General features: G+C 36.9%; 2 protein-coding genes and 1 long non-coding RNA gene across 5 annotated transcripts; 1 reads left to right on the forward strand and 2 right to left on the reverse strand.

Annotated features, from left to right (window-relative positions):
* Positions 1 to 23015: 23015 nt before the first annotated feature.
* Positions 23016 to 26490, reverse strand: LOC115412909 (frizzled-7-A-like). Its single transcript, XM_030125587.1, has one exon. The coding sequence runs from the start codon at positions 26011 to 26013 to the stop codon at positions 24313 to 24315; it is 1701 nt and encodes a 566-aa protein (XP_029981447.1). The 5' UTR covers positions 26014 to 26490; the 3' UTR covers positions 23016 to 24312.
* A 26046-nt stretch (positions 26491 to 52536) lies between these two features.
* On the forward strand, positions 52537 to 90340 carry LOC115412337 (alsin-like). Of its 3 annotated transcripts, none has more exons than XM_030124772.1 (41): positions 52537 to 52731; positions 53726 to 53922; positions 55057 to 55217; positions 56531 to 56755; positions 56978 to 57168; positions 57305 to 57337; positions 57415 to 57615; positions 58435 to 58559; positions 58646 to 58851; positions 59150 to 59237; positions 59359 to 59537; positions 62686 to 62854; positions 62962 to 63058; positions 63341 to 63418; positions 64698 to 64925; positions 66350 to 66521; positions 66941 to 67136; positions 67245 to 67310; positions 68112 to 68271; positions 69767 to 69898; positions 71134 to 71262; positions 71410 to 71433; positions 74058 to 74128; positions 75649 to 75715; positions 77162 to 77340; positions 78054 to 78119; positions 78333 to 78431; positions 78642 to 78806; positions 78892 to 79003; positions 80572 to 80649; positions 82589 to 82725; positions 82860 to 83015; positions 83984 to 84098; positions 84224 to 84381; positions 85820 to 85918; positions 87072 to 87251; positions 87490 to 87535; positions 88509 to 88570; positions 88661 to 88810; positions 88890 to 88986; positions 89846 to 90340. In XM_030124772.1, the coding sequence occupies exons 2-41, from the start codon at positions 53903 to 53905 to the stop codon at positions 89882 to 89884; spliced, it is 4956 nt and encodes a 1651-aa protein (XP_029980632.1). In that variant the 5' UTR covers positions 52537 to 52731; positions 53726 to 53902; the 3' UTR covers positions 89885 to 90340. The 3 variants fall into 3 exon arrangements, with proteins under 3 accessions (XP_029980632.1, XP_029980633.1, XP_029980634.1); XM_030124773.1 differs by having other exon boundaries at positions 82863 to 83015; XM_030124774.1 differs by lacking the exon at positions 71410 to 71433.
* An 876-nt stretch (positions 90341 to 91216) lies between these two features.
* On the reverse strand, positions 91217 to 114133 carry LOC115412338 (uncharacterized). The gene is made up of 3 exons (XR_003934335.1): positions 114123 to 114133; positions 100938 to 100947; positions 91217 to 91344 (listed from the first exon to the last, which is right to left on the reverse strand). It is a non-coding gene; the product is annotated as an uncharacterized LOC115412338 (long non-coding RNA).
* Positions 114134 to 144179: the final 30046 nt, after the last annotated feature.

A 144179-nucleotide genomic window follows, 5' to 3' on the forward strand; every position in this document is an offset into this window, starting at 1 on the left:
AAAATTTAAATAAACTAAAATAAAAGTCAGAGGTCTAATTAGGAATCATTACATTCATATTGTCACAAACAGTCAAGACTTGTTTGGTTTTGACAAATTTCAGTGTTTTTTTTTTTTTTTCTTAAAGTTTATCTTATTCATATAAACTAAGAACAGTGGGTGGCTCAAGAAGATCCAAAAGTTTGTATTCAAATCACGGTGAAACTGAGGTATGCTACATCAGATATGGTTTTACCTACAGTGAGGACAAAAACCTCAGTGTGTTTAATACTTGAATAAGTGACTGAAAGCACTTTAATTCTGCGCTTCATTGTGGTTGTGTGATTGTTTGTGTTTCAACAGATTCAAAGAACTAAAGAAATTAACCAATCATCACGTCTGTTTTATGCAGCAAAAATGCGATCTTCCTGTGAATCCAGTGGTTAAGAATATGAGTGACACAATGACTTCAGTTCAATGAATGAGGCTCAGCAGAATCTGACTGAAGGACAGGTAAACTGAACACCTGATTAGAGACAGTAATGCTGATAATTGTTTTTTGTTTTTGTTTTTTTTGGACAAATGTTATGTCACAATGGAAGTGGGAGGGATTAGAAAGATTTTCAAGTGGCGAATTACCTAGAATACTCAGATTTTAAATATGTGTTGATTTTTTATGTGTATTATCACCTGTATTGATGGGTTTCATTACAACTGAGTCGCCAGATTCTATTTAGATTCTGCTAGTGTTTAGTATCACATCAACAGAACACAAAACCTTGTTCTTCAGTATAAGGTCGTCATCTTGAAGTGAAAGTTGCATGATGTTGCTGTCAGGCGGAAACCTCTCATGTCCAAAACAGTAATTTTTCAGGAAACTGGAAAAACGATGTATAGGCTATTTTAAATAATGACTGGAGTTAAGAGTTGTAGTTACAAGCCGTTTTCAACACTTTTCATAGGTTAAATAATGTAAAACCATCAGGCCAATGTGAAGAGTGACCAACAGAATAGTTTTACGACACAAAAAAAAAGAAAAAAAAAAAAGCCCAAAAATGGACTTACGAGGTTTCTGCCCGACAGCAACGATTACATAGTAGGTGTAATCTTTACATCTGCTTGTATTTCTAACTTATTCTCTCTACAATGGCTCTGGATGTAGAGATGGCTGTTCCCATACTGGAAGGTTGGCGGTTAAATCTATGGCCCCTGTCCACATGTCGAAGTGCCCTTGAGCAACAAGTTGAACCTCCAAGTGACTATTCCACTAGTTTGTGGATGTGTGTGTTTTTTTGTTTACTGTCAAAGTAGAAAACGCTGTCTAGATGCAAAATAAGTGCCGTTTTTTAAACAATGAGAAATAACTTAGATACTATAGGTTAAATAAAAACAGTCAAATCCATTGTGTTGGACTAAGGCCGTAGAACATGTCCACATAACCATCTGTTTGTCTCAGTTAGGTCCCAGATGGCTCCTCTGGAAAACTGATGTTGTTGTATTAATTGCTCTCAGGGGAAAATGGAGTTAATGACCTGTTGACCACTTCTGTTGTGATTTACTGAATAACATCTATAGTATTTCTTTTGAAATACTCAATAGAGAAGCTTTGCAACATCTGAATAAAAGACAGAACACTATCAAACTATAAAAAGTGCATTTACAGGGTTGATTTAGTTTGCACTTTAGTTCCTCAGGTCTTTATTGAATTTTGTTTTGGTTTTCTTTACTGGACCACACCATGGGACCCACAGTGACCCTCAGATTATCATTAGGCGAGTCCATTTCCCAGAGGTCTGCTGTTTAGTTCTGTGTCACACCAGAGGGTTCACAGTAATGACACATTACAGCCACCTTTCATCAGCTCTGGGCTTCTGAGTCTGACAAAGAAACGCACATCAGCCTGGAGATTAGTTTGATGTTGCGTCAGTTGCATTTCACTGTTGGGATTGTCGTACATTGATTCTCTTTGAGGTGTTACACACATACACTTGGAAACTTTTACTAATCTGAGGATAAATTAAATGTATGCTTTGGTTTAATGACCTTTAAAAATCCCACAATATTTACATCTTTACTTGAATATGTGGTATGGAGTCATCTGATAAAGCATACCAAATAAATGACTGTCTATGAAAATATCTGAGAAAATCCAGCCATTTCCATCTACAGACACATACAGCATCACACAGTCCAATGCAAAATCTACATCATTTTTTTGTTATTTTCACTTTTATTTAGCAGGTAAGTTAGTTACTTATTCTCATTTTCAGTAACAACCTGGACATATGGAGACAAACCATAAATCACTCTCACATTAACAATTTTTAGCTTAACCAATTAGCCTACAAGTGCATGTCTTTGGATGGTGGGAGGAAGCCAGAGTAAAAAGAGAGAACCCACACAAACATGGAAAGAACATGCAAACTCCACACAGAAAGGTTCCTGGTGTTGGACTCAAACTCAGGATCTTCTTGCTCCGAGGTGACAGTGTAATTCAGTGCACCATCATGCTGATGTTAATACATCATAATATATTAACAAAAGAATAGAGTTTAAGTATAACTAGCACATTGATCCATGGGGATCCATGGGTGCTAGATGTGGTAGTTTTTATGCTGTTGTGTTTTGCTACCGCATTTGCCCAGCAGTCACCACCAAAGCATTCTGGGTATAGCAATGTGACTGTAAGGCTACTGTATTCCAAAATTACTAATATCTCCCAAAATATTGGTCCTATCAACTTGCCATTTTTGCTCATCTGTTCCTTGACCAAAAATACACAAGTATGCCAAACTGCAGCAGTCAGCTCTTTACAGAATTTGTGTCAGTGCCAAGACACACATACACATATGCACACAGAGGCCACTTGGCTTTTATAGATGTGTGCCATTCACCCTGTGCCACAAAGAAAATGGCTGGCTTAATACGGTTCCCAAACTTTTTCAGCTCAAGACTCACAAAAAAAAATAAACATTGTGTCTTCTTTTATATATATATATATATATATATATATATATATATATATATATATATATATATATATATATATATGTATACCACAAAGAGGACAAAGCACAAATTTCAAGCATGTATGAAATGATTGCATTGTAAACCATGCTAATGTCGAGAAAAGTAACGTGACTTTGCTGTGAAAAACCTGTTTTGACCTCCAGGTGGTCCATCCAGGAAAAAAAAATCTTGTCTAGATAATGTGCCAACTCCACACAGAAAGGCCTACTGGAATTAAACCCAGAACCCAGTATCAAACAAAAAAAAAACACTGCCATTTCAGCATCAAATGCCATTCTTTTCATTTAGAGCTGTGTCCAGTGGTGAAAAACAACAACAGTGCTTCTACTTTTTTATCAATTTAACTCTAAAAGTTGTTTCTTAATGGTTCTCATTCCATCTGATCACTTTCTGATGCTTTGGTCAAAGGCCCTGTGGCAGTTTTCATCATCATGGGAAACCGGCAGAGTGACTCACCACTCCCTCTAGTGGTCACATAAACACACCAGCCTGTCACTGTAAATTCAGTTAATATCTCTACAATTCAACACATTTGCATCTTTAGCAGATCTTCACAGCTCTTTAATATAAACAATGATAATGTACACCTCTTTTTACTTGAAAGTTAACTTTTTACTGCATACAGCTCCTGTAAAATATCTCACAGTTATTTTTAAGTCACACCTACCTATTGTTGCTTTGTGTAATGAACATGAACCTGACACATCAAATATAGGTCATGTGGTCAGTGTGTGACCTGAAGGAGACTGAGGCCAGCATGAACACATGTTAAAGTCCATAGAAAAAAATAATACACTTCAGTTCTTCAGTCTGTTCCTTTGGGTCTATACTAGGGCATTAACTGAAAAGTTGGTTTGTCGACGCGTCGACGTCTGTGGCACAAGTCAGTGTTACTTTGGAGGAGTCGACTAGTCGTGTTTTATTTTCTCCCTCCCTTCCATTACCCGACAGCGTGTGAGCCGTCATTCAGCACATGTCGATACTCTCATCTTTCTACATTAAAACATGGAGCACAGTGCGCAGTGAGTGGTAGTGATGTGCAGATCAATGGACCCGGATTGGGTTAGTGCGGGTCTAGAAAATGTCACTATTTACGGGTCAGGTCAAAAAATTCCACAAAGTGGCTTAAAAAAAAAAAAAAAAAAAAAAAAAAACAACCACGCATCACTAGCGCAAGGCCAAGACTGAAGGAAGAAGACAACTCAGTAGGATAACTAGATCTAGAGAAACTATGATCTAAGTTATGTTCTGTGAACCATGCAAGCACCACCAATACTGAATAATAATTTGGACAGCCAGTGTGTTTGGATTATTCTGTTCATTTATTTCATGAAGACAATGCGCTCTTTCCTCTAACATGCTGTGCGTCTTTTCTGCCGCTGTCTTTAACTTTTTCCCACTTTATGTCGTTCAGTAAATTTAAAAGAAAATTCAAGGTGTTAGCCTATGTTTTGTTTGGTTAAATGTCTGAGAAGGACTGTTGATGCTTGTGTCTTAGTTTTTTTTATTCTGCTCTTTACTGCACATTGTTAATGTTCCAGTGAATGTTTGTACAAGTTGCTCATTGTTGAATGGCTGTGTGGTTCCTCAGCTGTCAATGTGATGACGTCATCATACGACAAATCGACTCAACTTTGACTTTATTGACAAATAAGTTGATCTGAAAAAATCTGAAGTCACTAATGCCCTAGTCTATACCAAATGTATTCAGTTCCTGGTTGTCATGTGATGTCCGTTTCACTTAAATGATTGGTTGCTGCCTGTATTCACTCTGAAATGACTCAGAAAAACGAACCTTGTTTAGTTTTATTGCTTTATTTTTAAATATATCCATCCTCTTAGAGGGTTGTAGGGGTGCAGGAACCTATCTTGGCTACAAACGGACAAAGACGGGGTACACCCCGGACGTATCACCAGTTCATGGCAGGGCTGCATATACAGATGAACTGTAATTTATCTTATCTTAACTTATCTTATGTCAAGGCCCTTAGAATGCTAACCATTTAGCACCATGCTCCCCCATCTTGTAATAGTGTTGTATTCTAGGAATTATTAAAACTTTTCTAAGAATAGGGACTATCACTCAGACATAAACACGATTACACACCACCTGTACTCTACCTGCATAAAACCAGCCCTTTGACGACCACATAATGTCTCTATAATCACCCAAAACTTTCACAGTCATGTAAAACACTACAACCAGTTTCACCTCTGTGTTTGTAGTGTGAGTTTATGCCATCTTTCCTTTTCTATGTGTGAATCATTTTACACTTTGTCAGACCTAAATGAATGTACAGGTGAAAAGGTTCTCTTGACCTTCATTGTTCAGTATCTGACGTCAGAGACCTCTCATAGGTAAGGTTTGAGTTCAAGTCCACAGTAAACACAATGTCCTGCATGGAGACCTCTAGTCCCAGAGCATTGCATCAACACTAAATTGATGTCATGGGGATAAGCAATCTAGTGGACTAATGACCCTGAGGCTTAATCATCATGTTTACTGTGTTTTTCTGTGACACTCCGGCATTGGATCCCAATGGATGGACATTACATCAGCTAAACATCTCATCTGAGTTTTTAATCTACAAAACAACTTTAATGCCACATAAAAATAGAATTAATGTTTTTGCTGGAAAACTGTGTTTGAATATCACACATTCAGAACTTAAATAACCACTTATTTAGTCTCACGTAACACACTGATCAGCCATAACATTATAACCACTAATAAAAAAAAAAAAAGGAATTAATGTCAGTTATCTCATTACATTGGGACCTGAAAGTGTATGGGATATATTAGGAAGCAAGTGAATGTAGACCTTGAAGTTGATGTGTTGTAAACAGTAAAAGGGGTAAGAGGAGGGATCTGAGCAACTTTGACAAGAGAGAAATAGTGATGTCCAAATCACTGAGTCAGAACATCTCCAGATCTTGTTGTTCATTCCCAGTGTAAAGTGGTTTGTACAGACCAAAAGTATCTAAGAACAACAACTGGATCTTAACCAACAAAGCATCTATGGGAGCAGAACATTATCACCACCTGTCTAATGTTGTGTAGGTTCCCCTTTTACCACAAAAAACAGCTCTGACCCAAGGCCTAGACTCCACCAAACACCTGAAGGTGTGCTGTGGTATCTGGACCGAGCTCTTAGCAGCAGAACCCTGAAGTCCTGGAAGTAGAGAGGTGGACCTCATCCACAACAACTGTTGCCACACCATTCTACAGCTGACTCAATCCTGCAATTTATACTAAATAAGGTTCTTAGTTGGTGCTTCTTATGCCCTACACTTTAGCTTTCACTCATTGGATTGTATTTTTATTTTGAGAGGGGTCCCAAACTAACAGTTATTAGTAGGTACAAGAGTTGTCTTACAGTAATAATACATCATCCATGTTGAGACACTTGCATGTCAAGCACGATGACAATCATGCCCAGAAAATCAGCAACCCTGTCAACACCTGAAATCCTGACAGTAAACTAAAAATGTCTACGTGTCTGTGTATCTACATACTGATTATATAGGAACTTATCAACATATACACAAACGTTTCTCCAACACCTGTCCAGAAAATAGAAACTGGATGAGGTCATGGTGGACATGACTGTGAAAGATGACCAGCCTTTATCTATGGTTGAAGATGAAGGGTTTAGAAACTTCATTCAAATCCTGAACCCATCAGACTAGGTTCCAAGCTGCAACGCTGTAAAGGCAGTGGCAAGGGTAAGGAACACTTTGACCAAAGAGAAGGTCATGACAGAATTTAGTTTGACTGCTGACAAGTGGACACCCACCAGCATGGATGTATACCTTGGTGTGACCTGCCATTTTGTATCAGACAGCCTCGATCTGGTTACTGTGCTTTTAGGTGTACAGTATTTTCCTCTCACCCACTCAGCAGCTCACATTGCAGAAGTCACTGCAAGTTTAACAGCTGAGTGGGGAATAACTGAAAACGCCTGTAGGCTGGTTACTGATGGGGCTCAGAATACAGTGGCAAATGTTTATCAGTTAAATATTTGACACCTTCATTGTTTTGCCCTGATGCTTAATCTCATTTTAAAAAAATAAATAAAAAATCACTCACTCAAAGTACTGATTTGAAAAACATGCACAGTAGAGCCAAAGTAGTAGGACAGTTCAAGTCCAGCTTAAAGCCAAAGAAAAGTTGTATGCTATTCATCCAAACATGGGTATGCCACAAAAGTAGCTGGTTCAAGAGGTGGATACCAGATGGAACAGCACCTATACCATGTTTCACAGGCTTCATGAGCAGAGACAACCATTAGGGGTAGCCCTGGCATCTCCAAGCACTGACATAGTCCCTTACTTTACTGATAAATAATCAACCAGTGCCAGACAGTTTTAGGCCATTTTCTGACTGAGTATCCAAGTCCGTATCCAAGTACATTGGACCCCAAAGTCCACTTAATTTTATCATTGTGAATGCAAACATCCCATGCATGAGTACAGTACCCAAGTCCAGCTGAGAAGGTAGTCCTGAGTATGGACTGCGTGGATTCCAGTGCGAAATGTTGCAGTGTGAAAGCAATCTGCACCTGAGACCCGAAGTGACCTAACCACCGTACCAGCCTCGGATCCACGCGGCACAGGCCCACCTTATGGACTGGACTGGGCTCGCCTTATCAACTGGGCCACTCGGTGACATATCACAAACAGGCTAACAGGTAGAAAAGTACTGCCTGTCTTGCCGCCATTGTAGACAAATGACCAGAACAGTCGCTTGGTTGATGACGTAAGGGTTTGTCACTTCTGCGTTTGTTGGAAAGCGACAGAATTTCTTTCACATCGCCACCTACTGTTTCGGTCTGCACATATAACAACTGAAAGAGTTCTATCTCCACTCCTCTCTTTTACTTTATTTTAATTGATTATTATTTATGTTTTATTGGTTATGTTTTAATTATAATTGTGTGTTTTTATCTTTCTCTTTTTTCCGTTTTTTTAAAGCACTGTGAATTGCCCTGTATATGAATTGTGCTACACAAATAAATCTGCCTTGCCAGTGGAGATCCAGAGGTATGCATGTTGAATACTGCTGAGACATCACTTGTTTTATTCAGTCATTCATGGCTTTTCTGTCTGTCTCATAAATATTTGAAAGAGCAACATCTGACCAAAGCAGAGGATCCCCTGAAGTACTGAGCATCCCACAGGACTCTATATCCTACATAATGGAAACTTACATGCAACTATCTGTGCATCCCAGCATTATCAGTTACCAGTGAGAGGATATTTTCTAAAGATGGGGAGTGGATTAGTGGGAAGAGCAACAGACTGAATTCTGCCACAGTGGAAAAAATATTTCTAAATAAAAACCAGTGACAAAAAATAAAAATAACAAACCTTTGTCACGTTGGTTATTTGAATAAACTTTCCAGCACACAATTCCCATATGACTGATAAACCATTAGCTTTAAAGGGTTTAAAAAACAAAACAAAACACTGGAGTAACGGATCCAAACACCATGATCAGTTGCAAAGCAGGAAGGATCTTAGTAAAGTTCTTAAATAAAGCTCAAAGCTCTAAATGAACCTGAACCAAAATTCATGTTCTGCCATTTAGATTTACTTTTCCATTTATTCTGGAATATGTTTTAGAGTGTGTTTGTTTTATTGAACAAACAAGTGTTTTACTCCTTTTAAAAAAAAAAAAGCATAGTTGTACTTCTAATTTTCTAACAACTATAATTTATTTTAATTTGTAATGATGATGTTATCATTACTTACAATAAATGAACAAAACATATGAACGCCCACACAGTCTTGTCTGACTTTTTTCTGCTCATGTGAGCATAGGCGGCGCTAGAGCATCAGGAATGGGGAAGCTAAATTTCATGAGACAAAAAAAAAAAAAAAAAAAAAAAAAAACGTTTATCCAGCAGCAAACTGACGCTTATAATAGTAAAGGCTTCATCTTGTTAACATGACCCAATGAACCCTATTACTGAGCATTACACTCAAACTTGCAATAATATTTCCTATCAGCTGATAGTATTACTGATCTCAAACTGAGATGGCGCAGCAGAATAATTCATTCATTCTTTACACAGATTAATACTCATAATTTAGTTGCCCGTATTAATTAATGAATTTATTAATTTCCTACCTTAATGGAGCAGCATCTGTCGCTGGGCCTCTGAGTCGTATGCATCAACAATGTCCTCAGCTTTAATCCATAAGTCTGGAAATAGAGCTAAAGGCTCTAGTCTGTTCACCAAACTCAATTTTAGCATAGTCCGGCAGAACTGGCTGAGCAGGACCTATTCTGAATCCCCAAATCTGACGGGTAACAGGTGTGTGAAATTCGGCCGGTGTTTGGTGGGTGGGAGCCGGTGTGTGCAGGGCGGAAAGTGGTGGAAGTATCCAGACCGGCCTGAGTGCTGCTGTAGTTCATTTTGTGGGACTCTCTGTAGGGTCCGGCACCTGTGGGCTGGCTGACCTCGTTTGAAGCGACGACTTCGTCTTCTTTACTGTCATTGTTGATTTTGACATTAAAAAAATTCTAATGTCCATTTTCGCGGCCACCTTATCAGTTGGCTGTCTTCTTTTCATTTTGTAGTATGGCGACGTAGGTAGCTAGGCTCTAGCATTAGCTTCTATTTTAGACGCTGTGTAACGGAAATAGTGCCGTAAAGAAATGATGCAGGTAGCCAATCAAATATCTATCAAATATATCAATATAAAAACAATATTTAAAAATAATAATACTTCAAAGTGTGTGTGTTTTGATGTCTTAATGTCCAACTTCACAAAAAAATTAAACAATAAAATAAATGTATATAGGCTATAGCTTTTTTTAGTGACAATTTTGGTGAAGTCAGAGCCCTATAAAGAGAGTTACGACACACTTTGATCTCTCCGCTCTGGTGATCACGTGGTTCATGTCAGCCTGAACAGTTCCAAGTGAACTGAGCTTTCACATGTTATGTAATGGGAGGAACAGCAGTGAGTGTGCTAAATTTCAGCATAAACCGCACACAACCGTTGTGTCACTACTGTATGTACTGTTGTGTGTTACACTGCTGAGTAGTGGGGTTGACCACTGAAAGGAGTGCATTTATTACTTTGAAAACTTTCATTTTGGGGGGAAAGGTTGGTGTTAGCTTGGCTAGGCTACTTAAGTGAGTGGTGCTAACTTTACAAGTTACATTCTGCAGTTGTACTGTACTCGTAAGGAGATGGACAATTTAGCATTTTTGAAGTTTTACTATTATAGGACTGCGGTATTAGCAGAATACAGTGGTTTGCTGTGAACACTGTCTGCCAAGCTCTGCTCTCCTGGGAACACATGATAAGGCATTAACCAGTGGATAGCACAGCATAACTTAGCATGTTAGCATTAGCAAGGACACTAAACTCATTAAAAACTCAACATTAGCAAACTCAGAACTCAACAGAATTCTTTTGAGTCGGAGCTTACAAACACCAAGCAATAGAAGTTTCACTTTCTTTAACTCATGAATAATAACTTTTATGAACTTTTATTGGCAGAGCTCAGCTCTACAGCAACTCTCCTCTTAATTAGCACATGACCTCAGCTGACAAACTTAACTGAACACCACCAGGTTCAGCAAAACAACTAAAATAAAACCCACTGATAACATTTGTACTAACGTTACCTTATCTTAAAAACTCCATATTTTGCGGTTATAGTGGTTAAATCTCAACAGCTGGTCAAGTCAAGCTAGCAAACTATAGGGCTACAGCTGAAAATCCAACATAACAGTTGTTTAAGATATAAATTTATACAAACGCTAACACATACCAAAGAAAACAGAATTTACTACATAAATGTCCACTAATACAGAAAATACGCTCGATAATTTGAAAGATGAAGATATCTTATTAACTTAGTGCTGGAACTGCTTGATCAGCTGCAATAGAAATGAATGTGTTCCGATGGCGTTAGACTCAGTGTAGAAACTACCGGCTCCTCAATAACCCAGAGGTAGGTGCATAGTTTGTCCGCCTTTTTTTTTTTTTACAGCGGGAGTCTATGGAAGTGTCGCTGCTCTGATATATACTGAAGACTCTGGGGGCAGCTAAGCTTCCCCTAGCCTCTTAATAGCGCCACCTATGAGTATTAAAATGTAGATAGAATGAGGAAAAAGTCAGAACTTCATCACTTTTCACCCCATGAGCTTAAATACCCACCACACTGCAGTTAGGAGGAATGAGTGCTTTTTCACTTTTCTTCCTCACAAATACAGAGAAAGTTAAAATATCTGTATATAATATGTTCTGTGTATGGTTTGTATGATTTGCATTCAGCCCTACCTCTACCTCTCCCTTCACCATCATCATCTGAATGTCAATATTACTTTGGGAATTTCCTCTGGTTCAAAACATGTCTGTAACTATATAAAGTTCAGTGGTGGCGTCTGAATGCATCAGTTAGGGAGGCAGTGGTTCACATCCACAGGTTTATTTTACTCCTGTATTATAAGCACAACATGATATGAACGCTTGTTGTTTGTTGTTATCTGTTTACTTTTAGTTTTGCACTGGTATAATAGATATTTCTACTGCAAAAGACATATTTAAAAGCTCTTAAATAACTGTCAATAGTAAAAGCATGGGAAATTTCTTTATTTTTTCATGTTTTGTTCCTCTGGTAATATCAGTATTTCTGCTTCTGCATGCTGGTTTTATCAGATGTGTTTATTAATGGGAAAAGTTATGACTGAATTAGACACTTTGGTGTTGCTTTGTGATTGTCTTTCACTTTTAATGTTGTCTAATAGTTGTTATCAGTGATAATAGGTAGGTAACACTAATACTGGACTGATGGAGAACTCAACTGAGATTACATCTTTTCTGTTGACTGCATATGGAAACATTGGGAGCTTAAAATACTTGTACTTCATCCTTATGCTCGTGTGGTACTTCTCCATATTTGTGACCAATGCCTTCGTTATCACAGTCATATATCTGGACAGGAGGCTGCATGAACCTATGTACATCTTCCTCTGTAATTTATTTGTGAGTGAAATCGGTGGCAGCACATCCCTATATCCTCTTCTGATCTCCCAGATGTTTTCCGATACCCATGAAGTGACAATTCCATGGTGTTTTCTGCAGATGTTTCTCATCTACACATGCACCTCTGCTGAGTTCTACAGTTTAGCAGCCATGGCCTATGACAGGTACATTGCGATCTGTTATCCATTACATTACAGTGTGATTTTAACTACAGACAAAGCAGCTGTGGTGATCCTGTTCATATGGCTGTGTTCTTTAACATGCTGCATTATCATGTTTTCACTCATGGTCCACGTGGAATACTGTGGGAACGCCATCGACAAAGTGTTCTGTGACTATCATTTAGTCGTTAAACTTGCATGTTCAGTTTCAGTCATCAACAGTATATCTGACCTACTTTATAGCTGTGTGTCTATTCTTCTCCCCGTTAGTTTCATATCAGTGTCCTACCTAAAGATTTTGCAAGTTTGCCAGAAAGCATCACAAGAAAACAAACAAAAAGCCATCACTACCTGCACACCTCAGATGGTCTCTGTGTCCAATTTGTTTCTTGGATGTATTTTTCACTTTGCTGATTCCAGGTTTGATAAGACCCATGTACTGGATAAAGTCCGTATTATTTTATCTGTGTATCTGCTTGTGTTCCAGCCAATGATTAGCCCCTTTTTGTATGGATTTAATTTACCAAAGATAAGAGAGTCATGTAAAAGATTCCTGTTCAGCAGAAAATAAATGTGATTTTTTTTATGATGTAAGAGTCTGATAGAAATATCTTTAAAGATTTCTTTGACCAAACATTGATCTGTCTGATTAAATATCTGGATCTATCAGAAGAAATGTGCAGAAAAAGAACTGTAACTTGAGGGATGAGTGGTTTGACCACAACTTGTACTTGTAGTTAAGGCCACCAGAGGTCAGTGTTTGACCAGAGAGTGTACAACTGAACACAGATCATTACCTCAGTATTTGACCTTTTATTTTTGTTAATAACTACTCTGTCTTTTTCACACATTTCTCCATAATTGAAAAATAAAGAGTCAAGATAATAATAATAATAATAATAATAATAATAATAACTTTAATTTATATTGCACCTTTAAAATCTGAGTTTGCAAAGTGCTTTGACAGACAAAGCAGAAGGGCACAACAACAGGGTACAATTGGAAAAAAAAACAAACAAAAAAAACAAAAAAAAACAAGACGCAAGTAAAGACCCTAAAACATAGAAAACAACACGACACAATAAAAGCGATATGTACAGCAAACTCGAAAACATGACATTTCGAATAAATTTCAATGTATCGAAGTAGAGAGGGCAGAGATTACACAACATGATGCTGTCAAATCAATGTAAAAATGAAGGAATGGAATAAAACAACATCGGGTATGTCAATATAAATAACCAAAACAGGGTAAAATTAAATATTCAAACATTAAAAATAGACAACATCACATAAAGGCAAGTCTATAAAAATAAGTTTTAAGAAGTGATTTAAAAGATGTCACTGATTCCTGTTTAACAGAAAATAAATGTGATTCTTTATGATGTAAGAGTCTGATAGAAATATCTTTAAAGTTTTCTTTGACCAAACATTGATCTATCTAATTCAATATCTGTCAAATGTGCAGAAAAAGAACTGTAACATGAGGGATGAGTGGTTTGACCACAGCTTGTACTTGTAGTTAAGGCCACCAGAGGTCAGTGTTTGACCAGACAGTGTACAGCTGAACACAGATCATTACCTCAGTATTTGACCTTTTATTTTTGTCAATAACTACTCTATCTTTTTCACACATTTCTTCATTATTAAAAAAAAAGAGTTGGTTATTTCTGATTAAAATGTGAAGTATAATCACAGTGAAGGGGAACATCAGGTAAAAAGGATTAAAAAAAAAAAAAAAGAAGAAGCAAAGAGGAAAAGAATCAGAAGATTAAAAATCCCATCTCTGCCTTATGTATAGTGTGTTCTTAGTTTTGCTGATTACTTTTAAAATTATAAGTGAGATAATTATGCTATTTTGATGACGATGAATTTCACTTTTTCATCATCTTTGTCAGTATTAGATATATAACTCATAGAACTCATATAACGTAACTTTTATCATACAATCCCTCTAATCACTTGTCCATTTTACATTAATTAATAATAATAATAATAATAATGATAAATTAATTAATATAAAATGCTATAATATGGATTTTCTTTGTGTTACTGTGGGTTGAAATGAATAATTCCTCAGATTTTCCAACTACACTAAGTTTATTATATGACTGTGATGATGACATAGTGAGCTGCATAGAAAATTTTTTAAAAGCTGCAAAAATAAAATAGTTTTTTTGTGTAAATGAGAAACTGTGGAGGACTACACTTGGTTAAGAAAGATGCAAAAGTAACTGAAAAAGTAGAAAGCAGGTAGTCATAAGGAAAGCGCAAGCTTAAAGTACTGTATGTATATTTTATCTGTTATTTAACCATAACATTCCATATATTTCAACTGTAAAAAATAATTTTCAAATTTATTTATTTATTTCAGGGGTTTTGCTTCTATCGATGCGTTAAAGCAGAAAAGAAGAAAGTGACTGCTGCTGCTGTATGTATTTCTAACTGTTGCCACTAGAGGGCAGTAAAATACTAATGAATATGGATGTGTGAGTTATACTCTGCAAAATTCAGCTCAAAAGAAGTATTGAGATCTCTCAAAGATCTATTTCAAATATATAAATAGCCTATATTTGATTATAAAAATGTTTTAATTATGGCTGACACTTAATAAATGTCTAAAACAGCACTGAGAGTGTGTTTTTTATGTTTTGCACAGCTCATTTATGAATAAAAAGCATCTACCATTACACAGTATCATACCTCATTTTAGCTAAATTTAAAAATATAATAGCTGTGATGATTTTAATAGATTTTATGGAAGCCCGTGTGAGTTTTCACCTACAACTTGGACAAAAAAAAGGAAAAGTTACTATATTTCCAACTAAAAACTGTCCTTTAGGGTCAAATGTTAAAACAGGTTAAATTCAGTTCAGTTACACATGATTCTCCTCTCTTACACACAGCGTATAATGATATTTTGTCTTTTAATTCAAACAGAGGGGAGAGAGCTGCAGAAGGAAGGTGTATATTTTCAGCTTCTGGTGTTTTTCTTCCTGATTTGATCTCCTGCAGTTTTAAATGAGCCACAGTTGCTGCAGTACAGACACGTATGTTCAGGATTATAACGTACACTATGCATTAATGCCAAAGCTCTGTGGAATTTCTTTTTATATGTGTGTCTTTGTGATCATCACCAGTAGATCCCATCACTTCTCTTTATCTGTAGAGAGCGCTGCAGCATTCCAAACTACTGGAATATGACAGTTTTACTGAAGTAGTCCACTGTAACATGCAAACTAAAGCTATTCACAACAGAATTACACTCAACTACAACTCACATTTTTCATTTTTTGCATAAAATACATCAAGGTTTCTCTACAGCATCAGTGTCATTTCATGTTTAATCAACTACAAATCATGTGAGTTTTTCCAGATGTACTGATTTTTAACCTTTGTTGCTCATTGGTTTTATCTGCTGTAGCTTTTCCATGTTTGTGTACACATGTCAGCTAATAGCAATGACTGAAAATTATGTGAAATTTTGTTTTTAAATGAAAAACGTAATATTGTCTTGCCTCATTTATGCACGTAAGACTTCAACAAATTTGGGAGGATGCTTTGTTTCATTTCATTCATTTATTTCTTTCGAGCAGAAGAAAAAGCAAAACTTTTGTGTGTACAAAGAACTAATAACAGAGCAAATACACAAATAAACGGAGATAATCAAGACATTATAGCAATCAATCAATTAATTCATTTATTTATTCATTCCAATCTAAATGATTGGAAAGGAACAGGATGAAGAAAACTTATAATACCTGCCCCTTTGTTAAAACATCTGCTTACATCAGATAAGTTGCCGTTACAGCTATTACAGTAAACAGTTTACATGATGGTCAATGAAAATAAACAAATCCAAAAATCCATAAATAAAATTATTCCATTATATGTTTTTATAAAGCTTCTCTATTCTTTCGTTATACAACCTCTTAAACTGAAAACTGCCATGTACACTAGTAATAACAAAATAAATTCAATAGGTATTGCTCAAAAAGGAGTGGGAAGAAGAAAACGTATTAAATCACACCTCTATCTCACATTTATACAACATAACACATGACTTTTACTTCTTTAATGATAAAGTTACATCTGTTCAGAGTCCTAATAATGTAAATAACAGATAGTAAACCGATTTGGAAAACTGATGTATATGACACAGAGTAACTATCTGCTTGAACCCAGACAGAACCTAAGCTGTCTCAAAACGTGGAAAAACCCAGATATGATGTTTTCATGTGTGTTACATTATTAAACCCAGCAGTAGTACTGAACAAGTATGTAAAACTCCCTCTGCGTAAACATTAAATTCAGTGATGAAACAGATTGATGTCCAGAGATTCAGCACATTTTTTACTAACAGTCTTCCAAAAATTTTAATAATAATTTTTTTTTTTTTCTTTCAAGGGATGTATTAAAACAGAAAACAAGAAACAATGACTGCTGCTGCTGTATGTTTTCCTACCTTTCGCCACTAGAGGTCAGTATAAGACCAATGAATATAGATGTGTGAGTTACACTGCATAGTTCAGCTAAAAAAAGGATGAGATCTATGACAGATTTCTCTAAAATGTATAAATAGCCTAAATCTGCATTTTTTCTTACAAAAAATATCCACTGGTGTTTAATAAATGCGCAAAACAGCACAGTTTTTATGTTTTGTAAAAGAATTTTTAAAAAAAAATCTACTATCACACATAGTATCTGAAATTGCACAAACAAAACTTCCCATTTTTGACAAAAACTGCCAAATACCCGATAATATAATCCCCATGAATGTTCACAGCCTGTCAGTGTATAAACATAAGTGGAATTTAGTTATTAGTGCATCAAATCAAACAGGAACCTTTTTCATTATCAGTTCTTTTTCATTCTCAGTATAAATATAAAACTGTTAAGATATGGTAAGCAATGATTCAAGGATTGTAATGATATGGAGCTACAGTTATGCAGAAAATGTCAAGTCTTGAAATGTCAAATAAAGATAAATAAAAAGGGAAATAAGCCCCTCAGCCTCCCACACACCTTAGGAAATACCTGATGTCTGATGTGTTTTTTCCTTTAGTGTCTAAACATGATAGTTTTACCCTCATGTTTTGTAAGTTTCATTTTAGTAAAACGTCTTGGATGTAAACTCATCACAGCTGAAATCATAGGGTCTCTATAGAGCCCCTCCCCTGTGAAGAAAATGCATAAAAATCATCTTCGAAATGTGGATTTACAGTTGATTTTTACAGCAGGATAAATAAAAACCCATAGCAGAATCCACTGATTTGACTGATTTAAAAGTAAAGTAGTTTATTTCAGTTAAATGTTTGGCTTTAATCCTTACAGACCTAGAACCATTTATGTGGAAACTTCTTTACAATTAACCTTTCCTAAGTGATTCATCAGAATTTATTCTAGTATTATCCTCTGTATTTGGCATTTTTCACAGAAAATCTGGTATTTTTCTACATTTCATTAACTGAGCAAATAGATTTTTGTAAAAACTCAAGAGTAAATCCACAGGTTATCGACTCAAAACAGAGAAAACTGAGGAGAAAGTGGCTTTTTTCTGCAAAATATTTTATTAACCTGAACATAAAAGCATGTCAACAATCACTGTCATTGATCCAACTCCGTGGGTTTTACTGGTGAATCAATGGTGGAGAAAATCAATGTTTCCTTGTTCACTACAGAGCCTCTGAACGTCCAAATGGGTCAGATCTGATGACTGTGAAAAGATGACAGACTGTATTTTACACCAGTTATTCAGAGGTATTGATAGGATTAGTGGATCAACAGATATTAAACAGTTTATATCAGTAAATGATTTTGATCATCAGCTGTTTAATTCTTAGGGCAGTGGTTCCCAACCTTTTTTGGCTCGTGACCACATTTTAACATCGCAATTTTCTGGCGACCCCAGACATTCAAAACAGAGACATCTTTCTCTTTGAGATGTCTTAGGTGGGCCAGGCAGGTGAAGAAATCTTTCCATTTTCTGTTCGGCCCGTTTTTTTTTTTTTACTGCGACTGTGTCCGGGCAGGTTGAAGCGTAGTAACGCGTGCGGTCACATGATCAGGTCACTCAAGATATGCCCTCTCAGATATTTTTTCCTGCATTTTATGTGAACTTGATTTTTAGTAGGAAAAATGTGTTGAATTTTAATTATGATGAAACATACATTGAATCATTAAAAAAAAAAAAATTAGTAGTAATTTATTTATTTATTTATTTATTTTATCAATTACTAGAAATTTCAGGCGACCCCATTTGAATTCCAGTCGACCCCACGTGGGGTCCCGACCCATAGGTTGAAAAACACTGTCATAGGGTTAAGACGATATGAAATATTCCATTTTTATTAACAGAACATTTGACTCTTGGTGTGTGTTTTATACTGTACATGTACCACTTACACTGCTGCACTAGAAAAAACAAAACCTTACCAAGTGTATTTTTCTCATTTCTAGTTAAAATATCTCATCACACTTAAAATAAGACATAATCACCTAAAGAGTAACTTTTCCGTGAGATATAAGAACTTATTTTTAGACAATAGATCTTGAAAATCTTATTTCAAGAAATCTTACCAAGATAGTTTTCACTTGTTCCATTGGTAGATTTTTTTTTTGCTTCATTCAAGCAAAAATATCTTGTATTAACTTTTTTTTTTTTTTACTTGTTTTTAGAGGGGCATTTTATCCAGTGTACATGTCTGCTTACATACTACGTTGACTACATTGTTATATTTGCACTGTTCACACTGTAACACTGTTACACATGTTTACATTGGTTGCACTACTACTTCTACATTTGCACATTTTATACAACATTAAATTTTTAATCTTAGCATTTCATACAGTATATCTCCATTTTGTACGTTTTTTGATTGCACACTTTTACATTTCTATTGTTTTTTTTTTTTGTTTTTTTTAAAGATGTCTGTATTTATTGCATTGCTACTTAGATGTTAGTGCACTGTCGGTAGAAACTACCTGCAATTTCGTTGCACAACTGGTATAATGACAATAAAGTCTATTCTATTCTATTCTATTCTATTCTATACAAACCAAAAGTCTACAAACGTATAAATGAACATGCAGTTTTTGATTACACATGACCCCAAGAACTGCATCCTACAGTTTGTGGCCAAAGCATTTGGCAAAAATATTACATTTTATCTCGCAAGCTCCATTTATTAATTTTTGTATTACTTTCCCACATGTTTCTGAGGTAGATTAAATAACAATTATAAGCATTTCAACTGTCAGAGACTTTCACTGACTCATAAATCACTTTTTTTTTTGCAAAGAGTCAGTTTGTGTCACTGCCAAAACTTTTGGCCATGACTGTAGAAACTTGGGGGAAATCCCTGCATTTTGCTCATAAATCACAACTGTTACTTGTCATGGAGTATTTTTACAGTGATATTTCTATTTTTATCTCTTTTTGCTCCTATCAGGATGCTCTTATAAGAAGTATTCTGCAATGTGTGATGCAAGAAATATTTATTCTATGCTTAAAAAGTTGTATTTTGAGGTGAGCAGGATGTGGGCCATGCACCTGTTTTTTGGCAGTGCACAAAATTATCCCAGTATGGGAACAACATCAGTGAAAAATTTGGAAAAATATTGGGATACAAACTACCAAGGACATGTTCTGTGCTATATTTGGGTCATTTAACAGGAAAAGAAATGCCAAGTAAGGTTAAATATTTGATTAAAATCTTCTTGGTAGTGTCTAAAAAAGCCATCACACAAAAATGGTGTAAAGCTGACCCCCCCACCTCACCCCCACCCTAAATAACTGGAGAGACATTGTAGAAGAAATTCACAACATGTAGAGACTTACTTATATCATAAGACTACAGCAAAAAACATGTGAAGCTCAATGGAAAATGTGGACAATATACAGGACGACAACTGACGCTATGTTCTAAATGTTTGTGTTGTAAAATTTCAAAAATGAAACAATAAAATATTAGTTAAACAAAAAAAAAAAACTTTGTATTTTACTCTAACTTTTGATTAAAGTGCAGAGTTCATATACATTTTTTCTAAGGTCAAATTCAAGCCCTTTTCAAGCAGTTTTAAGGCTCATTTTCAATTTTTTCCAACACAGCACCTTATTACTGAGGTAAAATATACATCTACAGGAATACACATACTCATTTCTTTTTTTCCACTTTTTATCATGATGTACATTGTATTACAATATAAACATTTAAAAAATTATGTTTCGTAATATCAAAAAGTTTAGAAATTAAAAGAGAACACAACGTTTTATCCAAAAGAAAAGGGGAAGCCACTTGGTGTTCTTCAGACACACTTGCACTGAGACAAAGATTAGGATAAAACATTTACCTGGAGTTGACCTGAGAACACCTGACAATTTTCTTTTTTGACATAAAGTTCGATTTTTATAAATGTATCTCCTCTCTGTAGGTAGCTTTGGTTTGACATCTAACCTGGCAGAGTTAATATTAAAAATGAATAAATTAATCACATCACAGAGTTATAATTTCAAGCATTTAACCCTTCGATGCATGAATTATGAAAACCTTCGTCAAGATTTTTTTCCTGAGTGTTTTTATTTCTCTTTAGGCATGAAAAAAAAAAAAAAAAAAACGTGATTGATTTTTTTTTTTTTTTTTTAAATATACCTATTTTTTATGGAGTTACAAAAATGCCCACTCATTTGGGCAGCATGTGTTTCATTTTTGAAGCAAAGAAACATGTATTTCAAATGCAGTATCAGAAAGTGATACAGTGTGTGAAAACTATGAAACAAAAGCATTTTTGATGCAGCTAATTTGATGTTTTCTCACCTTTTGTCATACTCTAATACTAGTTCTTACTCACTTCATGGAAACAATATTTTTAAAAAAAAATTTAAGAAAACTGTTAATTACAATCTAATAACAATTAGCAATTGATTTATCATGTTTCTGCAGATCAGGTTTATCAAGAACATAAAGTTACATTAACGGCATGAATGTCAGTGTATGAGATGGTGCATAAGTGTCCACTGTGTTGGCTGATGTGGAACTAAAACAACAAACCCATGAATATACAAGAGAACAGCTGGAGAACTGCTGTCCACTGTAGTGACCAGTATGAAAGAGTTAAACTAAAATTCAAGCACTTTTAAGACCTTGAAAACACAACATTGAAATTAAGGCATTTTCAAGGATTTTAAGCACTCGTACGAACCCTGAAAATGACAAAATCTACAATGAATTAGTAATAATCTATCAATGTTATTTCTTGTCTCTGTGGAAATTCAACAGATTTAGGATGAAACTAACACAATAAGGTCTTAATTGTTCACAATTTAAATGGGTCATATTTTGCTAAACTCACTTTTATTAGTCTTTGGCTGATTTATTGGAGTATTTGGACCCTAATAGTTCATAAAGTTTCAATTTGAATCCTCCAGGTGCTGCAAAGCTATCTTTACAATAATTTTGGCAAAAACTGAGTGGATTTCTACAACCAGTTTTAATTCCTGCTTAATTTGTTACGTTTTATAACTAGTTACGTCACGACATTTCATTTACACATATAAGGTCAAGACTTCCAATGAACATTTCTCTGAGTCCATACTGAAAATATGTCCAAACTTTGAGCCACTTACCTAAAATGTTCAATTTTTGGTTGTATTAACGAAAATAAGTGGCTGAATAGGACAGAAAACACAGTGACCCATTTGCATTTAAAGAGCCAGTGCTCAAAACGACCTTTTATCGTCTCATTAGTCAGAAATATTGTTGAAGAGGAACCTGTGGAGTTAAATTAATGAAAAATTCAGACCCAAGCAGAGCATTTACAATTTATGTAGACCACAGGGAAATGTTTGAAAATGCATAATTCCATTTTAAAAAAGCAAAATATCACTCCTTTAACAGGAAACAGTTGTTGAGAATGTTTCCCCAGCTTGCTCAGACATTGAGACTTCTATGTCACTGCAGAGGTCAAAGGTCAAGAATGAGCTGTGCCTGAGATGTAGTCTTCATAAACAAACCACAGGAGGGCAACGCGTTAAAAACTTTAGCGCTTTTTATTCAAACTGTACAGATACAACAGGCTTATCTCATTAAAAAAAAAAAAAGGTTCTTAAAAAGTCTAGAACAAGTTTCCCCATAAATACAATAATCCTTAAAAAAAAAAAAAAAAAGTGTGTTAACTTGGTATCTTGCATATGTTCTGATACAAACGCACACACATATTCCTTCTTGAAAACAGACTGGATACAAACAGGTTTTGTTTCGCTTACACGGACACTTTCTCAGGTCAGATATTAGACGTTGTTGGTTATAAACAGAGTCTTGACCCACATCCCGATGTATAAAGTCTAAACAACTTTTGAGGTATGTAATACATCACATCACACGTGAAATGTGACACTCCTGCTTGAACGTAGAGATTCAGGACACAGCTTTGGAAATGATGCCCAGATGTTTTTGTCAAAGCTTCAACTTAACATGTAGGGGAGAAGAAGAAAAAATGTGCTAAAAAAGACAAAGAACGGTGTCTACAGCTCTGGAGTTCCACCAGAAAACGTGTACCTGCTCCAGTTCGTCCACATGTACAGTAGGTGTGCTGTCAAAATGAAAGAAACATGCTCTGAAATGGTTCAAACCACCAGCGTGCGGCGTCCCACAGCGGATCGCCATGTGTTCATCAGCGCTACTTTCGTCCTATAACCTGTTTTACTGTCTCCGGGGGATAAAACTGTCCGTCTCCTCTACACTCTCTACAAATAGTTACATTCCACAAGGTAGTGACCTTTGACCTTCGGGATTGGGAACATCAAGCACAAGTATCTCCGGTCTCAACAGAAATGCATTCACTCTGTGTTTTTGATTGGATGGCTTTTTTTTTTTTTTTACATAGCCCAGACTGGAAAAGAAAAGAAATTAAAATCTATAAAATCTTCAGTCTGGTTTGTGAAAAAACCTCAAGGATAAGAACATAGGAAAGGATATTTTGAGTAAAACTTTGGTTACACTGGGATGATTACAGGTGAGAGCGTGTACACTCATCTTTACCCATCATAAAAGACAAAAAAAAAAAAAAAACATGAAAAATCCTCACCGCACCCACAGATCAGGACCGGATCTGCAAAAGAGGGGGCTTTGGATGTCTGAAAACTCTTTTTGATGGGAGATCCAAGAGACCACACACACACACACAGGGATAAACAATGAACTGCTATGTCTCAGTTACAAAGAATAAAAGCAAGAAACTGTGTGTGTGTGTGTGTGGTCTCTGGTTGTTAGATCAGATCTTCCTGTGGTGAATCAGTCATTTTTTTTAACACTTTCAACTGTGAGGGGTAACTGTGCAAACCGATACAGAACTTCATTCGCCTTCGGAGTGAACATTCAATACAGGAATAAAATTATTAAAACTGCACGAAAACAACAAGAGTTCTGATGTCTGCGCAGCCGCTTGGCACATACATGGCAGAGTCACAACAACAACAAAAACTAAGAGACAAGAACAAAAAGAAGAAGTTTTTGCGTTTATGCTTTGGATTGAAACGGACCGTACTGCATCCTGCCACATCGAAAAGGCAACAACAGTCACTAGACATGTACCTCTATGGTCCAGGCATCCCTAGTGGGTAAATTCACAGTCAAAGAGGGTGTGGCTGCTGCAGGGGTCAAACTTATGACCTTTTTTTTTTTTTTTTTTTTTTTTTTTGCTCCATTGTGCACACAAGGTCACACTGGTTGACCCCTTGCTCTTTTGTTTTGTGCCTTTTGCCCTAAGGTTACACATAAAGGACATTCAAAGTGTAATATCAAGGATTAAAAACATTAAATCAGTAATACATAGGCGGCTTCATACTAAAAGTTAACTTCTCTAGTCCGGCGTTACAGTCTGAGGACTATTTTTGCAAAAAATCCAGGCAGAATCTGATGATGAAGAAGATGAAAGATGAAGAAAAAGAAGCTCCAACTTGTATCAAATATAGGTTAAAGTCTGGATGTTTGTCCCAATTAAAAAAAACAAAACAAAACAAAATAAAATCAACCACATATGTCCAAAATAGTACTTAAATGAAAGCTATTTGACATCATTCCTGTTATTTTTCTTTTTTTTTTTTTTTTTAACGCAGATCGATGCGTCACATCCTCTACACGGTTGTCTCTCCATGGTTACTGTTGCTAAGGCGCTTGTAGAATCTCCTCCATGACTGCAGAGTTTTCCCGGACCAGACCCAGAACCCCGAGGTGATGCCGACTATCATGGTCATCAGGTATTTGATCATGAACACCGTGAAGTCGGGGGTCATGGGGGCGAAGTTGTGCACGGGGCAGGGCACGGCGAAGCGTTTACAGGTGTGCATGTGCCAGGTGCGCTCCCAGTGCTCCCTGAAGGCCTGCTCATAGAAGTAACATGCGATGACGATGGTGGCCGGGACCGTGTACAGGACACTGAAGACCCCGATGCGCACCATCAGCTTCTCCAGCTTCTCCGTCTTGGTGCCGTCGTGCTTCATGATGGTGCGGATCCGGAACAGGGACACGAACCCGGCCAGGAGGAAGGACGTACCGATGAACAGGTAGACGAACAGCGGAGCCAGGACGAACCCACGGAGGGCGTCCACGTTGAAGATCCCCACGAAGCAGACCCCGGTGAGGACGTCTCCATCCACTTGGCCCATGGCGAGGATGGTGATGGTTTTGATGGCAGGGACGGCCCAGGCGGCCAGGTGGAAGTACTGCGAGTTGGCTTCGATGGCTTCGTGGCCCCACTTCATCCCCGCGGACAGGAACCAGGTCAGGGACAGGATCACCCACCAGATGGAGCTGGCCATCCCGAAAAAGTACAGCACCATGAAGAGGATGGTGCAGCCCTCCTTCTTGGTTCCCTGCGCCACGGTCCGGTAGCCGTCATCCTTGAATTTATCCACGCAAACAACTTTATCCTCCAGGAAGAACCCAGCTGCGTAGGCCACGGCCACCATGAAATAACAGCCGGAGAGGAAGATGATGGGCCGCTCCGGGTACCGGAACCTCCGCATGTCCACCAGATAGGTGAGCACTGTGAACAATGTGCTGACGCAGCACAGGATGGACCAGATCCCGACCCAAAGCCGGCCGAATTTCACTTCATCCTCCCGGAAGTACATGATCCCAGCTGGTTTATTGGGCTCACAGGGGGCCCCGCAGTCTTTGACCCCCATGAAGCGGTAGCCGAGGTAGGTTGGCACTTCCAGCTGGAGGGGGCAGGAGAACTGGTGGTACTGGTTATGCTGGGGGGCACGCTGGTTGGGTCGGCCTATGCTTGGGGGAAGGGTCACCGGCTCTGGTGCGTAAGGGGACGAAGAAGAGGCCGGGCTGCTGGGTTCGGACGTGTTCTGACCCACGCAGATCTCCCCGGCTCCGTGCACCGGGAAAGCCTCGCATCGGAGCCGCTCCGGCCACTGGAACCCGAATTTATTCATCAGGGCTTCGCATCCCTGCCGTGCCCGCTCACACAGGGACCGACACGGGGGGATGGCCTGCTCCAACACGGTGCACACCGGCGCGTACATGGAACACAGGAAGAACTTTAGGTCCGCAGAGCACTGGACCTTCACCAGAGGGTAGAACTGGTGCACCTCCAGCCCGGCGTCCTCCTGGTTCGTGTGGCCCAAAAGGTTCGGCATGATGGTCTGGTTGTAGGCGATGTCCGTGCACAGGGGGATGGAGATGGGCTGGCAGAACCCGTGCTCCGGCACCGATATTCCCGTTTCACTGTTGTAATGTTGAGCGAACGCAAGTGTGCACAGAAGGCACAGCAGCCACATGATCCGCACAAACACACAGACAGTGGACCTGGCCGCCGCCATAGTTGAGGAGGAGGGGGGAGGGAAGGAAAAAAACTTTGATCCAAGTAGGGCGAGTGAAAAAACCAGCGAAAAAACAAAGACAATCTGCGCGTAAAGCCCCAACAGTGAGAGAAGGACGTGCGTAAAAACGGCTCAGACACCCAGACGCGACTTTTCCTCTAATTTGATCCACATAAATCCAACACAAACGTCCGTCGTGTCATGACTTCTTGATGGTCTTTGTAAGTGACTCCAAGCAGTCCACTCTCACTCCCGATCCGGCACAAATACAGGATTAACCCCCCCTCTGCTCCAATGGCGCAAAATCGGACTCTTCCAGCGCGTTCCAAATGCGTCCGCGCGCAAAGTCCAAAAGTCCCAAAGTTCACAGAGCTGATAATTCCATCTTTTTGGGCTTTGACTTCTCGCCGTGCGTCGGTTCACATGCTGGGCGGTTGGACTCCACTGCCTCGTTCTTCTCACTCCGTGCTATTCCGGCGGTTTTCAGGCGCCCCCTCCATTCAGCGGCCCCCTCCGCCGGAACGGGGGCGCCTTGAAACCGAGGCCGCGTCTCCGCCAATCACGGCGTTTGTTTTCCTACAGGATTCGGTCTTGATTGGCCCTCAGTCCCCATAGTAGGAAAATATGCTACAGTAATTATATTACACAAGAGATCGCACAGAATTATTGTTTTGGCTGGCTTTTCGACGCACTTTGGCAATAGATGCTGTTAATGAAGGGGGTTTGATTAAAGTGTTGCACAAGTGCATCGTTTTCTTACATTAAAGAAAAAGAAAACGTGAATGTAAGACAGAAGGATTCTTTCTTTTTAGATGAACATGAGCTACACATACAGTGTTTTAATGTGTAACAAGGTTCTTCTGTCTTTCTGAAGAACAAGTATAATTGCATTTTGCTATAATGAAATAAAGTGTGAAATCAAGGCTTTCTTTCTTTCTTTCTTTCTTTCTTTCTTTCTTTCTTTCTTTCTTCTTTCTTTCTTTCTTTCTTTCTTTCTTTCTTTCTTTCTTTCTTTCTTTCTTTCTTTCTTTCCTATCAGTGCCGTATTTCAGTACCTATCAGTATTTTGGAAAATGCAGCTTCTTTGTTCAGTTATTGAGATATTTTGGTGGAAAAGTCATTTATCTTGTGTTTTCTCAGATCAGTAAATTAAATATAGGAAAATATCTGATTTTCACAGAAAAATGAAAAATTCAAAGGCAATAAATTACTTGGGAAAGGTTACATGTAGTGGAAAAATCCATTAGTCAAGTGCCTCAAGGTTTTCTTTCTTTTTTTCTTAGAATAATTGAAGTTACATTCAGTAGACCAAGAATGTTAACGTTAACTTCTTAGACATTTCTATTGCACTGATCTAAGACTGAAAATGAAACTAACTATAATTTAAAATGAAAATCTCGCTGAGATTAGGGTAAACAAACAACATTAGCCCTTCTGTAGAGGCAGATCAGAGTTTCTAATGCCAATCAAAATCTATTTTATCATTCTAGGGTCTGAATATGGCTGTGAAGCGATTAACAAAAACACACCATGCTACACATTAAAAAGTATATATCTTTTATATGTTATTATTCCAGAAAACTAAACACCTTTCCCTGTGTTTCTTAATTACACTCTCTGCACATGAGCCCTTCTTAATATCAGGACTCTTTTGCAACAGAAGTCCATTTTTTCCTCTGAGTTGTGTTTACTAGTTGAAGACTCTCTCTCATTTACACTATCAGCAGCTGTGAAGTGGACTCTTTTCAATCTCCTTAGAGAATCTCCACAGTCACTCAGTGTGTACACCACAACCACCAGGTCAGTGAACACACCATGAAAATAACCTCAAGAAACCCTGTTGGATTCAAGTACCTGTTGCTGCTTAAAGGGTTTCATTCCACACATACTATGTCTGTCTATTCATTTCCTATACCTACTTATCTGGTATGGTGGACCAAGGCCTAACCCTACTTTTGTTCTGCTAAAAGGCAGTGCATTCAGAGTAAGAAGCCTCCATTAGATTCAGCCCCGAATGGATGTGATCGGTATCAGTTTAAACATTAAAAGCAGCCGTATGGTCGCGGTGATTTCAATCTGCCCAGAGGTAACCAAGTGTGGAAAGTCTCAGCAGTTCCTGGTGGTCTTGCTGCATTTGGTGTGTTTCTACCCTGAATGGGAAAAAAAGAGGGTGGGGGTAGTTTTGGGTGGGGGAAGGGAGAGGAAGAAGCAAGAAGGTCGAAGAGGGCAGAGAGAGAAACAGAAGGAGAGAGAACAGGAAGGAAAGCTGAACGGCAAAAGCAACGAGGAGTGGAATTCCCTTCTGTACGGTGGCCTGTACAAAGTAGACGAGATTAGAATAATACATTAGAATAAAAGGAGTCTCCACCGCATACTAAACAACATGATTAAGGTTCTAAAAAGTAGACACTTCTTAAAAACTACAAGTAGAAACAACTTAATCTTATTGCTAATTTATGCAAACATTACTTATTTTCCAAAACCACTTATTTATATAATCTATGTCATGTAATATATTTATGTAAATCTATCTCATATATCCACAATGCATCCTTTGTGGAGGTTTGTTGTCCTGAAATATAAGACACAACGGTTCAAAAACAGCTTTGTTCCTGCTGCTGTAACAGAGTTGAACAAGCTGTAACAATATATAGCACATAATTCATTTATTTGTATACTTATTTATGAATTAATCTTGCATTTATGTAGCTATTGATTGGGCTTTTAACTTCTTTTTATCAGGTTTTTAACTTCTTCAAACTTCTTTTAATCTATTTTTTATCTTTTAATCCAATCATTCTTTTATCGACCCATCTCTTGTAACTTGGAGCACTTTTATTGTATCATGTCCAGAGTCAACTCATGTCTTGGTTTCATGTTACGTATCATGTTTTGAGAAATATCAAAAGGACGTCATCATCATGTAACTCCAAAACATATCTACCTATGGGTATAAATAAAGTAACCTGAACCATAACCTTAACAAATAGAACACTGTCCCCGATTACAAGGTTCAGTTATAATGCAGTATTTTTAACTTGTATCTTTCATATAAAATTGACCATATTAAGTTTATGGAGTTATTTAATATAAAAAACCTACATTGGAGGTCATATTTACAATGTGTACGTCATAGGAAACACTTTATTATTCCATAAAAACATGACATAAGCAATAAAGTCTAAGCAGATTGTCTTTACTCATGCTGTAGATTTATTGTTTTTCACTAACAGATTGGTTTCACTGCTTACAGAGCAGCTGTGTAATAATTAATGACCAGAGCTATTAAAGTTATTGATCAGGAGGGATGTTAGTACACTGTGATTTCCCAAGAGGGTTTTTGTCCGACAGTATTTGATCAGTGTCACAGTGTCACTGACGTTGGGTCTTCAGTGAATGGCAGCGAGAGCTAATAGATGAGCAGATGACTGGATGAACAGATAGGAGAGGGTCTAAAGTATAAAGCCCACTGTTTACATACATCTGTTTTATGGTATCATCCAGTTTCCTACTTCAAACTAAAACTCAAAAATGCTTATTTTGACAGTTAGTCAAAATAACGCTGTGTCTTAAAGTCTTCACATGTTGCGTCAGCTAATAGTTTACATTGTAGCTTTGTTAGCCAAGCTCTGGTTTTAGACAGAAAACAGCCACAGTAAAACCACAAATCACCTCTGTTTTCTGAACGGTTTGTGTAGTCAATAGCTGAACTAAAGATCTGGTTGGAATCAAACAAACAAGGTCAGAACTGTCACAACTTAACCCATAAAGACCCAAACAGCCACTGGTGATCGAAACTGACTATTGATTTAAACTGTTTAATACCTGTTGATCCACTAATCCTATCAATACATGTAAATAACTGGTGTAAAATACAGTTTGTCATCTTCTCATAGTCATCAGATATGACCCATTTGGATGTTCAGAGGCTCTGTAGTTACCACGGAAACTCTGTCACCTTCTACAACATTGATTCACCAGTAAAATCCATGGAGTTGGATCAATGACAGTGGATGGACACACTGGGTTTATGTCCAGTTAATGACAGATTTAAGTGAAAAAAAATCACTTTTCTTGCAGTTTTCACTGCTTTTGATATAATAATCTTTGAATTTACTTTCTATAAACATTTACATGACCAGTGAATTAAATACAGGAAAATACCTGATTTACACTGAAAAAAACTCAAACCAAAGAGGATAATATTACAATAAAAAAACAAAAGTTAAATATACAGAAAAATGTGTTTGTGAACTGCCATAAAAGTAGTACTGGGTCTTTATGGGTTAATCTGAACCATGGATCAACAAGTAGCAACTTAGCAAAGATAATAGAATCCCATAATAACTTTATACCTTCATAAGCCTCACCCGAATAGAAGAAATGCTGTAATTTCATCATCAAACATCAAACATTCTTTTCATTGACAGTAGTGTCCAGTGGTGCTTCTATTTGTTTCACTTCTTTTCTTTGACTCTAGTTGTTTCTCAATGGTTCTCATCCCATCTGGTCACTTTCTGATGCTTTTAAATTCAGTTCATATCTACAATACTATACATCGGCATCTTTTGCTGAACTTCCAAGCTCTTTATTCTAAACACTGTAATCATACTTCTAGGTCATTGTTCAATATTTGGAAGTAGAAATACTACAAATAGCATCACTAACCCTTCAGCCCCTGGTGTGTCTATGGTGAGTATTCTGAATGTATATATTTTGGATATATTTTATATATTTTGAATATTTATAAAAATGCGACTGTTTGCTCAATAGGAAAAATTTCAAAATGTGCTGGTAGAATAGACAGTGTTGCAGTGTTGTTGTGATTTTCCTTTTTTTTTTTTTTTTTTTAAATTTTGTTTTTACCGAGTTTTGACTGTGTAACCGCTTTTTGGAGTTCAACCAGGTGCCAAAAAGCAGTTGGACTGATTTAAATAAAAAAAGAGCCCCATAACGGAAACTACTGTGCCAAAACACAAATCCTTGTTGTTGTTCAGTGTGTTCCAGTTCACAGTTCATGTTCAGCATCCTAAATCTGTTATTGATGTACATTCTTAGTAAAAACCTGTGAAACTACAATTCCTCGCTTTGTCTTTTTCTGTTATTCCACCCTGTTTTGACACCGAAAACACACAGTAAAGCAAAACCCCTGAAAGAAAGGAACACAAGCACATACTCACAGCAGCTTCTATGACACTAAAACGGATGGCAATTCACAGCAGCACGTTTACCTGGAATCATGTCTCGGGGGTTAAAGGTTTAAATCATCACATGTGAGGTTAGTTGTGAACAAACCAGAACAAAATAGTACATTTTCCAGCTGTGTGTAGGACAATAATTATAGTTGGGTGTGATGGCCAAATTCATGATCCAAATTTTCCGTTAATTTAAGTATAAATTACAAGTACATGTACCAGTTGATGAGCTGTTTCCTCCTGCTGCGCACTGAAACTATTCATACAGTAAAAAGATGTTCTTCGTTGCTATACTTTTGTTAGGGTCTGTCTCTTCTGTCACATAAACACAGCCGCACACCCTCTGTTTCTTTCTGTGGTGTAAAACGCAGCATTTAGTAGCCGCAGCAGGTCAGACTGATGCACTTTGGCGTGTGTAACTGTAGCTGTTTGTTTGTGTGAGTGTATTTATGTGGACAGTGTCTGCAGTGGTCAGGCCAATGGAGGCAGTCCAGCAGGTTTGCAGACAGTCGGTCCCTGTTTGGACTGTGGTTTGCTTCAGCAAGACATCTGCTGGTGAGAAAAAAGTGTTAGGCAAACAACAACGAGATTTACAGTAGACTAAGACGAAATAAACAAATGGGGCAGTATTTTGATGGTTTAGACTGTGCTTGCTCAGTTTAAGAGTAGCCAAATGCGTGACCACCATGCAAAGCATTTGAGCCCCCGTGTGAAACCCAAAACTGAACAACTATTTAGATGTGGAGTTGACATGAAAAAAAGGCATTTTCGCTCGGACTGAGGAGGTTTTCCAGTTTGAGGACAGCTGACATGAAATGTTGGCTGACCGAGTTGGTTTAACCTGCACATTAGGTGTTTTTGTGGGAGAACTGGAGTGTAACATACATGTTGACATAACATGTTTGTATAGAATTCATGTTAATTTGTGGGATCTTTCAACCAAATGCAGCTGGACTGTTTGCATTTGCATACAAACTACAACTATACTCACCAGCCACTGATTCAGGTACACTTGACTAATACTAGGTGTAACTAATAAAGTGGCCGGAGAGTGTATAGTTGTGGAAAAAATTATTTGTCCATCCTTGTTTTCTTCAATTTCTTATTCTTGTACAACTAAAGGTACGGTTGTTTGGTCAAATATAATGATAACAACAAAAATAGCTCATAGTAGTTTAATTTCAGAGCTGATATCTAGCCATTTCCATGTTTTCTTGATAATAACCAAAATCATTTAAATTCTTACATCAATAGCTATGGCATTGTGCTGACAAAAACAGTGGTTTTAGGCACTCCATGTTTCCTTTTCTGTCTGTTTTAGTCACATGATACACACAGGAGTTAGTACTTAATTGCATAACCATTGTTTCTGATGACTTTTGATGGTCTAATCATTTTTTTCTGTGACTGTATATGCTCCTTTTGTAGCTGTTTCAAGTCTGTTTCAAGGTTCGATGTGTTGTTCATCCAGAGATGCTCCTCTGCATACCTCTGTTGTCACCAGTGGTTATTTCTGTTTCTGTTGGCTTTGTATCAGCTCGTATCTTTCTGGACATTCTCCTCTTCCCAGAGAACTGGTATTCGCTGCACCATTTTCAGACTCTCTCATGAAAATTCCAACATATCATCATTCTGTATCCACAGTCACTTAAACTACTTTTCTTTCCAGTTCAGATGAAATTCAACATCAGTCTTTCAGCCTAAATGCATTGAGTTGCTGGCACATGATCTGCCTATTAGACATTTGGGTTAACATTAGGCATTTGGATTGTATTCATGGTCAAATAGATATCATCCTATATTTGAGAGAAGTTAAAACAATGAGCACTAAGCTGCATCATCTGCACTTATTCTCCAAGTCACCCTAATTGTACATCTGTAGCTTCATTTCATTGGATGTTATGGGCAGTAAAAGGACTGAAATACATCTAAATGGACTGAGATGCATCGACATGGCAGCAAAAGTTTTAGATCATCAGTATGCTCTGAACAAAGTGTTTTTTGGATGGGTTAATGGCTTTCTGAAACTGTCCTTCCCCTTTCTGGAATCTGTAACTGGAAAAAGACCAAGAGGAAGTGCAACCTGGCCTTTGATTGTGACTGTTTGGAGCATAGACTGTGTTTAATTAGTGGACAAAGTAACATGACATCACCTTTTGGTTTTTGAACTACCATTTTGAAGTCAGTAGTTTGTGATGTTGGCTGTTTGGAGTTGGAAGTGACCATATTTGGACAAAAAGATGCAGGGCTGGGGGGATGCTAATGCTATGCGCTAGTTTGCTAACTCTAAAACTGTAAATTTGATCAAACTCTGCACACAATGTAGCTGTCAGTTGGGAAAAAAGAAAAGAAAAAAGAAAGATTGAAAGATTGACCTCCAGATCATTCATTACAATTTCCACATGAAGCAAATGAGAGCAGACTGACTCCTGGAGAAAACGTATTGACTTAATAGTTTTAGAGAGAAGGTTAACATAACTCTGTAGCCTCTTTTCCACAGCACTTCTGTTATGGGAATATTTCACCGTTATTCTGGAACGACGTCTGTGTAAACACAATGGTGGATCATTTGGCCCCACCTCCGTCTCTAACACCTCTGTAGGTAGTAACAGAGCCGTGATAAAGGTGGAATCATGATTCTGGAACGCTATGTAAACCGAACACCTCTGGTTCCGCAACCAAGGTGTGACATTTTGATGACGTATTCCGAGTGTGACCAAATATTTTTAAAAATGAGCGTTTACTTCTCCAATTACGATCATTTCTAAGCAGCACATTGGGCAAGAATACTGTGTTACCCAACCTCACGGAATTTGAAAAATTGTTGCATAATGGTGATCCATGTAAATTTATTTCTAAAGTGTACTCTGTTTTGATAAAAGAATGTCCTAAACCAAAGATTTATAAATCCAAAGAAAGGTGGGAATCAGACTTAAACATCACAATTGAAGACGCCCTCTGGTCCGATTTGTGTGAGAACAGCATATCAGCCACTATAAACACAAAATATAGGCTTATCCATTACATAAACCTGAACTCTCTGATGTATGTCTGATATATGTATGATGTGCAGTAGAAATTGGTTCATTTTTACATTGTACTTGGTCGTGTGTGAAAGTCAGAGATTTTTGGCTGGGCCTGTGTGATATTTTGTCTAATGTTACCAAGAGTTCAATACCCCTGGATCCTGAAATCTGTCTAATTGGCAATTTTATGAAGATTAATGAACCACTAAACAAATATCAAACAAAATTCCTCGAAATAGCCTTGGCAGTAGCTAGAAAAATTATTGCTGTTACATGGAAGTCTGATTCTCCCATTCCTTTAACCAAATGGTACACAGAGATGAACAGTTGTGTCCCTTTAGAAAAAGTAACATATAGCCTAAGAAAGTCATATAAAACTTTTGTTAGAAATTGGCAACCTTACTTAGACTATGTAGGTGCAATTGTAACTTAACTGGTCTTATTGTGTCATGCCATGTGTCCTTTTGAACAAAAAGTAAGAGCAGGAGTCTCCTTTTTTTTTTTTTTCTTTGAGTGAGCAGGGGAGGGAGGGAGGGAGGGGGGCAGTATTTGTCACATTTGTTTGTTCCATTGTTCTTTTTCTTTATTTGTAAAATTAAAATTTGAAAACCAAAGTAAAATAATTTTTTTAAAAAAATGAGCGTTTACAGTAAACAAACATATCAACGTGACCAGAAGGATGTCAAAATGGGGAGACACCGAGATCCGCAAGTTGTTGTAACTTTGGGCTGAGGACTCTATCCATGCCAACATTTGTGGAACGGTGAAAGACTCTGGAGAAATTAGCAACACCGCTATGCTCAGGGTATTTCTGACGTGCAAGTTATATGTCACACTATACGCTGCGTCACTGCCCCTTTGATTTCGGAATGCTGGTCTGCTGTGTAAAAGTCCAGCCTGTCTCACCTCTGTTCCTCCTTTGGCTTGGCTGCGGAAATCAGTCAGTGGTGGAAAAAAGGAGGGATCCCCATCTTGCCTTTTTTCTGGGATCTCTGTGTAAAAGTGGCTAATGAGAGTGAGGGCTTTTTGCAGCAGTATCTAGTGCAGTGTTTTTCAACCTTGGGGTCGGGACCCCACGTGAGGTTGCCTGGAATTCAAATGGGGTTGCCTGAAATTTCTAGTAATTGGTGAAAATAAAAAAATAAAAGCCTAGTAATAAAAATATATGGTGAGTTGACAGAGACAATCCCAATCCATAAAAGACATGAAAAACTGTGAAGCTGAAACTGAAGCACTGTGGTTCTGTTTATGTTTCAAATGTTCATTGTGGTCAGTTTCAGATGCTGCAGCTCTTTAATAATTCATAGTTTGAGTTCTTGTTTGTTCAGTATTAATTGTCAGCCTTGTAAATCCAAGCTGGACTGACTGTACATATCCTGACCAAGGAAAATAAAATTCTCACTTTGTGCAGTAATCTACACCTGGCTTTACTGCCTCCGTCCATAATAATATACATGATATAGCCTAAATGTCGTCTAAAATTAACATTTATTTGCAACATAGTATAGCAAACTATTACAAGATCAAAATAAATTAATTTTAGCAACAAAAAAAAAATTCTCCGTTATGAATGTCTGGGGTCGCCAGAAATTTGTGATGTTAAAATGGGGTCATGAGCCAAAAAAGGTTGGGAACCACTGATCTAGTGGCTGTCTGTGGTATTACACTTTAACCTCTTGAGACCCAGTAATGCATTAATGTCCTCTGTAGGGGACAAGAGTTTCACAGCTTTATTAAAAAAATACTGTCCACTTCAAAGGACATTCCATAAAATAAATAAACAAATAAATAAAAATGTATCTGAGAAAACTGTTTCCCATCAAGGCAGTTATTTAATGTAAAAAAGGCCAAACTTTTACTTTCCTGGGTCTCAGGAGGTTCAAATACAGCATAATTTTGGAGGTGAAATCCTGGCTCTTTGGTTTGGAACCATTCTAAATACTTTTCCCTTTTGACACAGTCACTCAAGGTCATTTGTTTTAATCCCAACTGTTAGGATGTCGGTAACTGTAGCCTCAGGACAGATTTGCATGTTTCAGTTTTAAAGTCAGATATACTGTACATGTTCTAACTCTCCTCTCCTCTGTGTAGTCAAACAATGACTCGCTGCATTCCCTTGTCTCCTGCCTGGATTCCTGATCTATGTGTCTGTGTTATGTATAGCATTAAAAAAGTATGTGTGGACACTGGTCTGAATGGGGGGAGGGGAGATCGGCCTTAAGAAGTCAGTAGAGAGGGAGAGGAATGCAGGCAGCTGGCTTGTGTCTGTCAGTCCAACACAGAGGGCCTACAGTATAACTAGTCTGCACATTCATACCCACACACTCGCAAGTACAAACACACATATGGTGATGAAAAAGCGATTTATTTGGGCCAGCAGTCTTCAGTCCAGTGGCAGGCAACAGGAAGCTCAAAGGCTGACATCTCAACAGCCATGGAGAACATAGACGGTAGTAAATAATACAGGAAAAGCCCACTGAAATCTTATCACAAGCAAACTGTGGATGGTGAGTTGTGTAGGAGAGTTATGAGGCATTAAGAGAGTAATTTATGACTTAGCAATGTGGATATACGTGCCTTTTACCACATATAATACATACCTGTTCTATCTCCAAGTATTTTAATTCAAATGTGCAATAACTTGTTTTTACCTTCCAGTACTTTTATTATTATTATAATTATTATTACTTTTTTCTGATCAGTACTCTGTTTTACAAGTGTGTGTTTGTGTTTGTCTGTGCAATAACTGTTTTTATATGTTTTAGCTGTGTTTATGTTTTGTTTCTGTTTTTGTTCATATCTTTTTTCTTTGGATTCCGTGACTCAAGGAAACGCACAAGAATTCCAGTGCACCTATACTGCGATGTAGCTCTGCAAATGGCAAATAAATTCTATTCTATTCTATTCTATTCTATTCTATTCTATTCTATTCTATTCTATTCTATTCTATAAACTGAGATCATCAGGTAGTGAAGCAGGGATCGGTTTCCTCCCTCATGACTAACATCTAACAGATAACATAATATGTGTCATTTCTGCTGCTTTTTCAATAGAAGTAATAATAAAATAGGGCTTAACTCAGTGGTTCCCAACCTTTTTTGGCTCGTGGCCCCATTTTAACGTCACAGATTTCTGGGTACCCCAGACATTCAAAATGGAGACATATTTCTTTTGGAGATGTCGTAGCCCAGGCGGGTGAAGAAATAATAATAATAATAATAATAATAATAATAATAATAATAATAATAATAATAATAATAATAATAATGATAATAAATTGTATTTATAAGCGCCTTTCAGGGACACCCAAGGACACTGTACAGCAAGATAAAACGGACAATGCATAAAATACAAAGAAGTAAACAAATAGATAACAGAATAATTACGATATTTAGAAATGACGATGTAAAATGGAGAGGAAATGAAATGGAATGGAATCTGAAATGGAAATCTTTCCATTCTCTGTTCGGTCCAGTTTTGTGTCTGTATCTGGGCAGGCTGAAGTGTAGTAACGCACACGGTCACATGATCAGGTCAATCAAGATATGCCCTCTCAGATGTTATATCCTGCATTTTATTTGAACTTGATTTTCATTAGGAAAAGTGTGTGGTGTTTTAATTATAATGAAATATATAATGAATCTTTAAAAAAATGTATTAGTTATTTTTATTTTTTTGTAGCAATTACTAGAATTTCAGGCGAAAAACACTGTCTTAACGACAATCGGCACCATGACGATGTTGTTCCATCCGCTTGTTAAGTCTGACATCATTTCTGGGTCCAGTCAACAATAGTGGAGCATGTACTGTATGTTCATTTACTATAATTATTAAATATTGTGATTATGCTAATTCAAGATTTTGTGACTGAGGTGTTTTGTGTTTGTATGTGTCCGAATGTGAATGCAGCAATGTGTAGCACTGCTATCCAAAAAACAAAATTTCCCGTACGGGACAATAAAGTTTATCCTGATAACTTCTTTGTGCTGTGAAGCATCAGTTAGGATCAAAAGATACAAAATTAATTTAACTCCATTATAATTATTTGTTGTATTTTTAACCCTTTCATGCATGAATTATGAGAACCTTAGTCAAGATTTTTTTTTCTGGAGTGTTTTTATACCTCCTTAAGCATAAAAAAAATTGCGATTGAGTTTTTTTTGTCATGGAGTTAAAAAAATGTCCATGCATTTAATTTTTTAAGTAAAGAAACATGTATTTAAAACGCAATATCAGAAAGTAAAATATAACAATGAAATAAAAACATTTTTAAGGCTGCTAATTTGATGTTTTCTCACATTTTACCATACTCTAATGCTAGTTATCACCTCATAATATGCAAAAAACAACTCTTTTTGTCTAACAAATAACAACTGATTTGCACTTAAACATGTTAGTGCAGATCAGGTTTATCAAGAACAGCAAAGTTATAGTAATTGTATGAATTGCAGTGTATTATGGGATGTTGCAAAAGTGTCCACTGTGTTGGCTCATATGGAACTAAAACAACAAAACCTATGAATATACAATCGAACAACTGGAGAAGAACTGTCCACTGGAGTGACCACAATGCATGAAAGGGTTGATCATAGTAGATCACACATAAAGGAGATACACTGAAAAATGCTAAATACAGAGGATAATATTAGAATAAATGGTGACAAATCACTTAAGAAAGGTTAAATAGAGAGAAAAATTCATTTGGGAACTGACACCAAAGTAGCACTGGGTCTTTATGGGCTAATGAAGATTTAAAAACACACACCTTTAAAGACAGACAAAATAGAAAACAGAGCACACACATTTATAATAGAAAACAGAAAACAGCAGAGCAAAGTGCAGATAATAATAATAAATAAATCAACACAGAAGAGGAGGAGAGGTGGCACGGTGGCACATCACATGTAGTATTGCACCATATATTACGGTAATAGCACTTTATGCTGTTGTTGTAGATTGCATAGCTTGATATAATACCAAATGTAGTAATAGATTCCTGGGCAAGTTGGACTGTTTAGGAGACTGAAGGCCTGAAGGGAACAACTGTGCTCCATTCTGCAGGTCTGGACTCTGATACAGATACTCTGTGACAGATGGTTAGTGGCTAAACTGTCGTCCACCGGGAGGACAGATACCTGGATTATCATTTGGGCCTTTCACAGACAATATGTGTGGTTAGTTTCCTTAATGGCAGGGAGTTCCTTTGGCCCATTGTCCTTCCTGCTCTCTGGAGCTTTGTGGTCATGAGCGCAGAGCTGCCAAACCACACTGACATGTCAGGAAAACGCTTCCATTACAACCACATCTCTGTGATTAGTCCGGTTAAAGTCAGCAGTGGACATACACACCTGTAGTTCTGTTTGGTCTCGTTAATACCAGGACAGAGCGACATGATCTGAAGCTGACGGTGATGAATGGCACCTATTAAGAGTGACAGTGTGGTCAGACGTTTTAATGACAATGTTCAAGCTGTGCATCGCAGTAGAAGATGAAGCAGAGTGGAGGCTGATTGCACCGGAGGGCGCCCATCCTTTAGGTTAGATAATGAAACTAGTTTGTCCTGTTTTTACTGGGGTTTGTCACTGAGAAGCTGCAGAGAAGTGATGTGATCTACTTTCCCAAAGGCAGGGCGGGGGATGCTTATACTGCAGTGGTTAAATGTGCGCTCATGGCTATGTAATATTTTGTTAAGACCTTTTTTTATGATCAAAAACCAGATGGTGTGTTATCCAATGCAACACTTCCTGCTTCCTCGGGTTGCACATTCTCCAAACCTTCAACACTATCATCCAGCGCACCTTTGTGTAGCTTTATCCCCGCAGTGGAATGCAGACTATGAGGGTTGACCTTTCGAGGGAGTCTACCTCCTCGAGTTATTTCCTAATTAAAATAAGACCTTTCTCAGAGAAGTGTGTGTTAATACTGCTACAAAGGAACCCCAAACAGATGGTTGTGGGGGTTAAACATTGAATTCAGCTGTTGAAAAGGCCGGATCGGGCCCAATCTCAGTAAACATCAGTGCGCTGCAGTTTCTTATGTTAAACTGTCTGAGCACCGGCCAAAAAAGAGGTTTGGAAGAGGAAGTCTCAAGTGCTTTGTTCTGAGAGGAGTTTGAGAAGAGTTTGAGCATACTTTCTCTGCCAGTATTGTGTCAGGGTGCAAACAAATGGCAATGTGTGGCCAGTGCACTTTGGGTAGCTGGTAGGAGCAAGTTTCTTTTGCAAATATACTCAAGGATTTACATTAATCTGCAAATATATACATATACTATAGATCCAGACAGATTATCAGTGTATCTGTTGTTTGATGCTGCCGAAATAAATTAACTTGAAAATCTAAAGTGGTGAGTAAAAGCATCAACTGACATATAATGTTCAATAATTGTTTAACTACTAATCTTATCAATACATGTAAATAATTCAGATAAAATGCAGTTTCTCAGCTTTTCATGGTCATCAGATATGACCCATTTAGACGTTCAGAGGCTCAGTAGTGAACATGGAAACACTGTCATTTAACAACATTGATTCACTAGTAAAACCCATGGAGTTGGATCAATGACAGTGCATGGAGACGCTGGGTTTATGTTCAGTTATTGATATAGTTGTTAAAAATGTCACTTTTTCTTAGGTTTTCCCTGTTTCTGATTTAATAACCTTTGAATTTACTCTGAGTTTTAATGAGCATCATCATGATCAACAGATTAAACATAAGAAAATACTTAATTTATACTGAAAAAATGCTGAATTCAGAGGATAATATTATAATAAATGGTGATAAATCACTTAAAGGTAGAGAAAAAATTCCTTTGGGAACTGACACCAAAGTAGCACTGGGTCTATATGGGTTAATGAACATTTAAAAATACTTTAATAAATGGCAGGAGTTGGAGATGTTTCTTTTTATGTTTTGCTGAAAAACGTTTCTCTCTTCTGATATAATAACCTTTGAATTTACTCTGAGCTTTTATGAGCATCTACATGATCAACAAATTTAATATAGGAAAAGACCTGATTTTCACTAAAAAAAAAAGCTAAATGCAGAGGATAATATTATAATAAACCATTTTGGAATGGTTAGAGGCAGAGAAAAAAATTATTTATAAGTTGCCACAAAAATAATTCTAGGTCTTAAAGGGTTAATTCCTCGTCCACACTAATGCAAATATTTTTGCAAAACAGATTTTTTCCCTTATGTTTGGCCCTCTCATCCACATGTAAACAGCATTGTAGGTCAGATTAAAAAACAAAGAAACAAAAAAAACAAAAAACAGAGAGACTGAAAAATCATGGTGTCACATCCTATTTTGTTCATGTCTATTATAACTTTGTGTAATGAAGCTGCACCTGAATCCAGATATATGAGTCAGTATATGACCTGCAGTAGATCGAAGTCAGCACCGATACCTCTAGGAGATGGACTGGACCGGTGTTATGGACAAATCCACATCATGTAAAGAATATACCTCCACAACCCAACACATAAGGAAACTGAGGTTTAGAACTGAACTTGTTGCTGCTTCACCGTCATGTCAGATTAAAGCAGGTGGGGGGGTCAAACAGTGGCCACATACAGCCTATGATGATCTGAAGAGGGACAGAGCAGTAAAATAATAACAGTGAAAACACCAAAATTACATTATGAAAATGTTTACATCTACAAAGTTTCCTTAAAAATGTGAATAGCATGTGAACAGCCTAAAATGTCTTAAGAAAATAAATGCAATTTTAACAACATTCTGCCTCATTTATCATTTACACGTGTGTATTATACAAGTGACAGATCACAGTTGATCTATAAATATTTATACTGCCTTCTACATATTAATACTGCCTTTTTTTCTTCTTTTGACCTATTCTTTTTTTTTTTTTTTTATTCTTTTATGGTGTTTATCTAATTATTTTTAATGTGGCCAAATGCATTGTAATTTTGTACTGCGGTGCATCTCTGATGTAATGTCTGAATGACAATAAAGAAATCTGAATCTGAATCTTTAATACATTTAGTAACAGGCAGAATGTATTTAAATTACTCACATCCTTGATTGTCGATATCTGAGCATAATTTTTGTATTTCACGAATTCATCCCAGGGGCCACACTGGACCCTTTGGCGGGCTGGTTGTGGCCCATGGGCCGTATGTTTGACACCTGAGGATTAAAGCCTCTCTGTTTGCTACGTCCACCATGGTTTGTCTAAGTGTTTTAGATCAGTTTGGACTTGTATTTGTGTTGTTGTGTGGACAGAAGAAGAAAATATCTGTATTAGTGTGGACACGTCCAACAGGTGGGACAGTCGGAGTAACCATGGCAACAGGAGACACTGTACACGACAACACTGACAGAAGCAATAAATCTTATCGAGTAAATTGTATTGTTGTTTTCTGACCACACACAATAGGCCTACTCTTTTATTCACCCTCCCCCACTGCGTACACACACACACACACACACACACCCACACACACACACCCACACACACACACACACACACACACACACACGCACACACACACACACACACACTAGTGTTGGAAGTGATGTGCTAATTGATGCAAAGTAATGGAGGGGGTGAAGTCACAATGGCTGCTCCGGCCAAGTTTCAAACAGAGCTTTGTGTCAGCTTTGTTCACACTAACTTACCTCCATTTAGACTAAATGTGTGTTTCTGATTTCAGTCTTTCTGTTTCATATTTCAAGGTGCTGAAAAATGAAGAGGAGGAACAGGAACATAAAGAATCTCATCCGAAGGGGGAAAACTAGGGGGGAAACACAGAGAAGGAAGAGGATTAGAGGTGGTGGTGGTGGTGGTGGTGGGGTGGGGGGGACCTCCTGCGGTTTTGAGGTCAAACACACAGCTGTGATCATCACCTTTAACTGCAGGACACACACACACATGCACACACACACTCTACTGTGATCATCACTCTCTGTGGGAGATTGACCTGAGCCAGATGGTCGCCGCTCTCTCTGCTTTTAGGACTCCTCTGTCAGCCATGCCCACGCTCAACGACTGTTCTTCACACTCTAACTCTGCGCTTCTTAGAATACACTCTCCACAGTTGATACGTTTCGAGGCATCAGTCTTGCATCATGGTGTGAATGAGACAAACAAAGTCAACTCAGTTTTGTGTCAGTACGCTGTGAGTTGTGTACGTATTCTGTTGTTTCAGACTCTTCAGTGTGGGACATCCTACCTGTGTTTTATGAAAATTTACAATGTTTTTCCAAAATGACGGCTAAATTCAATTAGAAGCTGAGGGATACAAGCAAGAATGATTTTTGATGTATTGATTGGTGCCTAAAACTGATTTTGATTTGAATGTAGGCAAGGCGTATATAAGCATTTAGCTCCTGCCTAAGCCTGTTCAGTCTCAACAGAATTCAAAGTCTGTTGACTTAAAATCAACCTCATTCATTGTACGTTCTGTACTATGGAAGATGACTGAATAAACTTCAACCTTAATTAAAATGATTAGCACAAAATAATGACTTTGTGACCATCTAGGAGGCTAAAACTGGTGAGAAAATATGAATAAAATCACCTCTGTCCAAATATTTTAACCTTTTCATACATGAATTGTTAATAAACTAATAGCATTTTTGACATAAAAAAATATCAAATTAGATTTTTTAATTGAATATATTATTTCTGTAGCATAATACACCACCATTCATTGTACTGAATTCCATGCGTCTACAGTTTAACGTGTAATGGTATTAATTTTTTAAGCATAAACACATCGATAAAACATATTGCTACTTTAAGAAAATCAATCCCATTTCATTGTTCAGTTCAGCAACAAAACAAACAAAATAATGTTAATTTAGTGCCTAGAAATAAAACAGATTTCAAGAAAACATGAAAACTTACTGATACAGATGAAAACAAAATATGACTTCTATCCTCTTGAGACCCAAGTAAATATTTTACCCTTTTTACATGAAATAATTGTCTTGATTGGAAAAAGCATGATGCAACAATTTTTCAGATGCAGTTTTTATTTTATTTTTATTCTTTTATGGAATGTCCTTTGCACGTAAAGTAAGTGAAAAAGCTGTGAAACTCTTGTCCCCTTACAGAGGACAAAAATGCAATTGCTTTGTCTCAGGAGTATATATTTGCATATTTAAAAAGGAGTGGAAGGAAGTGTAAAATGTAACTGTCAGCTGTCTGGTGAATGAAACAAAATGACATAAACCATAAGGATTAAACTGTGAACACACGCTGTAGGTAATTAGAGATTTCCTTTGTGACCATGTGTTTTAGATTTATTAAATATATCAGGGTAAGGTACGACTTTATTTATCCCACAATGGTGGGAATTAAAGTGTCACAACAGCATTTACAGCAGTGGTTCCCAACCTGTTTTGGCTCGTGACCCCATTTTAACATCACAGATTTCTGTCGACCCAGGACATTCAAAACTGAGACTTTTTTTTTTTTTTTTGCTAAAATTAATTTGTTTTTGATCATGTAATAGTTTGCTTTACTATGTTGCAAATCAATGTTAATTTTAGACGACATTTAGTCTATATAATGTATATTATTATGGACGGAGGCAGAAAAGCCAGATGTAGATTACTGCACAAAGTGAGAATTTTATTTTCCTTGGTCAGGATATGTACAGTCAGTCCAGCTTGGATTTACAAGGCTGACAATTAATACTGAACAAATAAGAACTCAAACTATGAATTATGGAAGAGCTGCAGCATCTGAAACCGACCACCATGAACATTTGACTGATAAACAGTACCACAGTGCTTCAGTTTCAGCTTCACAGTTTGTCATGTCTTTTATGGATTGGGATTGTCTCTGTCAACGCACCATATATTTTTTATTAGTAAGTTGTTTTTTGTTTTTTTTTGTTGTTTTTTTTTTAATTTTTGTCAATTACTAGAAATTTCAGGCGACCCCATTTGAATTCCAGGCGACCCCACATGAGGTCCTGACACCAGGGTTAAAAAACACTGATTTTACAGTAAAGTGAGAGGAACAAATATAAAAGAATTCAATGGCACAACAATTAAGAGTTTTTTTTTTTTTTTTTATTTCACGTATTAAACAAAGGAAAAAACTAAGAGAAGTACTTCCCTCTTCGGTGGATTTTATGCCATCACAGGAGTCATCACTGCAAATAACATAGCTTTAATTGACGACTGAATAATTGTCCACTGTAGTTATGTCATGCAGGAAAGGGTTAAATGCTAATCAATTACTCCTGATTAATTTTGCCAGGTCAGTGGAGTCCAGCTGTGCTTTTCTTTATTTCATATCCAGATACTTGAATGTGTTCTTTCCCATGGGTTTGACTTCCTCCACCCAAGAGCACATGCCTGTGAAGATATCGCCAAACAACCCAGTGCCTAAAATGTTTTATTAGACTCCAGACATGTGTTTTCAATATTCTTTAAATACACTGCACATTACACACACATGCACATTACTTTCAGTCTGCAGCCAGATAGTTAAAATCAAACCCCACCCTTGTCTAAGGACAATGAGCAATGAGATCAAATTCAGTCATTTTCGGGTCAACAAGGGTGGACGAGAATTTTTTCCCCCTTTTTTTCATGTGTTTGTTTAAAAACTGAGCTGGAAAAAAACAGCAATGAGATCAAATTCATCATATTATGAAAAAAATCAGTAATTACATAAACTGAAAACATACTCATGGTGATATCGTTCTTTGCCAGACACATAGAGCTCCTCATCTCCTCAGAGAGTTTTTTATTACTGCCACACACTCATGTCTGATCCTCTTGTCCTTCAGTTACCTTTGGAAGAGAACCCCAGCCCATCAGTGACGTCTGTTTGGCCTCAGATAGCTTTTGTGATGCAGTATCCCCAGGTGGCCGCAAACTGATTGAAATCTTTTAACCTGAAAACCGCTGGAGTCCTCTCCCCATGTTACAGAAAAACAAAGGGCTTATAGATCTAAAAAGATGGGAAGTGCCGACAAAAAAAGAGCATCAAAACATGTACTTATGGCTTAACTGTAAATGCATCTTTTTACCTCCAGGGTTAATCCAACAGGGCTTAGAAGTTTTGTCTCTGCTGACCTCCAGTGGCTTCACTTCTCACCTTGCTGCAGGTGTGTTCAGGAACTGTGGGACAAGTGAAAACAAGCTAGTGTGAAGTTAAAGGGGTCATATTTAGCTAAACCCACTTTTATTAGTCTTTGGTTCTTTTATTTGTGTATTTGGACCCTACTAGTTCATAAAATTTGAATTTGAATCCTCCAGGTGCTGCAAAGCTATCTTTATATTCATTTTGGCAAAAATTGAGTGGATTTCTACAGCCTGTTTTAATTCCTGCTTAATTTGCTACGTCTATAACTAGTTACATCATGATATTTGCACATATGAGGTAAAGACTTCTGATGAACATTTCTCAGAGTACGACATAATTGTTTATCAGCAGCAGCAGTTGTAGTAAAAACTGAAAATATGCCCAAACTTCGAGCCGATTACCTAAAATGTTTAGTTGTTGGTTGAATGGGACAGAGCAGCACAGTCAACAACCTGTAGGGGGCAGAGCCTGAAGTGGCTCAAGTGGCTCAAAACAACCTTTCTGGTGTCATTACTCAGAAGTAGGGTTAAAGATGGACCTGTGGAGTTGAATTAATGAAGAATTCAGACCCAAGCAGAGGATTTACAGTTCATGTAGACCACAGGGAAATGCGTTAAAAAGCATAATTCCATTTAAAAAACAAAACAAAAACAAAAACAAAAAGCAAAATATCACTCATTTAAGTTGTTCTAAAAGCAGTCCATGTTGTATTTTACTTCCAAATATTTTTAAAAAAAATCTATTGACGGGCTGAGGGATTTGTGTGTCCACTAGAGGGAGTAGTGAGTCACTCTACTGATCTCTGGTGAGGAAAACTAACACCACAGAGTCTTTGAGCAAAGTATCAGAAAGTGATCAGATGGGATGAGAACCACTAAGAAACAACTTATAGAGTTAAAGAAAGTGACAAAGTGATAAAAGATAGAATCACTGTTGTTGTTTTCACCACTGGACACAGATGTTAAAGAAAAGAATGGAGTTTGATGATGAAATGCCAGTGTTTCATCTACATGGTTGAGTTTGATTGTGAGGCTTATGAAGGTATAAAGTTATTATGGGATGTTATCAAGGGAGTATGCTTGATTTTGACATTGGTGGGGGCACAAAAGTGCCCCAAGTGCTCTGGAAGAGACCCACTATTAATCCTTTGTGTGCCATAATCATTGACTAAACACTATGGACAGTGGTTGTATTGATAGTGACTACACAGTAGAGGCTGGATATTGGTAGGGATGGGTCCCTAGCGTCCCTACCCAATCCTGCGCCCCTGGATGTTATTATCTTTGCTAAGTTGCCATTGTTGATCCACGGTTCAGACTAGACTGTAACAGTTCTGACGTTGTTTGAACGGTTCCAAACAGATGTTTAGTTCAGCTACTGACAACACAAACTGTACAGGAAACAGAGGTGATTTGTGGTTTAACTGTGGCTGTTTTCAGTCTAAAACAGAGCTAAGCTAACAGAGCAAAGCTAACAAAGCTAAGCTAACAGAGCTATAATGTAAACTATCAGCTGATGAAACATGTGAACAGTTCAAGACACAGTGTTATTAAGAATAAGTGTCAAAATAAGTGTCTATGAGTTTTATTTTGAAGAAGAAAACTTGACGATACCATAATGCAGATGTGTGTCAATGAGTTTTAACCTTTATTCAGTGAGTGATACAATCTGTGGATACATACTGTTGACTCACTGGTGGTTTTGGTAATATGTAGCATGTTCTGGTACAGTACTGTTCTACATAAAACCACTCTGAACTTGATGGTTTTAAAAACTTGTAAAAAGTTTCAAAACATATATAAATGTATTATAAAATGCAGAAATAAAATCCACTGCCGGTGTATGAAACATTGTTAAATAACTATTAAATGCCTTGTGTGTGTATGTGTTGACATGTGAGGAAGTACCAAAGTTCACTGAACTGTCATGTTACATGGAAACAGTAATGAGATGCTATAATTTATGAAGGCTTTGACAACCTGTAAAGATGTCATGTGTGGAAAAGTACAAAACAACGTCACATGACACAGACCAGCCGTGCAGTTCAGGGGTCAAAAGCTAAACTCAGCCTCAGGCTGTTTGACTAAATACCACTTCTGTCCATCAACTCCTCAGTCCATAGCTCAGATAGTGTCTTACAAAGACTTGAACAGCTGTTTTTGAGGCAACTTTGAAACTGTTTTTCTCCACATAACCTAGATTCTCATAACCTTTCCTAAGTCATTTATCAGCATTTATTATTTCATCTTCTGCATTGTTTAGTGGAAAATGAATATTTTCTTAAATTTAATTTACTGACAATGTAGATGTTCTTAAAAGTTTATTATTTCATAAGAGTAAATTCAAAGATTAACTGAATGTCCAAATGGGTCATACCTGATGACCATGAAAACATGATAAACTACATTTTACACCAGTTATTTACATGTATTAATGGGATTAGTGGATCCAAAGTAAGTTTAACATTTTAGACTGGTTGATGCTTTTGGTCTCCGGTGGCTGTTAAAGTATTAAACCAGTGGTTGGGAAACGTTTTCAGCTCAAGACCCAAATGAGAAATTTGGTGTAGCCTCAGGACCCAACATTAGAAGACTATGTCACATTTTTACAGACTCTTCCAAAGTCAATTTAGTCTCCGAACCGTTCTGTTTAATGTCATTACCATCTTGTAAGTCATTTTAATCTTGCTACAGCTTTTATAACTGTGGTCTCTCCTCTGCATCAAACATGATATTTCGGGTCCCAACACTAAGATTAGGAAGCACAGTTTTACACCATGATTATAATGATGACGATGATAATGATGATGAAACAACTCTCAGTATGTGCATAAAAATACTGGATGGAAACATGCACATAAATGATCAATTTCTTTTACAGATTTGTGTAAAACTTGGTGAAATTTTTGATATATTTAGATCATAAATCCACCTAACTTCAGCTTAACAGTGAATTTGGCTAACACTAGATAATGATCCAACACAAAGGTGAACACATGACCATTCAAACAGAACCTTTACTCAGCATGTCAAATTATGATGTATATGAAAATAAAGCTTTGACCATATTGTGCATTAGATGATACAGTTTGGCTGCATTTTGCCAGTTACAGACTAAAGTAACTTATTAAAAAAATAGTGTTTTACATTTCACAGGCCTCCCATTTGATAATTATACATGGTAGCACCTCATCAGTAATTTTTTGGCACACAAAAAAGGATGCAATAAAATAAATTTAACAGTTAATCAGATCTGAGATTTAACAACATAGACAGATCTGCTGCAGGAACAGTGGCAAGAAAAAGTACATAATGAACCCATTGAAATGTCCTTGTTTTCTGCATGAATTGGTCATAGAATGTGGTCTCATCGACATTAGTCAATGTTCTTAACCAAATACCGCACAAACAATTATAATATTTCATGTCTTTATTGAACACAGCTATTAGAAACTGACTTTGCTAAAGGAAAACCCCTAGGGTAATGAATCCAAAAACAGCTAATTGGAGTCAGGAGTTGGCAAACCTTGAGCCCAATACGGTCAGTTTATGGAAACTATATATAGCGCAGTGAAACTTTATTATAATTTGTCATATCTGTTTATTAACAACGTATACAACCCAGTTAAGTGGCATCCATTCATCACAGGCCTGAAGTCTTTCTCAGTGGTAGAGCCATGAGAATGTCAGAGATATAATTCACTGAACACCGAATTTTGTGTTTATTTCTTTCTATAAGTGGCTGCAAAATATTCAATATAAAAATCCCATTTGACACACACAAGGGTCAAGTATGTGTTTATTACTTTCCTTCTCGTCACGGCATTGTGGTCACTCCAACCATGATCTTAGACGTCGTTGTGCGTCTGTGGCCTGGTTACAACCCTCCTTAGTCGCACACTCTCAGACACACACTGCCTGTGTTGTGTTGTAAATGTAGGTTGTGTTGTTTCCAACTCCAGTCGGGTTTTATGAGCATTTCTCTCCAGAGGAATGGCTGCTCGGGTCACGACATGAGGTTTGTGTGCATGAAAAGCGTGTGCTTCAGAATCCACATTGAGGTTTGATTATGACTTTGTCTGAGTTTGAGCACTTTTTAAGTTAACATATATGGATGAGACACTTAAAAATCCTGGGTGTCCTTGCCTTTTGTAGGTGTAAAGTTGTTTAATGTTGTTCATACAGACAGATACAGAATGGGACTCCAGTCTTTCAACTCTTAAGAACATGAGTTTCCTCCTAACGTTGATAATAAGAATAGAAAATATAATTTGCAGTAAGAGCAACTGGATGATTAACAAGAAAAAAAGAGGTGATACCACATGTAAGACCCCTGAACTACTGCAGCAGATGTTTGCCTTTTTATGTCTCATGCTCCAGAATATATTAGACTCTATTTCTTCCCCTGGATTCCCTGCCCTTGTTACTGTGTTTTTTCTTCCTTTTTTTTCAGTTTTTACTGCAGGCAGTAAAACAGGGAGCCAAAACCTGCTGGACACTTTTATATAGAAAACAGTAAAACAGCAAACAAGATCTGATCACGAACATGGGTGAAACAGGGGCAAAGAGAAGAAAGAGACTGAAATGATGAGAGTTAAGGGAAGGAAAGCGCAGGGTGATAGATGTCTCAAAGGTGATTAACAATTAACAAGGTAGACTGCAAAAAATACAAACTTATGGGAGAGAAACAGGCTATGAGTCAAAAGGAACCATGCGTCACTGCAGGAGGAAATATTGCAGAAATTTACACTCAAAGCCGTCAAAACAGTCAACACACGGATGCACTGGGTGGACTTCCTGAGGACCTAAACAGCACATAAAGCATCTACTGATCTAAAATATGTAACAATTTTTGATCCACTAATCAGTATATGTAAATAATTAAGGTAAAATGCCATTTCTCAGCTTTTTATGGCCATCAGATATGAGCCATTTAGACATTCAGGGGCTCCGTAGTTACCATGGCAACACTGTCATCTTCTACAACATTGATTCACAAGTAAAACCCATGGAGTTGGATCAATGACAGTGGATGAAGATGCTTGTTTCTACTGTCAGTGATTCTCAGTCTTTTTCTGTCAGGCCCCCGTTTGGAAGATGAAAAATCTCCAGGCCCCCCTCAACCCCAACATCCAATTATAACTTTTATTGAAAGAAACGTCAATATTGTAACAATACCTTTTGCTTTTCATTGAATTATTTGCTGTTCAAATTAAAAATAATTTTGATTTTTGCTTGAACAATGCAAATAAACTCAATAAGACTGCTCCCTGAGGCAATATTTTTCCAAATAAAAATAGGATATGCTCAATTTTCTTGCAACTATGACAATAAAGTAACTTTTTTTTTTTTAGATCGACAAACAAATTTTGGTAACAAAGATGAACATTTTAACAGTATCAGTGGCTGCAATGAGCCCATTTAAATGCACATCTCAGAGCATTAAAGTGCAAACTGTGCAAAAACAGAAACATTGCACATTTTTCTTTTCCAGTCAAATGCTTGTCCGTTCTCAAAACCTAATTTCTTTGTCAAGTCTAGTGACAGATCACCATGGCAGTATTTGTTTGTTGTATGTCCCTAAAATGAGTCCTGGGTGCTCGAACGCTAAAAGATTAGTTCCACCTGCTACATGTTCTAACCTGAAGAAAAAATAAACAAACACCCAGGATACTTTGGTGCATTTTTGCAGTGCTGCATCCCATTGTGAGGTAGAAAAAGGAACACCAATGTCTCGAGCCCATTGTGTTTTAGTTGGGTAGTTAATGATAGCCTTAGTATTACACAGAAACTTGTACATGCTTAAGATAGTTGGTATATGTTTTAGTTTGGCTTCAAGTTCCTTTTTGTCCCCCATGTTTGGTCCATATGAAAAGTAACATAATTCATCTTTTAATTGATTGACTTTTGCTGTGAAGGTTACCAAAGAAATGAGTCACCTAAAAATGACAACTAGCAACATACCAGAAAAATAAAATGCTAAAATTGTTAAAAATTGCACTTGTTTTTCTGAAGAAGCTTCATGTTGTCGTGGTTGTTCATGTTATTCACTGATTGTAAACCATAGTTTGTAGATGTAAATATTTTCATCATATAATTTTACATTTTTCCCCCACTCTAAAACAGAAACGTTTGGAGTTGACTTATTTATAGACAGTATTGTTTTCTCTTCGCGCTGCATCAACAGGTGTGGCGCCTCCGTACTTTTTGTCCATCCTCGGCTTCCGTCCTGAAGCTGCTTTAACAACAACACTGAACTGTCAGCAGCAACTTCTGCTTTCATTGCGCTGCACTGATTAGGACATACTGACTCTGGATAAAACTCACACATCTCTGCCGTGACAGTAGCGTACAGTTATGCGGACTATTTTCGATTTAACGCATCACACACGTCTTGGACTTTTAATGGCGGACAGAGTGACACACGGTAAGTTTAGCCTGTGTAGCAGCATTAGCATTAAGCTAGCAAACTTCAGTTAATTAGCCTTACCCTGAGTTGTATCGGGGAAACATGACCTCTGTGCTCAATGTCAAGACAAAAGTGGATGTGTTTCATGAAAAGAGGTATAGAAAGGGACAAAGATATGTATAGTACATTCGGGGGCAATCCACTGCTGTCTAATACTATTAAACTAATGTAGCTAATGTTTGAGGTCTCTAGGTTAAAGGCTTTACAGATTAGTGCTTCCATGTTTGAAGTGTGGCCAAACCTTTGCTTAATTCATTAAAACAGAACATGTGTATACCTCCTCACTTACACTGAAACTGTCCACTAAGTTGCATCTACTGTGTGATCAGTAGAAACCATGAGACTGATGATGCTTTTTGTTATTTCTTCTTGTAATGTGCATACTTTCTATTTCTCAGTCTTTTTATTTAAATATAATAAATGTAGAGGGAAATATTGTGCACAGCATTAAAAATTCACAAAAAACCTAAAAAAGCAAACAAACCTGGCTTCTATAAGAAACAGTATTTAGTGTGATTTGTGTTCGAATGACAAAAAGTAAGCCAACTAGTAAGAAACACTGGACATGTGTTGAATGAAACCTGGTTAAAACACTAGAAGATCAGTTTTTATAGCTCATGATGTCTGCAGAGAAGAGTTCAAGACATAATAAGTACAAAGTAAAATTACACTAAATACTGAATACTTCTTTCATTTCTGAAATTTGTGTTTTAATGCTGTTCTATATTTCAGTTGTACCTTGTGCACTTGTTGCCTAAAACCTTTGTGCAGTACTGTATATCCACAGTATTCACATTATGATGTAGTTCTACAAAGCAGTGTTTTAACTAGATTTGTTTCAAGTAGAATGAACAGAATGAACTGAGCCTTCATACATACATACATACATACATTCCATTAATGTGAGATCCAGTAATAAAACATGTAGTTACACTGTTGTATTGATTAACAGGTGTTTAAAAGGGAACGATCCTCCCTAGCCAGAGGAGGTGAAGCATCAAAACAGGAATGGAAATGCGTTTGGAGTCTGGAAAGTAATTGATTCTTGTAAGTGAACTCAAGACAAGAACGATGGAAAAATGTTGATAAGAATGACTTCGCTGTGCTGTGGAGTGAAGAGTGGGAAGTGATGCAGAACAGGGACGAGAGGTAAATATGCAGAACATTCACACGTTGTCATCGAACACTTCCTGTTCTGATTATTTCTCCCCTGCAATCTAAGAGTATGTTTTAGCTTCAGAAATACACCGCAAGTACACCTCTACTTCACTGTTTTTGCCGTAAGTGAAGTACCAGCGGTTAAAGCCAAAAAAAAAATGGAAAAAAGTAAAAGAAGTTGTGATGATACTATAGCTGTTTTATTCTCCATGATCAATTGTCACTATATCCTGCAAGTATGTCAGTGTTGCATCTCTGCATCACAGTTCTGCTGATATATGTATAACTACTTCTTAATAAGTAAAGGCGTAACCACGACTTATCAGTCATTAATGTATTTTCTGCCACACCCTCAAAACATACAGCATGTCAGAACCTGCACAGGCTAAACAATTCTTGGTTCACACATGAATGAAATGGAATGTACTGTAGTTCATTCAGCTGAAAAATACAATTTTTAAAATGGCAGGTTGCCTCTGGAGCAGTGTGGTCTAGATGCAAAATGTCATGGTTTTTCACAGCTTGGTTTAGATTTAGAAAGAGTGTTTGTATGTGTGATCTCAAAGTCAGATTAGATAACGTCATGTTTAATTTAGGCTGTTTCAATGCAATTCAGTTCTTTTTTATTCATACACAGTTGTGGAAAAAATGATTAGACCATCAAAAGTCATCAAAAACAATGATTATGCAATCCAGTACTAACTCCTGTGTGTATCATGTAACTAAAACAGACAGAAAAGAAAACATGGATCACCTAAAAGAACTGTTTTTGTCAGTACAATGCCATAGATACTGATGTAAGAACTGAAGTGATTTTGGTTATTATCAAGAAAACATGGAAAATGGCTAGATATCAGCTCTTAAATTAAACTCTTATGAGCTATTTTTGTTGTTATCATTATGTTTGTCCAAACAAATGTATCTTTAGTTGTACCAGGCATTAAAATGAACAAGAAATTGGAGAAAACAAGGATGGTCTAAAAAAATTTTCCGCAACTGTAGCACCAATCAGAATTTGTGAGAATCTCAAGGAACTTCACAAATTCACATTGCGCTTCATACAACACGTCTGTGCTAAGCTTTATTTTAGCCATATCACTCAGTTCTGTTTATATATTTTTGCAGCTCTGAGGGTGAGCGGGCCCCCACACCTCCAGAGCGAGGACTGCTGCACATCTGGAGGTCAGGGGGCCTTGGTGAACAGCTCAGCCCAGAGAGAGTGCTGCTGTCCAGGCCTGTACTACAGGCTGCACTGGGAGAACACCACGGACTCCTGCTGACGCAAGGTGAGTGTGGAAAAGGTCGTAGTGTTTACACCTCAATACTCAAATTACAGTTTTACTCTCCAAATGAATGTTTTATAGAACAAAATGATATGTTAAATACACAACAGTTTGCAGTATTATTTAGAGTTGTGGTATTCTAAAACACAGTGATGCAGTTAAATATGAATCTTGAGTCATTCATTGCTTATTGTAACATATTGGTTTAAAGGTATTACTAATAATTGTTGAGGTATTTTATCCATATCACCCCATCCATAAGGGAAAGCACTTTGTTGCTGCTATTTTGAACCAAGTCAGTATTTGTTTCATCAACATATTATCCTATTTTATTTCTTGGCTTTGTTAAGTCCTCAGTTCTGAGTGAACAGTGGTCTGTTATGTCTGTAAAAGACCACATGTCGACTGATGGTGTTTTTTTTAAAGAATGGCAGAGTAAGAATGCGATCAAAAGAAATCACTGCAGCTAGAAATGAATTATGTTTGACTGTATTACACACTGGATGAACTGATCATCAAATTAATTATTGAAGAACTGAACATCAGTCTAGCTTTAGAAAATGTAGTTCAGACAAATTTAATTTCAGTCAAAATCAGTGATTCCAGAGAAGCCTAGTATTAGTTGTTGGGCTTCAGGTTCAGCTGATACTGATCTTGAAATGGATTAATAATGGAGTAGATTTCTATAGCGCTTTTCAAGATACCATTATTTATTCACTCTCACATTCCCACTCTGGTGGTGGTAAACTATGTTTGTAGCCACAGCTGCCCTGGGCTGCCAGTTTGTCCCAAATGGCCCCTCCGACCACCACCGAACAACCATATGCATTTATGCACCAGTGTGAGTGACACTGGAGGCAAGGTGGGTGAAGTGTCTTGCCCAAGGACAACAGTACATGACTAAGAGAGAATGGGATTCAAACTGCCAACCCTTTGGTTATTGGTTGACCTGCTCTACCTCCTGAGCCATGACCACCCAATCTTGGTCCTATTAGCACTGACTATTAGGTGTGTCTCTTTAATACATCACTATGAATAACACTGTGACAACTAAGAAGACCATTTTATTTAAGGGAAGCGCCTTAATCATTTTCAAATTAATAAGGTTATTTTTATATCAATATTTTTGACAAATGATTTATTTCTTATATGAATAAGTGAGTGGGATAATGTGCAGCACAATGGTCTTGTAAAATAAATCAAGCTCTGCACCTCATCAAGGTTTATTTCACAGTAATAACTGTCTCATTGTATAGTATCTCTTACATTTTAGTCTCAGACTGAGTCATCTCCACGTCTTTGTTGCCATGTTCCAGGAGGTCTGGTCTATTCCTTTGGAGAGCTTTTATGGAGGGACCTCAGTGTCCCGGTGTCAGCCCCGGTGCTGGAGGTCGCCTTACAGGGGAAGACGGTGGTTCGAGTGGCCGCTGGTGGTTTCCACTGTGGAGCCCTGAGTGAGCAGGGCAGCGTCTATATGTGGGGGGAAAATACTGCAGGACAATGTGGGCAAACTGAGAAAGGCACGGCCACCAACATCACAGGTTGGCTTTGTTTGTTTGTTTGTTTGTTTCTTTATTGTTTCATTCCTTCCTTCCTTCATTCATTCTTTTCAGCTAAGTTATGGCTAGGGTTTTGTTTTCAAAAACAAACAGGAAACAGGGAAACTTTGTTTAAATAATGGTGTTTTCTTTCATTATTCTTTCTTTTTAATTATACATTTCTTCAGATACTTGTGGTGTAACTCATACTTTTACTCTGGTCAGTTTCAGAGCCATGTCCAGTCAGTGTTGTGGACAGCGAGGTTGTTCCTCCAGTGACAGTTCGGATTATCGATCTGGTCTGTGGACGTGAACACAGCCTGGCTTTGTCGGCCCAGAATGAGCTGTGGGCCTGGGGCAGTGGCTGCCAGCTCGGCCTTGTCACAAATACCTTTCCTGTTTGGAAACCACAGAAGGTGAGATTGTACACGTGTGTGTTTGAGATAAAGTTAAACAGAAACCTGTGACTCAAACTTATCATGACTTTCAGAAAACAACTAAAGTGTACATTTTGTTTAATCATTATATTATTATTTTTCATCTCTGATGCAGGTGGAGCACTTGGCAGGCCGACATGTGATTCAGGTAGATTCCACCATATATCCATTGTCACATTAAAACTCTCAAAATGATTCACTTCTTAATGACTGTGTTTCTTTCAGGTGGCTTGTGGGGCCTATCACAGCTTGGCCCTTGTTCGCAGTTTGCCTCCACAGAACTTCAATACCCAGAATCCCCCTGAGAAGAAGGAGCGAGGCCAGTCACCTCACAGCTCTGTGACAGATAGAGCAGAACCGTCTGTAGTAGACGATGCTCACTACTGTCCACTGGGAGTGGAGCTATCTGAGGTCATCACCGGGGAGGTAAATATATGATGAACAAGATGAGAATGGTTCTGTACATATTGACAGACAGATCCACTGTAAATGATATTTACATAAATATATATTTTTAATAGACCTGTACACATCTACTCAGTGTATAAAACTCTAATTTACACTCTGTACACATTATAATATAAATCCCCACTGTAAATGTATATACATAAACATATATTTTAATAGTACACATTCTCTGTACACATCTATCCATTTATTCATATTGATCTTAACTATTCTCAACCCATTGTTGTCCTTGTCTCTAGTCAAATGTTTGTTTATATTCGGCCTATGTTTAAGTGTGGTTGGGTTTATGCTGAAATTGTACATCGTGAGCTAAGAAAAACACTGAAGCCAAGTTCCTTGTATCTGTTCATGTACTTGGCCAATAAAACTGATTGTGATTCTGATGATTAAAAAAAAAATCACATAACACATTAAAAATAGTCATTGTGTAACTGAAATTATCTTCAGCTTTTGAATCCTGGAATATTCAGCAAAAATTCAGAAAATTTCTATAGTTTCTCTTGTGTCTGTAGAGTCTGTTTTGGAGACTGTATCACACTTATAGTTTCTCAAAGAATTTGTTTTTTTTTTTAAGTGTAATTGATTTTTGTGTTGCTTTGACTTGCTCAGCAGATGTTCAGTTCCACAGTCTATGTTCATTTCCATCCAGATTTTCTTGATGGAGGCTCTTTTATTGTTTGATTAATTTATTAGCGTTTAAGCTGTTGTTATTATATCAACCTTGAAAACCCACTGTAGTTTGACCTCTACTTAATACGACTCCTGTTTCTACCCCAGGCCTGTCCCAGAAGAAGAATTCCCAGACGAAAACGTGTTGCTGGAGGAAGTTCAGCGAGTAGCAGCCCTGGTTCTGGAGCTGGTTCCTATCCACGTTCTGATGATGGGAAACTGAACTCTGAACAGTACAGTATTACAGTCGTTAGTTATTCATTCTTTTTGCTTTTTGTGTATTTGTCTTCTTACTCATTTCTTAATTCCAAAACCTCAGGAAGGATCTACCTGCTGACCCTCTGACCCAAACAGACGGGTGCCCCAGATCCCATATACTCTCAGGATGGAGAGCCAATAAGAACTCAGCCCTTACTAATGAGACTGAGCTCCAGAACCTCCTCCAGAAACTGTCCGGTCACTCATTGGAGACTCGGCAAACAGCAGTTTCAGGAGATACTGACTCCCTGAGCAGCCACACGTCGGGTTAGTGATGTGTTTACACCCATTTTATATGTGTTTATGACTTTACTATGAAATGTGACCGTTTGTTTATTGGATTTTATGGCTGTTTTCTGTCCTCTCTGTCAGTTTTATTTGCTTTCCTTATATCTGCAGTTCCTTGCTTTGTGTTTGTTTTTTCATTCTCCTTCAGTCGCTCCTTCCATTGCGTCATTGTTTATTTTTTCACTTTGTTCTTAGCGCCTATAATATTTAATTCATTTTCAGCTGTCTCCTCACTGTTGTAATCCTGCTTCTTTTCTCCCCTCATCTGTCTCTCTAGATGACAGCTGCGCATCTTCAGCACCTTCTTCAGATTTATTCGCTTCCAGTTACAAAGAAGACTCACCGACTAAGAGTAAAACTAACAAGTAAGAAAGAGCGAATTTAGAGGATTTTGTTTGGTCGAACATATGTGAGATTATTAATCCACATACACCTGCTCAGTGTGTTTACTACCTGACCTTTGATTGACTTCCTCCTCTGCATTAGTGGTGGCGTTTCTGGGAGTTACTCCTCTTCCCCAGGGTGTTTGGAGGACATTCGGCTTCGTCTGAAGGCGGAGGGGGAGGCACTGCAGGGCCAGAAGAGCTCCAGTCTCACAGATATCAGCCAGAGGGAGAAAACAACCTCAAACAGGAGGCGCTCCCTCCCTGGAACACCCACCCATGGTAGGTTTGTGCTGCTTTTCCACTAGTGGTCCTAGCTGGACTTGCCTCAGTTTGGAATGGCTTGGCTTGGTTTGGCAAGCAGCATGTAACAATTTGACTGCATGTATGGTTCCGTAAAGTATTGTGATGTTGTATTCAGTACAACTGGAGGTACGAGACATAACAATAGGGCAGGATGAAAGTTACAGGGTGCTGGTGCAAATCTTGAAAGTCTTAAAAAGTATGGAATTTTGAAATGCTGTTTTCCAGACCTTGAAAAGTGTGGAATTTTGTGTGAAAGTCTTAATGAAGTATGGAAAAAAGTTTCCCCCATAGTCAACTTTTAGAGTATGCTCAAAGGCACATAATCTTGTAAGATAAGAAATACATGAGGAAAAGCATATAAAAAAATTTATATAATTTCACTAAGAGGTCGATAATTGATTCCAGTGAAACTTGTTTGTGTGATATCCATGCGCTTTTGTGATTTTCGTTTGTTTCGAAAACGTTTCTGTCAGTAAAGCATAATTTACTGCCAATTATGCATTCATTCATTCATACATTTATTAAAATTAACTTTTGTACTAGATAGATAAATAGATAGATGTACTTTATTCATCCCAAACTGGGAAATTACAGTGTAGCAGCAGCATGACACACATTCAGTAACAATATAATACCACAGCAAACATGAGTAAAGAGAAGTATAACATAAGAGCAAATACTATACACTGTACACTACACACAACAGGTACAATCTCAACCAAAAAAGTAGGCATGCAAGTATAAAAGTACACAAAGTCAAGGTCTGGGGAAAAAAATAGCAGTTTTGAAAAAGTCTGGAATTTTTATTTGGATAAAGAGCAAACACCTTGAAGTTAAAACTGTAAAATGCAATTTCCAAAATAAAATATATTCAGATTTTGTCAAGCAAGAATGTAGTTGTTTACACTTAAAATCTGTGGTCACTTTATCAGTCTAGAGCCTGCTATTACTAAACTACCTGCTATTACTACTACTGTTAAAGTTTTCTCCTGCATAGTAGAGATTTCCCAGTAGTTTGTTATAATATCCTGCATTACAACAAGATGACACTAATAGATTCTGATGCAGCAGTGACTGTGGATTGACCAATCTGTCTTTAGTATTTTTTGGCCTGCTTGGAACCGCAACACAAGGTGAGACTAGAAACATTATCTGGTGGTCTCTGGTGGTCCTAAGTCTCACACAGTACTGAGTTGAGCCGGCATCAGTATTGGAAAAGGGGAAATAGATGGTTGGAAGTAGAAACTGACTGCGCAGTTAACCTTTCAGATGCATCTTTACGATTTGTTTTAGTGCTTGAGAAAGGTTTGGCTGAATCCATTAACATACGTCAGCATGCTTGAAAAAAAATCTCCTTTGTATTTCTTTAAACCAGTCATAAGCTTCTTGGGTGGTGTCAGTTGGTAAATGTGACTTGAAGTGAAGCCTGGCATTAAAATGTTTAAATCCCTGCTCAAGTAGGACTGACGTATTGCACAGTATAAATCCGAATTTTCCATTTTCAACATGTACTTGCTAGCTCTGAGGTTGTTTCATGTAGCGAGGAGACCTATATATTAACAGAAACAGTCGGCCAATAAAGTACTTTCCATGAGTGAAAGCAGTGAAAAGCTTTAAACTTTAGCCAATAAAATATAAAAACTTTCTATCTTCAGAACATGAGTGTCACATTTACCTCAGTGTTGCTTTTCAGTGACGTTTAGCTTCATTTCATATTTGAGAGGGTTGGAGGTGTTTGAGGTAATGATTTCAGGTGAGGCCTCTACCTTGAACAACAGAAATAAGATAATACAGCAAAAGACACAGACTCACAAAAACCAATGACTGTCTGTAAAGATGCGAGGAGCTGCATTTGGAGGTTTTGCCAGAGGTTAGAGATAGACATCAGTGTCTATGGATGTTTATCAAAGACATGTATTCATTGTGTTGTGTTACGTGATGTCAACTCATTTTAAATGCTAGTTACATGTGTGACAAACAAGATCACCTGACACATGTTTGTATGACAGCTAATATCATACAATATTTTCTTACTTTGTTACAAAGAACACTAGTGGTGTGTCCAGGATCTGACGTTATTACTTAAACCAGCTGATATGACCTGCGCGTATGAACATGATAAAGTTAATGTTATGTGGAACAAACAATGTCATTTCTCCAGAAGTAACTCCCCTGTTATCAGAGAGTAAACAATTTCAGTTCAGATTGAATTTGACTCACATAATAGGACTGATACTATGACTCAGAGACTTTAATGATGTATTTAACCATTTAAAAGAGTCATATTTTGCTTTTTTTTTTAAAAATGGAATTATGCATTTTCAAACATTTCCCTGTGGTCTACGTGAACTGTAAATGTTCTGCTTGGGTCTGAATTCTTCATTAATTCAACTCCACAGGTCCATCTTCAACCCTATTTTTGAGTAATGACACCAGAAAGGTCATTTTGAGCACTGGCCCTTCAAATGCTCATGAGCCACTTCAGGCCCCACCCCCTACAGGTTGTTGGCTGTGCTGCTCTGTCCCGTTCAACCAACAACTGAACATTTTAGGTAATTGGCTTGAAGTTTGGACATATTTTCAGTTTTTACTACAACCACTGCTGCTGATAAACAATTATGTCATACTCGGAGAAATGTTCGTCGGAAGTCTTGACCTTATATGTGCAAATGTTGTGACGTAACTAGTTGTAGACGTAACAAATTAAGCAGGAATTAAAACAGGTTATAGAAATCCACTCGATTTTTGCCAAAATGAATATAAAGATAGCTTTGCAGCACCTGGAGGGTTCAAATTCAAACTTGATGAACTATTAGGGTCCAAATACACAAATAAATGAACCAAAGACTAATAAAAGTGAGTTTAGCAAAATATGACCCCTTTAAAGTTTCATTTTCTATTTTATAGTCATGCAAAACTAATAAAATGTGTTTGTGCAATACCACAGAAGCCAAACAGTCACACAATATGATCCTTTGAGAAACCAGGGATTAACAGACTTCTCCTTTTCTAGTTTAAAGAGTGTCAGAATGAAAGTATCATCTTAGCTTCCAAACCTGATTATTTAAACCTGAAAACATTTTTGAGAGGTATTTTATCATGAGACCATGTGTTTTTGTCCCAGGTTCTCCACGGCGGCGGCGCCCATGTGCCTGCAGGCGGTCCTCTGCTGGTCGGACCCAGGCTGCAGCGCCGGAGGAGGCAGGAGACGGGCTGCCTTCTCTGGATACGGAGGTGTGGAGCTGGGGCCGGGGGTCTGAGGGCCAACTTGGCCATGGGGATCAGCTCGCCAGGTCTGGATGCGCAGAAACACAAACTCTCCGCGGATGATCAATTTATGTAATGCATTCTAACCTCTGTGGGTGACTAGACTTAGCTCTGGGCGTGTGTTTTTGTGCAGACTCCAGCCTCTGTGTATTAAGTCTCTGACAGGCGAGGAGGTGATCAAAGTGGCTGCAGGGTCCCACCATTCACTGGCTGTCACTGCTCAGTGTCAGGTAACAGACACAGCCGAATGTTTATACACATATTCCCCTTATACACATGTGAGAATTACAATTATCATAATACAATCCCTAGCCTTTAAATCAAATCTGCCACAATAACACTTATACTGTACAAGTAATACCCTAATATTTATCTTTACGTTAAATGTGGTCAAAGCTTATGCTACCTCGTAGTTTTAGGACTTTGGCTTAGTCTTTTTAATGAACTGAAATTCACTATTCTACAAGTATCACAACACACAGAAGCACGCTAACAGCAGTCATGTGTTGCAGGTGTACTCATGGGGCAGCAACATGTGTGGTCAGCTCGGTCACGTCAACAGCCCTGTCACTGTCCCCAAACAGGCCAAGGTAAAAAAAAAAAAAAAAACACACAAGAAAAACCCAAAACAGGCAGTTCTGTCTGGTTTTTTTTTATTCATCCACTCGTTCACACTTTTTTTGATATGATTCACATATTTACTAGTTCAAGCTGCAGGTGCTAAAATCAGTGAAAAAACAAACTTAGAAAAACAGTCCAAAGAAAAGGATAAGAAAGAGAGTCTGTGTCATTGTGTAGATTTTCTGCAAATTGAAACATAGTTCCACACAGATCACTTGAATGATAATATGCTGAATGGTATTTGTCTGTGTGTGTGTGTGTGTGGGGGGGGGGGTGTTGCCTAGTAATGCCAAAAAATTTATAATTTTACATTTTATGTTTAAGGCAAAAAACTATGACAAAAGTTTATTTGTACAGAACAATTCATACTATACACATAGTAATTCAAAGTGCTTTACAAAAATAAAAGGCAAGTAATAAATATATAGATAAGAATAAAGATTCAAAACAGTAAAATATGGAATTTTAAATAGAATATTTAAGAAATTAAAATGGTTAAAAAGTGCAGATAAAACCATTTCAGTTGGCAAATGCAGAGCTAAAAAGAAATGTTTTCAGCTTGGACTTAAGCATGATCACATTTGGGGCTTGTCTGATATCATGATGTGTGAATGTATGACAGGGTTTCTGCAGGTCATTAAAAAGCATTAAAAGTCATGAAATAGATTTTGTGAAAATTAAGACCTTAAATGGCAATAAAAACATTAAATCAGATGTCTAGAGGCATTAAAAAATTTAATACGCTTGATGATTATTCACATTTATTTTGATTATATAAACATTTAATCATTTTGATCAGAAGTATAGTGTGATGATTGACAGGCGGAACCCTTTAATTGGCTATTGTTTATGGCCAATGCACAAAGTCACAACACCAGATGTTTGGAATGCAACGTGCTGTGAGCATGCTCATGCTGTGGTGAAAGAGCAGAGGGAATATTAGCAAATGTCAGAAAAATGGGAAAATGCAAGTTTCAGCAGAAGTGATTGGAGGAGGAACTATTCAGAACCTGGTTAAAGCCTGTCAATGGTAAACTGTCGTAAAACTATATATAGAACTGTATCTGCAGGTGGACCGGGGCATTAAATTTGTTTAAAGTGGCATTAAAATGCATTAAATTAGATTTGCTGATACCTGCAGAAACTCTGCATAAAGTGAAGGACTAAACTCACATAGTATAAATTAAACACTTTGGTGACTTTTGGAGCTTGTTCTGTACGTTAAGTGTCTTTGTTTTGTGACTGCAGCTCTCAGAGGGTCTTCGTGTTTGGGGCGTATCGGCGGGTCAGAGCCACTCCCTGCTCCTGGCGGATGGAGACTGTGTCCAGCCGGTCCTGTTGTACTGTGGCCAACAGCAAGAGTCGACACCAGCGCAGAATGAGAGGTCAAACCAGAGTCAAAGGTCATCTAAGAGGTCACCCAACAGGGCGGAGAGTTACACAGTCAGACCCACACTGATGCCCGTCTGCATGGAGGTTTGTACCGCCAGAACATACTTTCATTATATTCGTGGTTTTCCTTTACACATTGGACTGTTAATGTGATGAATGGAGCGCTTTTCCTACTGTTCCACTGGAATATAATTTTATGGTTTAAGTTGTGCTGCTGGAAAGAAGGAGTCATGGCAGAAAGGAAGGAACAGTCCAACACATGGCATCATTTCAGAAAGGAAGATTACAACAGTTGTGGTTGTAATGTCTGTTAAAAGAAGGGATGGGTACTCAACCCTGGTATTAAATAGGACTGAGGGCTAAATAATTTAATACTGGATTACTGATAGACAGAAATGAACTGTTTTACTGCCCTGTTTATGCTATTTATGCTAGCTGCCTGGAGCCAAAATACAAACACAACTTAATGAATAAAAGTGACCGTTATTAAGCTGATTGTTTCATCTGTTGTTATGGATTTAAAGACACTACAGGAAAACAACCACAGTCAAAATAATGAAGAAAAGGTCCTGTATTCAGTTTTATACTAAAAGTTAAGAATGAAAGATTATTTTATGGTGCAGTAACTAATTGTTTAAGATATGTTTCACATTACTGTTGTAACAAAATCAGAGTCTGTTATAGTGATTAGTTCAAAACTATGCTGTTGCATTTTCCTACACAAGAATATCAATCACATATTAATCATAGATGCTAGGGTTAGTACCCAGGAAAGGCTCTGGCACCTCCATGACCCTCTCGATGACTAAGCGGATCGGACAATGAATGAATGATCATGACCCTAACATACAGAAACTACCAATAATAATAACATCTGTAAACTGATCAATAACCAGTATCAGTAGTAGCTGAATAGTAGTTTCGTTCAAATCTTGTGTAATTACAGTGAGGTGCATAAGTATTTGGTGGTGACACTATTTTTTTTAATGGTTATAATTCTTACATGTTAAATTTTGCAATATTTTGTTAAACTCCTTGAATTAAAGTCGAAAGTCCACACTTGACTCACATCTTGGTTGTTTCATTTCAGATCCACTGTGGTTGTGTACACAGGCACTGTCCAAATACTTATGGACCTGGTTGCATTTAATCTCTAAAGTCTGCAGTTATTAGATACAGTGTGTTTGATGTTTTGTCTCGTTGACACAGATAAAATGTGTACTGTGTCACAGATGCAAGTTATACTAGTTTGTTTGAATTGGGTCCATTATCTGTTGATCGTCTTTTAGAACCAAGAAACTAGACTCCGATCAATGCGTTTTCCATTATATTTACCACATGACTTTTTCACCAAGTCATGCAGCCACGACTGAAACACAACAGGAGTCACTGACACTGATGAATGGACACTACTGGTAACAGTAAAGCCTTACCAGTGCCCATCCCTGCACAACACTAGACTACCTCAGTGTTAAGTCTAATGTGCGTGTGTTTGTATTTGTGTGTAGATGGGTTACATCAGCAGCGTGTACAGCGGAGGCCAGAGCTGTGCAGTTCTTGCAGACCAGAACATCATGGGTTTCATCTCCGCCATCCATGAACTGGCCTCCAGAGAGAGACAGTTCTACTGCTGGTTAAGCAGCGTTAAGAAGCTCCTTCTCACTCCCATACGTAACCGAGGTAACAGAACATCACTGAAAACTCTGAGAGAAATATGTGCAAGATTTGACCGAAGAGTAAACAAATATGTGCATACAGTCGCAGAAAAAATCATTAGACCACCCTTGTTTTCTTCAATTTCTTGTTCATTTTAATGCCTGGTACAAGTAAAGGTACATTTGTTTGGACAAATATAATGATAACAACAAAAATAGCTCATAGTAGTTTAATTTCAGAGCTGATATCTAGACATTTTCCATGTTTTCTTGATAATAACCAAAATCACTTCAGTTCTTACATCAATATCTATGGCACTGTACTGACAAAAACAGTGCTTTTAGACATTCCATGTTTTCTTTTCTGTCTGTTTTAGTCACATGATACACACAGGAGTTAGTATTTTTTAATTTTTTTCCGTGACTGTACGTGTGTCCCCACAGAGAGTTCGTATTCATCCTTGGGTGAGCCATGCACTCATCTTTTCTTCGATCTGTGTGAGAAATTTGCCCGCCTCAGCGTCCTGATTGGTCGCCACTCCACATCGCTCAGCTATTTCCTACACGACGTGCAGGGATGTGACGTCACTTTGCTTCCACTGCTGATGCACACCGAACATTTCCTGGATGTTTTTAAAGAGTACGGTTTACATTTTCATCTCTCTAAACACGACAACCAACACCGAATAAGTGAATTGAGATTAAACTCAGTAAAAATGTGTTGATGCGTCTCCGTTTCTCTCTTTAGGTATTGTTCTTCTGTAGGAGACTTCCAGGTAATGGGTGGATTCCAGTCGCTTCATAAACTCTCACTGTAAGCTCACATTTATTTTCACTTTTTCTAATTTTTTTGTGTAATTCCTGCATTTTAGGACTGCATTTATGTTCTAAGGAGTCATATTTATCTAAACCCACTTTTATTAGTCTTAGGTTCATTTATTTGTGTATTTGGACCCTAATAGTTCACAAAGTTTTAATTTGAACCCTCCAGGTGCTGCAAAGCTATCTTTATATTCATTTTGGCAAAAATCGAGTGGATTTCTATAATCTGTTTTAATTCCTGCTTAATTTGTTACGTCTATAACTAGTTACGTCACAACATTTGCACATATAAGGTCAAGACTTCTGACGAACATTTCTCCGAGTACGACATAATTGTTTATCAGCAGCAGCGGTTGTAGTAAAAACTGAAAATATGTCCAAACTTCGAGTCAATTACCTAAAATGTTCAGTTGTTGGTTGAACGGGACAGAGCAGCACAGCCAACAACCTGGAGGGGGAGGGGCCTGAAGTGGCTCATGTGCATTTAAAGGGTCAGTGCTCAAAATGACCTTTCTGGTGTCATTACTCAAAAATAGAGTTGAAGATGGACCTGTGGAGTTGAATTAATGAAGAATTCAGACCCAAGCAGAGCATTTACAGTTTATGTAGACCACAGGGGAATGTTTTAAAATGCATAATTCCATCAAAAAAAGCAAAATATCACTCCTTTAATATTCAGTTTTTTATTTTTACCCCAGGAAAAAGCTACAAAGCAGCGTAACCCAACATATGAATATGACAATCATTAAGTCTCGTCCTTCTGTTTGTCTTGTCTTATTGTGTGTCCGTCCAGTGAGTGTTTAGGATCTCAGCAGGCCTGGCCATCTCAGCTGTGTCCATCAGACCAGTCCACCAGCGGGGACCTCGACCTGGTTTCGTTGTTGTACTGGCCTTTGCAGCAGCTCCACCAGTACAGCCGAGTCCTACTCAAACTGGCATCATGTTATGACGTGGTGAGGGACAAACACTCCACCTTCACACTGCTTCTCCTTTTTATTTCCATTTTTACTCTATTCTGTGTCTTTTATTCTCACTTTCACTTCAGAATGTCAGAGTAGACTTTATTGTCATTGTGTGTGCAATGAAATTAGGAATGTTACTCCAGTCAGTGCAACAATACGAATAAAAACGCAATACATAAGAAAATAAGAATAGAGTGAATGAAAAAGTAAAAAAAATAAAAAGTAAAATAAGAAAATATATATAAAATTTTACAAGAAGTAAAGTGAGAATAGAACTAAAATTAGAATAAGATAAAAATAGACATACAGTATAAACTTACACAATAATAACAATATCAGTAGTATGCATATCTATACAAAGGTCTATAAAAATAGCACATTTATGTTTGAATAAATATTGAATAAATATTGCATTGTTTTTGCAAGAACAGAGGATTTTGCACAAACTGCAGATGATTATTTCCACTTTGTGTTACCCAAGATTGAATCACTTCGATTGTACTTTGTTGTATTTATTTTTATATAAAGACACAATTGCGTAACAAAATGTCCATCCAATGATTTTCTGTTGTTTATCCAGTAACGTTAGAGAAGAGACTACTAATTGGATCTTGTGAAGATTTTTTTTTTTACTCATTTCTTAAACATGTGCTGAGTCCTGGTTGTGAGGCTTGTCCCAGTTTTGATCATTTGCAGAATACAGTGTTTACGTGGAACAGATATGTGCTCATTCATATCCATGTATACATGAGTAAAATAAACACTAGTCCTTCATTTATTCAATGCTGCTGCTGTTTGTACAGACCCCTAAGTGGGCCTTTCAGTATGTTTTCAGTTCAATGTTAGCTAACTTTAATTCAGTCTGTCACTGTCACCACATAGAACAGGGGAAGTAGATAAAGATATGCGGTCATGACTGGTCGTTGAGGGTCATTGTAATAGAGTCTGGTCACATAATACTGTTTCTGTGGGGTTTTCCACTGTGACTTGACCCGTAAGACTGTTTGTGTTGGGAAAACCGGCGTCTGTAGCCTGTTTGATACACACTCCAAAGGTTCTTTTTCCATCTAAACTGCCAAAAATATGTAATTCTTTCATTTCCAAAAGACAAAACAATGTTGCTCTGGTAGTGAGAGGATTTAATCACCATCATTTTTAATTCTGTCACGGAGCTTTTGTAGTAAACCAGCTAGAGTATTTAGTTTCTCAAAATGGGGATAAGGTCTTATCTGTTCTGGAATCAGGGTACAATGTTTACATGCACACATGCAAAAAAAGCATACGTCCAAAAGCCGACTATAACCAGGACACTCAAGACCAAGTAAACAGCCTCAGTCTTGAACCTTTTCTGTTCTGTTTTGTGATGATCTGTTGTACAAACTGACTTCAAATCTTTTCTATGTTTCAAAGTAAACAGTATTATGTGTGTGTGTGTGTGTGTGTGTGTCTGTCTGTCTCTCTCTCTCTCTCTATCTATCTATCTTAGCTGACTGTTGAGTATCAGTCCCTTCATCAGGGCTGTAGTCAGTACGAGGCCCTGTCTTTATCTCTGCTGAGGAAGAAGAAGGATGCTGAGACTACCTTCATCTTCTGGAAGACCCACTCAGGAAAAACTACTGTGAGTAATTTAAAGAAAAAAGAATGACCTAAAATGATCATTACAGTGTTTAAAATAAAGAGCTCTGAAGGTCTGCCTAAGATTCCAATATACTGGATTGTAGAGATATGAACTGAATTTTATTATACTGGCGGTGGGTTTATGTGACCACTAGAGGGAGTAGTGAGTGACACTGCTGGTCTGTTTGGGGAGAGGGTTTGACCAAAGACTCAAAAAGTGACCAGATGGGATGGGAACCACTAAGACGCAACTTTTAGAGCCAAATAAAGTGATAAAAGCTAGAAGGACTGTTGTTGTTTTCTCCACTGCACACATATATAAATGAAAAGAATGGAGTTTAATGCTGAAATGCCAGTGTTTCTTCTACATGGATGAGTTTGATAATGAGGTTTATGAAAGTATAAAGTTATTATGGGATGTTTTTATCTTTGCTAAATTGCTGTTTGTTGATCCACAGTTCAAATTAAATTGTGACCTTGTATGTTGGATTCCAAACAGATCTTTTGTTCAGCTATCGACAACACAAACCATACAGAAAACAGAGGTGATTTGTGGTTTTACTATGGTTGTTTTCTGTCCAAAAACAGAGCTAAGCTAACAGCGCTATAATGTAAACTATCAGCTGATGCAGCACATGTAGATTATCACAGTGTTACTGTCAAAATAAGCGTCTATGAGTTTTAGTTTGAAGAAGAAAACTTGATACCATAATACAGATGTGTGCAAATAGTGAGATTTATACTTTATTCAGTGTGTGATACAGTCTGTGGACACATAGCTTTGATCCGTTGGTAGTTTTGGTAGTTTTAAGTGTGTTCTGGTACATGACTTTACTACGTAGAACCACTTTGAACTTTCCATTTATTGTTTTAAGGTGAGAAATTCCTTGGCAGTTGGAGTTCATCACTTCAGAGTAAAATCTTCAGTCTCTTGAGCAACTGTGTTTACGACATTTATTTCACAGCTTTGTTTCACCACAAGTAATTATGTTAATAGTGAGAATGTCTCTGTTTAATGTTAGCTCTTAGAAGGAAAATATGAGGCTCCAGATCATCAGCGTTGTGAAATATTGGTGAAAGAGCAGGGAGATTCCTGCTCAAAGTTAAGGTAAAAGCCAAGCACCGTGATAAATTAAACTCCAAATGTTTGTTCAAATGACCTCATCCCTCTGAGATTTAATCAGTGTTTTTTTTAAGATATTTTTTTTAATGTTAAAATATGTTTGTGTTTTCCAGGAGTTTCTGCGTCTCCCACAGAGACGTGTGATGTGCGAAAGCAGCAACAGATCTCTAACTGTGCAGAACGCCGGGCGCTTTTCCAACCACTGGTTCATACTGTTCAACGACGCCCTGGTGCACACACAGGTACACACACACGAAAACATAACTACGATCAGCTACATAATGATGAATGTAAACAAACAGCCACTGTCCTTCCACTGGATCTGTGTGTCCTGGTCTTGGACGTCCACCATGTGAAGTTTACATTTGTACGTTGTGTCTTTCACTCAGGGTGCTATTCCCTCTCAGAGCCTTGTGAGTATATTTGACGTTAGTTTATCCAGCTTCACCTGCACCGACCCACCAGCAGTGTGGGCTAGCTGCTCTCTGTTCAGTGCTTACACTCTTTACAGGTTCACTTCGGATGCGCAAACAAATAAATGTTAACACAGGATGAGTTTTATGTTGATCTATCCATATGTAGCTTTGGAAAGAATTGACAAAGCACGTGGTTTTTCCTTAGAATTACTCCTGTTCTTGTGATATTTATTGTTTCTAGATTGAACATCAGATGTTCATCAGTCACATATTACTAGGTATTGAAAAAATTAGGTTGTTGTCATAGTTGCTACTTTAAATACACTTTCTTTTGCAACTTTCTGAAGGAAACATTGCAGATTTTGCCTCATTTAAGTCTTATTTATATTGAAATTTTGATTCTTCACCACTTTGTCACTGTGGTTTGTTCACTTTTTTCCAAAGCTATCCTCCAGTTTACTTTATAAAGATAGAACTACACTATAAGGACAAAACTATCGGGGTACATCATACCTATAGCTTCTAAGACATTCTACTTCCATAATCATAATAAAAATGTTCCAGTTGTTAATATTTATCATTATAAATGTGTTTGTTTTAGCTGTAAAATCTGTGGGGGTTTTTTCATGAGTGAGAGATGAAGAAACTAGGCATTTATTTGTGGTTTAAAATAATGATTTCTGGTCAGAACATGGCAGATATTTCAGAAATATAAAGGTAGAACACTGAAAACAGTTAAAAGAAATTAAACATTGTGAGAAATCAAGTAATAATAAACTCTTGTTAGCATTTTAGATGACACTGTGAACAGAATCAACCCTATCATCAACACACAAGCATTTATTGAAATATAAAATTACATTATGACATTTATCATGACTGTTTTAGTACTGAAACACCTGAATTCACTGTGTCCTAATACTTTTGTCCACATAGTGTATTGAAAAGTATTGTTACTGTTTGATCATATAGTGATAATAATTCAACTGAATTGTGTTCATGGATGCAGGTGGTAGATTAATTTAACACACACTGTGCCATTTAATATCACACACTTCTACAATATCCCATAGTGCAGTACTCTGTTTCTATTTGCGTTAATGCAAATGTATTTTCAGACACAAAGAATATGCGGCTTCATGCAGGTTTATCTGTTACCCCGTGTATTGTCGCTTTCTGTAAACCTGTGTTAACATTTATTTCCTGCATGTCCTGACAACTACTTCTGTCCAAAATGAGCTTTAGCGTCTATCAAAACCGGGCTGCTGTGTGTGGTTTTGGGTTTAGTGGTGTTTGATGCTGCTTTTAGAGCTAAAGTTTAGTGAGTTTGATAAAGTAAATAGATACGGTAGGAATCCCATAGTGTTCTACACCTCAGACATTATTAGGCTTTTTTAGAACGTAATGTTTTCCTTATTTGATAGACTTGTGTTATTTATTGTTCATGTTTGTGTGTTAATCCAGTGTAAATGATGCATAAAAGACAAAAACAGATCATTAGATTAGATTAGATTAGATTAGATTTAGACTAGATGTGGCTTCTTCTCCTGGGTGTTTGGTTTGATAAAGAGCAGTTTGCTGTTGAAGATGAACTAACTCTGGGTTTTTGCATGGAGTTTTACTAATCATGCCTGCTGTGTTTTGTGCCTGTGTGTGGTTTTGGGTTGTGGTCTGTGTTTGTCCTGTGAAATAATGTTGATACAACAGTTTAAAAGCATCTTGAAAACTTAGCATGACATAGGCTAGAGTCTGGTGACAGGATCTAAAGTGTCATAATAGAAATGTGTGGAAGCTGATCACAATAAATGTCCTTATTTCTTTACATTTTGAAGGCTGATTTTTCAAAAGTTGTATGAAACGTATGATAATTTGTGGTTTTAAATTGTTAGTAAAGCCCAAACAAGATGTAGATGATGTCACTTAGACAAAATCAGACAAAAACATTTTTTTTTTGTGATTTAGTGCTCATTTATTTTATTTTAATGTTGTTGAAGTTTCAGAGAAAAGAGAATATCTACAATCTCAGCTCTTACTCATTTGTGAAAATGATGTAAAACATGGTTATTTGTGGTAATAAACTCTTCTATACAGTCAGAGGAAAAATGTACTATGTTTTATATGTTTCGTTATGTTACAGTTATACAGAATTTGTTCCACATTAAAATACCTGATGTAAATGAAATAAAACAACAATAGATTGAAGTATTTTCTAACAGTTTTAGGTGAGAACGTAAATAAAATTATCCCTGAAGTGAAACAGTCAGCAATGTTACAGTAATGGAGAAGAATGAAAATTGTGTTGCAATAACTTTTAAGGACGAGTTAAAAGCGGAACAGAGATAATAATATGTGGTTTTAGTTTTTATCCCTTGGCCAACTCTGACCAGAGGGGTATTGTAATCGTTTTGTTTTTAATTGAAACAGGAAGCGGGGACATCTGTTCCATCTCATTTAATATCACATGCTTGTTGTAAAACTGAAAGTACAGCTGTGGTGCATTTGTAGTCATTTCTGTAATGTGCTTATCTTGGACAGTACAGTGTTACTTCAGAACCGTCCAGTGGTTCAAAGGTCAAGGTCATATTCATTAACAGTCTGTCTTTGTGTCTGTCTCTCTACAGTTCTCCACTCATCATGTTTATCCTCTGACTTGTCTGTGGGTTAAACCAGTCACAGAAAACACCACCGGAGTGTGAGTTTGTGTTTAATGTGTACACTTATCTGTCAGTGAAACTTTATGGAGCCTGTCTGTACTGAAGGAGCTGTTTTCACACTCTTCACGTAACACAACATACATGATAAACTGCAACTGGAATCTGCTGGTACTGACTTTTATGTTTCCCCCAAAATCAAAATCCAACAACTCGTGGACAGGGGTCACAAATTGGGATAGCAACAAAGCAATCTCCAGTGTTAAAATGTTCAGAAATATGCTCAAGTGTTTTTCAAAGCATAAAAAAGAAAGAAGTGTTAATATATTTACCATAAAACACAATTTAATTCATTTTTACTAGTGCTGTCAAACAGTTACAATTTTTAAGTCAGATTAATCACAGGGTGATTAATTTCGATTAATCACGATTAAATATCATTCATTTTTAATCCATATTAATCGTGTTTCATTTTGCAAGAGCAAACAGACTCAAGAAAGAAGGAAATATATATGCACTTAACGTGTTTGTTGTAAGTGGGGTGACGCGACAGCTGAAGTGCTAGCAGAATCCCCGACTAATGCATGCTTCGCGTTTATGTGGCATTTTAAACTGCAAGTGTTTTGGTGAAAAGAAAACTCCTTCCTGCAGAGTGTGTATAATACTTTATGTTGGTTGACTGTTCCGTCTTGGTTTTTTTTGTCCTCGTATTTCCATCCAGAAGGCCAAAGGTCTGTTTGGTGTCTTCCATCTTTATGGGTTGGTTCTGCTGCCTGTCACTACCGGATCAACTGCCCATTTGTTCATGTGTAATGTTAGCTCTACTTGGACAAACTGCCCCAAATGCATTGCCAGAAACTTTCAGAGTCATTCTGCGAAGCAGATGGGTTAATTGTGTTTACATTTTTAATCAGATTAATCATGATGATTTAATCTGCATTAATGCTTTAATTTTGACAGCCCTAATTTTTTACCTTAAGTTCATACCGATTTATGTTGAGTGCTCAGGTGTATGTTGTCCACCGGAGTGGATATGTCTGTAATTTTCTAAAAAAAAAAAAAAAAAAATTCACATTTGTGGAAAAAAAAAAAAAGAAAAAAAAAAAGTGAAACATTTTTTATGCCCTAAGAAGAGTAAAAACATGTGAGGAAAAAATCTTGCCCCAGGCTTTCATAATTCCTGCATCAGAGGGTTAAAACACCACAGTCACACAGGCTGTAAAATGACTCTTTTTGTCATTGACCTCTGTAGGTTTAAGAGGCTTCAGTTCCCTGTGGAAAAACATCATATGACACCAAGAAAAAAGGGGACAGAATACTGTATAAAGTATGGCATACATGTACATTACATTTCTGCAAGTGTCATGTGATTCTCTGTTTTACAGATGTCCCTGAACGCCTCCTGTCTCACATTCAAACATTAATCACCTCCATTTCAACCTGTTTCTGACCTTGATAAAGTTTCCGAAATCATGCAGTGGATGGAGTTAGACTCATCCATTTCTTGTTAATGTGTTTGATAAAGTGTATACATAAAATAAAAAAAGTCATGTGTTCACAGCTATGCCATCAAGATTACATGCCCAGAGGAGAATTTCACGCTGGTGGCTTCAACACCCCAAGAAAAGGTACATTTACACACTTACATTATCTATTAATGACTGCAGAGGGACAGATGAAGATATTATTAAGGGGAAATAATGCCCACTTTTCTTTTTCTAACTTGTAAGATCAGATATACACTTAATTTGACCCAGAAATACATAATAGACATGTGCATGTCATGTGAACATTCAGCAGCCCAGAGTCCTGGAAGCAGTCGTGTCTGAAGTATGAAGTGTGGAAATGCTGATAAGATGGAAATGGTTCAGATTATGGACAGAGCATATGTGAGAGATGTTAGTTTGAGAACAGTTTTGTTGAAGATAGATTGAAAGAAAGGGTGTTTCAGATGAGACTTGAAGATAACAGATTAGTGGGGCATTTACCAGCATTTAGTTAAACCATGAGATTAACCCTCAAAAAGGTCTGAATATGTGTAGAAAATATGTTTGTACCTTTCAGTACATGTTTATCAGTATGCACATCCCATAATAGGCTAAGATCAATAAATAGGCCTATGTACTTTAAACCACCGTGTCTAATAGGCTCATACATAGATAGATAGATAGATAGATAGATAGATAGATAGATAGATAGATAGATAGATAGATAGATAGATAGATAGATATACTATCTGTATAATAGTCTCATCGTCGGTCACAAAAGTGGGTGAGTTTGCATCTAAAACTATTTCCTCTGTTATTCCATTAATTATAAGATGGTGTTCTTGACTCAGGCTGAAGGCTGGTAACAAGAAAGGAGACCACACACAAAACTTCAAATGAAAAAGTAGTTTATTCACTTAAATTAATGATTAAAAGTGCATACTCCAGTGGGGAATGGAAGTGGAATCTCTGTAGTGTAATATTGAAGGTTTTCTGAAAACTAAAGGTCGAGGTCATTTCTACAAAAATGCATTGGATCTTATCTGGTGTATGGAGTATAATCTGATTCCACAGTTTCTGGAATATCCACCTCTTTCATAGAAATATCCACATTAACACATTCATAAAGAATGTGTTTTTACTATTATCCCACCAGTGGGAGATAGAGCACATTCTGACATTTTTCTGAGTTCACTCCTAAATGAAGGCAGATATTGCTGCTGAACCGAGAGCATATTTTCATTTTATTTCTAAATCCACTACCTTTGATGATCACTCCTGACCTCAGGTTCAATTTGATGCTTCTAGTAATGGTTCATTCATTCTATTTTCATATCAGACTTTGTCATACTCTGGAAAAATTCAGTTTATTGACCCTTAAAACTCAAATTATTTGGATTCATGCATCATCAGTGGAATGGATGTGATTTCCCTGTCAATGCTGTCTGCTTTATTTCCAGTGTATTCACAATGAAATTAAATTATTCCAGTGGATGTGATAAAGAAGGGAAGGTCATCAACTGGAGTATCTAGTTAATGAGTGATCCATTTTAGAAAACATCACATTTGTTGTTTCTTTCCCCCCAGAACAAGTGGCTGCGATCTCTGAACCAGGCTGTGGATCAGATTCTTGGTGGTGGAGGTCAAGGGTCATCGCCAGGGGTGACGGCAATGACTCGCACGGCCTCCTACAAATTTACTGGAGAGGGACGATTCAAGGATGCTCAGTACACTGGGAGCTGGCTGGCAGGAAGAATTAATGGCAGGTTTGTGTATGTGTGTGTGGTGTGTGTGTGTGTGTGTGTGTGTGTGTGTGTGCGTGCGTGCGTGCGTGCGTGCGTGTGTGCGCGCGCGTGCGTGTGTGTATACCTTTATCTTTACCCCATAACATGTGGACAAACATTATTTCCATATGGAGCATTTATATGGAAAAAGTATGAACAGTCATTTAACTAAATACAAAACCAGAAAGAGGAAAGGAATCAACTGCATCTGGAGGTAATGAGGCCAGTCTGTAAAGGTTACAGACAACCCAGGCACTGGTTAATTTAATGGTGTTAAAACTAGCTCTGATCACTGGACAGTAACGTGCATTTACGAGTCTATTTATGAGCCTTATATTTACATATATCATAGTGTTCATCTCTGACAGTCATGTACATTTAATATCTCACTTATTTCAGGCAGTTTTGCACATGTTATGTACAATTTAACTCTGACAGTATCCACAATTACCCAGATGTAAGAGTAGTTTGTATTTTTTATGCTCTTTTTCTTTTGAATGCCATTTTTTAAATGTCACCTTTTTTTGGTTGTTGTAATTTCTTAGTTAAATTATTCTATTTCAATTTTTATACTTATCTTAAATTCTCGTGACATTCAGTGTGGACGGCAAAGTAAGATTTTTATTGTACAAGGAAATCTGTTTCTTTACTGTACACACGACAGTAAAACACTTTGAATCCTTTTGAATTTACAGAGGAACCATGAAGTGGCCTGATGGACGGACCTACAGCGGGAACTTTAAGAACGGACTGGAGGACGGGTCAGTACGTCAGTTTAGTGCTGCTTCATACTTTTCATATCAAGAAGAAGAAAGACAACTGAAAGCTGTGGCTGTAACAACTCTTATTTGTAGTCCTACCTATTTTAAAATATTCGTTTATAATAAAACCAGATGCTTACTAACATTATTTACAGCTGTGTGATGGTTAACAGTTATATGAACATTTCTGTGTAACTTTTGTTTTCCTTCCAGCTATGGAGAGTGTATAATGCCCAACAAACTACTAAATAAACCAGACAGTTACCTGGGACAGTGGAGGGATGGCAAGATCCACGGGTTTGGCAAATACAAGTGAGTTCACTGTTAATACAGATAATCCATTAAATAAACAGAGATACTACTAAATATATGCAGCTGGATCCAGAATAACCTCACGTCTGCTCTGACCTACCCAAAAAAATTAAGTAGGAGTATATTGTACAGGTTTATTGGATTTAATGAGGACTAAAGTTAACTCTTAAGATCATCTTCCTCAGATCACTGTTTGTGCCTCCTGTGTAGATATGCCAGTGGTGAGGTGTACGAAGGCTGCTTCTGCGACGGTCAGCGTCATGGTTATGGAATGCTCAGCTCAGGGAAACTGGCCAGAACATCCTCCAGCGTTTTCATTGGTCAATGGGTTCATGACAGAAAGACTGGATACGGGGTCTACGATGACATCACCAGGTCAGAGGAGAACGTCACTGCAACAGTTTATAAATTGGTTAGTCTTTGTCCCCATCATCACCAGGTCTCATGTTCTTTTCCTCAGAGGTGAGAAGTACATGGGACTGTGGCTGGATGACCAGCGACACGGGAACGCTGTGGTCGTCACCCAGTACGGTGTGTACTATGAAGGAACCTTCAAAGACAACAAGATGAGTGTAAGAGCACACCCAGCTTCATGTTGACACACAAAATAAATAATACAATGTGGGGATTTAGGATCGAGGAGACATAGATGTTAAACTACAGGTAGCCTACCAACATTTGAAAACTTAATCCTTTGAGCCATGGGACATTTTCCCAAGTTTTAAATGAAGTTTTTTCCATTTTGAGCAGTGGTTTTCAACTTGTCTCCTCTTTGGATCCACGTTTATCCACTGTCAGTGGTCACAACCCACTTTTATAGATCGCAAATCCAAGAAATGTTATGGACAAACATGTTTACAATTTCATTTGTTTGTCAAGATGGTGGTGTGCATGGACGCAGTGACTCAAGGCTCCCCACTAGTATTCTAGCTTTATTTGAGCTATTTTTTAAAAAATACTAAATGCACATTTTTATCTCTGAATTCAGAACATATTAGCCTATCGATCCAGCTGATGTCATCATATTTGTCCATTTGCTGATGTCAGCATAGACAGATTTCGCCCATTATAAGTAAATGGGGAAAAAAAGATTTTGGAAAATTCATTAAAAATTTTTAACTGTGACCTACTTTCCCCAAAATGTAATCACATCTGGTCTGGGTCACTGGCAATCTATAAACCCAATTTGATGACAGTTTGATTTGATTTGGTATGAATTCAACCAATAGATTTGTTGCTGAAGTGTTAAACAAACAAAGAAAGAAACTGGACCAAAAACAATACCCCTTACCTCCCCTTCGGGGGCGGGATTAAAAAAACAAAAAAACAAAAAAAAAAATCCAAAAATAAATGTCATAACTGTTTACACAAAAACGATGCAAGTCTGTTGACATTTCTGTTTTCACTCTCATCTTTGTGTAGAAGTTTGGCTGATTCTAAATGACTTTTCAGTTTTTAGTCCCTTTTTAACATAAATGCACATAAATCCATATTTAACTCTGGGTCATATTTGCACTTCCTGCAGCCCATTGCCTGTTAATTCAATACTGAGGTTACCATGGCAACACTCATCCTACTAAACATATCTGTCAAAGTTTGACATCAGCCAAACATTTAATAATTAGATTTTTTTCACCACACACTCTGCACCCCATTGACCCACTTTTAGGTCACGACCCACCAGTTGACAGGGCTGAATTTAGTGAGTTTATTTTCACAACTGGTCTAAGCAACTAAGGACAGTATTTTTAACCCTGAGGTGACGCAAAGAAAATATATTCACAACACAGTGCAAATGTTTTAATTTATAGGACCCCAGAAGAACTCTAATGTTCACTTACAGCTTTCATGCATTTCTCATGGCATGTGCACATCCATCTTCATCTTCCTCACATTCCACAGGTTTTCATCAGGGTTCTGGTCTGGATATTCAGAGCTGTATATTTATATTTTATCATAAACATTTATTATACAGTCTGCTTGTCTCACTGCTTTGAGCGATGACCAAAAATCTGACTTTATAAATGAATATGAACCAAAAATTGTCAGTACCAAGAACAAGTAAACAGAGTTTGTTGATATTGTCCTTGTCATTTACCATTAGTATATAATACTGTAAAGTGTGTTTGTGTCTCTGTAGGGCCCAGGTCTGTTGGTGTCAGATGACGACACAGCTTTCCATGCTGAGTTTTCAGATGACTGGACTGTTAATGGGAAGGTAACGTGGCTTTCTCTTTACTTCACTGTTATCTTGTCTGTTTTTGGTACTGTCTGTATTTGTGCTTTCTCTTTGCTTAGTTTTATGCCAGTGCTGATGTTAGAATCCGAGGTCTTCACAGATATGTAATACTGAGGCTTTTTGAAGGAAACGCAAAATTGATTGGAAAGGCTTTAACTTGCTTTTTTTTTTTTAATAAGGTAAATGACATATCCGTTAAGTAAACAAGTAGCAGTATTAGTCACCAGGGATATATCAAATGAAAACCAAGACTAAAACTAACAGTGAAAAATGATTTTATTTTATTTATATATTTAGTTTGCACAATAAGAAAAGAAAAGTAAGAAAAACAAAGATCAAAATACAATAAACTGTGCGGGTGAGACAAAAAAAATTACTTCACAGAAATAACCAGGAACAACAAGACAATAACCAACAAAGATACAAATGAGTGAGATACAAATGAGTCAGTGTATGTTAAGGGCTTTTTGAATATGTATGTTGAAAAAAATTGAGATTTTCTGTTAATACATATATGCATGAATGTACACAACTTTGAGAGCACCTCAGCAGTACATTTAAAAGAAAAACTATCTATACAATATACAGTACTGACAAATACTGTAATAGCAGCAAAACAAGAAATCATGTCTGGAGTGAAATAAAAAAAACATTGTTTCATTAACAAAAAAACTAAAAACAGAAAACAACAACTACAATGACCAATGCAAAGTGAACTAAAACAATATAGAATTGCAGGTTAAAAGAAGCTTGGCTCCATGTGCTAATTATTGTGCAAAGGTTTTGTTAATATGGGCCTAAACATACATACATACATATTAACACTGAAACAAAACTAGTAATTTTCTCAAAACTACATGTGCACTTGAAAAACTAAACTTAAAGCTATACCGTATGATGTGGCATTTTTACACTTTTCTTTTGTCATCTTAAAATGCTCCTAATAAGTGTGTGTCAAACTAAAATGTAAAAGAAATCCGCCAGGCATTGAAACTCAAAAATGTTTAATTCTCATATATTTCTAATAAAAGTCTGACCAATCATTTTAGTCGGTCCGAATAAAATAATTGGCCGAACCTGACTGAGCCTCCTGTCAATCATCCATTACGGCCGTCCAGCATCCGATCCATTATCTCTGTCTCACATCCGATATGTGTTCCTCTGAATCTGACGCTTCACTGGCGCTGCTTCTCCTGTCACTGACCACAGTCTACTGTCTAGGATGTGTTTGGATAGAACTGACATGCACATGTGGAAGGGAAAAAAAAGATTTATTAACAGAAACAACAACTGAGGGGAACAAACGGGAGTCTGATGAATGAAGGATGGAGATAAAAGTCCGGAAGTCAGCTGTACTGGACTGAACAGGTCTGCATAAAGCTCAGCTTTTATGACGGTGGGACTCATACAGGTACATGTACATGGTGTCACACAATGTAAGATGATGTAGGATGATAATTGTATGGACTATGAAACTTCAAATGTCCACGGAAAATTTGCGGAGGCCGCGCGTTCACAGTGCGCGCGCCCATCCCCTGGGCACTGCAGTGAAGACACTGACCCAGTACTGCACAGACCAGGTCTACTGATGGAACAGGAGCCGCGGGCCCGCGGCAGGTGGATGATGCATCTGATTACTGAGGGAGGGGTCCGCGGACACGTCAAAACGGACCGGACCTCCACCTCTGCTTCCTCCTGTTTCCATCGCGCATGAGGAGAGAGGAGGAGGAGCCTCAGTGCTCAGGCAGAGGGAAGGGGGCGGGGCTTTGGAGGGAGGCGGGTTGTTCATGTTCAAACTTTTACTAAGTGCTGTGAGAAATGCCACATCGGTAGGTATAGCTTTAAAGATTAAATAAAAACAAAACTCATGAGAATGTACTGCAGTTACTTAAATGCTGACATCCCTGCTCTTTTTCAGGGCGTTTTAACCCTGGCGAATGGCGACTGTTTAGACGGCCTCTTCAGCGGAGAGTGGAATACGGGACTGAAAGTGGTCGGGACATACATTAAACCAGTGGTTGATGAAACTGAAAACAAAGACAGAAACAGTCTGCTGTGAGTCTAAGTCTTTTTGACGTGGAGTTAACCTGTATTATGACATAAGCCTCATAAATACACATGATGTTAGCAGTTCTGATGCATGTGTGAGACGGTTCATGTCTGTTTTTAACTAAACTGTGCATTTGCAGTAGGTTGGGTCAGTATGCGGTGGCTGCAGGTCAGAGGTGGAGCTGTGTGTTTGAAGAATGTTGGAGTCGACTGGGTTGTGACGCCGCTGGAAAAGGAGACAGGACGGTAGCCTGGGAAAACATCGCTGTAACTATAACAACCGCGCGGCGACACAGGTAAATACACAAACGCATGCACACAGAGAGAAGGTAAATAACACTAATAATCAGAATACCTTCTTCATCCCAGGGAGAAATTTTGTGTGTTACAGTTGCTCCATTCAAGTATAATAAAAAGTAGCAGGAAAGAAATTATTAATACAACAAAAAGTATACAAACATATATATATATATGTACATATACACCAAGTATACATATTAAGACAATTACAACAGCAATTTGCACAATACACACTAGACAATATGTAATCAATATAATTAAAGAAATATACATAAATAAGTTTGCAAAAATGGTTATTTTATTAAAATTATGTGGTTATAATGTGAAATTAAACAGTCTGATGGCCACAGGTAGGAATGATTTCCTGTCCTGTTCAGTGATTTAACCCATAAAGACCCAGTACTACTTTTATGTCAGTTTCCAAATGAATTGTATGAATTGAACCTATTTTTCCTAAGTGATTTATCAGCATTTATTATAATATTAACCTCCTTTGTGTTTTGCATTTTTTTCACTGAAAATCAGATATTTTCCTATTTTTATTCACTGATCATGTAGATGTTCATTAAAACTCAGATTAAAATTCAGGGTTATTATATCAAAAACCAAGAAATTTGAAGAATGCATGACTTTTTTTTAATTTTGTATCATTAACTGAGCATAAATCAAACATTTCTATCCACTGTCATTGACCCAACTCCATGGGTTTTATTGGTGAGTCAATGTTGATGACAGTGTTTCCACGGTAACTACGTAGCCTCTGAACATCCAAATGGGCCATATCTGATGATCATGAAAAGATGACAAACTGCATTTTACACCAGTTATTTACATGTGTTGATAAGATTAATGGCTCAACAGGTATTAAACAGTTTTGATCAGTAGATGATTTTGTTCAATGGTGGATGTCTGGGACTTTACAGGATATGGTTGTATATCAAAACACGTTTGTGTGTGTATGTAGTCCAGACCTCAACAGGTCACAGACTAAAATACTGGAGAGTTTGGAGTTCATTCCTCATCATGGAGACCCAGTCACCACATCGAACTACGACAACATACGGAGATACCTCACCAAGGTACGAGGAACTGAGAAACTACAGCTGATAAAATGTGTTCCTCCTGTTGCCATGTTTCTAAAAAGTGTTGAGCATATTTGAAGTATAGTTCTCTGTGTGTTTGTGTTGCTGTGGTTGTACGTCAGGCTTGTGAGACCCCCCTCCACCCTCTGGGCTGGCTGGTGGAGACGCTGGTCACGGTCTACAGGATGACTTATGTTGGGGTGGGATCCAACCGCAGGCTGCTCAGGCAGGCCGTCCTGGAGGTCCAGGCATACCTCACACACTTCTACAGCATCATCAGGTACCGAATAATAACGGGGTTTGTTTTAGGGATTGTAAAAGCCCTCATGATGGCTCAGCTTTGTTCTTTCATCTAATCCATTTGTGCAGTGACATGTCTGCTCAGGAGGGAAACACTGATTCAATAATGGTTCAGTCTGTGAGATTTAGCAGGATTTATGAGGATCTATTTGCAGAAATTAAATATAGTATCCACAATTATGTTTTCATTATTGGATTATCACCAAAAAAAGAGTCCCAACACGTGCCGCTGCATTTCTGAAGTAGCTCAAAATGAATTAATTCTTCATCTATTTTCTATAGAAAATAATCTGTTAAGGTGCATTACTGTCACTGAATATGTTTGATTTGGGACCACTGTTATCATCTGCTTAAGTGAAAAGTCTAGAATGGGTAAATCAAACAGATGTCACACATTTTTCACTTTTTGGTTGCTGCTGTACAGAGTAGGGGGAGGGCTAAAACGTGCAGCCTTAACCCTTGATAGATCATGACCAAAACTGGTTTGCAGACTTGTTTGAAGTAGGACACGAAGTGTGTCCTTAAAAGCTTTTAATCGTTTAATGTCAAAGTAACTCTGACAGAAGTGTTAAATTGTTGTAGTTTGTGGTTTCTATTGTAAAACAAACATGTGATTGAAAAATGTTTATAGGCAACATCTAGTAGAGTTATGATCCTGGGTGTGTTTATGGATTTACAAACACTGGCAATAAAAATGAACTGAAAACCAACCGTGTGACACATCAGAAATAAAATATAAACAAATGTACTATTTATAACCAAAACACACACTGCTTTCACTCAACAGTGTGTGTTCAGAACAGTCGGTTCTGCAAGTTAAATTTTATGTGAAAATACAATAGTGCAGGCGAGATGTTCACTCAGTTTATTGTTACACTTGTGTGTATATTTTGTAAAAAAAAAAAAAAAAAAAAAAAAAAAGCAGTAAAAATAGGTTTATTTTGTTTGATTTCTATATAAATGGATTGCGACTTGATGACTATGGGAAAATATGGGTCTAAGAGCCAGAGCCAGTTTGTATTGACCCATGTCTAACATATTTAGCTTGTACAGTTTCTGCATAAATACCAATAAAAAGACTTTGAGCAAAAAACTGTTCTAAGCAGTTCATCAAGTCAAAAACAGTGACTTTAGACTAAACATACACCTCTGCATGTTTAATCTGTTACTGAAATCTTCCATTATAGTGAAGTTCTGGATAAGCAGAAGAAAGAAAAAAAGCATCAGCAAAACTAAACACACACCATTTTCCATGGTAGATTTGTGCTATTGTTTTATAGTTGTGACATGTTATACGACATGTGATGTGTTATGACAGTCTACAGCTGGTCATTCCTAATCACAACTATAATAAAAATGTTCAACATTTAAAGCTCAGCATAAAAGTCATCATTTTCATGTCATCTTTTTGGCTGCAGGTTTCTGTTTCCAGGTTTACCAGATGATGGCGGCATCATCCCAGACACACCAGCCTCTCCTTCCAAATGCAAACCCAATGTTTTCAAGGTTGAGCAGTGGTGAGTGTCGAACACACTGCACTCACGTATACAAAAACAACAAGGCACACTGAGAAGTGCTTTGTCTGGTTCAGGAAAAAAAGGGATATATAAATAAAATTGACCAAGAGGACGGGTATTGAGTCAGAAAGATGAGCTGCGGTCCATTTACCGTGGAAGGTGGAGCTGGGAGTGAGCTAGTCTGCATTCAGACTGCAGGCAAATGTGGCCCAAATCTGATTTTTTTTTTACCCATATGTGATGTGTGTCCCATCTGTTAGAGACAGTTTGAACCGCACAAATCTGATGTGTTTCAAATCCGACTCAGGCCATTTTCATATGTGGTCCTAAATCCGATATGAATCCATATTTTGCAATGTGACTTCAGTCTGAATGGCCAGGTTGCATTTATCCGACTTTTATGTCACTGAAATGTGACAAACGTCACAATTCTGTGTCCCAGGAGGAGGGGCGGTGGGAAAACATATTTACTTCCATAAACAGTGCATGCCTGCATGGTCATGTATTATATCAGGACCTCTTTTGCGCGTGTGGGTCACTTCAGGGTTGCATTCAGTTCATTCTCGAAACCAGTAGAAGTTGCATTTAATGTGTAATATGAACAAGCACACACATACAAAAAAAAAATCAGATTTCACCAAAAAAATCCGAATTGTGCAATAAGACCTGCTGTCTGAACGTAGCCCTAGAGTCGACTGTGTTTTAGTGAAAGACGTCAGAAAACCAGGCTCCAGCCACATTGATAATGGTTTTTTGTAATGGGAATTGTATTTTGCAGATACAAACACCATAAGTAAATGTCCACAGATCGAAGTCAGAATTACTACTGTTGATTCAAGGAGCAGCCATCTTGAATTCAAAGTGTTGATGAAATTGGTCCAACTTTGGAAATCAGACTTCAGTGGGTCACTTCCATTGAAAGTTCTACCAGGGAACATTGAAAATCTGACTTCTGATGGAGTGTAGTCAGTCCTGTTATTGTTTTAACCCTAACTCTCCATCACTGTCAACGAAGACATAAACAGGGTGGTTACGGTCGTTTGTTTACAGATTGATATGATCCAAACATAGCAGACCGAGGAGGTGAAACCCACTTGTCCATCTCGCTGATCCTGGAGTGTGTTTTAAAGTTTGCTTTCTCCTTCTCGTCCAGTGTGGTGGTGGTGAGCTGCTCCTCTCTGCTCCTCCCTCTGCTGCTGCCTCGCCTCTACCCTCCTCTGTTCACCCTCTACTGCCTGCAGGAGGAGCAGGACGAGGCCCAGTACTGGGAACGCATCCTCCGCCTCAACAAACAGCCCGACCAGTCCCTGCTCAGCTTCCTGGGAGTCCAGGAGTGAGTATACACACACACAAATTAACCAAACACACACATGGATCTGCATTTTATTCAGAACAATGTGGTGTTTCCAACTTCGACTTCCTACTTTGTCACATTTTTGGTGTTTTAGGAGGGTTTTATTGTGCACATGCAGCAACTGATGTCTGACCTTACACACTAAAACATGGATGTACTGTATCCTCTGTTGTTTATTTGCTGTTTTTACACTGCAGTCATTTTTTTCTCTTTGTAGAAAGTTTTGGCCAGTCTGGATGTCAATTCTTGGAGAGAAAAAACAGGTTAGATTCTGTATGCAGCGTTTCCACAGGTCCCTCCACAGTCTAAAATCCAATCCGATGAGTTTTAAGCCTTAAAGTTACAGAAATGAAAACTTCTTTAGCCTATTTGGACAAAAAACTATAATTACCTTCTGTATATTGTAAATGAAGTAGTCTGAGAGGAAACAAGAAGTCTCCCATTTATTCCACATTTTCTGCCATAGAAAATCTACCCCATAATGCAGACTTTGGTTAATCATAAATGTTTTGAGGCCGGTAGGTAAATGGTTAAATACATGATTACATAATTACGAGTTTCCACTGACATAACTGTATGGTGTATGGTCCTGATTTAATCTCCTGCAGCTTTAAAATGTCTTAAATAAAACGCTGATGGATCTTAAACATTGTTTGTATTATGAGTTAAAGTTGCATCGATTTCACTTGTTCTTAAATGTGTGTTTTGGAGGAAAAAACTGTATCAATCATGCTGTAGCAAAAGTACAAAAGAAAACCAGTATGGATACATTAAAGCACAATCCGAACTGTGGAAAGAGGCACTCAGAGCACTTAGAACAAGTGTATATAATAAAATAAAACATTAAAAGTGCCGTTAATGTTACTAATGAGATGTGGCCTGTGAATGATGCATTTAGTGCTCTGATGAATTCAGTAGGAAATAACAAATCTGAACCCAGCTGCTTTTATGAAGGCATTAGAGTCACAACATAAATCACAAAGAGACACCAACAAACCGATTACTGTTCTATATTCACATAGGGAGCTTCAGCAAAGTCAAATTCCCTTCTGTTTTTTTTTTTTTTTGTTTGTTTTTAATATAGTTATGAAATAGGACATAAATTGCATCCATAATGTCCTTAAAATGTCTATTGAAACCTGTGGAAACCCTGAATATATTCATGCAGTTTATCTTTCATGGTTTATTTATCACTGATGCAGTTCACTGATGTTCTCGTCTTCTGTCCTCCATCAGATCGTGTCCAGCAGTAAGGACGCCTGTTTTGTCTCTGCCGTTGAGACACTCCAACAAATCAGGTCCGACAAACACCTTCTTTTAATCCTGTTATTCAGATCTAGTTCTGTCTGTTGGAATCTGTAAATAACGTCTGTCTCCTCTACCTGCAGCACTACGTTCACTCCATCAGACAAACTCCTGGTCATACAGAAGACGTTCGAGGAGCTGACGCAGGAAGTAAAACCTATGCTGGACGGCAGCTTCCTGTGGTGCATGGACGACCTTTTCCCCCTTTTCCTCTACGTGGTGGTCAGAGCGAGGTGTGTAATCTGTTGGAACTCTTTGTCTGGTTGTTTTATCGTACGCCGGTGTCGGAATGAGCATTTTCTGTTCCATCAGGATCAGAAACTTAGGAGCTGAAGTGAGTCTGATAGAGGATTTGATGGATCCAAACCTCGAGCATGGAGAAATGGGACTAATGTTCACCACACTGAAGGTTAGAACAACACAGGCGTACACACTGTCCACCATTTATGCTTAGTTGGACCGTGCATGTTTTTCCCTGATTCTTTTGTATCAATGAACCTGTTTATGTGACCGATATGTAGAGTCTGGTTTCGACCAGCTCTATTAGTAAAGTGTCATGAGATAACTTTTGTTATGATTTTGCTCTATATAGGTAAAATTTGATTGATAAATTGAGGCATAATATTGTTAAAATTACATGTATTTTTTTAAGACATTTCAGGTTGTTCAGGTTTTTGTGAAAAGAATGTTTGTAAATGTAGAAATTTTAACATTTTCATAAATAGAATGCAACTTTTTTGCACTAAAACAAAGAAAAAAGTTCGGAATTGTTCATATTTTTAGGCTGTTTTTCTATTACTTTACTGGTCCGGCCCACTTAAGGTCATACTGGGCTGTATGTGGCCCCTGAACTATAATGAGTTTGACAGCCTTGGTTTACATAGCCACTTGAATAATCCGATAACTCCAGAATTCGGATAATGATCAGAGTATTAGTGTGAATGTAAACAGGCTCAGTGTCTTTCACATCACTCGTACTTTCTGCTGTTTTTTTTTTTTACACATGCTCAGATGTAAAAGAGCAAAATAAATCAGATTAACCTGTATACATGCACAAAGACCTCGGAGTATTGGGCAGAAATCTAGGTGTGTTAATCTGATTTGTCATAATCAGATTACTGCTGCTATCTGATAAATCGTATCACATTATGCTGTCCACTTCACACATGATCAGTTGAATAATCTGACTCCAAATGTCGGATAAATTGGATTTTTACTGTGCATCTAAATGGCCCTATTGTCACTTGTTTTACTTTGCTTTTCTTCAGGCCTGTTACATCCAGATCCAACAGGAGTCCATGACATAGAAGACACAAGGAGAAAGATTCACAAAACTGGAGCTGCAGAGAAAAACAAAGCCCAGTTCGACTCATTTTCTACCGGTAGATGCTGCTCTAAGGTGGCATTACTCCAAAAACATTACCCCATTTCAGTGGGAAAGTGAGTCTCACAGATCAAACTCTTTAAGTTACTGAGCTTTTATCGTCACATTGTATGAAAGAGGACAAATGTGGCTGTATTTATGGTACATTTGGTGTACCAGATGTAAGACTGCCTCAAAGTGACAGCACTTTAAAGGGAAAAACAGCAGTTTCTCTTTACTCCAAGTCTGAACATTCCACAAAAATTTAGGAAAAAAAAACAGCAAACTTGTAAAGATAGATATCGCAACATTGGTAGAGCATGAAAAAGTCTGAAGTATTATGGTCTGTTTAAAGTTTCAGCCATGTTTCTATGTTAAAGCATGAGGAAGTAATGTGGCTGTAAAAACACAAAAAGACGTGAGTTTGATCATTTTGCTGACGGCTCCCATTGAAAATAAAAGGGAAAATGTCAGAGGCAGAGATTCACAAAGTGGAGCTGCAGAGAAAAAAAATTTTTTATCGGTGGAAGCTGCTCTGAAGTGGCATTACTCCAAAACATTACTCTGCTCCCTTTGAGTGATCTTTGTTTCCATATAATAGAACACACTGCCCCCTCCTGGGTGTGTTAAAAACTGCACTTTGTCCACATTAACTTTATTTTTCAGACCTCACACGTTTTTTGTTTTTTTTTCTACCTTTCACAGGGTTTCTGTAGGTCGTTAACATACGCAAAATAATCATAATTTCTAAAACCGACATTTGAGAGTCTTAAATACAGTTTCCATCGGTCTCAGTAGGGATGCACTGATCGGACTTGTTCACTATTACTCATCCAATGCCAGAATTTAATGGATAAATATCATGTGTCACTGAGTGGGAGAGACAGGGATTAATCTGCACCATCAGGTTTACATATTCCTTTTTTAACTTTATAGATAAATACAATCTGTGTTTCGTCAAATCATGGCCTGGTCCCTTATTTTTCTCAGCTGCAGAAGACCTTTATTTATATGTCAGATTTCCTCTATTTAACTCGTAGAAAAGTACTGCATTGTTTTTTTCTACAACTGCAAGACCTGCTGAACTGTTTAAGTCCTTTAGCATTTTCTGTGAAATAATCTATTCATTGCTTAACCCGTAAAGACCCAAAGATCCACTGTCGACCAAAAGCATCTACTGATCTAAACTGTTGACCCATTCATCCTATCAATACATGTAAATAATTGCTGTAAAATACAGTTTGTCATCTTTTCATGGTCATCAGATATGACCCATTTGGACGTTCAGAGGCTCCGTAGTTACCGTGGAAACACAGTCATCTTCTACAACATTGATTCACTAGTAAAACCCATGGAGTTGGATCAATGACAATAGATGAAAATGTCTGATTTATGCTCAGTTAACTAACCTTTGAGTTTAATCTGAGCTTTTATGATCATCTACATGATCAGTGAATTAAACATAGGAAAAAAGATGATTTTTACTGGAAAAAAATGCAAAATTGAGAGGATGATATTATAATATATGGTGATAAATCTCTTAGGAAAGGTTAATTAGAGAGAAAAATTAATCTGGGAACTGACACAAAAGTCACACAAGGTCTTTATGGGTTGACAGAGCCTTTACTTTGTTTATCCTTATTGGTTCTCCAGACAACACAGACAACACACACCTGCAGTGACTGCCAGCGGATGATAATACTTGACCTGAGGGATGTAGAAAAATCAAATGTTGAAAACTGCAGTGTGTATTAGATCAAACATGTAGAAGTGAATATTGTGTTAAACTGGTGGCAAATTATATGACATTGCATCTACCCTCTACACTATTGTTAGAGATATGGCAGGACATTTCCTCCTGGTCTTTATTTGAAGAGACTTGGTACATTTACTGAATTATTTTCATAAAATAGTAGAGTGAATTATCTCCAGAAGTCAGAGCATTTGTAGTTATTGCAAGATTTATTTTTCAGGATTTATTTTGTAGAGCCATAAAGTAATTTAATGAGTTATATATGGATTTTATAATAATGATTATACTTATTACAAGAATACAACAATAACAGCTATTAAATAAACTGGTCTGTATGAATGAATGGTTGTCAGCAACACCTGATCCAGATGTTTGGACCAGCATTGGACCTGATACCACTATCAGTGCTTCCCTAAACCTCAGTCTCACATATATTCTTCGCGAAAAATTTGTATTAAGCTACAAAACAAACCCAATGTGGAAGCAGTTACCACTATTCCAGAGTGTGGTTTCAAGAAGTAATAAGTTCACATAGATTCTGTTCATGTTACTTTCACGCAGTACAATGATTAAACCTACAGAAACCCTGTTAAACACTGACATTTAGAGTTTGAGGAGACATTTGAACATAGTTTACTGACATTAGATCCAGTTTTACTTTAACTTTAATGCTGTTTAGTTACATTTATTAACATGTAGTTACTGTAAGCATTCATAGCAAAGAGTATTTTGTTACATTATACTCCACTAACATTCACCACAGGTCCCAGAGTGATTAGTGACCACATTTTTTGGAAACAGAAGTAAAAAAAAAAAAAAAATTAAATAACATTTGTAGTGGTTAGATATGAAAAGTAGCTCCATTTCTAATTTCGGTTGCACTGACTTTTATTTAAAAACAAAACAAAACAAAAAAAACGGGGGAAGTAAAGACCAATGCTGTGTTTACATAGAAGCTGGTTATGGAAAATATAACCAACTCGAACATTTCAGCAGAATTTCAGATCGTGCCTGTTTCGCACCATTTAACCATCCAGCCACGTCTGTCAGACTGAAGCATGGCTCAGGGTAGCCCTCAATTAAAGGTTACTCAGTTGTAGCAGGAATGTCCTATCACCAAAATATTATATTCATGAGGAAGAGGAGACTCGGCTGAACATGTAAATATGAAACATCATTGTTTTAGTGGGAAGTTTGGACAAGACAGCGATGTAAAAAACAAAAAAAAAGAGATGCCAACAAATGTCTACACTGGTTTATTATTGGTCATAATGGCTCAGGTGGATGGAACTCACAGATCAATATCTAAGTTACTGAGCTTTTATAGTCACATTGTATGAAAGAGGACAAATGTGACTGTTTTATGATAAATTTGATGTACCGATTGTAAAAAGTTTCAAAATTACAGCACTTTAAAGGAACAAAAACAGTTTCCCTTTGCTTCAAGTCTAAACATTCCACAAATATTCAGGAAAAATTAAACAAACTTGCAAATATAGATATCGCGTGTTGCAAGTCCTATGATCTATGTAAAATTTCAGCCATGTTTCTACGTTAAAGCATGAGGAAATAATGTGGCTTTGATTATTTTCATAGCAGCTCCCATTGGAAATGAATGGGAACATGTTATTGCCAACATTTTAATGTGTGAGTTGCATGTTCTTATCACTGCAGACACATCACAGGCCAAAATTTATATGGAAGACGCAGACTAAGGAAAAGAAAGGAATAATGTACATATTTGCTTATTCGCGTAACAGGCGAATCATAAATGCACTGTTGAAATATACCTTTCCGTTACTGGGTGCATTTCATTTGAACACAGCGTTACTGTAAATAGAATTACCAGGGTTTTCTTTTCTGAAAAACAATTTGAGCTCATTTTATAGTTTAGAAATCAGGTAAATACACATAATTGAAAGTGTTAAAACAAGAACAAACTACTTAACTTCTCTACTAACACATATTTTATATAAATCTTCTCGCAAATAGAATCTCAATTTCAGTAAAATCATCTCTCACTCCAAAAAGTATTGTAACCTGTTGTATGTATATGAAAACAGGACACATATTGTAAATCATTACACAAATAGAGCTGCCGTTCTCACCTGAGATTATTAAAATATGTCATTTTTATTTATTTCATTTCATTTCATAGACGTTTCCTTTCCGCTACACCTACGTTACTGTACATGGATAAATAATGATGCATAAGGGAAATATTTGTTCCTCTGTAGATGTTTTTATGTTTAGTTTGACTTTACTTTTCAGTTATAGAGGATTTGACAGTACATCACATTTCTCCAGTTTTTTTTTTGTATTTGATATAAATATCAGCGGCTCCCAGAGCAATGTCTGTCAAGATTTTCTGTTTTTTTGCTGTATTTTCAATGAATAAAGAGATAATAATGAATTTGGGAAAGTTCAAACTGCAAAAAGGGATTAGTATTATGGACATCAGGTCATTTATAAAGGATTATTTAATACTGACAATGAACTCTAATGCACTTGAAAAAAATTAGTCTATCACTGTTTCAGATCAGAATATATTTATGATGCCAATTAGATACAAAAACTATCAGAGTACTTATATTTTTGCCCATTTTCTTTGATATTTTATGTTTATTAACTCCTGTAATTTCACATTATTAATGGACATCATGTTCCATTTACTTGTGTTGGTGACTTCAGGCTTAAAGTTGTGTTTTTGTTATTTTTGTTCTGAATCTAAAATGTCTAAACTTTCTGCCACAGCATCAGAACAAAATGTGTTATTTTTTTTCTTTTTTATTATTGTTATTTTTAAGGAGTGACCCCAACAAAAAGGAGCTGCCAAATGTCCATTAGTTTCATTTGTAAATGTAAGGAGGAGCTTCATGTCAACTGAAATAAGTACTTTTATTTTTTGTATTTGTTATAATATGATATAAATATATACACTGATCAGCCATAACATTATAACCACTGACAGATAAAGTGGTTTTAATGTGGAAGATCTCATTCTAATAAGACCTGTTAGTGGGTGGGTGTATCAGGCAGCAAATGAACATTTAACCCTCAAAGTTTATGTGTTAGAAACAGTGAAATGGACAAAAGTAGAGATCTGAGAAAGTCTGATAAAGGACAAATTGTGATGATCAAATCATTGGGTCAGAACATCTTCAGATCTAGTTGGTCATTCCCAGTGTAAAGTGGGTTGAACTGAAGGTATCTAAAGAACAACCAGATCTGAACCAGTCCATCATCTATGAGGACATTATCACCATCTGTCTAATATTGTGTAGGTTCCATGTTTTCCTCAAAACCAGTTCTGACTTGAGGCCTGGAGTCCACCAGGCCTCTGCAGGTGTGTGTGGTATCTGGACCAAGATGTTAACAGCAGAGCCCTGAAGTAGAGGTGGACCTACATGGATCAGACTTATTTGTCCAACACCGCCCATAGATGATAAATTGTCAACAAAACTTAACCAAAACGTAAACAAAACTGGCCAAACTAACCAAGAAAATGGTTGAAAATTAATGCAGAAGAATATAATAGTCAACAAAATTTACAAAAATAAGGAGGTGGTCCCTCCATGGATCGGATTTATTTGTCCAACACCGCCCATACAGTGTGGGGAAGCAAAATTTACAATATTTTGAGGCAGGGATTGAAAGACAGTGTATGACCAATTACTTTATTGAAAGTCATGAGAATTTATTTGCCACAAGAAAATTGACATAATAGAAAATGTTTTTATTCTATGTGTCCTCCTTCTTTCTCAATAACTGCCTTCACACACTTCCTGAAACTTGCGCAAGTGTTCCTCAAATATTCGGGTGACAACTTCTCCCATTCTTCTTTAATAGTATCTTCCAGACTTTCTCGTAATAGTTTTGCTCATAGTCATTCTCTTCTTTCCATTATAAACAGTCTTTATGGACACTCCAACTATTTTTGAAATCTCCTTTGGTGTGACGAGTGCATTCAGCAAATCACACACTCTTTGACGTTTGCTTTCCTGATTACTCATATGGGCAAAAGTTTCTGAAAAGGTATGGATAATAGTGTTAGGTATGATTATGACATCAATATATGTTTGGTTTCAAAATAATTGACGCAGTGCCTGCTGAGAAAAAACAACTAAATGTTCATTGTAAATTTTGCTTCCCCACCCTGTAGGTGATTAGTTGTCAACAAAATGAGCAAAACATGAACAAAAACAAGTGGTGCCAGACACAAACCAAAGTAAATGGGAAGATTTAAAAAAAAATAAAAAAAAAAATCAAAAAATTTGAACTTTGACCTACTTTTCCCAAAATATAATGAGATGTGTTCTGGGTCACTGACAATCTATAAACCCAGTTTGGTATGAATTGAACTGTAGTTTTGCTGCTAAAGTGTTAAACTGAACCAAAAACAATACCCCTTGCCTCCCCTTCGGGGGGCAGGGTAATAAATAAAAACTGGCCAAACTAACCAAGAGAATGGTTATAAACAAATGCAAAATAATATGCTAGTCAACAGAAATGAGGAGGTGGAGCCTCCATGGTTTGGACTCATTTGTCCAGCACCTCCACAGATGATCAATAGTCCTCAGATTGGGGATGACTGGCAGTACTCCTTACTTATTTCCGTCGGTTCTTACCAGTGTAGACCAGGAACATCCAACCAGACCTGCAGGTGTGGAGATGCTCTGACCCAGTCATCACCGTTACAGTCTGAACCTGCTCAAAGTCACTCAGAAGCAGCAAAATGTGAATCATAATAAACTAACATCATCAGCTTTAATGAATAAATGTTCACTTGCTGCCTAATATATCCAACCCAGTGGAAGGTCCCATTTTAATGAGATAATCAATATCATTCCCACTTCTCCTGTCAGTGTTCAGAACGTTACAGCTGATCAGTTTATATCAAAAATGGATCAAAGCAATAATGTGTGATAATTAGTCCTGAAAACTGCAGCGACTAAAGGACGCACCTGTTTTCAACATCAGCTGACGAGTTTGATGATTTCAGGAAATAAACCCACTGGTGTGGAATCTGTTACTATGGAGACACTGTTTCCATTGTAATGACAGAGATGAAGCAAACTGCAGAAAGAAACAAAACTGTCTAAAATATGAGAAAAAAATGGACATTATATTTTTGCTGAGTATGCATTTAGATGGTATATACATTTGGACATTTAATTAAAACTGAGTGCAATACCGCTGTGACCTCCATTAAGTTATAGTTTAAAAAGGTATTTTTCATGGATTGGTCAAATAAATACACTCAGTTGAGTTAACATTTGGTTTCTTTCTTGGTTGGATTTGAAACATCTTTTATTATATTATATTTTTCTGTTTGCAGTTGAATTTTTACCCAAACAGAATCAGACTAACGTGTTCCTACTCAGAAGGTGATGTTCTAGTGTCTGAAGATCATGTGGTTTGTGTTGAAAACATGACCGACATAAATAAGTAGCTTGTAGGTTTGAGACTAACAGGCTGTAACGTGACTGAATCCATGACTGAAGCTGATAACTCTATATTTTTGTAACATGACTGGTTTATAGAAACAGAAGGTCTGGGACGTTCAGATGGAGAATGTACAAACTCATTAAATGAATGAATCCGAGTGTGAAAAGCGCAATAAATTTTGATGGAATAATAAAATGTGTCCTGGTTCTTATTTCTGATATCATCTTTTTTTTTTTTTTTTAATTAATCAGTTTATTCTTGTCTTCATCTTTTACTTCCTTTTCTTTTACATCATTTTCTTAATTTCAGTCGTTTGTGTTTCGTTTTTTACATCTACATTATGTGCATCTTGTGTCTTTTACTCCATTTTGTGTAATTTTGTGCATCTTTTCTCATTTTGGTACTTTTTGTTTTCAACATTCACATTTTGTTCCATTTACATCTTTTATTTATTTCATGTTTTTTCATGTGAATTTTTTCTTTTTCACATAATTATGTTACATCTTGTTTCACTTCTTACATCATTTCCATAATTTTTATCTTGTTAAGTCTTATATTTCACGAGTCTTTTACATAATGTATGTAACTTTAGTCCTGTTCCACCTCACGTTTCACTCTAGTTGCATCTTTTGTGTCATTTTGGTATTTTTTTGTCTTTTTCAACATTCACATTTTGTTCCTTTTACATCTTTTATTTTGTTTTGTCATGTGAATCTTTTCTGTTTCACATCATTTGCATAAGTTTTTCACCTTTCATGTCATTTTGGTCATTTATGTTACATCATTACATCTTGTTTCACTTCTTACATAATTTCCATAATTTCTGTCTTGTTACATTTTATATTTCATGTATCTTTTACATCATTTGTGTAACTTTAGTCTTGTTCCATCTCATACATGTCATTCTTGTTGCATCTTTTGTGTCATTAAAGTCTAATCTGTACATTCAATGTGTTATTACATGATTTTCATCTTGTATTTGTTACATTACTCATACAAAAAGTAAAAACTTGGGGTAGAACTAAGGGAAGCAAAACACTACACCCTCCTGAGACACAGAAAAGTAAGAGTTTTGGCTTTTTTTTTTTTTTTTTTTTTTTTAATTAAGTGTCTTCTCATGCACCTTTTACCAACTTGCACATCTGCATTCTGACAGTTGGGCCTGTGACAGTGAATTTTATGGGTATAAATGGGATTACTTTGAGGGGATTACTTAATTTTTTTAATTTTTGTTTAGGGATTCTTTTGGATTTTTTTATTCCATTTTTTCTCTTTTCCACAATGCACAGGTCTGTATTGTTCATTGTCATTGTTTGCATTATTTCTAAGTAAAACAAAAGAAAAAAAAAAGTTAAATTAAGTAAGTGTCTTCATTGGAAACCGCATAATGCAACTTTTTTTTTTCCAAATATACGTTTTTTTTGTCCCCTACAGAGGATAATAATGCATTGCTGGGTCTGACGAAGGTCCAGAGACTGGCCGAATAATAGGGGTTCTAAAAGGTGGTTTGGTGGTAGAAACCCTCACCACCCCCTGGATAGACAGACAAAAAAAAAAAAAAAAAAAAAAATTCATTGGACCCATAAAACCTAAGAGGAAATAAAATGAACGGGGGAAAACCAAATAAATCAAAATGCATCACTGGTCTTTTCTTTCATGGGGAGATCAGAACAGATATGGACGCCTCAGACAGAACAACCAAACTGAACTGTGAGTGTCAGCCTCCTTAAAGCCACACCCACTCAGGACAATCACCCTCAGCTGTGGTGGAATCACAGGTGCGTCCACTCACACCTGATCAGCTTAAACTGAACCTCCTAAACATATTTTGGTCATTTTTGTCATTTTGATCCTATTGCATCTTACACATACAGAGTTTATTTTTGTTTCTGATGTGTGTATTATTACTGCTACGAAAGGGACAGATATTTTTTTTTATTTTTTTTTTTTATGTGAAATGCTGCTGTAGAATGGACAGAGTCTATCTTTGATATGTACAGCATGTTTGTGTTTTGTGCTTAAGTCAGAATTTAGTCTAATATGTGTAGGATTTGTGAGGTACTTATGGGATCTGACATAGGAATTCAGGGTAGGTAGAAGGATGGGGTAAGGGCGGGGGGGTTGTAAGTTAAACTTCATCCTGCTCCTTTTCAAATGTTTTCCTTTCTTTTTGTATAAATCTTTTTGTTGTTTGGTTTTAATGTTATATTCAACATAAATAACATTGTTATCTTTCATGTCATTTCTGTCATTTTTCTATTGTCCTTTCCATCCTTGTCCTCTTTTCCATTACTGTCATCTTGTCTCTTTACGACTGATGCTCCACTTCTGTATTTCTTTTGGTTTCCAGGAAATACTCTTTTCTAATTTAACCCTTTCATGCATAGGCCACTCCAGTGGGCAGTTCTTCTCCAGCTGTTCTCTTGTATATTCATGGGTTTTGTTGTTTCAGTTCCATATCAGCCAACACAGTGGACACTTATGCACCATCCCATACACTGACATTCAGAGCATTACTGTAACTTTGCTGTTCAGAATAAACCTGATCTGCACTAATATGTTTAAGTGTAAATCAATTATTATTTGTTAGACAAGAATGTTTTTTTTGCAAATTATCTCCATGAAGTGAGTAATTACTAGCATTAGAATATGTTAAAATGTGAGAAGACATCAGATTAGCAGCATTAAAAATGTTTTTATTTCATTGTTTTCATATCACTTTCTGATATTGGGTTTTAAACACGTTTCTTTACTTCAAAAATTAAATACATGGACATTGTTATAACTCCATAGGAAAAAAAAAAACTTGATTGCATTGTTTTTTTCATGCCTAAGGAGGAATAAAAACACTGAAGAAAAAAATCTTGACTAAGGTTCTCACAGTTCATGCATGAAAGGGTTTTAACTGAGAAAATGAATTCATATAGCCTATCGTAGCACTGTTGTGTATTTTGTTCTTCCAGTTGGGGACAGACTTGTCCAGCCCACTCTATGTCCAGGTCCTAACTTTGGTAAAAGCTTTAGCAAATGAAAAACCTACTGAGCTTTCTACCAACTGAAAAGAATGACTTTTTTCCTTTTTTTTTTTTTGGGGGGGGGGGGGGGGGGGGGGGGGGGCAGCAAATGCATGCTTTCTGTATATTGACTCTGTATTGGTTCAGTGGAGGTGGTGTCATGTCACAGTTTGGCCACTAGAGGGAGTTATAATCCTGTATTAGTGTATTAGTGTCAGTGTGTGATGATAAAACTAGTGTTTCTCACTGAGCTTTGGACTCAGTTGTTTCTCGTGCTGTATCACATATCACCACTTTTACGTCTGTTTCTATTTTTACCCACTAGGACGAGGATCAGTGACACTCTGACATCTGCACATTCGGCCTACGTCAGGTCCAGGTCCAGGTCCGGGTCCACTTGAACCTGCACCGTGTTACCTTAATAGCCAAACGTCACACCTGTAGTGTAACCAGAGCAGCTCCATCCTCATCATTCATTTAGACTGTAGTAACTCGTTTAACCCCTGCATACTGATGGTTTTCTGCACCTTCACAGTAGTAGTAGTAGTAGTAGTAATTTATTCATCCAGTTAACAGAACATAATATATACAATCATACAGTTTGGATTTCTGTATTAAATATGGATGCACAGGTGTAGGCAGAAGCAACAGTTTATTTATGCCGACCCTATTTACAAGAAGGAAAGTTGCAGAAACAAAACTAGATAACAAGAATGCACAGTTTTAAACAATAATATAAATAAAACAAATAATATAATCTAAGCAAGATCTTAGACTCATACTGATAATTGACTTACTTTATCCTAATATTTTATATTTATTGAATACCTTAGTTTTAACCCATAAGGACCCAGTGTGGCTTTTGCTGCAGTTCCCAAATGAATTTTTCTATCTATTTAACCTTTCTTAAGTGATTTATTGCCATTTACTAAGATATTATCCTCTGAACTTTGCATTTTTTCCAATGAAATTCATCTATTTTCCTGTGTTTAATTGACATATCATGTAGATGTTCATAAAAGCTCAGAGTAAAGTCAAAGGTTATTGTATCCAAACAGAAAAAACTGAAGAAAAAGTGACTTTTTCAGCAAAGATACCAATAGCTGAACATAAAAACAAGTGTGTCCATCCACTGTCGTTGATCCAGCTCCATGGGTTTTACTGGTGAATCAATGCTGTAGAAGATGACAGTGTTTCTATGGTAACTACGGAGCCTCTGAACGCCCAAATAGGTCATATGTGATGACCATGAAAAGATGAAAAACTGTATTTTACACCAATTATTTACATGTATTGATAGGATTGGTGGATCAACAGTTCAAATCAGTAGATGCTGTGGGTCATCGGTGGATGTTTGGGCCTTTATGGGTTAAACATCCTTTAAATGTGGTGACTGATGTGCATGTTTTTAATTCTTTTTCCAGGTTATTCCATAATTTTACTCCAGTTACAGATATGCATTTGCCTTTTGTGTTGGCCCTTGTCTTTAGTTTCTTGAACATACAGGTCCCTCTAAGGTTGGACTGGGACTCTGTGACTGAGGACAGTTCCTGTGTGCAGGTGGAAGTAGGCTGTTGTGTGCATTTATAGATGAACACAGCAGTGTGGAGGTTCACCAGATCTTCTAATTTCAGAATATTTGTACTGATGAAAAGCATCGACCTGAGCCAACTCCAGTAGCAGCAGAAAATGGAAACACTTCAAGTACAAATATGTGAGGTATGGGTTCAGTACTCCATTGTGTGTATATTCTGCCTTTTCGGACGTGCTGACCTGAAAGCATCAGAGAGGTTCTTCAAGGAAACCGGAACAGCAGCGTGTTTCAAAAATACCAAAGCTGCTGGTTTGTGTTTTGTAAAAGCAGGAGTTGAAGGACCTTGGAAGATGTTTTCCATCAGGTCGCTGTAGAAACAGAACAGATGACCTCAGGTAGTCACAGTAAAAACCTGCAGAGGACACGTTTACTCTGTTGATGCAGGTTTAGAGGGTTTATTTTAACATACGGGCTCATCAGCCTTCAAGTCAGAACAATAAACACTTATTACTTTAATGCTGTTGGTCTGATTTCATTTGAATGAAAGATCTCGTGTATATATCAATATGACACTAATATAGTAGTTGAGTAGAAGTATGATGACTATTTTTAAGGGTCAGAGTGTTGTGTTTTTTTGTCTAAATTACACCGAGCAACAATATAAATGCAACACTTTGGTTTTTACTCCTTTTTTTCTTGAGCTGAACTCAAAGATCTAAGACTTTTTCTATGTTCACTAAAGGCCTGTTTCTCTCAAATATTGTTCACAAATGTGTCTAAATCTGTGTTAGTGAGCGTTTCTCCTTTGCTGAGATAATCCATCCACCTCACAGATGTGACATATCCAGATACTGATTAGACAGAATGATTATTGAACAGATGTGCCTTAGGCTGGACACCATAAAAGGACACTCTAAAATGTGCACTTTTACTGTATGGGGGGGGGGGGGGGGGGGGGGGATTGTGCACTTTTACTGTACTGGGGGGGGGTCAGAAAACCAGTCAGTATCTGGTGTGACCACCATTGGCCTCATGCAGTGCAACACGTCTCCTTCACATCGAGTGGATCCGGTTGTTGACTGTAGCCTGTGGATGGATTATCTCTGCAAAGCAGAAGGGCTCACACTGTAAAAAACAGAGTTGAATTTAACTCTTTCAGATAACATTTGGTCCCACTAAAAATTAGTAGAAAATGAGTAAAGTTTACTCTATGGCCAGTGTCAAATTTTCAGAGTTAATTCTTATCAATTCAGTGTCAAAATTAACAATGAAATGTGTAAAAATATTTAACACTGTGGTGTTTTCAAACTTTTAAGAGTAATATGATTACACTTTACTCCAGATTTAGTTATAAAATGACTCTATTTGTGTTTAATATTTACTTCTCTGTAGTGTTATTTTCTTCATCAGTTTGCACCCTGTAATGGCAGTGAAATAATGTAAGATAGCAGGGGTCTTCCAGGTGGGGATTGAGAAAGGTGGAAGTGTGTTCTATAGGGTTCACTCACCCTGAGACATGCTTTCCTTTGAAAGAGTAAAGTCCCCCCCTTACTTACTTAAGTGATTTAACACCATTTATTATAATATTATCCTCTCAATTTTGCATTGTTTCAGTATAAATCAGGTATTTTCCTATATTTAATGTATTGATAATGTAGATGTTTATAAAATCTCAGATCAAAGTTGAGCGTTATTGTGTCAAAAACAGTAGAAACTGAAGAAAAAGTGACTTTTTCTGCAAAATATATCATTAATTGAACATAAACCAATTGTGTCCATCCACTGTCATTGATCCAACTCCATGGGCTTTACTGGTGAATTGATGTTGTAGAAGATGACGGTGTTTCCATGGTGACTACGGAGCCTCTGAACGTCCAAATGGGTCATATCTGATGACTGAAAAGATGACAAACTGTATTTTACACCAATTATTTACATGGATTGATAGGATTAGTGGATCAACAGGTATTAAACAGTTTATATCAGTGGATGGTTTTGGTCGCTGGCGTATATTTGGGTCTTTATGGGTTAAATGGAACAGTACTTGGGCCTCGACTGCTGGTGATTCACAAGATCATGAGAACAGACAAGAACGTATATGGAGAAGCACCTCAATTTTCTCTATGGAGATAATAAAGCAATGTAACCTTTGACCTGAACAGTCTATGGTTGTGTAAATCTAAAATATAAAACATTCAGGACTAAGGCTCTAAGAACACAACAACACCTGCACTGTAAATATAAGGAACGTCCACTTTGTGTTCATTACTCTCCTGCACAAACATGGTCTTTTTTACACGTTGCATCGGTCGTTTACACTGTAGACTGGAGAGCTTGTTCACACTCAGTGATATTTATCAATGTAAATACATTTACACCATGTTTCCCAATCGAGTGACTGATCTTAAGTGTCTCTATTGTCCTTCAGGGTGAAACTCATTTGGACATTTGTTTAAGTATCAGTGTTCAGTCTCAGACAAAGCAGCTGCCAGACGCCGGTGCAGAGGGTGGGGTTCAGATGCTATTGTTTCTGAAGGAAACTTAGCTCTGAACTCCCAGATGAAACTCAAGTCAGTCACTGAAATATTGATTTTTGAGTTTTAGAGTAGTATTCGAGCTGCAGTAAATAGAGTCAAATAGATGAGACAGTGTCGATGGATGAGAAGTCTGGGGCGCCACTACCAACTGTGGGCCCCCTGAAAGGTAAACGTTGTAAATTTGTCATTGTGTGTGTGTGTGTGTGTGTGTGTGTGTGTGGGGGGGGGGGGGGGGGGGGGGGGGGGGCTACAGGTATATATGTTGGGTTGCGTTCCACCATAACTGGCATAAAAACCAAAAGTCAAAGTTATTTTTTATTTTATTTACCTTTATTTAACCAGGAAAACCTCAATGAGTCCTGGCCAAGACGGGGAGCAGTACATTAAATAGTTACAGACACAAACTTTCATTTATAAAAACAAAAACAAGTATCCAATACATAAAAAAGTAGTTTATTTATTTAAAAGCAAAAAATCAAGTACAACCTTTGAAAGTCAGCTTTGCTAAAAAGTGCCCATGAGATGAAGATAAAGTGCGTCAGACAAAACATCTGCAGCTGGATGTCTCCCTCTCTAGGTCATTCAACATCCTCTTGAAAGTGTCCAGCGAAACCAGATCTTTAAGTTTCAGGTCTTTTTGTAGTTCGTTCCAGGTGAATGGAGCTGCAAATCTGAAGACTTTTTTCCCCTGTCCAGTTCTAACTTCAGGAACAGACAAAAAGAAAAGATCCTGAGAACTTTGGACATCCGACCCCCTATGCCTCTCTTTTACTCCGTAGTTTACATGACATTTTCACAACTTCTAACCTACATCCACTGGCCCCCCTGGAACTGCTGGGCCCCATGAATTTGTCATGTCCCCCCCCTTTACAAGGTTATAATAGTTTTGGATTTTTCATTATAGTTTAGTTTATGTAGTTTTGACTTTTTTTCCCCCTCTAATTCAGTTAGTTTTAATTAGTTTTTAGAGCAGGTTTGCTAGTTTTTATTAGTTTTCGTTATTTTCTAAATGCTTAGTTTTAGTTTAGTTTTAGGTTTTTTTTATATCTTTTATCTTCTTCGCCATCGAATTTAAATAAATCCCAGACAGGACTCTGCTGCTTTCTCCCAACTTTAGTCTCCATGTTTCCAGGTAGAGTGGGGACCAGAAGACGACTAAACGGCAAGTGACGGACCGTTAAATATCATATGGTGCTAGTAGCTAAAATTGCTTGAGGGAAATAAATTGATTTTATATCAATCCGACATTGACAAAGACGAAAACTAAGGGAATTTTATCCATAATTTTTATACATTTTAGTTAGTTTTGTAAACACACAATACAGTTTCAGTTAGTTAGCATTTTTTCTTTTCATCATAGTTTTTATTTATTTCAGTTAACGAAAATGTTTTTACAATTCTAGTTTTCATCATCTTGTTAGTTTTCGTTAATGATAATAACCTTGCCCCTTTATAGCGCCCCAGACCACAACACTTATGAGACAGGCGAAATAAAACAAATAAATGATGAGTTTAACTTTGTGCAGGTCTGAGGGAGTCAGGGCTGTTTGGACCAGTGGCCGTCAGTGGTGTTACACTTGAAAAATATGTCCACATTGGCTCCATTTTGGAGTCCAAGTCCATGCCCCTTGGTTCTGTCCATAGGTTTATGTCTGTACTTATTGTTCTTATAACCAAAAATGCTGCCCTCTTGACCAGGTCACACTGAGAAAAGAAATTTTAAAGGATTTTGAGGATTTTTCTTGGTTTAATGATCTGGTTTCTTGGCCGTCGTATAATTTATTTATTTATTTATTTTTACCACTTACCAATAGCGGTTACCACTTTCGTACCTCTAGATCACTGGTTCCCAACCTTTTTTGGCTCGTGGCCTCATTTTAACATCCCAAATTTCTGGCGACCCCAGACATTCAAAATGGAGACTTTTTTTTTGCTAAAATTAATTTGTTTTTGATCATATAATAGATGAAAGACCTGCAGCATCTGAAACCGACCACAATGGACATTTGACAGATAAACAGTACCACAGTGCTTCAGTTTGTCATGTCTTTTATGGATTGGGATTGTCTCTGTCAACTCACCATATATGTTTTATTAGTATGTTTTTTTTTTTTTTTTTTTTTTTATCAATTACTAGAAATTTCAGGCAACCCCATTTGAATTCCAGGTGGCCCCACGTGGGCTCCTGACCCAAAGGTTAAAAACACTGATCTAGATGGTTTCTATACAACGTTTGTGAGGTTTGCAGATATCAGTATAGTTGCTATGGAGCACTGATAGGAAGACAAATATGGACTTTGATTTAATTAGTTGAGTTCTCCTCCAGTGAATGTCCCACCCACTTCTATTGAAAGATTGATCTTCTACATCTAGACCACATGACTGTAACACAGTAACTGAACTTCACCTCACAAATTCAAATTATTGATTCTTGATAGAACATGCCGATGAGGTACAGAGACATTGGTCCTATTTTGAATTTTGCATGGACTCCCTGGAAAAACAGATTTATTCTTAAGGGACCAATAAAAAAGGATAAATATACTTTCTGAAACCTAAGATAAATGATTTATTAATGTTCTCCTGTGTTATATAGTGAGTTATTTAATTACACAACACAGTGGTGTTTGTTTTTCTTGCTGCCGTGTTGGCTTTTCTTGCTGACATCCTCCTCGTCTGCAGAGCTGGGGGCTGTCAGAAATGCAGGTTAGTGAGTTCACGTTGGCAAAGCTTCACCTACACACAGTTTTTTTGGTCATGTGTCTTCATCCCAGGTGTGTTTGTATCAGCAGAGGACGACAGAAAGTAGGAAAAGACACAGTTAGAGGGTGGGAGGGAGTACAAAGGAAGACAAAAACAAACACATAAACGATAAGTGTTGTCAGATTGTTTATTCGATGAAGTGAAATGTTAAATACCAGCACAGTCCAGAATGAGTTTGTCTCTGGATTCTTTTTCCTAATGAAACGGGATCATTCATCCCTCCTGAGACTTCCTGTCCCACTGAACCACTAACAGAGAATCTCCAGAGAAGGGGGTCGGAGGAGGACTATGGAGGATTAGGCCTTATTGACCTACTTACCTGCATAAACGCTGGCACGACTTAAACACCCACCGTCCAAGTCAGTGCACACCTCTGCCATCACCAGAACCTCACTTTAACACTTTTCCATTTTACTGGAATGAGCAGAGGTGGACCATGTGCCAGGGATAGAAATTACGAAACGGGACTAAGAGGACATTTTCTGCACTGAACTCACATTTAAAATATGCACTTTGAGTCAAACTGAGAGGTCAGAACACTTAGTATTCAAGGATTAGATCCACATTTTAGCTTTTATCTACCTTTTATCTTTTTTATCTTTATTGATTTATCTTGTTTCTTAGCTGTCTTAACTCTCTCTTTTTAATTAATGTGCTGTAATATATTGCTTTTTAGGGTGCCTATTGTCATCAGGCCAGGGACTTCAGCAGAATACTAGCCATGTTGGCTAAAGCTGCCCCTTTTACTGTTATTGATACAGTTAATTAATTGGGATTGTCCATGTTACAATAAACTAAAATAAAATAAAATTAAACATGTGCCTGCATCTTCTTCAAAACAATCATTAAACCAAAATGTGTAAAAATGCATCTTCAAGTCTATAGATAAAACAGCATCTTTTTTTATTATTTTTTACATTTCCCATACACAAAGGGAAGGTGTAGGGCAGAACTGAGGGGAATTAAAAAAAAAAAAAAACAACATACATAGATATGGATCCAAAACTTACTTCTCCTTTAGCCAAAACCACCTGTTTAAGAGTCCAATCCAGCCCATGTGATGCATTTGCAGTCAAAGGGAGTCAAAGTCATTCTAGTTCAGGGGTCCCATACAGCCCAATTCAATCTGAAGTGGATCAGACCAGTAAAATAAGAACAACTCCAAATTTCTCTTTGTTTTGGTGTAAACAAGTAAAATGACAAAAACAACAGATTTACAAACTATCCTCTCACAAAAAATATGAACAAGCAGAAATGTCTGAAGAGAAGTTAGCGCAATCTATATGATAAAACCCAGGTCACCTCTGTGTGTTTGTGTGTGTGTGTGTCTCAGGATTCATACAAAATCCTGTTAGAGACGACTGCTGCAGTTTGTCACACTTATATATTTTTTGGTCAAAGAACAGATTAGCAAAAACGGCAAGTTGATAGGACCAATATTTTAGGAGATATTAATAAATTTGGAATACAATAGCTACACAATCATGTTGCTGTATCCACTTTGGCGGTGACTGCTGGACAAATGCGGTACAACATGCACAAACACACAACAGCATAAAAACGAGCACATCTACAACCAGTGGGTAGTTTTAACGATATTCCACCTGTTACTAAATGTTTTGTGCCTTTGTTTTCCACTGTGGTCTGTGCGTTGTAATGCACATGTGTAAATGATAAGATGAAGCATATTCGTAAATTGCCACTTTTTTTTTTTTTAAGAACTCTCAGGTTGTTCATATTATTCTCAATTTTTTTAAAGGATAGTTTGTAGACGTAAACATTTTCATTACATAATTTTACTTCTTCACTCAAAAACAGAGGAAAGTTTGCAGTCGTCATTAGGGATGGGAATCGAGAACCGGTTCTTTTTTGAGAACCGGTTCCCAGTAGCTTGATTCCTTGGAATCGTTTGCCTGCCTGCTTAATGATTCTGCTTATCGATTCCGCCTTCGTTGTGCATGTGCAATGACGTCACACGTACGCTGCATTGTTTTGGTCAGAACGTGGCCAACATGGCATTGAGGCAGAAACGGTCTAAACAGACGACACCAGGTCCACTGGAACACTGTCAAAGCTTCCATGTCTTCAAAAGGGTGGAACCCCTCCAATATCCTCAAACATTTGTCCACAGCATGTGATTCATTTACAGGAATGTCACATATTTGATACTCTACTTAGCGGCGCTTGTGAATGTAGCGGCAGAGTGAACGCCGGGCTGGTTCCGGTGCGGGGAGCAAACGTCGTAACTCCTCAAATACAAGTTTTCGAAGGTAAGAAGGGAAAGGAAATGAGGTGCACAACAACGGGAGACAAGCCGAGCTGAGTGGAACTGGTTCCACATAGTAGAAATGCGGCAATAGAGGAATTAGTAAAGAGTCTTTAGCTTCACTTTCACTGTACCCCCCCTCTCCCCCGAACCGGCCCGGTGTCATCTGTTCTTATTATTTGTACATACTGTATATGTTATATTTTCTGTGCAGAGATGGAAATATAAAAGACAGTTAATGCAAACACACCTGTTTGGACTCTTTTATTCCCTCACCCAATGAGAATTGATAAGAGAATCGATAAGAGAATCGGATTGATAAGCAGTATCGATAATGGAATCGGAATCGTTAAATTCTTAACGATTCCCATCCCTAGTTGTCATTATTTCAGGTTATTATGTTATTATTTTAGTAGTCCAGTCTGCTTTAGATCATTTTGGGTTTTATGTAGCCAATGAAATAAAATGAGTTTGACACCCCTGGTCTAAAACGCAGTTCAAGTAGAAACCCCCACCACTCACTAACTATATTAAAAGGGTGGAAAAAACTAAAGTCATTGAACCCAGAAAACCAAAGACTAAGAGGGAATCAAATGAATGAGGAGAAACTAAATAAATAAATGTAAATGCTCTGCTGGTCTTTTGATTTAAGGACAGAATACAGGGAAATAAAAACAGACATGGGCTCCTCAGAGGTCCCATTATGTCCACGTCCACTCAGGACAGTCCCCCTCAGCTGTGGTGGATCCTCAGGTGCATTGAATCACACCTGATCGACAGAACCTGAAGGCAGGACCCACTTAACCCTTAAAAACCCAGGACTACTTTTGTGGCAGTTCCATAATGATTTTTTCTCTCTATTCAACGTTTCTCAACTGATTTATCACCATTTTTAAATAACATTATCCCCTGTATTTTATTTTTTAAGTGAAAATATCATGTATTTTCCTGTATTTAATTTACTGATCATGTAGATCAGGGGTGTTAGACTCATTTTAGTCCAGGGGCCACATTCTGCCCAATTTTATCTTGGACAAATAACATAACATAACCTGTTAATAATATAAACTCTGAACTTTTCTCTATGTTTTAGACTGAAAAAGGTAAAATTACATAATGAAAATCTTTACATTTACAAACTTTTTTTTTTTTCACAAAAAAAGCGAATTACCTTAAAAGCCTGAAATTTCTTTAGAAAGAAAGTGCAGATTTAATAATATTATGCCACAGTAGACCACAGTAGATCTACAAATACATAAAACATTTAATAACAGGCAGAGTATTATTACACTTTTGGAGTTTGGCACTAAAATGATTTTAACATCCTTGACTGTTAATATCTTCAGTGTAATTTTTGTATTTTACAAATTCATCCTGCAGCCTGGATTGGAACCTTTGGTGGGCCAGTTTTGGCCCATGGTCTGCATGTTTGACACCCCTGATGTAGATGTTCACAAAAACTCAGATTATAGTTGAGGTTTATTTTATCAAAAACAAAGAAAACTGAAGAAAAACTGACTTGGTTTTTCTGGTGAATCAATGTTGTAGAAGATAACAGTGTTTCCATGGCAACTACGGAACCTCTGAACACCAAAATGGGTCATATCTGATGACCATGAAAAGATAAATAACTATATTTTACACCAATTATTTACATGTATTGATAGGATTAGTGGATGACCAGGTATTAAACAGTTTAGATCAGTAGATGGTTTTGGTTAACGGTGGATGTTCATGTGTTTAAGTGTTAATAACAGTGACTGAGTCCAATTATGTGCACAATAAAACTCTGATCATTATCTGATTTCTGGAGTTATCAGATTATTCTAGTGATCAGGTAAACAGCATAATGTGATATGTTTTATCAGATGACAGGGGTAATCTGATTACAAGAAATTGGATTAACACACCTGGGTTTCTCCCCAAAACTCCGACGTCTTCATGCATGTGTACATGTCAGTCTGATTTACTTCATTCTTTTACATCTGTATGTGTGTAAAAAAACAAACAAAAATAGGAAGTCTGAGTCTCCTGTCACTACGTATATATATACAGGGTGGGGAAGCAAAATTTACAATGAACATTTAGTTGTTTTTTCTCAGCAGGCACTACGTCAGTTGTTTTGAAACCAAACATATATTGATGTCATAATCATACCTAACACTATTATCCATACCTTTTCAGAAACTTTTGCCCATATGAGTAATCAGGAAAGCAAACGTCAAAGAGTGTGTGATTTGCTGAATGCACTCGTCACACCAAAGGAGATTTCAAAAATAGTTGGAGTGTCCATAAAGATTGTTTATAATGGAAAGAAGAGAATGACTATGAGCAAAACTATTACGAGAAAGTCTGGAAGTGGAGGAAGCAACAAAAAACGTACCGAAGCTTTTATTAAAGCTCTCTAATCCAAACTCCTAAAGGATCCAACCAAATCCATGAGAAAAATGGCAATTGAACTTGAGGTAGACAACAAGACCGTTAGAAATGCAGTAAAATATGATTTGAAGTTAAAATCTTACACAAGAACACCAAAACACTTGTTGACAACAGCAACAAATCCAACTTTAGCAATTTTTGGGAATCATGTTTATGGCCGCCTTCTAGCCCAGATCTAAACCCTCTGGATTCTGCTATTTGGGGCGTTTTAGAACATGCTACCAATAGAACATCACACAGCAATGTCGACTTTCTTAAAGATACTATTAAAGAAGAATGGGAGAAGTTGTCACCCGAATATTTGAGGAACACTTGTGCAAGTTTCAGGAAGCGTGTGAAGGCAGTTACTGAGAAAGAAGGAGGACACATAGAATAAAAACATTTTCTATTATGTACATTTTCTTGTGGCAAATAAATTCTCATGACTTTCAATAAACAAAGTGGTCATACACTGTCTTTCAATCCCTGCCTCAAAATATTGTAAATTTTGCTTCCCCACCCTGTACTCCAAAAGAAATCCAATAATGGAGTGAAACGTCATTACATTTTTGGCTTTATTACATTTAAAATGGCCCAAATAATTACGTTATCGGCCATTATCACGTTACTGTTTCCTCAAGACCTGAAGATCTGGGAATATTTTTGTGAATTACTTTTCATCTTCCACAGCCTGATCGACCATAAGCAGTTCAGCATTAATCTGTTTGTTTGTTTGTTTGTTTGTTTGTTTGTTTGTTTGTTTGTTTGTTTGTTTGTTTGTAGCTCCCTTCATATCATATGCGTCAGTGTATTTGGTCTGAAGGAACTGGGGTTTGTGCTTGTGAAAGGTCGAGAGGCATGTGTACACACTCCGGTCTAAACAACTTGTGTGTGTGTGTGTGTGTGTGTGTGTGTTTGTTTAGGTCTGTTTGGTCTGGACTCACACTGAACTCGATGGGATTTTAGGTCGGATACCAGTTTACTTATTTCTGACTGTGGCTCAGTGCAAAAGAAAAACAAAAAAACAGGTTAAGGCATTTAAATCATTTGTATACACAGTGTTGGGCAATAAAAAAAAACTGTTATGATGGTAAAAAATGTTCCTGTGAGTCAATAATTATCATGGTAAATGTCAAATGATTATTTATTTAAAGCTTTAAGGCTGAGTTTTGGTCCTGAGTGAAGGTTGTTTATAATATTTGTACATTTTATTTAGTTTAAATCTCTTTATATTTCCTTATATCATGTTCTTTTAATCCATTTCAATAGTTTATGTTAAATACTCTTCTATAATTCTAATTCAGTCTTATTTCTCTTCTTCTCTGTTAATTTAATACACACGGTGGTGGCCAAAATTATTAAAACACGTGGCATATTTAAGAGGTTTTATCTATTTTGGTTGGTTTTTTTTTTAAATTTGCTGTTAAAATACCTGTAAAACTGATGAAATATCTACAAAGTCATCATTATGCTCTATAAATCATAGAATAGAACCATCATAAGGAGATTAGGTCATTTTACAGAAGGAAAACTAGGCCTTTTTCACTGTCATTGGCCTCATGCTGAAACTTTCTGTTAAATTTCTCATATTTTTCTCGTTTTTTCGTTTAGAGAAAAAATAAACAGGAATTAACTCGGGATGTACAGACATTCTTACCATGTAGATCTGCTCTTATCCAAGTGTGATGAATGTTGGAATCCACTTGATCATAATGGGACAGGTGTGGTTGATTGTCTGTAATTAGCATGTGACCACGCCCACTAAACACCATATAAGGGCAGGTGTTGTGTCGTGTGCAAACTGCTGACTTTGGATCAACAATTTCAGAGAAAAAGGGCCAAAAAAGGGCAGAAAGAAAAAAGAACTTTACGAGCAGAGAAATCAAAACACTTTAAAATTTAAAAAAAACAACAACAACAAAAAAAAAACGCTGTCTTTCAGTGTCAGTACTAATTTTTCTCTCTATTTAACCTTTCTTAAGTGATTTATCGCCATTTATTATAATATTATCCTTTGTATTTTTGCATTTTTCAGTGTAAATCATGTATTTTCTCTATATTTAATTAGCTGATCATGTCGATGTCCTTGAAAACTCAGAGTAAAGTCTAGGGTTATTATATCAAAACAGAGAAAACTGAAGAAAAAGTGGCTTTTTCAGCAAAATCTATCATTAACTGAACATAAACCCAGTGTGTCCATCCACTGTCACTGATCCAACTCCATGGGTTTTACTGGTGAATCAATGTTGTAGAACAGGGGTGTCAAACTCATTTTCTTCCGTGGGCCACATTCAGCCCAATTTAATCTGAAGTGTGCCTGACCAGTAAAATAATAGCATGATAGCCAATAAATAATGACAACTCCAAATTGTTTTAGTGCAAAAAATAACATTCAATTATGCCAATATTTACATTTACAAACTATCCAAACAAAAATGATGTGAATAACCTGAAAAAAATGAAATTTGTTAAGAAATGTAAGTACAATTTTATCAATATTATGCCTCGAATTATCATTTATATTTATGTGCATTACAGATCTGATCTACAAAGGCACAAAACATTCAGTAACAGGCAGAATATTGTTAAAATTGCACTTAATTTTCCTTAGACATTTAAGGTTGTTCATATTTGTTCCGGTTATTCCCATTTTATTGTTAAGGGATTGTTTGTTAATGTAAATATTTTCATAATTTAATGTTTTTTGCACTAAATCAAGAGAAAAAATTGGTGTTGTCATTATTTATAGGTTATTATGATATTATTTTGAGTTTGATGCCCTAACTTGCTCTTTGCAAATTCATCCCACAGGCCGGATTGGAACCTTTGGCGGGCTAGTTTTGGCCCCCGGGCCGCATGTTTGACACCTGTGTTGTAGAAGATGCTTATGTTTCCATGGTAACTGCGGAGCCTCTGAACATCCAAATGGGTCATATCTGATGAGCATGAAAAGATGACAAACTGTATTTTACACCAATTATTTACATGTATTGATAGGATTAGTGGATCAGCAGGTATTAAATATTTTATTTTTGGTCGCCAATGGATGTTTGGGTCTTTATGGATTAAAAAATTTGATCATGCGAATAGAGTTGTGTGCAAAAATGAACCCTGTAAGAGGTGAACACAAATACCAGTGATGTGTTAATAACGTTTGCAACAGGTATGAAAAAAAAAAAAAAAAGCAGAGAAAGCCGAGCTCAGGTACGTCAGATGCTCGGTGTGTTGTGTGTTGGTTAATTAGCCGTTCCCACGCCATGTGCTCGTTACGGCTTCGTTCAATGATCGTTGAGGGTGTCACGTATCACTCCTGACGGACAGATACGCTCGATCACACAAGAACACACAAACACACACCCCCTCACAGCCACATGAGCTCCTGGATAAGAGCCATGAGAGGAGTCATTTCTATGACAGTCTGCTGCCACAATAGGCTTCTGTCTGCTCCAGGGAAACCAAAGCACTTGAACATCTCATGACAGATCAGCTTCACCTGAGACTGTGTGTGGGTGAAGGTAGCCTGGGGTTTGACATGACTGTTTTGCACAGAACGACCTTTTGGACCTGTTAAACTGTGTCAAAAAATTTACAGAAGGTTAACTGAGGCTTCTGCTGCTGCGAAACTCATACTGTCAAGGAAAAAATTATTAGACCACCCCTTGTTTTCTTCAATTTCTTGTTCATTTTAATGCCTGATACAACTAAAGGTACATTTATTTGGACAAAAATAATTATAACAACAAAAATGGCTCATAAGAGTTTAATTTCAGAGCTGATATCTGGACATTTTCCATGTTTTCTTGATAATAACCAAAATCACTTCAGTTCTTACATCAACATCTATGGCATTGTACTGACAAAAACAGTGCTTTTAGGCATTCCATGTTTTCTTTTCTGTCTGTTTTAGTCACATGATACACACAGGAGTTAGTACTTGATTGCATAACCATTGTTTTTGATGATTTTTGGTGGTCCAGTCATTTTTTCCACGACTGTAGTTACAGATGAGATGGTTAAAGGAGGCAGAAAGATAAAGATGTTTGATGGATAAAGTACTGATCGGATTTTTTTACTGCTGTAAAAGTAAAAAATGTAGGCTCTGACCAACAGTGGTAGCACATATAAGCTGTATTTTTCATACAAAGTTAACATCACATCATATGAATATAATGCAAAGACTATTAAACGGTTTTGCCTCAAATATACTGAATGCAATTGACTTCAATTTGGCTGTAATGTGCTTATCACTTTTCTTTGTTAGCAACAGAATCTGAAATATTTGTATTTCTTTTGTTGTCCATCTGTGATGCTGCCTTTTGACAAAACTCTTGCTATTTAGGTATGATCAAATATTTTTTTCCTCTAACCAATAATTAGGTTGTAAAATAAAGGGTTTAAGGCACAGGTGTCAAATATGTGGCCAAGGGGCCAAATCGGGCCTATGGGATGAATTTGTAAAATGCAAAAAATACACTGACAATAGTAACAATCAATGGTGTTAAAATCATTTTAGGTCAATTCAATCTAAAGTGGATCAGAACCAGTAAAATACCATCATAATAACCTATAAATAATGAAAACTGCACATATTCCTCTTTATTTTAGTATAAAAAAGTAAAATTACACAAAAACACATTTCCATTTACAGACTGGCCTTTTACAAAAATGTCTGAAATGTGGAATTTTATCAATATTCTGCCTGTTACTAAATGTTTTGTGTATTTGTAGATCCACTGTGATCTGTAAGTTGTGATGCACATGTATAAATGATAAACTAAGGCGTAATATTGTTAACATTGCACTTATTTTTCTTAAGAATTTTCAGGTTCATATTTGTTCGTGTTATATTCAAGTACAGTTCATAGATGTAAACATTTTCATTACAGAATTGTACTTTTTTCACTCAAAAACAAACAGAAAACTTTGGAGTTGACATTATTTATCAGTTCTTATCCTATTATTTGTATTATTTTACTGGTGCGGCCCAGTTTAGATCATATTAGGCTGTATGTGGCCCCTGAACTAACATGAGTTTGACACCCCTGGTTTGAGGTATACACTAAATACATCTGAGGATGAAAATGTCAGAGGAACTTCACTTTTGAAAACTTTGTAATTTTTGCAGAAATTAGATGTTAATTTTTTTGTCCATCCATGATGCAGTAGTTTTTGATATTTTTCATTTAAAAACATTTGAATCTAAATGTTGCCCTTTGAGTATGTTTAAGATGGCATTTAGACCTTTCTAATTCTGTGTAATATTTGTCCTAAACTTGTCTGGTTCAAAAGTTATGAATGAAAAAGTAGTGGCCTGTCCATCTGTGACACCCTTGACCCCGCCCCTTAGTATTTGTCCTTATTTACTTCCTATCTCAGGAGCCACAGAGCTGAGTTTATTACAAAGGATGTTTAAATTTATTAATTATTATTATAGTTGAATTTGTAATGACAGGTCTCTTCTCTACTATAGGTACTGACAGATGATTAACATTTAAGACAAATGCTATGTTTTAAGTGGATATATTCCCACCACCTACTGAATGTGAAGCAGGTTTCATTGAGTCCATGCAGACCGACGGGTTACGCTTAAGTGCATTACATCAGAACCAAACTAATGTTGCAGTTTACTGACAACACAACATGTTGTCACAGTAAACTGCATCTGTGTGCATTCGTGCCGTCTCTGAATCCCCCGTTCCATCTGAATGCACCGTTAGACATCTGGCGCTCACATGACTATTAGTATCTAAAAGGCTCTTTTACACGTGAACTGGATAAAAAATAAGAATATAATGTTTTCTTCGTGTTCAGGCAGAGAAGAACTCCAATGATAAACAATGTCAAGGTCAGTTTGAGCGTATTTTTGATCAAAAGTAACGGATATAAAAGGTTTTAACAAGTCTCTGGGGAAGGAGGACAATGAGAGGATGAAAAAACAAGTTGGTATCACAATGACAGGAATGACGGAGCGAGTGGTGGGACGACCTGCTGATGACTCACTGTTTTCTATGAAACACAGAAAGGCTCCAGTGAGACTTCTGCTCTGCACAACATCATCATCTAAACAAACAGAGCTCGCAAAGCAGGATCTGCTGAAAGCATGGAACAGACTTTTACGTGCAGTTCATCATGAGAAGTGACAAACTGGAAACTTTACTGCAGAGGTGGTAACAGTCCACCCCTTATTTACTCTGGTAGACGAACGGTGCATTAGTCTGAATGAAGGAAAGAAAGAGCAGAGCTACAGATTTGTCCATATCTGTCCATGTTCGCATTAGTTCTACACGACTCAACACCTTTTCTCCTCATATAAATCTACCTCTTTTTGCCTTGGTACATCACCACATGTGTCATCTATAATATGCATGTCTCTTAATATGTCTTTTTTGTGTCATTTTCCATCCATTTTAGGTTGAAAATCTTCTTGTTGTGAGTTTTTGCAATGATGTAACAAATGAAATAATTTCTTAACGCCCCACCCATGAAAGCATCAACTCCAAAAGCAAAAGGAGTTTGATAAATGACAGTGGATGGAGATGCTTGTTTTATGGTCAGTTAATGATATATTTTGCTGAAAAAGTTATCTTTTCTTCAGTTTTCTCTGTTCTGATAAAATAACCTTTGAATTTACTTTTGATTTTTAATGAACATTTACATCAGTGAAAAAAAAAGGAAAATCAGATTTTCTCTGAAAAGTGTCAAATGTTGAGAATGATGAGGATTAGAATAAATGGGGATAGTTCAATATGTAAAGAAAAGATATAAATATAGATAGAGATAAGTATTAAAATGTCAGTAAAAAACAAACAAAAAATGAATACTCAAAGTAAATGCCTACAAATCTACAAGTACTTGTCAAAAGTGAAATATTTGTACTTCATGAATGTGTGGATGACTTTATCACTTGTGGTTTTTGTCTGTCATGTTGATTTCTGGAGCTGGAAGTGACCATATTTGGACAAAAGGGGTGGAGCTGCAGGAAAACTGGGAGTCACGAGTGAGTTAATGCTAAATGTTAGCTTATTAACTAAGTGAAATGGTAAATTTCAAGCATTTGCAAAGTCATTTTTGAGTCTTATTGATATAATCATTCGCAGTTGTGTTATCAACAGAAAGTACCGCTGATTAAATGTAAAGATGAAAGCTGGGATATTTAAGAAACGACATCAGAATGAATCCTGGAAAATATTTGTCAGTGTTTTGATAGTTCAGTGTCAGTCAGTGGGAGCCTGGGCTGTAGTATTACACATTAACTCGGTTATGGAACCGCCCTTACTCCTTGGTGTCAACCGTCCATTTCCAGGAAGGTGTAACACATCAGGCCTTCGCTCATTAATTACACATTACTGCGTCTCATGCACAGAGCTGATGAGGAGCTGACCGTGCATTGTCATCTCCTCAAACCACACAGCTCTCACACAGAACGGCGTCACTCGAGGAGGTCGTCTTTCACATCCCAATGAGGAATGTTAGACGGACCGCAGCCCACACACACACACACACACACACACACACACACACACACACAAAGCAAACACATGACCTCAGAGGTGCCACCGTCACTGCTGTGCTGATGGGAAAAAGACTGGTTCTCTGATGCACAGATACACACTACTAGTCCATCACACAAACACCACCTATTATTATATAACATATATTATCGACTGACTAGATCTTATCTTTCTAGATCTAGAATCTAAATACAAAATTCTACATCTAGTATCTATTGTCTATAATCTAGTATTGATTATCTTTTATCTATTATTTAGAATCTATTATCTTATTTTCTTTTATCTTGTATTGTATAATCTAGTATCTATTATTGATTATCTGGTATGTTTCCTCTATTAGTAGTCGATTTTTCATTGACCCTCCAATTGTGTGAATATAACTTGTGCATAAAAATTTACCCAATGGAAAAATGACAGTTTTGCCAAAACTCTCGTTTTTCATTTGAAAGTTTTTGCGCTGGCAAGAGGCAGTTTTTCAGGCATAGCGCAAATGGTATATCACGCAAAACTGCAATGGAAAGACCTTTATCCACGACTAGAGTCACATGAATAAAAAAAAAAAACAGATGTTGATGGACGTTACAACAAGCAAAGAAGAAGAGTTTTAAAAGAAACATGGTGCAGGATGTGTGGACACACCAGGAAACAGAATCATTTTTTAATTTAGTACGAGATAGAGGGGTAATATATAATAATAATTAATTTATCTGTAAATCAACACCATATTTACATTCGTCACCATGTTTATGGAATGACTTCTCATGTCATCTTGCAATAACAAACAAACAAACAAACCATTGCATTTGTGATTTAATGGAAAAACTGACATTATGCACTTTTGTTTTTTTGACATTTAGTAAATATTGGTAAAGTTTTATGCAGATGTCCAATGGAAAAGTGACTAATATCAAATAATGTATTATTGTGGAAACTTATAAACCTTTATGAATTTTCTCTATGATTAACTGTTGATAAGTGTTTAGTAAGTTTTATAAGTGTTCAGTATTTTTTTTAATATTATCCTCTGCGTTTTCCATTTTTTCCATTATAATCAGACATTTTCCTACATTTAATTCAGTAATCATTTAGATGTTATTGTATCAAAACAGAGAAAACTGAAGATTAAGTGACTTTTTCAGCAAAATATGACCTTATCGAATGTAAAAACAACCACTGTCATTGATCCAACTCCATGGGTTTGAATCAATGTTATAGAAGATGACAGTGTTTCCATGGTAACTACGGAGCCTGTGATCGTCCAAATGAGTCATATCTGATGACCATGAACAGATGACAAACCTGAATTATTGACATGTATTGATAGGATTAGTACTTGAAAGGTTATTAATCATTCCAGTCTGTTAAGGATCTGAGTCTATCTTCTTGTCAGTATTCAGTTACTGTTTCTCCTGGTTTGGTCTTTCTCCTGGTTTGACCATCTGGAGTCCTGCTGACGTCCTGCATGTTCCTCACATTTGTCTCTTACAGAATAAATGCCAGTGAAGGTCTGACAGCGTGGAGGAGGAGGATTTGGCTGTGAATAGCAACAGGAGGTCTGGTATGAAGTCAAGCACCCAAACAGGAGGATGATGACGTCACCAGGACAAACACCGTCCTCGCCGTCTCTCCTGTGGTGTCCTGCTGACTGTTCAACCTACAAAAACAACCGAACTTCACTGCATTACACCGCTCCTCCCATGCATTCATCATCTCAGAGGAAAAGAAAGCTCCTTCCTTTTTCCATTGGCTGGTCGATAAGACTATTTCACGGTGTTTATTATTCAGACTTAATAAACCTTAATGATTGATGACAAGCAGATGGATGGCCTTTGACAGTCAGTGTGTTGGAGTATTTATTTAATGTTTCTTGGAAGTGGTGCATTTACAGACCCCGTGAATGAAACCGAAAGGGCAGCATTCCTCAAACCTTTGACTGAGAAACGTCCAGAAAAAAACAACAGCTTTTCAACACATTTAATACTCAGTGTCTCGAACCATCCTTCAACCAATGTTACTTTGAAAAATTACAATGGTTTTTACCCCGCCCCCCAATGGGGAGGCAAGGGGTATTGTTTGTGGTTTGATTAGTTTCTTTGTTTGTTTGTTAACACTTTAGCAGCGTAACTATTGGTTGAATCCATACCAAATTGGGGTTATAGATTGCCAGTGACCTAGAATAGATGTGATTACATTTTGGAAATAGTAGGTCAAAGTTCACATTTTTAAAGAATTTTTAAAATCTTTTTTTTCCCATTTACTTATAATGGGCAAAATTTCAAATGTCTGTAGCAGCAAAACTATTGTTTATATTCATACCAAATTGGAGTTATAGATTGCCAGTGACCCAGAATCTATGTCATTACATTTTCAGAAACATAGGTCAAAGTTAACATTTTGTATGAATCTTTTTTTTTTGTTAGATCTTTTTTCTCCCATTTACTTATAATGGGTGACATTTCACATGTTTGTAGCAGCAAAACTATTGGTTAAATTCATACCAAAGTGGGTTTATTTACTGCCAGTGACTCAGAATAGATGCCATTACAATTTGGGAGACACCTCAAATTTTTTTCCATTTACTTATAATGGGCAGAATTTCACATGTTTGTAGCAACAAAACTATTGGTTGAATTCATACCAGATTGACTTTATATATTTCCAGTGACCCAGAAAAGATTTGGTTACATATTAGGAAAAGTAGATCAAAGTTACAATTTTTTATGAATTTTTTTTTACATCTTTTTTCTTCTCCCTTTTACTTATAATGGCCGAAATTTCAAATGCTAATAAAAACAATTTTCCAATTTTGTTTAATTTACTTCAAACTTGCCACATCTATAGAGGCAACTGATATGCTGACGTCAGCACACACAGACATGATGTTTTTTCTAAACAAAAAAAAAAAGAGAAAAGGAAACCTGAATTATTTACATGTATTGATAGGATTAATGGTTGAAACGTTCAGATCAGTAGATGCTTTTGTTCTAACACCACACTTTAGGACAAAGCTGCACTGTTTATTTCTGCTCCTACCAGCTTTAAGACTAACAAATCCTCACTGTGATGCTCACCATCCATTACTTTTATGTCTTGGAGCTTTAAAGTTCCAGTGTTATTTCTTTGGGCATCTGGTTCTCATCCAGCAGAACTTCACCACAAATATATAAAATGACTGGTGATGATGGAGGGCAGTGGTTGGAATAAATACGACTCATTCTTTTACATAAACACGTGTTTTTGCGTTGTGTGTTTGTATCCCCTAAATAAGACACAAGACTAGTCCACTCCTTTGATTAATTCCTCTGACACCTAAAAGTGGAAGAGACAGTGTCAGGAAGTGTGTGTGCGTCCTTTCACTTTGCCAAATGCTGACCCAGTTTCTCTGCAGTGGGTTGGCATCACCTGCCAGAGCACAGAGGCTCATTCACACAACTGCAAACACACAAACCAAAGCGCAGCAACCTGATTGTGTTTGGATGTGGATACCCATAAGAGCGAGGTATCATAGGAACTGTCGTGAGCATTTTTGTGTGCGTTGGTGTGCACGTGGACGGTGTTGACCTTGGCTGTGTCAAAGACAGACTCAGCACTCTTTCAACAGTTTTGGACTCTGCCATGGCAGCCTCGGCTCACCAGGAAGAGACTTTTTCCATCATGTCTTTTTCCAGAAACACTCAGTCAAATCTAAACTCAGCTTGCAATGATAAAAACAAGCAGATATTAACGATTTGACTTTTATGGAAGCGTTTTTGCTCATGCATGTTGTTGCTGCGATAACATTTGCTAAGCTAAGATGAGCATGAGCTTTGACAGTGTGCACACAGTCTCCAAAATATCTATTTAGATGAATGTGTGTGTGCTTTTGCATATTCATGGTGGAATTCCTAAAGGGGCGGGGGGGGGGGGGGACTGAAATGACGAAGGCAGATCAAGTAATAAGAGGTCTGTTTATTCCAGATTAAAATGCAGAATCAGACTTTTTAGAGTGGGTTCACATTATCATCCTCAATGCATCCACAACGCAAAAAGGGGGTGTCTAAAAACAACGATAAAACACTAAATCTGAGGTAAAAGGTACTCAAAACAAGTGAAATATCTGTCCATACAGCAGGATAATTTCACTTGACAAGATTCTTGAGTTAAATCTAGAAATAAGTATGTCTACAGATGTATGAACTTTTAAAATAAAATAAGAAATTAACTCTTAAAACAAGATCAATTATCTAACACTCCTAAATCTCTGTTTTTTTTTTTTCCATCTTAGTAAGAACCAAATAATTTGCAGTGCAGAAATGTAAATGCTTAAGAGTCAGAACATGTTGGTGTATCTGTAAGTTGGACTGATAGCCTCCATTTCTGAGATACCAATGGAAAGCAGGTAGTGGATACTGCTGTCGAGGAGCAGAAGAGATCAACTGAAGATCTACAGAAGCATGCATGAGAATTTTTGAAGAAAAAACATGTAATGATTCCTCCACAGAGAAATTACACAGGCATTAGCTAAGAAATTAAGCTAGCTAATGACTCCTAACACAAAACAGGCTCTGGCAAAACTTAGCTGAACATATGAAATGTTATTGATTGAATCCTCCCAATCACATCTAGATCTGTATTCAGATCTTGTCAGTATGAACACAGTCTACAGTGTCTTTGTCCCAGGACCTACAGCATCATCAGGGACAGTCTAAAATGCTTAAAGGGGTGATATTTTGCTTTTTTTAATATGGAATTATGCATTTTCAAACATTTCCCTGTGGTCTACATCAACTGTAAATGCTATGTTTGGGTCTGAACTCTTCATTAATTCAACTCCACAGGTGCATCTTCAACCCTATTTCTGAGTAATGACACCAGAAAGGTCATTTTGAGCGCTGGCCCTTTAAATGCACATGAGCCACTTCAGGCCCCGCCCCCTCCAGGTTGTTGTTCGTGCTGCTCTGTCCCATTCAACCAACAGCTGAACATTTTAGGTAAATGTCTCGAAGTTTGGACATATTTTCAGTTTTATTATAACCGCTGCTGCTGCTAAACAATTATGTCGTACTCAGAGAAATGTTCATCGGAACTCTTGACCTTATATGTGCAAATGTTGTGATGTAACTAGTTATAGACATAACAAATTAGGCAGGAATTAAAACAGGCTGTACAAATCCACTCGATTTTTGCCAAAATGAATATAAAGATAGCTTCAAACTTTTTGAACTATTGAGTTCCAAATACACAAATAAATGAACCAAAGACTAATAAAAGTGGATTTAGAGAAATTAGACCCCTTTAAAAAACACCATTATTTCATTATTTGCCACTTTTTAAAAAATCTCACATGCAGGTTTTTCTCTGGATGCATGAAAAATACCAGGTATAGACATTTACCATCCAACATTTATTATCCAGATAATGTGTCTCTGTTCTCCATATTCACACAGAATAAACCTTTTTTTGTATTTATTTATTTATTTATGTATCGACAGTTTCCTCTACTGTGGCAGATCCTCCTCAGACTGGGGTGTGTCATCTGTTTTGTTGTTCATTCATGTTCCTGGTGAAGCTGAGGGACATGTGGGAATTGGAGGCAGCTGAACAGAACCCTCCTGATGCTGCCAGTCTGGATCTTCTTCTCCCTTGGCACCGCATCACGTTACTTTGGAGTTTTGATTTATTGTATAATTAAGTTTGCCGTTCTGCAGCATGACTCCCTGCCAGTTTTTGGTTAATTTTGTTAAACTATTTAACTTTTATTAAATTAATTCTGTTCTTTTAGTTTATTCCTTGCACGTGGTTTTCTTATTTTTCATAGTCTAAAAACCAGGGAATAACGAATTGTTGTATTGTTTGTGTAAATACAACAAAATGGTAAAGAGAAATGACTTTAACACATTGAGATATATTTACTGCATGTGTGATTTAAATAACTGTTCACCTCTAAGAATAGAATAGAGTAGAATAGAGTAGCTTTATTGAATGGAAAAGAATTAGCATCACTGGAAAAAAAAAAAAAAAAAAAAAAAAAAAAAATCAAGGTCCAGTGTATATTTTTTTATTATTATTCTGAGAAAAAAAGTCAGAATTCTGAGAAAATGTCAGAATTCTAAGATTAAAGTTAGAATTCTGTGGAAAAAGTTAGAATTCTGAGAAAAAAGAAATTGGAATTCTGAGAAAAAAGTTAGAATTGTGAGATTAAAGTTAGGATTCTGAGGGGAAAAAAAAAAAATCACAGTTCTGAGGAAAAAAAGTTAGAATTGTGAGGAAAAAAAAGTTAGAATTGTGAGAAAAAAAGTTAGGATTGTGAGAAAAAAGTTAGAATTATGAGATTAAAGTTAGGATTCTGAGGGAAAAAAATCAGAATTCTGAGGAAAAAAATGTTTGAATTCTGAGATTAAAGTTAGGATTCAAAAAAAAAAAAAAAAAAAAAATCAGAATTCTGAGAAAAGAAGTTAGAATTCTGAGAAAAAAAAGTTAGAATTCTGAGGAAAAAAGTTAGAATTATGAGATTAAAGTTAAGATTCTGAGAAAAAGTCAAAATTCTAAGAAAAAATTCAGAATTCTGAGATGAAAGTAATAATAATAATAATAATAATAATAATAATAATAATAATAATAATAATAATAATAATAATAATAAATTTATTGGACCTAAATTTATTTATTTTTTCTCATTGTCATTGTCATTGTTATTGTCACAAATACAGTAAGATTTAAAAGTGCCATCCGATCTGTACATCATGTAAAAATCTACCATAAACATACAAATAAAAGCAGCTAAAACAAATAGGAAAAAACACACAAGCAGAAACCCAACGCACACTTACACAAACATACATTCTGTTATTGCACTGATCCCTTAAGAAACATTAAGAATAAAAAATAAGAATCAACAACAGCAATTGGACTCATTTAAGACAAAATCACATGCAGGGAAACAAAAGTAGAGCATGAAAACAATCAAAGCAACATCAACACAGAACTGGGTGGAAACGAAAGTAGAGGCAGAAAAAGAAGAAAAGGAGGACGAAGGTTTGACCTGAAGAAGATATCTGAGACTGAGCGATACATGTGAGACAAAAGGGAAAGGCAGGGGATAAATGTGGACAGGAATGCACACTCACAGTCAATGAAAACTTTCAGACCATATTTTTCGACATAATTGTTATTTTGAAACCCTAAACTGGAATTTTTTCATATGAATCATTTGTTTAGGATATTGGCATACAGAAACAAAAATCTAAAGTTTCAAGAATAATTTCAAAACAAAAAAACTTGACAAAAGAAAATGGCACCTGCCAAACACAAAGTCACAACAGTCAGTACCGGGTATGGCCTCTGTTTGCTTTGATGCAGGAGGCGATCTGTTGGCGCATGCTTCGGACTAGGCGGTCTATGGTCAGCAGAGCCTGTGGTGTTGTGGCGTTCAACCAGGTTTGTGATTGTGGGTTGGGAACAGCCCTTACATAGACCTGGCTATATCACTGGAGCTCAAACCGGCCTCCACCATACCCAGTGCCCAGAGACGTTGTTCACGTGATAGACGTGGCATGATGCCGTTCACTGGACTAACAATGGTGGCCTTTTTTGGGCCTTTACATAGGCCTTCAAAACCAATCCTCAAACTGTGCAGATACCCACTGAGTATTGCTTAATGTGTATTTGGTCCACTTTTGCAAAGAGACCAACCCATGTGCAATGAACCGTGACAACATGACAACTCATTATATCAACTACCCGAGCACTAAGTCATCAATAAATCCATAATGAATAATTACAACCCCCCCCACAAGTAGAAATATGCATATATTTCTACCTCAAAGTTTCTATTGACTGTCAGTATAGTTGTTATTCGTGATGGGACTTTTGGCTCTTTGAAGGGAGCCGTTCAATCAGGAGCCGTTCAAAAGACTGACTCTTTTATGTTTTTTGCATTATTTTGAAACACCAATGTTTTAATGACTAAATAGGCTACATGTGATGATTGACATTACATTTTAAAGGTGTTTAATTGGCGCAGCAGTAAATATTATCTTACCGTAAAGAAGAATAGTTAGTTCAAATGTGTGGGCTAAATACATGACATGAGAGGTGACATTAGGCAAATGCTGGAATTTGACCAAAAACATCACAGTACATTATGTGAACTAGTTTGTAGCCTAAAAATGAAGAAGAAAATGAAACATTTTCTAATGAAATAACATTTTATTCTCCTCAAAACAACAACAATGAATGTGTGTAAACATATGGAAAAAATGGCACAAAACACAACAGTGATTAATCACTGCAATTACTTAAATACCTGAACTGTAGTGCAGTTCTCAAGTTGCATGCCCATCTTTTCTTTCTGAAAAGTGCATCCAAATACTACTCCTTTTTCTTTGGCTCATTACTCACAGGTGCTCACTCACTCACTCACTCACTCACTCACTCACTCACTCACTCACTCACTCACTCACAAACTTTTCTCCGGTTTGGACCAGTCTTCCAGCTCCGCCTCCTCCAGTATGCTCACCTCACGCTTCAAACTGTTGTTTTTTTGCTAACTTCTTGCCATGAGACATGCACAGTGCACAAGCACTCTTTTTTTTCTGCTCGGACATTCTCCTCCTGCCCAGTGCCTCCCAGTGATGCTAAATTGACAGGCAGTCGGACAGTCCCTCCTTAAAAAAAAAAAAAAAAAATGAACGGCTCTTTACAAAGATTTCCCATCGTTCATTTCAAAGAGCCGTTCAAAAGATTCGATTCGTTCGTGAATGTCACATCACTAGTTGTTATGACAGAAGGCCCTCAGACCTCTGCCTATGATGAACCGACATCAAAGCTGTTTCCGTCGAACACAAACACGTTGCATTCATCCACTACACAACACAGAGGCCAAAGACTCTCACTTCAGCAGAGACAGTGTTTACATGAGTTTCTGAGGCCGATTCTGCTGAACTAAATGTCTGCGTTTTTGCTGGCTTCTGCATGTCCACTTCAGCCACGTGTGAGTGCATGTGCAGGTGTGTGTGCAGGTGTGTGTCCTTCTTCACACACATACTGTAAGTGCACATACGTCTGTGCTCGTTGCCCTCTGCCTCATGTTCTTGTGTTCTCTGGGGTTTTCAGGCGTGCCGTCATTGTGCTGCTTTTGTCTGCGTCCGCTTTTGTTCCCTCCATCGTTGCTCGGTAAAACAGCGGCGGTTTGCTGCTAAACCACCGCGCTGGGTTTTTGTGTCTCAACACAAGCTGGACAATATGCAGCGAGCTGGAGCTACATAAGCACCACAAGACCCAAACAAAGAAATGACGGGAGCACTAATCGTCCTGACAAAGAGATGAGCAACCCCTTCATCGCCTAAAACCCAAACCCATCTCACTGGCCTCTGCAGCTCCACAAACTGTTCCACCACCAGGTTTCATGATGCACCATATTTAATGTCCTCTCCACAATATTACAGATTTTACTTAAAGGGGTCATATTTATCTAAACCCACTTTTATTAGTCTTAGGTTCATTTATTTGTGTTTTTGGACCCTAATAGTTCATATAGTTTGAATTTGAACCCTCCAGGTGCTGCAGAGCTATCTTAATATTAATTTTGCCAAAAATCGAGTGGATTTCTACAACCTGTTTTTAATTCCTGCTTAATTTCTTACGTCTATAACTAGTTACATCGCGACATTTAAGGACATATAAGGTCAAGACTTCTAACGAACATTTCTCTGAGTACGACATAATTGTTTATCAGCTGCAGAGGTTGTAGTAAAAACTGAAAATATGTCCAAACTTCAAGACCTAAAATGTTCAGTTGTTGGTTGAACGGGACAGAGCAGCACAGCCAACAACCTGGAGGGGGCGGGGCCTGAAGTGGCTCATGTGCATTTAAAGGGCCAGCGCTGAAAACGACCTTTCTGGTGTCATTACTCAGAAATAGGGTTGAAGATGGACCTGTGGAGTTGAATTAATGAAGAATTCAGACCCAAGCAGAGCATTTACAGTTGATATAGACCACAGAGAAGTGTTTTGAAATGCATAATTCCATTTAGAAAAGCAAAATATCACTCCTTTAAGTGTTTATACAGACATGCTTATTTCTAGATTTAACATTCTTAATTCAAGAAATCTTGTCAAGTAAAATTATCTTGCTGCATTAACAAATATTTCACTTGTTTTGAGTAACTTTCCTCAGATTTAGTGTTTTTGTCTTGTTTTTAGACACCTCTTTTTTTGCAGTGTGGGGGTAATTTGGTGGAAACACGCTGAGGTTTTTCAAAATTCCTGGTAAAGTAAAAGTTCCAGCGGTAGAAAAGGGGTCTGGAAACTTCTTAAACAACTTCCAGGGAACATGAAGAGATTAGAAAATGATAGCTAGAAAAACCTACAGTGGAGGAGTGGATTGACATCATTTATGACATTTTTAAGATGGAAAGAATTACTTTTGCAAGACTACAACAAGGTCTGTTTTTGAAAAGATAGGAAAGGTGGATTAGGTATGTCACACCAGTTCGACCATCATTTATCTAAGGCCATGTCTTATGTCCATTTCACCCCTTTGGCCTTTTTTAACCCTTTTGTATGGATGGCTTTTTTTTTTTTTTTATCCCTTTCATGCATAGGGGTCACTCCAGTGGACAGTTATTCTCCAGCTGTTCTCTTGTATATTCATGGATTTTACTGTTTTAGTTCCATATCAGCCAACATAGTGGACACTTATACATCATCCCATACACTAATTCATGCCATTACTGTAACTTTGCTGTTCTTGATAAACCTGATCTGCAGTGACATGTTTTAGTGTAAATCAATTGCTTGTTATTGTTAACGGACTGCAATTAACCATTTTTCTTAAACAAAAAGGGTTTTTTTATGCATATTATCTCCATAAAGTGAATAATAACTAATATTAGAGTAAGTTCAAATGTGACAAAACATCAGATCAGAAGCATTAAAAAAGTTTATTTCATAGTTTTCACACAATGTATCAGTAAATACATGTTTCTTTGCTTCAAAAATTAAATGCATGATGTTTAGCTGAGTGGATATTTTTGCAACACCATGAAAAATACAGGGTGGGGAAGCAAAATTTACAATATTTTGAGGCAGGGATTGAAAGACAGTGTATGACCAATTAGTTTATTGAAAGTCATGAGAATTTATTTGCCACAAGAAAATTGACATAATAGAAAATGTTTTTATTCTATGTGTCCTCCTTCTTTCTCAATAACTGCCTTCACATGCTTCCTGAAACTTGCGCAAGTGTTCCTCAAATATTCAGGTGACAACTTCTCCCATTCTTCTTTAATAGTATCTTCCAGACTTTCTCGTAATAGTTTTGCTCATAGTCATTCTCTTCTTTCCATTATAAACAGTCTTTATGGACACTCCAACTATTTTTGAAATCTCCTTTGGTGTGACGAGTGCATTCAGCAAATCACACACTCTTTGACGTTTGCTTTCCTGATTACTCATATGGGCAAAAGTTTCTGAAAAGGTATGGATAATAGTGTTAGGTATGATTATGAGATCAATATATGTTTGGTTTCAAAACAATTGACGTAGTGCCTGCTGAGAAAAAACAACTAAATGTTCATTGTAAATTTTGCTTCCCCACCCTGTAGAGTCATAAAAAAATTTTCAATCGCATTGTTGTTTTCATGCTTAAAGAGGAATAAAAACACTCCGGAAAAATAACTTGATTAGGGTAAAAAAAAACAGTATTCAAAATCTCCCTGAAGGGACATTTTAGAGACAATTTGACCCACATTTTTATTTTCAAATTCATTTTTGCTTTAGTTCGACCATGAGGGATTATCCACAACAAGGAGCTACTTTATATTGAAATAAATGTTGGAATGGCAATCAATTAAAGTTCACTCTGTGACGGGACATTACTGCATTTTGACCCATTAAGCTTCTCATAATTAATGCACGAAAGGGTTAATATCACAAATGTGCACCCCAGCATTCCTGTTCTACGTAGTTTAGCTCTTAATTTTGTATTGTATGAATGATATCTTCTGTATCACTGAGGGAAGACCAATCATCCTTGTCTGTATTGTCTGTGGAGTCATGGACGCATCGCTGTGTGATTTAGTTGTAATTTTCAGATGAAAGGATGAGAATGGTGAATTGTTATGTATATAAACATGTGAACCATGGAAAATCCCAATAAAAAGAGAACTGAAAAAAAAAAAAAAAAAAAAAAATGATGGCGTAACACTCCATTTTTGCACGTCTGCTGTTGCATTGTGTAATGAACCTGCACCTGTATGTATATGTCGAAAACACCAAAATAGGTCACATATGTGCATACGTCAGTGTTCTACCTGCAGCAGATCATAGTCAGTGACAACACATTTGGAGGCAGACACATGTACTAGTCGTGTTGCTGTAATCTCACATATCCAGACATCATCTCCACACTTCATTAACACTATGAATGTGCTGTGGATAAGTCTGACACCTTCCACTATCACTCTGAGGGATAGAAGTTGTGTGGTTTGTGCGACTAGTCCTTGGCATCGCTGATCGCAAGATGCTGTAACAGTGCATCTGCAAAATAGGGTTTTAGGAGGAGTTGTTTTGGTAGAGCGTGCACATGAGGAATGACTAAATCCCTGCAAAGCAAAACAGCACATAAGAAGATGGTGCCTCTGTGTAAAAACCTGCCATTTTCAGGGTGTAGCTGCAGCTTTGTGGTTGTTATTTCAGATAGTGAATGACAATCCTGCTGTTACACAATGGAAATGTACACAATTCTGTTGGCACGACAGACTAAAGCCTCTGCATCTGTGCTGTCCAACATTATCTGAAGATCCAGTGTCAAACAGAAACAACAGTGTCTCTCAGCGTCTGTAGTTATTTTAGGTTTAAATGTGTTTGGTAAAATGAATATTGTTTGGACTTTTTTTCTCTCTGTTTTTTAATGAATGGGAAAATACCAGTTTAATCAGTGTGGACATTGCATAAAATACTAAAACAATAATGGTTTGTCTCAGAGATAAAAGGTGGATTTACCTCTAAATATCTCTCCTTAGTCATTAATAACAAACCGTTCTTCTAATTTTGTTTGCAGTCTTCATGAAAATGTACAAGTCCATAAACGTCTGTATGTTTAAAATGATCCTGCATGTATTCAGTCCTTTAAGTGCCTTTTTTCTGTTTCAAATCATCTGTTGTGGTTTGGTTCTTCTATGGAGGTTAACACAGACTTAACCCATAAAGACTCAGTGATACTTTTGTGTCAGTTCCCAGTTGAATTGTCCCCTCCATTTTACCTTTCATAAATGATTTATCACCATTTATTACAATTTTATCCCCTTTCCATTGAAAACCATGTATTTTCCCATATCTAATTTACGATGTAGACGTTCATAAAAGCTCAGATTAAAATTGAGGGTTATTATGTCAGAAACAGAGAAAACTGGCTTTTTCAGAAAAACATATCACTAACTCAGTGTTTTTCCAACCTTGGGTTCAGGACCCCACATGGGGTCACCTGGAATTCAAATGGGGTCGCCTGAAATTTCTAGTAATTGATAAAAAAAAAAAAAACAACAACTTACTAATTAAAAATATACGGTGAGTTGAGAGACACAATCCCAATACACAAAAGAAAACTGAGTCTGAAACTGAAGCACTGTGGTTCTGTTTATCTGTCAAATGTTCATTGTGGTCAGTTTCAGATGCTGCAGCTCTTTCATAATTCATAGTTTGAGTTCTTGTTTGTTCAGTATTAATTGTCAGCCTTGTAAATCCAAGCTGGACTGACTGTACATATTCTGACCAAGGAAAATCAAATTCTCTCTTTGTGCAGTAATCTGCACCTGGCTTTTCTGCCTCCGTCCATAATAATATACATTATATAGACTAAATGTTGTCTAAAATTAGCGTTTATTTGCAACATTGTATAGCAAACTATTACTTGATCAAAAACAAATTTTAGCAAAAAAAAAAAAGTCTCCGTTGTGAATGTCTGGGTCGCCAGAATTTTGTGATGTTAAAATGGGGTCATGAGCCAAAAAAGGCTGGGATCTACTGCTACTTTTGTGGCAGTTCCCAAATGAATTTTTCCCTCAGTTTAACCTTTTGTAAGGGATTTGTCACCATTTATTACAATATTATCCTCTGAATTTTGCTTTTTTTTTTCATTGAAAATCATGTGTTTTCCATATTTAATTTACTGTGTAGATGTCCATAAAACCCTCCACCACCCCTGTATCATATCATGTATATGTAAATATCTGAATTTTATACTTAAATTTTTATACTTTAAGAATGTTTATTTCCTTCTGGCCTTTCTTTTCCACTGGTGCGCTGCATATTGCTGCTATATAATGTTAAGTTTCCCCATGGTGGGATCAATAAAGTCTTATCTCATATAAACTCAGATTAAAATTGAGGGTTATTATATCAGAAACAGAGAAAATGAAGAAAAACTGACTTTTTCAGAAAAGTGTATTGTTAACTGAACATAAACCCAGCATTTCCATTCACTGTCATTGATCCAGTTCCATGGGTTTTTACCGGTGAATCAACATTGTAGAAGATGACGGTGTTTCCACGGTAACTACAGAGCCTCTGAACATCCAAATGGATCATATCTGATGACCATGAAAAGATGACAAACTGTATTTACACCAATTATTTACATGTATTAATAGGTTTAATGGATCAACAGGTATTACACATTGTAGATCAGTCGATGTTTCTGGTTGCCAGTGGATGTTTGGGTCTTTATGTGTTAAATAAACAAACAAACTGTCATATTTCTAACAGATTATCCAACCGTGTCAAAAGGTAAAACTGTCTACTGTTATCAGTCATCACAACACGGCACACACCAACACTGACTCATCAAATGAGTAGCTGCTGCTGAAAGATGGATGACTGAGTGAAGGTGATACTGAGTTACATCATCGCAGTTATCTGTCGTTGGCTGGATTACGTGTGGAGTCCCTGAGAGGAGAAAAGAAATCCTTGAAAACATGCCGGTGATGTCAGATTGAAGCGATGTTTGACAGACGAAGTGCAAGTTAAGGTGAACTTTAGAGACAGTCGCTCTGTACAGGAGGTGAGTCTTCACTCTGGCATGACAACCCATGTTTGTTGTCTACACAGACATGTGGGTGTGTTCAGACACATCCGGTTTTCCCTGAGACTCTCAGTTCAGACACACGAACCAACGTTAAAGAGGCTACATGGAATATTTATGCCTTCAAATACTAATGAAATAAAAATGATCCCTAGTCTTATATAGAGCTCTGAACTTCTGCCAAAGATGCCAACGTGTTTGATTTTAGAGATATGAACTTTATTTATTTACACTGTCAGGCCGGTGGATTTATGTGACCACTAGAGGGAGTAGTGAGTCACTCTGCTGGTCTCCCATAGTGAGGAAAACTAACACCACCAGGCCTTTGAGCAAAGCATCAGAAAGTGACCACATAGGATGAGGACCACTAAGAAACAACTTTTAGAGTCAAACAAAGTGACTCCATGATAAAAAAAAAAAAAAAAAAAAAGTATCAGCACTGTTGTTGTTTTCTCCACTGGACTCAGCTGTAAATGAAAAGAATAGAATTTGGTGATGAAATGGCAGCGTTTCTTCTACACAGGTGAGTTTGATTCTGAGGCTTATGAAGGTATAGAGTTATTATGGGATGTTATTATCTTTGCGAAGTTATCATTTGTTGATCCACAGTTCTGACTAAACTGTGAGTTTTGACCTTGTTTGTGTTGTCAATAGCTGAACTAAAAATCTGTTTGGAATTGTCCAAAGTATTTAGAAAACAGAAGTGATTTGTAGTTTTACTGTGGCTGTTTCCTGTCTAAAAACAGAGCTATAATGTAAACTATCAGCTGATGCAGCACATGAAGATAAGAGTGTTATTTTGAGCAACTCAAAATAAGCATCAATAAGTTTAGTTTGAAATAGAAAATTCGATGATACCATAATATACATGTGTGTATACAATGAGTTTTATATTTTATTCAGTAAGTTGGGAGGCGCCCTGTTGTCAGAAGGCCCGTTGGTCAGAAAAAGGTTAGAGTTAGGGTTAGGGTTGGATTTATCAACTAAATGATTATAGGGCCTTCCGACAATAAGGTGGGCGCCCAGTGAATAATACAGTCTGTGGATACATAGCGTTGATTCGCTGGTGGTTTCATTGAGTCATAAGTGTGTTCTGGTACACAACTTCCCCCTGTTTGGAATATCAATACTACTGTAGACCACTTTAAAACCTGAAGACTCTGGTTTGCAGACGTGAATGTTTTAAAGTTACTACTACGGAGAATGCTTTCCTTTTGACCTTTGTGAATATTTTTTCGGTGCATATTTTAACATCAGTTTATTGCATTCTTATGTGGATTCGTTGCAGGTTGAATTTGCGTCAGTTCCATGGATGCAGATTAAAAAAATGTTATTCATAAGCCTAGAGGTCTGATAAAGTGGCTTAGTGACAGACACCAGTGTCCACAGTGGGTAGAGTCATTACTATCTGTCCATAAATGTGGCGTCTTTCGGACCTGTTCCTACTGGATCCACAACATAAAGACACATTTAGATCAAATAAAGCAGAGCAGGCGTCAGCAACAGTAAACCCACCCTGGACCTTTAAACCCCTTATGGAGGTCTGAGCTGGTCCACTTTGTAAACAGTGGGTGACGAGGCCAGGTCCATCCAGCTCCATTAAAAAGCTGAGAAAACCTTTTCCACAGAGACCTTCTTTTAAGGCTTCTGGTAGATTCCTTCCATCTGTTTTTCCAAATCCTTTAGAGCCTTTTGGAGGCTGTTCAGTGAATCCGGGAAGGTTGACTTTTCCTCCTCCTTGTTGTTTATCCAGGTCCTGGTCTCGGACCTGGCTCGGTGTTCAGGACCTGTCCTCATGCCACTCCTGTTTCCTGTTTTCCAGGTTCTCGTTCACCTGGGTCCACCAAACCCTCAGGCATCTCCACATACTGCCTCTGTTTTCACAGCCTCCACAGGCTTGTTTATTCATCTGAGAACCCTGATGTCATGATCTACTCGACCTGTTGATTTTGTCGCTGTTTATCTTCTGCAAGAGACTGAACAGGACTGATTCTCCTTCAGGCTCTGGTCCTTTTTGAAGCAGGTTCTGGTTTATTTGACACAGTGCAAACATATTAATGGACAGGGCTATTTTTACATTTGGACTGCAGATCTGTCATGACACATATGCAGCGATTACACGCTGCCTCCACGCCCTGTGTAGACCGATTATAGTGGAAGCATGACGTTGTAGCATCACCTGAATATCAGCATTCAGTATTGCATATTCTGCATTTGTTTTTTTGTTTTTTTGTCACTTTTTAAAAATCAAATCTCATCCACCTTTTCAATTCACACAATGGGAAACTCAGAGTTCTAGTGCTGTACTTATTAATACAGACCACGTTATAATATTATATGTGAAACGGTAGTTCGTTAGTAGTCGTTTTTCCACTGACCCTCAAATTGCATGAATATAAGTTGCACATAAAAATTTACCTGATAGAAAAATGACTATTATGACTATAGACTGTTTTGCCCAAACTGTCGTTTTTTGGGTAAAAGTTTTTGCGCTCCAAGAGGTGGTTTTTTGGGCATAGTGCAAATGGTATATCACACAAAACTGCATGGAAAGACCTTTTTCGCAACTAGAGTCACGTAAAAAAAAAAAAAAAGGACGTTGACAGACATTACAAATGAAGAAGAAGACTTTTAAAAGACGCGGTATGTGTGGACACACAAGGAAACTGAATTATTTTTTTAAATTTAGTACGGGATAGAGGGGTAATATGTAATAATAATGAATATATCTGTAAATCAACATGATATTTATGTTTGTCGCTATGTTTATGGAATGACTTCTTGTGTCATTTTGCAATAATAGATAAACAAATCATTGCATTTGTGATTTAATGGAAAAAAAACGACATTACGAACTTCTGTTTCTTCAACGTTTAGTAAATATCGGTACAGTTTTGCACAGATGTCCAATGGAAAAGCCACTAGTTTGTCACTTCATTTTGAATATGTTACAAAAAGAACCAGTAATCCTGCTTTAGTCCTTAGAAATAAAACAGATCACAAAAAAACATGAAAAATATGTACATATGCATGAAAACAAAATATGACTTCATTTGCATATTCAAAAAGGAATGGTAGGACGTATAACTTAATGATAATATGAAAAATGGTTGATTAAATAATACATTATAAGGAATAAAGAACAGATTGATTAAGGATAAAGGAGGATGGATAGAATAGGTGTGAACTGGAAGGATAAAAGGGTTAAGCATACTGTACACAAACACACTGCCTTGTTCATTACATTTATCAGACTAAACTCCTGTTTTATTTTAGTTAGAATCATCAAAATTATTTATATTTGCCAAATGCCCGAATAAGGAGAAAAAAAAAAATTGGGGGTAATTTTTTATGACAGGAAAAGTTTAGTATGATTTAATGTTTTGATTTTACATTTTGTAAGACATGGTTTTTGTTCCTGAACTGATGTTAAGAATGTTATAAATTCTTAAGCATATGCAAATTTTTTAAAAAGTATTCTTATCACCTATCACCAACTTGTCAGACAGGCTTTTGTAGCATTGACTAACAGCTGATTGGTGATGTAATTCACAGTGAAGGGCATTTATGTGAAGGAATACAATGATGATCTACAGCTGGGGGGGGGGGGGGGGGGGGCACAGAAATGAACACATCTGTGCAGATTCTGTCTCAGTCTGCTGATAATGTTCATCATAAGCCTTTGATTGAAATGTTTCCCTAAAGTCTCATTTAATGTTTTTTTTTTTTTTTAATTTATTTATTTTTTTAATAAAGAAATAGAAGACAGTGAAACCTTAATGAATCTCACAGGATTTAAACCCTTGTTTCTCTGCTCCCAAAGATAACAGTGTCTCATATTTTGATGGTATTGTATCTCAACGTGTAAGTTAAAGATCCCATCGATATAAACTTTTGTTTTCTTTTTTTGTTATATTCCCACCTGAAGTTAGATTAGTTTTTGTGATTTCTATATTTTTACAATTATTTATCTATTTATTTATCCATTTATTTCTTAATATTCTAAGTTGGAATTAAATATTTGTACCTTTTTATGCCTCTTCTCATAAAATGACTGACAATATGATTTTTTCTTTGTAACTGGGACTCCATGTGTGATTATTACTGACATGTATAAATAGGAATAAAAAGAGGAATGTGAGTCTGAAAACAAAACTGTTCCTACTTTATAGACAGCCTTGTTTTTTTGGTTTTATTTTTGCTTTTAACCTGTGCTGCATAATGTACTACATTTCTAAAGTTTATTTTATTATATGTAACTTAATATACAAATAAACTAAACTAAGCCACATACAGATAAACCAAATATGAGGGACCATAACGTAAATAAGCAGAACTGCAACGACAGCCGCAGGTTTGTGTGAACAGGTACTCCATGAAATGACATAATTCTGTAGCAGGTTTGTTTATTCAGTGCTTTAACCATTCTAAAGGTGCTACTCTGATGTCAGAACGGTGAAAGTGTGTTAAACTGAAAATAAATCATGTCATAAAGTGTGGGGATGCTTTATGCAATATCTTGAGAATAATGATTTATCACACTTAATGAATGAACCTGGAGAGAAATATTTATACCCTCTGCATATCCACGTACTTATTTTACATATGTGGACTTTTTTTTTCTTCTACCTTGTGAATGGACTCTTGTGGACTCATACTCTTACTGAATGTGACCTTTGACCCACCATGTTCATAAGCTGTTATTGTATACAAACAAAATCACTAAACATATTGGAAAAAAAAAAAAAAAAATCATGGCTCAGAATTATAAATGCATTTTAAAAATAAAGATGCTGCTAAACTATTTCTCATTCTAGTGTAATGATGACTCTTCTATTCTAAATGTAGACAAAGGATGAAAACAAACAGAAGAACAAAATCAATCTATAGTAATTTGTTTGTTTCGAATATAACATTAAAACCAAAAGAAAATTTAATATAAAAAGAAAACATATTCAAAAGGGAGTGGGATGAAGTTTAACTTTTTTTTTTTTTTAATTGATTTAGTTTGCACATACATAACATTGATCAAAGTCATAATAAAACATTAAAGGTGCAGGGAGAGGTTTTAAATACATAAACATTCTAAAAGTTATGAGACTTCTATAGTCCATACACATTCAGAAATTATTAAAAAAAGAAAGACAATATAAATATATATTTATGTGTCAGTGCGATATCATAATTGATTTCCTTAAATATTTCTTAAAGGATATCTCTGATGAAAATGTGAAAATTGGCTCCACAGTTTACATCCTCTATACCTGATACAAAACTGAGCTGCTGATGTGACACTTTTAGGCAAATGAAAATGTTGATTTTGACGAGTATTACATCTATGAATTACAGCATTGGTTGCAAAATACAAAATTAATTATTAAACTTATAAACTCCCCACCTCCTACCCCCACCTCCTACCCCATCCTTCTACCTACCCTAAATTCCCATGTCAAATCCTACACATATCAGACTAGTATATTATCCTATAAATGAAAACAAAAAACAAAAAAAAAACCCAGTAATTTGATACTTAACCTCCTAAGACCCAGCTATGGGTTTTCTGTCTACATTGGTAGACAAGAGTTTCACAGCTTTATACAAAAAAAAAAAAAAAGAAAGAAAGCTGTCCACCACAAAGGGCATTCCATAAAAATTTTAAAAACTGCATCTGAAAAAAACTGTTGCATCATGATGTTTCCAATATAGGCACTTATTTAATAAAAACCAAAAAAAAAACTTGTACTTTGCTGACATTTCCTGGGTCTCAGGAGGTTAATCTAACCTGCCTATAAAAAAACCACCACTCCACTAATACTGTGTTTTCCAGATGAAAAGCTGTGACTCCATCACGAACATTTTCACAGACACACACCAGTAAGAGGAGCAGACTAAATCCTGGCCCTGAATCAGCTGATCAGTACCCTACCTAAACTGGTTCAATTGTCCCATGAGACCAAAGTAGGAGGTGTAGCCGTGCTTCTTACCCACCCCCACCCTCCTCAGCTATGTGACCCACTTTAAACGCCAGACTCAAGGACCAGTTTCATGTGTTTGTAGAGTCGTTCTAAAACAGAACAACTTCCATTTTTACTCTTTTCTGACTCCCTCCTCATTACCTCATTATTACTTTGTGAGACAGTGAAATCCTCCTCCATGAAATATTCAATCGATTTCTAGGTGACCCACATAATCAGTGACTCAGCCCAATAAATGAGGTGTCTTCAGCCAAAGTCACCTTCGTATCAGTGCATTTGACCTCCACCCTCATTGAACCAAGTCCAGTGTGAGACTGCATGTGCATTTCTCAGAACTATTTTACTGGGTCTGTGAGTAAAATACATGACAATAATATATGTTAACAAGGCTTATGCTGTTGGGGCTGACAGCAAAGGTATATTCCCGAAATCCTCCCAATCCTCTGCTATATATAAAACTATCCATGATAACTTTTAGACAATTGATATGAACTCAGTTTGAGCTACATGGACCTGATAGTGGCAGAGTAATGGTCACAGAACCAATTTTTCCCACAAAACTCCACCTAGTGAATGAAAATGACACCATATGAACTCTGGATGGTAGACATTTGTAAGACGATCAATATGAACCAAATTTTATCTCAATCGGCCTATTATTGCTTGATTTATGTCCAAAAAACTGATTTTTAACTATACAGGTTGTCCCATAAGTCTCCATACATAGGAGGCATAATACACTCCATACATATATGGTTCTAACATGTATTTCTTTATATTTCAGATAACCCAAAGAATGCATTTGAATAAAGAGCAACAAACTGAAATCATCCTGATGGCCAGTTCAGCAAGCAGTCGTATGGTTGCAAGCATGAAAACATGGGACGAGTATCACACACGACACTGTGGCAAAACTTATTGTCAAGTTAAAAAAAAAAAGGAAGTGTTTTGGATCAATTTGTTCCTGACAAAATGGCAGTCATATAGAGCATATTATATAAATAAAAATGGCTTATGTCAAGAAATGTTTATTTTTCCTATGTATGGAGACTTATGGGACACCCTGTAGAGCCCCCATTTGGATGACTTAAAATACTCACAGAAGATGAAATCCACAGGGTTCTTCCACTAGGGGTCCACTATGTCGGTTATCAACGGAGAAGAAATCCAACCAAATCTGTCCTAGTTATCGCGTTCACACCAAGGATATGCAGGAGTAGCCTTCAGGGTAAAACAATTATACCCCCAAAAGTCAATTTCATGGATATAATTAATGTCCATAAGTTAACCCTTTCATGCATACTGGTCACTCCAGTGGACAGCTATTCTATAGATGGATTTTGTTGTTCTTTTCGTTTTGTTTTGTTTTGTTTTTTTTTTAACCATATCTTTATTAAAGTTTTAAGACACAACATATCTTTTCTGACATGAATTGGTAACCTTATGTTGATCTCTCCTGAGGATAAACCCCCAGAATCACAAGCCCTCCCCATAGTTTTCACACAACTTATCACTAAAATTCACATTTCTGTGCGTCAAAAATTAAACATGTGGTGTCCAGCTGAGTGGACATTTTTGTGACTTAATGAAAAATAGGTTCATAAGAATTTTTTTTTCATTATTATTTTTATATGTATTTTTGATTTTTTTTGGGATTATTTTATTCATTTATTTATTTTTAATTTATTTTTCAGAATAAATTTTTCAGTTGCATTGTTTTTTTCATGCCTAAAGCTGAATAAAAACTCTCAGGAAAAATTTTTGATTAAGGTTCTCATAATTTGTGCATAAAAGGGTTAAATATTAGTATTAGAATCTAAAAAGAAAAATATGATGAAAATCACAAATGACACAAAATTACATAAAACATGGAAAAATTACAGTGATGTAAAACGTGCAACAAGATGCATTTGGGCAAAAATGACACAAGATGGAAAAAAAGTACACAAAAAATGAACAAAATGTTAATAAATAAATAAATAAATAAATATAAAAATAATAAAAAGGTTATTTACAATAGAAACACATAAGATTCCAGAAAATTTAAATGACATAAAGACACATTGAGACAAAAATGAAAACAACTCCTTGCTTCATTTGGATAAACAATGTTACAATTATGACATTTATTTACAGCGCTGTGCAAAAATCTGAGTTTGTCAGTCTCTGTATTGAGATACAATCTAGACGTAAGTTTGTACAGCAGAAAAATAAAAACTTCATATTTTTAACCCTTTTGTTCAAACAATATAAGATTTATTTTATTAATTTTCTGATTTTTCTTTTTTTTTTTTAATCAGGTTTCATTCAACACATGTCAGATGTTTCTAATTGTTTGTGCTGCTTCTTGTCATGGGGTCAGAGGTCACATTAAATAGTGACTTTAACCTTTACAAACACATTGAGTCCAGTTTGTCTTTTAAGGCTGTGCACATATTTCATGTGGTTTCTTGTATAAATATGTTTGCTTATTTCAATCCTGCAAAAACAACGAAGATAAAAGTGGAATAAGACATTTACAGTCGATTCCAAACAAGGGATGTTATGTTGTTGTGGCATCTGTAGTGATTAATAATGATGGTTGATAAATAAATCAGACCATTCATAGGGGGTTTGTTGATGTCCTTACAGGTGTGGCCTTCACTGGTCTATAAATACAACCCGGAGTCCTTGAGAAATGAAACTGTTAAGAATCACCACCAGTTTATGCAGAAAAACACTGACTGAAAGGAGTTTTGTTTGTGCCGAGGTAACAAATACAGTTACAGCCCCGACTGTGACCTGATGTGGGAACTATGATGTGCGTATTCTCATGTTTTTCAGGGTTTGGCTTCTTATCATTAAGAACACTCAATAATATTTAACCAGCGTGAACACATACGGTGTCGTCGAGTTTAGGTCACAGCAGGTGAATTCTCTTGAAACTAAAATGCACCTCACGTTCTGTCTGAGGTGAATACAGGTGAAGGCGACGCTATGACAACACTTGGACCAGGGGTGTGTGACTCAGGAGCCACATACAGACCAGTGTGATGTCAGGTGGGTCAGATAAAAATAAATAAATAAATAAATAAATAAATAAATAAATAATAATAATAATAATAATAATATAACCTGTGAATAATGACGGCTTCCAATTTGTCTTTGTTTTAATGCAAAAAAGTAAAAGTAAGTTTATGAAAATGCAGTGTTGTATATGTGGGGCCCTGAGTAATTAATGTAAACGAACGCTGGTCACCCCCATTATTATTTTGTTTGTTGACTGTTTTATTTATTGTGGGAGTAGCCTTAATTTTTTCAAAAACGTTTCTAATTTTATGAATGCTGGTATTTTACATCTTACCCAGGGACAACAGTTGAAAAATAGCTTTTTTGCTAATACTGGCACATTTACAGAAATGTTCATTAATGTGTACTGTCGCTGCTAAATAAACAAATAAAACTAAATAAATACATTTATTTATTATTTATTTTTTCCTACAGCTGTCTCACTGCTGAACTCTGCCCCATGACTCCCCAACTCCCCCTACACACATGCCCACCAACCCCCTCTCTGTGAATAATATACATTCTGTATATACATTTTATTTGTTTATTTATTACTTTTTATTGATTTCCAATAGGCAAACATACATAACACATACTACATTCATTACACAATAAATTGCAGACTAACCTCACTGCACACACACACAAGAAAACTATGCAAGAGAAAAAATTTAAAAATTACAATTTTAAAAATGTAACAAAAAAAATTTCAAAAACAAGCTTTCATTCAGAGATTTTGCAGGGTGATGTCTAAAATTAATCTCTATATCTCTGCAACATGTTAAGTAAACTGAGTTAAAATTGACATTTTTATGGTGATTTGAAATTTTGCCCATTATAAGTAAATAGACAAAAAAATATTTACAGATTTTAAAAATTCATAAGAATTTTTTTTAACTTTGACCTACTTT

This window comes from Sphaeramia orbicularis, chromosome 21, assembly GCF_902148855.1.
Source record: "Sphaeramia orbicularis chromosome 21, fSphaOr1.1, whole genome shotgun sequence".
Lineage (NCBI taxonomy): Eukaryota > Metazoa > Chordata > Actinopteri > Kurtiformes > Apogonidae > Sphaeramia > Sphaeramia orbicularis.

Bases quoted from the DNA above. Each gene is read 5' to 3' on its own strand.
- LOC115412909 (XM_030125587.1), bottom strand. From the start codon at position 26,013: ATGGCGGCGGCCAGGTCCACTGTCTGTGTGTTTGTGCGGATCATGTGG.
- LOC115412337 (XM_030124772.1), top strand. From the start codon at position 53,903: ATGCAGAACAGGGACGAGAG. The intron at 53,923-55,056 runs GTAAATATGCAG...ATATTTTTGCAG, and splicing joins ATGCAGAACAGGGACGAGAG to CTCTGAGGGTGAGCGGGCCC. The intron at 80,650-82,588 runs GTAACGTGGCTT...GCTCTTTTTCAG, and splicing joins ACTGGACTGTTAATGGGAAG to GGCGTTTTAACCCTGGCGAA.